The sequence below is a fragment of the Equus quagga genome, chromosome 1 (assembly GCF_021613505.1).
Source record: "Equus quagga isolate Etosha38 chromosome 1, UCLA_HA_Equagga_1.0, whole genome shotgun sequence".
Lineage (NCBI taxonomy): Eukaryota > Metazoa > Chordata > Mammalia > Perissodactyla > Equidae > Equus > Equus quagga.
The window spans coordinates 99,342,677-99,486,855 of record NC_060267.1 but is presented as its reverse complement, the minus strand read 5'-3'; the positions used below and the strand labels follow the sequence as shown (position 1 = coordinate 99,486,855).

The window sequence follows — 144,179 nt, the reverse complement described above, 5'->3', positions numbered from 1 at the left end:
GGGAATAGTCATCCCAGCCCTCCACGGACACTTGTGATGGCTGGATGAGACCACACGTACGGCAGCTCCAGAGTCCTGATAGATAGGAGAGACAGTTGCCATTGACAGTATGTACATCAACATCTTATTTAAAAAGAGAGGAAAAGATCTTGATCTCTCCCCTCTCCCTGGGCATCCCCTCCCTTTCCCCATCCACCGTGACTGGGGATCTTGTGTCAGTTGCCTGTCGAGAGCGTGCACTCAATCGAGTGTAGATATATGAAAGCCAGTGGAGCTGGTGCCCTGTCTGGCTTGTCCACACGATGGACGGTGGGGTTGGTTGTGTGATACGTTGTGGGACAGCAGAGCTCTGCATCCCGCAGCTGTAGAGCCAGGTGGCTTGCCTGCTACTGTCTGGCTGCTCCTGTCTTGCTTCAGGGAGCACCGAGAGCTCTGGGAGAATCTACAAATATAGAAGTGGCCCCTTCTGAGGAATGTTAGGCCTCAGCGAGGGACCAGCAGCTCTTGTGTGCGGTAGTCTGGCCCCTGTGCTGGAAGCTGTGGGTTCCCAGAGTCAGAGGGCTTGTGGCGTTCTTTGGAAGATGGCATCCATGCTCCTGCCTTGGAGCCTCGCTGTCTCAGATTGACAGCTTCCCTGGAGCCCGGTTCCTGACTGGTTGCAGAATCGCTCAGGAAATTTACCAGCCAAAAACCTCAACTCTGTCCCCATTAAACAACAACTCCCCATTTCCTCTTCCCCCAGCCCCTGGCAACTTCTAACCTACATTCTGTCACTGTGAATTTGCCTAATCTAGGTACTTCATATAAGTGGAATCATACAATATCTGTCCTTTGGTGATTGATTTATTTCAGTTAGTATAATGTCCTCAGGGTTCACCCATGTTGTAGCATGCATCAGAATCTCCTTCCTTTTTAAGACTGAATAATCTTTCATTGTATGTACACACCCCTTTTGTTTGTGCATTCATCCATTGATGGACACTTGGGTTGCTTCCACATTTAGGCTGCTGTGAATGATGCTGCTGTGAGCATGGGGATGTAAATATCTGCAAATGTCTAGTCAAGTCCCTGCTTTCAATTCTTTTTTTTTTAAGATTGGCACCTGAGCTAACAACTGTTGCCAATCTTCTTTTCTTTTTTTTTTTTTTCTGCTTTTTCTCCCCCAATCCCCCCCGGTATAGTTGCATATATTTTTTTTTCGGTTGTGTGTCCTTCTAGTTGTGGCATGTGGGACGCCTCCTCAACATGGCGTGATGAGTGGTGCCATGTCCGCGCCCAGGATCCGAATCGGCGAAACCCTCGGCTGCCGAAGTGGAGCACATGAACTTAACCACTCGGCCACGGGGCCGGCCCCTCAATTCTTTTGTATATACGCCCAGAAGTGGAATTGCTGGGTCATATGGTAATTCCACGTTTAAGTTTCTGAGGAACCTCCATACCTCTTTCCACAGTGGGTGGACCATTTTACATTCCCTCCAACAGTGCACAAGGGTTCCAATTTCTCCAAATCCTTACCAACACTTGTTATTTTCCATTTAAAAAAAATTTTTTTATTGAGTTAATGATAAGTTACAATCTTATGAAATTTCAGTTGTACATTATTGTCTGTCAGTCGTGTTGTAGGTGCACCCCTTCACCCTTTGTGCCCACCCCCCCACCCCACCTTTCCCCTGGTAACTGCTAATCTGTTCTCTTTGTCCACATGTTTAAATTCCTCATATGAATGGAGTCATACAGAGATTGTCCTTCTCTATCTGGCTTATTTCACTTAACATAATTCCCTCAAGGTCCATCCATGTTGTTGCAAATGGGACGATTTTGTTCTTTTTTATGGCTGAGTAGTATTCCATTGTATATATATATACCACATCTGTTTTATCCAATCATCTGTTGATGGGCACTTAGGTTGCTTCCACATCTTGGCTATTGTAAATAATGCTGCAATGAACATTGGGGTACATAGGACTTTTGGAATTGCTGACTTCAAGTTCTTTGGATAGATACCCAGTAGTGAGATAGCTGGATCGTATGGTACTTCTATTTTTAATTTTTTTGAGGAATCTCCATACTGTTTTCCATAGTGGCTGCACCAGTTTGCATTCCCACCAGCAGTGTATGAGGGTTCCTTTTTCTCCACAACCTCTCCAACATTTGTTACTATTTGTTTTTGTTATTTTTGTCCTTCTAATGGGTGTAAGGTGGTATCTTACTGTAGTTTTGATTTGCATTTCGCTGATGATCAGCGATGATGAGCATCTTTTCATGTGCCTATTGGCCATCCAGAAATCTTCTTTGGAGAAATGTCTGTTCATGTCTCCTGCCCATTTTTTGATCAGGTTGTTTAATTTTTTGTTGTTGAGTTGTGTGAGTTCTTTATGTATTATGGATATTAAGCCTTTGTCAGATGTATTACTTGCAAATATTTTTTCCCAGTTAGTGGGTTGTTTTTTTGTTTCAATCCTGTTTTCCCTTGCCTTGAAGAAGCTCTTTAGTCTGATGAAGTCCCATTTGTTTATTCTTTCTATTGTTTCCCTTGTCTGAGAAGACATGGTGTCCAAAAGATCCTTTTAATACTGACGTCAAAGAGTGTACTGCCTACGTTTTCTTCCAGAAGCCTTATGGTTTCAGGTCTCAGCTTTAGGTCTTTGATCCATTTTGAGTTTATTTTGGTGAATGGTGAAAAAGAACGGTCAATTTTCATACTTTTACATGTGGCTTTCCAGTTTTCCCAGTACCATTTGTTGAAAAACTTTCTTTCCTCCACTGTATGCCCTCAGCTCCTTTGTCGAAGATTAGCTGTCCATAGATGTGTGGTTTGATTTCTGGGCTTTCAATTCTGTTCCATTGATCTGTGCACCTGTTTTTGTTCCAGTACCATGCTGTTTTGATTACTGTAGCTTTGTAGTATGTTTTGAAGTCAGGGATTGTGATGCCTCCAGCTTTGTTCTTCTTTCTCAGGATTGCTTTAGCAATTCAGGGTCTTTTGTTGCCCCATATGAATTTTAGGATTCTTTGTTCTATTTCTGTAAAGAATGTCATTGGGATTCTGATTGGGATGGCATTGAATCTGTAGATTGCTTTAGGTAGAATGGACATTTTAACTATGTTTATTCTTCCAATCCATGTGCATGGAATGTCTTTCCATCTCTTTATGTTGTCATCCATTTCTTTCAGAAAAGCCTTGTAATTTTCATTGTATAGGTCTTTCACTTCCTTAAATTAACCCTGAGGGATTTTATTCTTTTTGTTGCGATTGTGAATGGTATTGTGTTCTTGAGTTCTTTTTCTGTCAGTTCATTATTAGAGTATAGAAATGCTACTTATTTACGTAAATTGATTTTGTACCCTGCGACTTTGCTGTAGTTGTTGATTACTTCTAAAAGTTTTCCAATGGATTCTTTGGGGTTTTCTATATATAAGATCATGTCATCTGCAAACAGCGAGAATTTCACTTCTTCCCTCCCTATTTGGATTCCTTTTATTCCTTTCTCTTGCCTAATTGCTCTGGCCAAAACCTCCAGTACTATGTTAAATAAGAGTGGTGATAGAGGGCAACCTTGTCTCGTTCTTGTTCTCAGGGGGATGACACTCAGTTTTTGCCCACTGAGTATGATGTTGGCTGTGGGTTTCTCATATATGGCCTTTATTATGTTGAGGTAGTTCCCTTCTATCCCTGTTTTGTTCAGAGTTTTTATCATAAATGGCTGTTGGATCTTGTCAAATGCCTTCTCTGCATCTATTGAGATGATCATGTGGTTTTTATTCCTCAGTTTGTTGATGTGGTGTATCACGTTGATTGATTTGCGGATGTTGAACCATCCCTGTGTCCCTGGTATGAATCCCACTTGATCATGATGTATGATCCTTTTGATGAATTGCTGAATTCTGGTGTCCAAAATTTTGTTTAGAATTTTTGCATCTATGTTCATCAGTGATGTTGGCCTGTAGTTCTCTTTTTTCATGGTGTCCTTGTCAGGCTTTGGTATCAGCGTGATGTTGGCCTCATAGAATGTGTTAGGAAGTGTTCCATCCTCCCTAATTTTTTGGAATAGCTTGAAAAGGATAGGTATTAAATCCTCTCTGAAAGTTTGGTAGAATTCCCCTGGAAAGCCATCTGGTCCTGGGGTTTTATTCTTTGGGATGCTTTTGTTGGCTGTTTCAATCTCTTTCCTTGTGATTGATCTGTTCAAATTGTCTGCTTCTTCTTGAGTGAGCTTTGGGAGATTGTAGGAGTCCAAGAATTTACCCATTTCCTCCAGGTTATCCATTTTGCTGGCATATAGTTTTTCGTAGTATTCTCTTATAATCCGTTGTATTTCTGCGGAGTCTGTTGTTATTTCTCCTCGCTCATTTCTGATTTTGTTTATTTGAGCTTTCTCTCTTTTTTTCTTTGTAAGTCTGGCTAGGGGTTTGTCAATTTTATTTATCTTCTCAAAGAACCAGCTCTTTGTTTCATTGATCCTTTCTACTGCCTTTTTTGTTTCAATAGCATTTATTTCTGCTCTGATTTTTATTATTTCTCTCCTTCTGCTGACTTTGGGCTGTGTTGGTTCTTCTTTCTCTAATTCAATTAGGTGTAGTGTAAGATTGCTGATTTGGGATTTTTCTTGTTTGTTAAGATGTGCCTGAATTGTGATGAATTTTCCTGTTAATACAGCTTTTGCTGTATCCCATATGAGTTGGTATGGCATGTTATCATTTTCAGTTGTCTCCAGGTATTTTTTGACTTCTTCTTTAATTTCTTCAATGATCCATTGCTTGTTCAATAGCATATTGTTTAGTCTCCACATCCTTGTGCCTTTCTTAGCTTTTTTCTTGTAATTAATTTCTAGCTTTATAGTATTATGATCAGAGAAGATGCTTGTTATTATTTCAATTTTTTTTTAAATTTGTAGAGGCTTGCCTTGTTTCCCAACATATGGTGTATCCTTGAGAGTGTTCCATGAGTGCTTGAGAAGAATGTGTATTCTGCTGTTTTTGGATGAAGTATTCTATATATGTCTATTAAGTCCAACTGTTTTAGCTTTTCATTTAGCTCCACTGTTTCTTTGTTGATTTTCTGTCTGAATGACCTGTCCATTGATGTGAGTGGGGTGTTGAGGTCCCCTACTATTATTGTGATATTTTTGATATCTTCTTTTAGGTTTGTTAATGGTTGCTTTATGAACTCTGGTGCTCCTGTGTGGTGTGCATAGATATTTATATGCATTATTTCTTATTGATGAAGTGTCCCTTTGATCATTATATATTGACCCTCTATGTCTCTCTTTACCTGCCTTATCTTGAAGTCTGTTTTGTCTGATATAAGTATTGCAACACCTGCTTTCTTTTGTTTGCTATTAGCTTGGAGTATCATCTTCCACCCCTTCACTCTGAGCCTGTGTTTGTCCTTGGAGCTGAGGTGTGTTTCCTCTAGGCAACAAATCGTTGGATCTGGTTCTTTAATCCATTTTACCACTCTGTGTCTTTTTATTGGAGAATTCAATCCGTTTACATTGAGGGTGAGTATTGATGCATGAGGGCTTAATGCTGTCATTATATCACTCGTTTTCCAGTTTGCCTGTGTTTCCTTTGTTTCTCAACCTGTGTGTTTTAGCCTACCCATTGACTTCTGCAATTTCTTATGCTGGGTTTCTTAGATTATTCTTATTTATGTTTTGTGTCTCTGTTTTGTTTTTTAGTTTAGTGGCTACCCTGCAGTTTGTATTCAGAATCTCATGTATAACATAGTCCATTTTCTGGTGGTCTCTTACTTCCTTAGCCTAGACTGTTTCAGTCCCTTTCCTCCTCCCATCCTAAATTATTATTTTCATCTCTTATTCCAACTTGTGTTGTGAGTTTGTGGTTAGAGTGATAAGATTGTCTTTGCTTTGGTGATTTCCTTCTCTTTACCCTAATGCTATAGTTGAATATTTGCTATCCTATTCAGATTCTATCTATTTGTCTCCCTATTCTGTGTTTTGTGACCCCTTTCTCCCTTTTTTTCTTTTTTCAGGTATGAGAGCCTTCTTGAGGATTTCTTGTAGTGGAGGTCTTGTGAGTACAAAGTCCCTTAGCTTTTGTTTGTCTGGAAAAGGTTGAATTTCTCTCTCATATCTGAAGGATATTTTTGCTGAATAGAGTACTCTTGGCTGAAGATTTTTATCCTTTAAAGTTTTGAATATGTCACTCCAATCTCCCCTAGCTTGTAAGGTTTCTGTAGAGAAATCTGCTGAAAGTCTGATGGGGGTTCCTTTGTAGGTTATTTTCTTCTGCTTTGGTGCCCTGAGTATTCTTTCTTTGTCATTCATGTTTGCCATTTTTACTACTATATGCCTTGCAGTGGGTCTTTTTACATTGACAAATCTGGGAGATCTGAAAGCTTCCTCCACACACATTTCTCTCTCAATCCCTAGATTTGGGAAGTTCTCTTCTATTATTTCATTGAGCACACTTTCTGCTCCATTTTCCTTTTCCACGCCCTCAGGAATTCTGAAGATTCTTAAGTTGCAATTTCTCATTGAGTCAGCTATTTCTCTGAGATTTTCTTCAGTTTTTTAAATTCTTAGTTCTCTTTCTTCCTCTGTCTGGAGCCATTCAGCCTATCTATCTTTGATTATGCTAATTTGCTCCTCTGTGGTGTCTACACGGGCATTCAGGGAGTCCGTATTCTGTTTTATCTGGTCCATTGTATTTTTCATCTGTAGTATTTCTAACTGATTCTTCTTTATAATTTCAGTCTTTTGTGAAGTAACTCCAGAACTTGTTGACTTGTTTGTCTATATTTCCCTTTACCTCATTGAATATTTTGAGGATAGCTATTTTGAATGCATCTTCACTTAGTTTACTCATTTCCAAGCCCTTAGGACCTACTTCTGTATTTTTATTGTTTTCCTTTTGGACTGGAGCTTTTATAAATTGCTGGATGGTAGAGCAGCAGTTTTTGTGCATGATGCTATTATTCGGCTGCAGTTACAGCCTGTCGCCACTAGATGGGGGTCGAGATCCTTGTGTTCTGAGCCCTCCATCTTCAGTCGCGATGGCGGTGCGCAGTGTGGGTTGGGGGAGGAGAGGCACTTTCTCTTGTGGGCTGACCTGGATTGGGTCAGCTCTTGTCTCTGCTCTCCTGGGGCCCTGGCTTGCTGGGGCTCCCCCACGTGAAAGCTTTCCCCTGTTAGAGGGTTTTGCTGCACCGGTGGTGGGAGTCCTGGATGATCCCTGGATGTGCGGCCCCTCCCCCGCTCCTTCCCGCACTGTGGCAGCGATCCCAGTCTCCAGCGGAAGGAGCAAACTTCTCTCTTACCCTGTTCCAGCTCCTCTGAGGGCGGCTCCAGCCTCTCCGCCTTCCGTCATTTGGCTGCTGTGGGTCTCTGACGATTTCTGTTACTAGGATTTTTCTTTTTGGTTGGAGAGCAGTTGCTCTTTTTGGTTGTAATTTGTCGGGGAGAGAGTCCCGGGCGAGCTCATGCTGCCATGTTGCTGACGTCACCCTCCTATTTTCCATCTTTTTGATAATAGCCATCCTAATGAGTTTGAAGTAGTATTTCATATGGCAGACAAAGACTTTGAAACATTCCTTGCATGTTTGACTTTGAAGGTATCCTGCAGACCATCTAACCCAATCTTTTGTTTTGTTAACATGTCTTCCTTCATTTATTCCCTTATTCACTTGGTGAGCACTGGCTGAGCACCAGGCACAGGTTCTGTGGTGAGGATCAGGCTTCTGAATGGATACCCAGGGCATGTCCGGCACCAGGTCCTGTGTGTAGCAGGTGCTCAGGAGACTTTCCCTGGATCTCCTGGGACAAGGAGCTGTGGCTTGGCCTCCTGCCATCTGCCAGCAGTGCTCAGTTTGCAAGCAGCCAAAGCCTTTGACAATAAGGGAGGATAAACTCATCTTTTTTGGCAGAATGGAGAAACCCTGGGCTCCAGGATGCTGTCCTGGGGCTTTCATCCATCCATATGTCCACTCATCAGTCCATAAGACTGTCATCCATCCATCCATCCACCCACTTACCCATCTGTCCATCCATCCACCTATCCATCTGTCCATCCTCATTTTCATCTTTCCATCACTCCATCCATTCGATCGTTTATCCTTCCATCTATGTATTCTCTTACTATTCTCTTCTCTTCCTATTCATGCATTTATCCATCGTACATTCATCTGTTCATCTGAACCTCCATCTTTTAGATTAATCTTTCACTCCATCTTCTATTTAATCGACTATCGGTCTAAACATATAAAAAGAGTCATTGCCAAGGGAAGAAGGCTCATAAGGGAAGACAAGGGTGGAATGCCATGATTTATGAGCTAGGGGCCAGAGACGGGAAGTCAGAGTGTGTGGATGATAAAGTCTCTGGCTTCTCCAAGGAAGGGAATGCAGGAGAAAAGGCAGGGAGAGCGTCAGGGGTTTAAAGTAATGGGACATATCTTTTCTCCTTCTAGTTGGACTTGAGGTGGGAATAATAATAATCATAATATCAATAAATAATAATAATGAAGTTTTATTTTTAATTGAGTGTTTGCCATAAGACATGTCCTTCCTTACTCTTTCCCCTCTCCCCCCTCGTGCCCTCCCTCCCCACGTCCCCCCTCCTCTCCCCTCTCTCTTGCTTCCTCTCTCTCTCCCTCCCTTCCCCATCCTCCAGGTGTAGCCCCTCTTGGTTAATGGCTCTGCCAGTCACTTCTGACCTCAGAGTTGTTCTTCTCAGACTTCACCAAGACCTCAGTGTTTGATTCTGTACTCTCTTCTCCATCCCCATGGCTGCTATCCTAGTTGGGGGTCTCATCACTGTCACTCCCCCTGCCTTGTGACAAAACCTGTCTTCCCTGACTCCAGTGAGACCCTGCCCCCATTCCCAAAATACCCCCCTGCTTTGCCATAAGTCATCATTCTGATCTGGTCATCAGCTTCTGCCCACTCTCTGTTGTCTACTGGATAAAACACAGACGTTTTGGCTTGGCATTCAAGGCCATGGCAGCCTGGGCCAAACTCACCTTCTGGCCTCATTTCCATCCTTACCCTTTATACCCCAGCCTTACTGAACTCAGCCAGACTCCCAAGTCCACTAAACCCTTTCATGCTTTCTTGCCTTTTTCTCAAACTGTCAGGCTGATTGGGTCACTGTCACCTCCCCAATCCCTCACCCCTCCTTGGTCAGACTCTCCTTTATGCCCTTGTTGATTAAAAAGTATTGTTTCTAAAGCAGGCTTGCATGCACGTGCAAAAACCCCAAACCGTTGTGTATCAAATGCTCATTGAACAGTAAGTCATCTTCTTACCCCTGAATGTAGTCTCCAGTTCTCTTGCTTATTTCTTGTGTATCATTCCAGAACATTCTATGCATACACAAGCTCATTTGTGCTTATGTCTCCTACCTTTTTACACAAATGGTGGTATCCTGTACAGACACTTCCTCATCCTGTTTACTTAAACAGCTTATCCTGGAGTTGGTCCCTTGACGCCGTCTGTCAGCCTGTTCTTTGTCATGGCTGTAGAGCATGCACAGAGTATTTCTGGTGTAGGTATGACATCATTCACTGATGGGCCCTGGGGCTGTTTCCAGCCTCTGCTGGGATGTTTTGATGGTGTCTTTACGCACCTATGTAGGATGCATTCAGAGAAACAGAAAAAGCTGCTGGGCAATGGGGATGGGCATTTAAAATGAAGTATGCCACCAAATTGTCCTCTAAAGAGGTTTTGTCAATTTTTAGTGCAGCCAAATGTGTGAGAGCTCCTGTCTCGTGCTTCCAGGTCCTCTGTCTGTCCCGGGGTGGATGCAGGGCCTGGCTGATTAAGGCCATGGCTGTTCCAGGCTGGATCCTGAGCCGCCTCCCCAGCCTGGTGCCGAGAGAAGGCAATGCGAGGTGGTGAATGAACTGGAGGTGACCACAGGAGGGACTTACTCCCTTTAACAGTGTTTGCAACTGTGGAAAAAATGGTTCTGGGGCCAGGTCAGTTCCAGGCCCCCTGCCTCGAATGCAAATGAAAGGAGGCTCCAATCTAAGCAGAGATTGGTGGGCTTCCCTTGGAAAAGCCATTCCTGGGGCCCCAGGACAGAGGTGGGGCCGCCACCCAGACCAAATGTGGCATGGATTCGCCTGGCAGTGTGGGGAGCAAAGCTGGCAGAGAAGCTTAAGGGGTCAGACTCAGGCTTTTGGAGTGAACAGCCCAGCCCAATTTGGTTATTTGTCCCACTGGAAACAATGCATTTGATTAATAAGTCACTTTGTGAGCAATTAATCACACTCCTCCTTTTTCTTTGACTTTTGGCCTCTTCAGACATTTGGGGTTGTGGAACAAACATGGGGGTTGATCAGAGCCTGGGGGCCCATGCTGACTGCCTCATTGCTGGAAAGAAAGCTCTCAGGCTGGAGGCGGCTGAGGCCTGGCTCCGGACAGGCCACCGTGCAGCTGTAGGGCTCCACGTGGCAGGGCTCGGGCCAGCTCCCCCGGTTCACCTTCCCAGTCCTTGGTGGCCCCTCCAAGGCTGGCGGGCTGGCTGACCGCCCGGGAGAGCAGCCTTGCAGTCCTGTCTGCCTGGAGAGTCTACTCTGCAACGGAACGGTGAGACCCTCTAGTTGCCCCTCGATTTTAACGAGTTTTAAATCTTAAACATTTAGCATTTTACAAATTAAGCGTGCACATAAAAGTTCCAAAAAGCTGATAGTTACATGAGTAGTCCCAGATCTATTTTGCCTCCTTCCAGGCTCGTTCCTCAGAGGCAGGCGTCCTTCAATTTTTAGCTGATTGTTTTTCCAGTTACCCCGTATTTCCAGATGTGTTTATACTGCTATTTCTTGGTTTATCAATCTTAGATGTTATAGGTTGGTTAGCGAAGATTTAGTTCTTTTTACATACTGCCACTTCCCCTCCTCCACCTTTCCCAAATAATTATTTTTCTTTTTTAAAAATACTTTTTAATATTTATTTTTTAATTTGCTTTTCCTTCTAAAAATATAGTGCTCAGATATTACGACTTTGTGGAATTAGTCATTTCAGTCCCAAGTGGTGTGCTATAGTTAACTTTCCACTTGTCTACACTGTTATTTTTGGTTTCTTCATTCCGGTAGTGTCCAAATTGACAATAGTGGAGCCATTTAAAATGGAGTCAGAGCTGCCTTTCCAGAGAAACTGCCTTTCTGTCTCAAACCCTGGACGGGCCAAACCTTTGGACTGAGCCAAAATAGCAAGTGTTCTACCCGCAATTGTTTGAGAGGTCGGTAGGGGAACGGACATCCTATCCTCGTCACAAAGGCTGAGGACTGCAGACTTTCTGAAGACAGAACCAACAGGCAATCAACATTTAGCCAAAACTAGCTCCCTGCCTCCGACTCCAATTCCAATTCTTTGTAATACAACCTCCCTTCTTTGCCTTTAAAAGCCCAGCCTGACTTTTACTCCCAGCGGGAGACTATTGGATTTCTACTTGAATCTGTGCTCCCTGAATTGAAACTCTTTGATCCCCCCAAAATGCTTTTCCTCTTAAACTGGTTTCTGTTTTTGTAGGTTGACATATGGCATCAGAAAGCAGGACCTGGAGCGATCTCACCTTCCCGGAGTGGTGCCCCCTGGAAACGGGTTCTGTACAACAGGCGTCCCTTGTGGGGGCTCACCGCTTCTGTGGACCGCCGGCTCCTCCCCTCATGAGTCCTCTCAGGTTCTGACCTCCCTCCCTTTGGTGAAGGTCTTTGCCTTTCTTTGGGGTTCTGGGGCAACAGCCCAACCTGGGGTCGATCAACCAGGAGACAGTTGTCTTCAAGTCGGCTCATGGCTTTGCTGTCTGTAAAGGTTTATTCCCAGTCTGGTGAGTGCTCAAATTCTGTCTTTTGTGTTGTTTGTCCAAACAGCTGTAGCTGGTGGGTCAGAGCACAGGTAACAACTGGGGCTCGCAACTGGTGTCTCTTTGTCCTGCCACGCGTTAACGTGGGAACTTCATCTTCTAAAAGTTCCTGAGAAGCTCCTCCCTTGGGAGCTCCCGCTGGGTTTATATTTAAGAACCATGGTCCTTCCTCTTGTAAATTTTTGTCCTGGTGGACCAATAATACAAAAGATGACTTAAAATTACAGTGGCCACTTTGGGGCTCCTTTGAGCTTCCAAAACTTGTCTTTTGGTGCACTAGATCTGAGAACCATGGACCGGATAAATTGAACACAATCTTTAATTTCTGGCACACCTGCTTAAAAACTATGGTCTCGGAAGCTGTAAATATTTACAAAAAACAGCAAAATCTTACTAAGCTTGTTTTGAGTCCTGAGAGCTTGGCTTGGTAACCCTTGGGTTGGGGGCACCAAAATGTGGTCTAAAAGAAATGTAGGTTGCACCCCATTTGCAGTCAAATATGGCTGGGCAGAAATGGGGGTTGAACTCTATATGCAGCTGGGGTCCTACCAAACTGCTGCCAGCCCCCAGGGGAATCACAGGGACAATTAGAAGGAACTTCAGTTTGATAAGCGCATTTGAGAAGTGCACTAAAATCAAAGGCTTCAAAATTCCAAAATAGCCTACTGAAAGTTTCCTTGCAAAAAGCTAATGAAAATTTAAGACATGAGTTACCTAAAAGAGAAGACTATACAACGTCCATTAAGTTAGCTTTACAGACTGGCTTTACAGACACCCCCATATTTACCTTCAAACAGGGCCCTGTGTGGGCTCCTCCCAGAGTCAACCACACTCTGAGATTTTCTGGGAAACTGCTACGTTATTCCTTAAATAACCAAGCAGAAACGAAAATTAATGGAGTTGTTTAATACTGTCGGGAATATTTACTGTTTGTCTGGCTGAAACCAAGTGAGATATTCGAGAGGATTTAGTAACTTGTGATCAGAGATTTGGCCAAATTGGAAGCTGATATTCAGAGCCTGGTAGGAATTTTTTTAGGCTTCCCCTCCCAAGCTAAAATAAAGCTGTGTATTCAGAGGAAAAGAAATAAATGAAGGATAATGTAATTAGATGGGAATGTCAGTCTTTGATAAGCAACTAACCTCCCCTGTTCATCTCAAAAAGCTTTTGACCTCTCTATTCTCGACCATCCCCAATTCCTAAGACTGAAGGGAATAAAAAGGGGGAAGGAAGCTCAGGAGATGCAGACTGCTGTGGAAGCACCTCTGCCCAAAAACCCGAGGACAATTTAAAACAGAGGCTAGAAGATCTCTGTTTGCCTCTGTCTGTGTGTTTATGTGTGTCTATATATGTATGTTATGAACATGTGAAATTTTTCTACCTCTAGATGATATTGTCAAGACTAGTTTACAAGAGAGCTCTATTTAATTGGCTTAAAAACAAACAAGTGCTGTATAAATTGAGTGTACTCTCAAAAATATAACAGAAACTAACCCAAGTGAATTTCATGATCACATGATCTAAAAAAATATTTGGTATTAAAGCTAATTAAAATTTGTTGGGTTAATTAAAATAGGCATGTCTTTAGAGTTAGCATTAAATATAAAACTTTTGTTCTAACTGCGTTTACTAAAAGGTCAAACAAATTCATGTTATCTCAGTTATAAAATTTGTCGGCAAAAAGAAATTGATGGCTGATTGTGTCTAATGTTTAATGTCTAAAGTTTTTGTAGGTAATCTAAACACAGTTATTGGGAACAAGAAAACTAAATGGATGTCAGTAAGAAAAAAATTTTAGGTGAACTTTTTAACAATAATTATGTATTATGGTATAGTACTTAAAAATAACTTCAAAACCTTTTGGTAATTTGAAACTTTAGAGTTTTGCTAAATTAAGTAAAATGATAAAATTTTTTGAGTATCTAAATCATTTCCAAATAAGATAAAATATTAGACATTAATTATTGAACCTAAGTTTATCTACTTTTCACTTCTTATTACAGAAAAACTAAACAATGTTTGAGTCTGTTAGCAAACATGTCTTGTGCCATGTTAAAAAACTATGCTATGAGAAAATGTATGTTTTCAGTAAAAAAAAGGCATAAGGAATGGAGATATTTTTGTTAAGAAATGAATTTATCCTAAAGTAAAAGAAACTGGTTATGGGAAAGAGGAAAGGGCAAATTCTGAATGTAAAAAAAAGTTACAGAAAGTTTATGGAAGCAGAACCCTGAGAAAAGAGGTTTGGGCATGGCCAGCTGGTTAAGATGGGAATGAATGAGTAAATGAGTTTCAATATCAAAAGTAAGCTGGTACAAAATCAGAATTTGGTTTTCTCTCTCTTGAAAGGACAGTTTTCTTGGACTGTTGGTCTGCTCTTGATAAGCGATTGTAAAAGGTGTTTTTTTTAGAGTGGTTTGCCTGGAAAATAGGGATTCTATGTTTTGTCAAAATAATTTCCTATGTTCAAAAAGCTGAAGCCTTTCTATTAGGAGAGCTAAGGTTTTTTTTTATTTATTTATTTTTATTTTTTTTTATAGCTTTCTGTATGTGGCTGAAAGTCTTTGGCACTTGGTTGAATGGATAACCAAGTATTATTTCACAGTGACCTATGATCTTATTTGATCAAGTGTTTTAAAACTTTTCAAGGTGCTGGCTGGGTTGCGCAGTGGTTAGATTTGCACATTCTGCTTCAGTGGCCTGGGGTTCGCTGGTTCGGATCCCGGGTGTGGACATGGCACTGCTTGGCAAGCCATGCTGTGGCGGGTGTCCCACTTATAGAGTGGAGGAGGATAGGCTCAGATTTTAGCTCAGGGCCAGTCTTCCTTGGCAAGGAGAGGAGGATTGGCAGCAGATGTTAGCTCAGGGCTAATCCTCCTCCTCCTCAAAAAAAAACCCTTTGATATCTTTGACTAATTTCTCAAAATTCAAATACTAAATAAAGTCTTTTTTTTTTCTTGAAAGTAACTTTGAGAATTTCTGGAGGCCCCCTGGGACTTCTCAAAGAATTTGTTCTCTCTTCTTATAAAGGAGAGTTATTAAACTAATTAGGCTAATTTGATATGTTAAGTCACATGAGAAGCATTGTCAAACATGATAAATATTTTTAGGTTATATTGTGTGGGTAAACATTATTAATGTAAGTGTTCTAAAAATTATATAAAATTCCTAAAATTCTGATATGTCCCGGTATAATGTTATCAGTCATAATCATTGTCACTATCTTAAAATGTGTATTACGGGAATAACCAAATTTCCTTGTAAAATGCAATGTAATTGGATCTTTAACCATGCCATTTTAAGTCTTTTGTCATATACAGAGAGTTACTCTTTTACTCTGAATCGTTTGCAAATAGGTTTCATCTTTAGAGAGGTTCGTGGAAAGGACTCTGACACTTGCTCTGGATTACAGGTTTCTGGCAAACTTTCAGACCATAAAACTGAACTGGATAAGAAAATACAGAACTCTAATGGAGAAACTGATGGCTTCATAAAACTGCTAACAAAAGATCTAGAACAAATATTAATTACATGGGACGACCTGAACTGAGGAGGATGCTCAAAGGTTTTGTTTTTCCAGATGTAAAAAAATCTTTGTGAACAAAGATGAAAGGTTTACTTTTTCTCCCTACCCAATCCCTCCAGAATTCAGAAACTCTCAGTGAATATTCTCATTTTTACTTGTGGATATAGAATCTGGTCCTGTGAATTGCCTTTGAAGTTTTCTTATACACCTGTAGACTGGACCCACCCTGGCCTAAGGTGTTGCCTTTGGTCTTGCTGACAGTTCACAGTGCCCTCTTTGGAAAACTTGAACTGACTCCACACGGGACGGTCACTGGCAGATCAGTGTCTGTTGGTACACAACCTTCTGCTGACCCCTTGTCGTCTTATGCTAGTATGACCAGCTACCGTAAGACTCTAATGTCTTACGCTCAAGCCCATCATTAACAGGTTAAAGAAGCTTTCCTGGATCCCAATTTAAAGGATCCTGTTGGTCAGTCTAGAAGCTGGTGACTGGGTATTCTGGAAGCATCATCAGAGGAAGACAGCCCTTGAGCCCCGTTGGAAAAGACCTTACCAAGTGCTCCTGACCACTGACGCTGTTTCAGAACTAGGAGGCATTGAACCTTGGAGACACATCTCCCAGCTAAAGAAGGCTCCACATGACATCTGGTCCTGCACGAATGCTGGAGGCCTCCAAATCTAATTGACCAGGAAGAGAAGCAGCTGACGTGAGGCAGACAGCTTTCCCCAGAAGGCTGAACCAGGCCTGTACACGTTTTACTTGCTGTTGCTTCCTACCTTATTTTCTCCCTGTCTTTCTTGGAAAGACATGACTCTTACTTGCATTTCTCAATCTGTTACAAAGTGGGGAAATGTTTCTGACTGTTGGGTTTATCCTCAGAAGCCTCCTTGTGTACATGAATCTAGAGAATCCTTTAGTGTAATTATTACAGTCTCTCTACCACTCCTCCCCTGATTCACTGTGCTAAGTATCTAGAACTTTTCGCCTAACTAATCAAACCTCCAGAGATTTAAGAGGTAACATTTGTAACTGTTGTAAATCCCTCATGTTGAGGTTGGGTAAACACTCCTGACAAGGCGAAAACAGAGCTAGACAGAATTTGAGCACAAGCCGAACAGTAAAATGCAGCGCCCACTGCCGTCCCATAGTTCTCTGATCTCTGTAGCTGGCTGCCCTCAGGACTTTCCTCCTGGTTCTGGTCTATTCTCAGATTTGAGTGTAACATTTTGCTTATTATTATAGGAATTCTCACTGTTGCAAAACTTTGTCTCCTCTGCATGGCGCAATGTTATAAAAACACCACTTGGATAATGGTTACTCAGCACTTTAAAATGCTTGCTAAGGCTTATAAGCCTTCGCCTGAGAACCTTTGAGGAGCTACAGTGTTTGGTAGAAGTGGCATTATATGACCTCTGAGGGGAGGTCATACAAGGCCGTGCTGCTTCTGCCTTGCTTGCTGGAGCATTTACTTTGCAACTCTGAGGCTGCCATGCTGGAGAGGCCATTGGGTCCCAGGTGAGCCTGGCCTTCTAGTCATCCACATTGCTTTTCCAGGCTTGGGAGCAGTCCTAGGTCTGAATAGCACTAAGGACTTCCATTGATGGCACAGAACAGATAAATTGCCCAGCTGAGGTGTGTTAGAATCCCTCGTTCATGGACTAGTGAGATGTGATGAAAGGGTTGTTGCGAAGTTTGGGTATAGTTTGGTACATAACAACAGACAACCAGACAAAATGTTTTCTAAATTTTTGCATGCTAAAATGATTCTGGGACCAAATTCCAACATTGGGGGTGGGCACAGTTTCCCACACCATCAAGGAATTCTCTGATACCAGCTGGGTGTCCTACAATTCAACTCAATTCTGACACCTCCTACCTGGAGATTTAAGGTAGGTTAAGAGCTCAATCCCACAAGACTGCCCCCCGCTTCAGATGCCAATCACAAGTCCAGGTTGTCACCTGTGCTTCTGACCAACCAGCTATAGATTAGAGGTTCCCACAGCCCCTCACTGGGTTCCATTAATGTGCTGGAGTGGCCCACAGGACTCAGAGAAAGGTCTCTGTTACTAGATTACTGGTTTATTATGAAAGGACATAACTCAGGAACAGCTGGTGGAAGAGACTCACAGGGCAAGGTCCAGGGAAGGGGCGCGGAGCCTCCATGTCCTCTGCAGGAGCTGTCCTCTCCCCAAATCGCCACGTGCTCACCAACCTGCAAGCTCTTGGAACCTCATCCTTCTGGTCTGTTTTTTTCTTAAAGGTTGGCACCTCACCTAACATCTATTGCCAGTCTTCTTTTTTTTCTTCTTCTCCCCAAAGCCCCCCAGTACATAGTTGTATATTCTAGTTGTAGGTCCTTCTGGCTCTGCTGTGTGGGACGCCGTTTCAGCATGGCCTGATGAGCAGTGCCATGTCTGCACCCAGGATCTGAACCAGTGAAACCCTGGGCCACTGGAGTGGAGCGCGTGAACTTAACCACTCGGCCACGGGGCTGGCCTCCCTCCAGGTTTTTATGGAGGCTTCATTACACAGCACAACTGATTAAATCATTGGCCAGTGGTGACTGATCCAACCTCCAGCCCCTCTCCCCTCCCTGGAGGTCAGGGGGTGGGACTGAAAGTTCAACCCTCCATTCATGTGGTTGGTTCCCCTGGCAACCAGCCTGTATCCCCAGGTGCTTTCCTAAAGTCACCTCATTGATGTAACAAAGAGACACCTTTATCTCTCTCATCACTTAGGAAATTCCAAGGATTTTAGGAGCTCTGTTAGAAACAGGGATGAAAACCAAATATATGTTTATTATTATAAATCATAATATCACACATATCTATAAATGTCTTTATTCTGCTCTCTTGCTGATGAATAGTAAGCCTGGGAATAGAAATGCAGATGGTCCCTAACTTACAATGGTTTGAATTAAGATTTTCCATTTTACAATGGTGTGAAAGTAATGGGCATTCAGTAGAACTGGTACTTTGAATTTTGACTTTTGATCTTTTCCTGGGCCAGGAATATGTGGTATGATACTTTCTCACGATGTTGGGCAGCGGCAGCCAGCTGCAGCTGCCAGTCAGCCATGTGATCACAAGGATAAAAACCCTATACACTTGCAACCATTCTGTACCCATATGACCATTTTGTTCTTCACTTTCAGTACAGTGTTCACAAAATTACATAAGATATTCAACACTTTGTTATAAAATAGGCTTTGTATTAGATGATTTTGCTCAACTGTAGGCTAATGTAAGTGTGCTGAGCATGTTTAAGATAGAATAGGCTAAGCAGTGATGTTTGGTAGGTTAGGTGTATTAAATGCATTTCAACTTACTGTGGAAATTAATAAAAGAAACTGTAACTAAATTGGAGTCAAGAAGCCCTGTAGGGGGAGCTCTGATCCCCATCATACATCATCAATTACTACAGGAAGAGACAGACGCTTGCAACCCCCAGAGGAAGCACAACTACTTTACTACTGAAGGAAGATTTCTCTCCCCACCCAGTAACAGCCCAGCCAATGAGAAACACTGCAACCCAGCCAATGAGAAATGCCACAGCTCAGCCAATGAGAAATGCTGCAGCTCAGCCAATGAGAAGCCATTGCTGCCCTGAACTGTTACTCCTCCCCCCTTGGGCTTTTGTTAGCACAGCCCCTCCCACTCCTTCTTCTTCTCTATTAGAGCAGCTCCCCTTCTTTGTTCTCTGGATTTGTCTATGGTTTGTGATAGCATGCATATCCCAAGTTGAAATTCTTTTGGCTATTCCTGAATTAACTCATTTTGAGGATAAAATAACTGGCAAGTTGGCTTTTTAAGCTGAGATATTTGGTGTCGAAAGAGTGGGATCTGAAGGAGGTGACCCCCCCAAGAGGTGGCAACCACCAGAATTAAGCGAGGTACCCGTGCAGAGCCCCTTGTGCTCATCGCTTCTGTGAGTCACCAGCTACTTTTGGCTTGGTGAGTCTTCTTTCAGATTTTGAGCTCCATTCCCTTTGCGTTCTGAGCTGTCAGACTTTATTCAGGCTTTGTCCTCTTTGGGGAAGAACTTTGTCCTCCTGGTTCAAGACTCTGTCCTTGGGTTCAAAGTGTAATCCTTGGTGAGTACTCAGTTATTTTCTGAAGGTGGCACAGTTCCTTTGGGGCTTGGGCTTGCTGAGAATCCAGGAGTTTTTCTTTGGTTTTCAGATTCCGTTTGGAATCAGGGCTGGGAATCCAGCAACTTTCTTTGGTTTTTAGATTCCTTCAGGGGTCAAGGCTAGGACTCTAGCATCTTTTTTGGGTTTTCAGAGGAGATTTTAGAAATGGGATCCCAGTCATTAAATGTTCTGAGGGAAACCCTCCTTCAGGGACCCCAGCCAGGTTTATGTTTAAGAACTATGGGCACCCTTCAAGTGTGTTACCAAACCAAGTTAGTTTTTGCCTGTCTCCTGGAAAGCCAAACACTGAGATGACGAGGTTGCAGCAGCAAGAGGTTTTTAATCAAAAGACAGCCAAGCAAGGAAGCGAGAGAATGAGCCTCAAATCCACCTCCCAAAATCAGGACTCAGCGATATTTATGGGGTAGGGAGGCAAGGTGGTCTGAAATATGGAGATAGATGATTGGAGGTGAGGAGAGGTGAGGTAATTGATGATTTTCTCAAGCATACTCAAATTTCATGCCTCTTCATAGGTCACATGTTCACAAAATGGCAGCATTAACATGATCTGTGGGTGGAGTTTTTAGCCTCTTGATGTCAAAATGTCGCTTATCAGGTATCCACACTGGTCCAGTTGATGGGTTGGTGGTTTCAACTTGCTTGAACTGGACAATTGGGTCCTAATTACTGAAAAACAGCTGAAACATCCATTACCATGGTGACCCAGGTGCCAGGGAAATGTTCTCTATGGGAACGTAGTGGGAGTCAGATAGCATATTGCCTGAGCAGCACAGTTAACGATGGCCGGTGAACAACTAAAAGCTGTAATCAACAATTGCAAAAAAGAAAAAAACTTTAATTACTAGCTACCTAATAATCAACAGCTGTTTACTAGTTTCATGAGCATTAGTAACTAAGTGGGTCAAACAGACCAAAAGCAGTCTGGAATTGCAACGGTCATTACAGGGAACTTTCTGTCTCGCCAAACTAGCTTTTCTTGAAACCAAAGTGGAAGACCATAGCCCTAAAATTAAGCAAAATGAATGGTATGTTTATTTTAATTGGTACCTAGAGGCTTCTAAATGTGTACAAAACTTTAAAACTGCCTCCCTGAAGGAGACCGTGTCTAAATTAACCAAGACAACCAAAAAACTGAGAGAGCAAAATAGCTTCTGAAGTGTCATGTTGCCCTCCCCCTTCTTCTTTGTCTCAGGCACCATCTTGTTTGTCTTCCCAGACTCCTTTGTCTCAGGCTCCCCTCTGAGGATACAAACAGACCTCAGGTCTCTTATGTTCAATGGACTACTGCTGAATTGAAAGCCATCGGTAAGGATTTTCCAAAGGCAACCAAGGACCCCCATAGATTTGCAGATGAATTTAATGTAGTTATTCAGACCTACCAGCTGGGATTTTCAGATTTTAGTTCATACGCTTATTGGGGAAGGCCAGGCCCAATATTGGGTGAAAGTTGCCTGATGGGAACATCCCGAAAGGGATTTAGAAAAACAAACCCCTAAGTTTTGGCAAGAAATTAGCACACTTGCTGGAAAACCCACCAAACAATCCCAGTAGCCTTTCCCAGGCCTGTTGGTTGGAACAAAATTCAGGCTCGTATACAAAAGCCTGGTGAATGTGTTCATGACTGTTTTAATCAACTTCAGACCACTTTCAAAGGAAACTCTGGCCTCCCAGGGAAGCTGAATCCACTCAGGTAGCTTTTTTTTTTTGAGGAAGATTAGCCCTGAGCTAATATCTGCTGCCAATCCTCCTCTTTTTGCTGAGGAAGACTGGCCCTGAGCTAACATCCGTGACCATCTTCCTCTACTTTATATGTGGGATGCCTACCATAGCATGGCTTGCCAAGTAGTCCCACGTCCGCACCCGGGATCTGAACCAGTGAACCCTGGGCCGCTGAAGCGGAACGTGCACACTTAAACCACTGCGCCACCGGGCTGGACCCTCAGGCAGCTTTTATTCTGTGGCTGTTAGTGGGCTGAAGCGAGATCTTTCCTTGTAGTGAAGAGGACCTGGATGGAGTGGGAGACCACGTCTGCTCCAGATTTGGTCAGTTTGGCAAGTCAGCTCACTCAGACCATAGAGGATTTAACTAGAGAAAAGACCACAAAAATCCTAAATTTTCAATTCCAACAAATAGAGGCTTCTGGACGGAGCCAGAAACTTCCAGTGTCTGTTATTTCTGTAAAAAGCCAGGGCATTGGAGAAGGGACTGTTGCAAGCTAAAAAACCCCAGGGTTTTTCAGCCCTCCAATCAACCCTTCCAATGTCCCCCCAGTCCCCAATAATGGGGCTCCGAGGAAGCGCAGGGCTCTTCCCAATCCTTTCCCTTAGTCAGCTTGGGGGGAACACTCTCCAGATTGGGAATGAGTCCTTCCCTGCACTCATCGACACTGGTGCTGTGCTCTTGGTGCTCAGCCCCACTGCGAGTAAACAGTGCTGCCTCGTGTGCTGAAACAGCGCAGACAGTGAACCCCAACAGGCCCCTGTATCTAGACCATGCCCGTTGGTTTGGGCCCTCTGAGGGACACTCACTCTTTTCTCCTAAGTTCCTCCACTCCCACTCATCTGTTAGGCCCAGATTTCCTGGAGAGACACCATGCTGGTATTTCTTTCTCCCAAAAGGGGGAAATAATTCTAGAATTTGATAGCAGCAGCGATAGTGGCAATCAAAATGGCCAACTAGGTGAATTAAATGACCCTTCAAGATCTTTTATTTGCTCCATCTCTGATGAAATATGACACAAGCGATTTATCCCTATTGAATCACCTGCCACTCTCCTTATGGGCAAAGTCCACAACTGATATGGGCAGAATCCACAGTGCACATCTCATCAATATTCAAATAGATCCTTCAAAGCTTCTCCCTAAAACTAATCAATACCCTATAGGGTATTTACTTATAAATAAAGAAGCCCTCCAGGGCATTGGGCCAAGAATAGAAGACCGTAATGGCCAAGGCCTCGTTATTTCCTGGTCCCCGTAATAGTCCTATTTTACCCACAAGAAAACCCAGTGGCGGAGGATGGAGATTCGTCCAGGACCTCAGAGTGGTAAATAACGTTGTCATCCCCAGGCACCCAGCTGTTCCTGTCATGGGCTGCCGGCGTCTATCCCAACTGCAAGCACATTCTTGACCGTGACCGATCTGTGCAGCGCGTTCTCTTGTGCCTCAGGTGATGAGAACAGCCAGAGCCTCTTTGCCTTTGCTTGGGAAGGAGAACAATTTGCCTGGACAGTGACGCCTCAGGGCTTCACTGAAAGTCTTTCCTACTTTTCACAAGTCTTGAAGGCTGACCTGGATGATGCACAGTTTCCTAGTTTCTACCGTGTTGCAGTGTATAGAAAATGTGCTTCTTGTTCTCCCTCTCAGGCCTCCTCACAGGAAGACAGCATCCACTTACTAAGGCTTTCCCCCCTAAAGGGACACAAGGTCACCAAGGAGAAACTGAGGCTTGTCCAAAATCAGGTTTGGTGTTGGGGAACCTTCCATCAGAACAAGGGCTACCCTAGATCCAGACAGGCTTCATGGTGTCCCCAGCTTCCCGAAAGCCCAAAGTAAGTGTCAGCTATGAGATTTTTCTCAGGCTGGCTGGCCACTGCTGAAATTGAACTCCAAATTTTTCTCTTATGGCCAAATCATTGTATGTCTTACTAAAAACAATAACCCTGGAGTGATGTCAGCCTCATGGCAGAGTGAGTTCTTCCCTTGGACTCTCCCAAGATACAACCAAAAGGACATTCATACACCAACAGAGTTAGTATACACATCACAAAGGACATCTGAGAGACCCACACAGCCATACTCTGAATGTGGTGGTGGGGCTGGATCCTTTGGAGGAAGTGGAAGCTGATCTATGGGAGCTCCGCAGAGAGAGACATGCCGTGGTGGTGGGAAGTGCACAGGTAAAAAGGGTGCCCTGTCCCCACCTGGCACTCCAGCCCCAGGATCGCCTGGAGCACAGTGCAGGGAGCATGGCAGTGGTGGTGGGGAAAGTGTGCAGGTGAGTGAGGTGCCCTGTTCCCACCCGGCACTCCAGCCCCAGGATTGCCCGGAGCACAGAGTGATGAGTGAGGCAGTGACAGCTGGGGAAAGGGAAAGTGCAGTCCTGCAATTGCCCAGAGCTTTGTACAGAGAGACAAGCAGGGGCTGGGGGAAGCACTGGGGAAGGAGAGTATCCCTCCCTCTGCCCGGTGCTCCAGATCTGCCACTGATCATCACTCATAGAGGAAAGCAGTCAGTGACAAGAGCTGAGGAGCCCCTGCTCATTCTGGACACAGCATACACAGCGCCTGATCCTCACCCAGTCATGGTGCGTGGCAGCTGTGGCCAGATGAGAACACCATGAGGAAGCAAAAATTCACTCCATCAAGCAGTATGAGTAGGTATATGAAAGCTCCAGACCAGAAGGAAAGTGACAAGTACCCAGAAACCAACCCTGAAGGCACAGAAATCCATAACCTAAACGACAAAGAATTCAAAACAGCTATCATAAGAAAACTCAATAAGTTACAAGAAAACACAGAAAGACAAGTTAATGAATTCAAGAGCTCCTTCACAAAGGAGATTGAAACTATAAAGAAGAACCATCAGAATTGTTGGAGATAAAAACCACAATGAATGAAATGAAGAAAAATCTGGATTCCCTAAACAACAGACCTGACAATATGGAAGGCAGAAGCAGCTAGTTAGAAAACAGTACTATAGAAATGCTTCAAAGGGAGGAGAAGAGAGAACTAAGACTAAAAAGAAATGAAGAAGCACTCAGAGAAATATCTGACTCAATCAGGAAATGCAACATAAGGATTATGGGTATTCCAGAGAGGGAAGAGAAGGAGAATAGAGCAGAAAGCTTGTTCAAAGAAATAATAGCTGAGAACTTCCCAAACCTAGGGAGGGAGCTGGAAATCCATGTGAAAGATGCCTCCAGATCTCCTAACTTGGTCAATATAAAAAGACCCACTCCAAGGCACATAGTAGGGAAACTGGCAAAAGTCAAGGACAAAGGAAATATACTAAGGGCAGCAAGGCAGAAGAAAATAACCTATAAAGGAACTCCTACCATGCTTTCAGAGGATTTCTCAGCAGAAACCTTACAGACTAGGAGAGAGTAGAATGATATATTCAAAATCCTGAAAGACAAAAACTTTCAGCCAAGAGCATTCTATCCAGTGAAAATCTTCTTCAGGTATGGCAGAGAAATAAAAACTTTTCCAGATAAACAAAAGCTAAGGGAGTTCCTTGCCACAAGAAACCCTCAAGAAGGCCCTCATACCTGAAAAAAAAATAGGAAAGGAGCTACAAAGCCCTGAGCAAGAGAAGAATAGGTAAGCAATAATCAGAAATGTCAGTTCTCTGTCAGATCAGGTTAGTAAACACATAACTTTAACATCAAGAATAAAGAAAAGGAAAACATCAAAACAAAAATGATCTCATCATTTTAACCACAAACTCACAACATAAGGTGGAAAAAGATAGGACAGAAGTAACTTAGAAGGGGAAGAGGAAAGGGATGGAATCAGTATAGTTTAAGAAAATAAGAGGCTATCAGAAAACGGACTATCTCAACTATGAGATTTTTTATATGAACCTAAGGGTAACCATTAAAAAAATAATTAGAACAGAGGCATTTTTGATACACAAGGAGAAAATGAAGAAAACCAACAGAGAAAACAACCTAATCAAATTGGTAGTCTGAAATACACGGGATGAGAAACAAAGGAAATGCAGAACTGGGAAATGTGCGATAAGATGGCAGTATCAAGCCCTCATATATCAATAATCTTTCTAAATGTAAATGGATTGAATTCTCCAATCAAAAGACACAGAGTGGCAGGATGGGTTAGAGAACAAGACTCAACAATATGTTGCCTCGAGGAAATACATCTCAGCTCTAATGACAAACACAGGCTCAGAGTGAAGGGGTGGAAGATGATACTCCAAACTAATGGCAAACAAATGACAGCAGGTGTTGCCATATCCATGTCAGACAAAGTAGACTTCAAGATAAAACTGGTAAAGAGAGATATAGAAGGGCAGTATATAATGATAAAAAGGACTCTCCACCAAGAAGACGTAACACTTATAAACATGTATGCACCCAACACAGGAGCACCAAAGTACATAAATCAACTATTAACAAACCTAAAAGGAGATATCAACAACAACACAGTAATAGTAGGGGACCTCAATACCCCACTTACATCAATGGATAGATCATCCAGACAAGAAGTCAACAAGGAGATAGTGGACTTAAATGAAAAACTAGACCAGATGAACTATATATATAATAGATATATATAGAGAGCACTCCATCCAAAACCAGCAGGATACACATTCTTCTAAAGTGCACATGGAACATTCTCAAGGATAAACCATATATTGGGAAATAAGGCAAATCTCAATAAATTTAAGAAGATTGAAATCATATCTACTATCTTTTCTGACCATAATGCCATGAAACTAGAAATCAACTACAAGAAATCTGCTGGAAAAGGAACAAAAATGTGGAGACTAAACAATATGCTACTGAACAACAAATGGGTTGTCGAAGAAATAAGGAGAGAAATAAAAAAATATTTGGAGACAAATGAGAATGACAACACACCATACCAACTCCTAAGGGATACAGCAAAAGTGGTCCTAAGAGGGAAATTGGTAGTACTACAGGCCCACATCAAGAAACACGAAAAAGCTCAAATAAACAATCTTAAACTTCACCTAACAGAATGAGAAAAAGGGGAACAAATAAAGCCCAAACTCAGCAGAAGGAGGGAAATAATAAAAATTAGAGGAGAAATAAATGAAATTGAAACAAAAAAGACTGTAAAAAAGATCAATGAAACAAGCAGCTGGTTCTTTGAGAAGATAAACAAAATTGACAAACCCTTAGCCAGACTCACTAAGAAAAAAGGAGAGAAGGCTCAAGTAAATAAAACTAGAAATTAGAGGAGAAATTACAATGGACACAACAGAAATACAAAAGATTATAAGAGAATATTATGAAAAACTATATGCCAACAAACTGGACAATCTGGAAGAAATGGATAAATTCTTAGACTCTTACCACCTTCAAAAGCTGAATCAAGAAGAAATAGATAATCTGCATAGACCAACCACAAGCAAAGAGATTGAAGCAGTAATCAAAAGCATCCCCCAAAATCAAAGTCCAGGACCAGATGGCTTCTCTGGAGAATTCTACCAAACATTCAAGGACAATTTATTACCTATTCTTCTCAAACTATTCCAAAAAATTGAGGAAGACGGAAATATCCTAACACATTCTACGAGGCCAACATCACCCTGACCCCAAAGCCAGACAAGGACAACAAGAAGGAAAATTACAGGCCAGTATCACTGATGAACATAGATGCAAAAATCCTCAACAAAATATTGGCAAACTGAATACAGCAATACATCAAAAAGATCATACATCATAATCAAATGGGATTCATACCAGGGACACAGGGATGGTTCAACATCTGAAAACCAATCAATGTGATACACCATATTAACAAAAGAGGGAATAAAAACCACGTGATCATCTCCATAGAGGCAGAGAAAGCATTTGCCAAGATTCAACATCTGTTCATGATAAAAACTCTCAATAAAATGGGTCTAGAAGGAAAATATCTCAACATAATAGAGGCCATATATGCCAAGCCCACTGCCAACATCATGCTCAATGGGGAAAAACTGAAAGCCATCCCACTGAGAACAGGAACAAGACAAGGGTGCCCACTCTCACCACTCTTATTCAACATAGTACTGGAGGTTTCAGCCAGAGCAATTAGGCAGGAAAAAGAAATAAAAGGAATCCAAATAGGCAATGAAGAAGTGAACCTCTCGCTCTTTGCAGATGACATGATTTTATATATAGAAAACTCTAAAGAATCCGTTAGAAAACTATTAGAAATAATTAACAACTACAGCAAAGTTGCAGGATACAAAGTCAACCAGTGGCATTTCTATACTCTGATAACAAACTAACAGAACAAGAACTCAAGAATTCAACCCATTTACAATCGCAACAAAAATAATAAAATATCTAGGATTAAGTTTAACCAAGGAGGTGAAAGACTTATACAAGGAAAACTATAGGACGTTACTGAAAGAAATTGATAATGACATAAAGAAATGGAAAAATATTCCATGTACATGGACTGGAAGAATAAACATAGTTAAAATGTCCATATTACCTACAGATTACCTACCTACCTATTATCTACAGATTCAAAGCAATCCCAATCAGAATCCCAATGACATTCTTCACAGAAATAGAACAAAGAATCTTCAAATTCATATAGGGCAACAAAGGACCTCAAAGAGCCAAAGCAATCCTGAGAAACAAGAACAAAGCCAATGGCATCGCAATTCCTGACTTCAAAACGTATTACCAAGGTATAGTAATCAAAACAGCATGGTACTGGTACAAAAACAGGCACACAGATCAATGGAACAGAATGGAAAGCCCAGAAGTAAAACCACACATCTACGGACAGCTAATCTTCGACAAAGGTACAAAGAACATACAATGGAGAAAGGAAAGTCTCTTCAATAAATGGTGCTGGGAAAACTGGACAGCCACATGCAAATAATGAAAGTAGAACATTATCTTTCTCTATACACAAAAATAGACCCAAAATGGATCAAAGACCTGAAGGTAAGACCTGAAACCATAAAACTTCCCGAAGAAAATATAGGCAGTACACTCTTTGACATCAGCCTTAAAAGGATCTTTACAAATACGATGTCCACTCAGACAATGGAAACAAAAGAAAAAATAAACAAGTGGGACTTCATCAGACTAAAGAGCTTCTACAAGGCAGGGGAAACCAGGGTCAAAATGAAAAAAGAACCCACCAACTGGGAGAAAATATTTGTAAATAATATATCTGACAAGGGGTTAATCTCCATAATATATAAAGAACTCACACAACTGAACTACAAAAAAATGAACAACCCAATGAAAAAGTGGGCAGAGGATATGGACAGACATTTTTCCAAAGAAGATATACAGATGGCCAATAGGCACATGAAAAGATGTTCAACAGCACTAATCATCAGGGAGCTGCAAATCAAAACCACAATGAGATATCACCTCACACCCATTAGAATGGCTGTAATCAACCAAGACAAAAAATAACAAATGTTAGAGAGATTGTGGAGAAAAGGGAACCCTAATAGACTGCTGGGGGAATGAAAACTGCTGCAGCCACTTCGGAAAACAGTATGGAGATTTCTCAAAAAATTAAAAATAGAAATACCATATGATCCAGCTATCCCGCTACTGGGTATTTATCCCAAGAACTTGAAATCAACAACGCAAAGAGACTTATGCATCTCTATGTTCACTGCAGCATTATTCACAATACCCAAGACGTGGAAGCCACCCAAGGGCCCATCAGCTGGTGAATGGATAAAGAAGATGTGTTACATACATACAATGGAATACTACTCAGCCATAAAAAAGACATAATCATCCATTCGCAGCCACATGGATGGACCTTGAAGGCATGATATTAAGTGAAATAAGCCAGACAGAGAAAGACAAACACCAGATGATTTCACTCATATGTGGAAGATAAACAAACTTAGGGACAAAGAGAACAATTTAGTGGTTACTGGGGGAAAGGGGCAAGGGTGGGCACAAGGGGAGCAGGGGCACATTTAAGTGGTGTTTGACAAATATTAATGTACAACTGAAATTTCACAATGTTATAAACTATTTAGACCGCAATTAAAAAATTAAGGCAGAGGATGAAAATGAGGAAGAAAAGGAAGGAGAGATGGCAAAAGAACTCTCCTTTACACTCACTTGCCTGGCTAGTTTTGTATCGCTCAGAATAGAAGTTAGCTTGTCATTTTCTCTGTATTCTGAAAGGTAGAATTGTTGGCAAGTCAATAATTTATTATAAATGCTATTTCTATTAAATATAATATCTTTATTTTTCTCTGTCCCCCAGACACAGCAGGCCCATCCCATGCTAGGGGATTTGCACAGGCTGCTACTGCACCTGGAACATCCTTCCTCTTTCTTGTGCATCCAGCAAACCCAAGCCCACTGTCACCTGTCCATGAGAGCCCCCTGGACTCTCTAAGCTATGAGTACTCCTTCCTGGACACCCCCAGCAGTTTCGGTCACTTTGCTTGCACTGGGGAAGCGTCTAACATACGTGAGGATTCGTGTTTAGCTGTTGCAGCGCTTCTCTGAATCCGAGGGCATGTACCAGAGGCTTCTGTGAAGGCAGAATGGAGGCAAGGAGGAGCCGCGCCCCTCATCGTCCCCTGTGCAGGGATGGTGCGGGGTTTCTGAGACAGGGGCTCTCATGATCATGCATCTGCGTTTACACTTGCCATTGTCACCCCTGTGGCCCCCACCCTTGGGGTACACAAGAAATCCTGTACAGGTTGTACACAGATGTACTTTATGGGCAGTTTTTGGCATTAGATGCTGTGGTAGACAGAACAATGATTTCTCCCAAACGTGAGCATTCTAATCCATAGAACCCGTGAAGATATAATGTTCACGGCAAAGGGGAATTAAGGTTGCTCATCAGCTGACCTTGAGATGGGAAGAATCTCCTGGATATCTGCGTGGGCCCAGTGTAATCACAGCATCCTTAAGAGTGGGTGAGGGAGTCTGCAGAGGAGATGTGATAATGGGGGCAAGGCCCCACATCGTAATTGTTGGCTTCCAGGATGGAGGAAGGGGACAAAGCCAAGAAATGCCAGCAGCCTCTAGCGACTGAAAAAGGCAAGGACATGGATTCTTCGCCAGAGCCTGGAAAGGAGGGCAGTCCTGCTGACACCCTGATCTTAGTTCATCAAGATCCCTTTCAGACTTGTGAACTACTGAAGTGTCAGATAATAAATTGTGTTGTATTACACCACTAAATGTGTGATTTGTTCCGGCAGAGATCGGTAAATAATACAGGGATAATGTGAACTATGCTGCATTTTTGCCTGACGTGGATTTAGACTCGAACTCCTCATAAGATGTCCTGTCACTGTGTTCCCACATCTCTCTCTTCCAGAAAGTGAGCTCGTCGAGAGCACAGCCTTGCATCGCGTCTTTCTACCCATCACAGTGCCTGGCTCAGAAAAAGTGCTCAGAACATGCTGACCGACTCCTGCCCCTTTTCTATCTTCCCTGTGTGTATCTGCCCTCTGAGCAATTCCTCAACGGCAAGGCTCATTCTGGAAGTGCCGGTAGTGCCTAATTCGGGGCTGAGCACCCGTATGTATTGAGTAGGGATAGAGAAATGGGAAGAGTGGCTTTCATCTGGAGCTAGAAGCTGCTGGTTCAAGGCCATGGGGACACTCTCTGCTCCTGTCTTCTGGTCCACCCTCTCATGGTGCGGTCCCCTAGATGCTGCAGATCCCGTATTGGCACACTTCCTTTTTAGAATGTTGCTCTACAGACCCACAGCATTGAGAAGGCAGAGAAACACGCTTTCAGTGGGGCTGCTAGGCCTTAAATCATGCCTCCAACCTGAAGGAAGTGCCGTTGGTCGTGGAAAGCCTCATGTTTGGCCTGAACTTGAAGCTTTGGTGCTCTTTTGGACCTGTGTATTTTTCTTGTGCTCCACGCCAGTGGAGTACTGCTGCGTTTCTCAATGCTGCAGGTCGGGTTTGGTCTGCCCCGAGATCCTGACTGTGCCTGCGTCAGCCGGTTCTCTTCTTGGTGCCGTCTGCCTGCTCCCTCCCAGGGGTCCTCTCTCTGGGCAGCTCGGGCCAGCCTCTGCATGAGACTGGTCTGTTTCCTAACTTGGCTGCTGTCTGTAATGTCTCTCAATAAGCCCCAAAGACTCTAAGTGGCTTGAGGCCACGTATAGCACAGCCAGGCAGGCTCCTGCATCTGTCTCTAAAGCTACCAGGCTCCCATAGGGAATCTAAGCAAACTCCACCTTCTAATCAACCCCCAGCCTTGAATTTGGTGCCAGAGCCTATAGCGAGAGAATGGAGTCCCTGCCCCCTTCAAATAACAGCTGGAGGAAACCACCAGGTAATTTGTTAAAGAAACGATGCTAGAGAGAGAAGAGCCAAGATGGCGCCGTGAGTAGTCCTCTTTGTCTCTCGCCCTTCGAGTCTACAATTATTTGGACACTTATCGCTTGACAAAGGATATCCAGACAGCATCTCAGGACGTCTGAGACACCCACGCGACTATACATCGGAAGGCGGATGGACTTTCCTCCGGGAGGATGTGGAAATAGGTGAGGGCTCTCCGACCCCGACGGGCAGCCTGGTACCCGCAAGTGGCTTTCTTCCAACGGACGCCCCCAGAGGATCCACGCACGTCTAGGGCAGGAGCGAGAACACAACAGAGGAGCGACGGTGGAAACAGGTGACCAGAACCCTACCTAAACCCCCTGCAATTACTCCTAAACGCAGAGGGAAACTTTGGAGTAGCACACCTGAGCCCGTGGGGAGAGTCTCTCCCCGCCATTGGCGGGGGGATCCAGCCTGGTGCTCGGGGCGCCCGGAGGGTCCCAGAGAGAGACACGGAGGGCACGGAGATCTCCCAGCTGCCGTTGCCCGCCCCGTGGGACTAGGGATTGCCGGAGATCTTGGAGAGGACCGGGGCCGGGGGAATTTTCAAAGGCCGGTTCTGCGACCCGGAGGGGAAGCGCCGGAGCTCCGCCCGGGCAGCAGACAAAACTCTCGGTCTGCCGTTAGCAGAGGGGCCACGCTGAGCATTCACGGCTCCGGGAGAGGCCCGGAGAGAATCCCAGAGGGCGGGGCGACCCCCAGCTGCCGTTGCCCGCCCCGTGGGGCTAGGGATTGCCGGAGATCTCGGAGAGGACCGGGGCGGGGGAAACTTTCAAAGGCCGGTCCTGCGACCCGGAGGGGAAGCGCCGGAGCTCCGCCGGGCAGCAGACAAAATTCTCTGTCTGCCATTGGCAGAGGGGCCACGCCCAGCATTCATGGCTCCGGCAGAGGCCAGGAGAGAATCCCAGAGGGCGGGGCGACCCCCAGCTGCCGTTGCCCACCCCGTGAGGCTAGGGATTGCCGGAGATCTCGGAGAGGACTGGGGCTGGAGAGAGTTCCAGAGACCCAGCTTAGTAGCCTAGGGGGAAACCCTACAGGCTCACAGCAGCCTTAGGGAAAGCCTCTGCACAGCACCAGTAGAAGGCACCCAGCCGCCAGCCACAAGGCTGGAAGACCCCAGGGCAAAAGCAGCATAGCTAGGTGTACTAACCACAGACTGTAGAAGATGCCAATAGCTCTCCTGCGACCTATAGAGGACAAGTGAGATTTGGTGGGTGCTGACAGCAACGGAGCGACAAATATAAGTGATCCCACCCCTGGCCGCTGGAAAAGCCCATAACACCATTGCAGACCCCAAGGAGAGAGCACATCTAGGTGGGCTGCAACAGTAGGCACCTGCAGCCTGAAGCCCCCCTGTGAGGGCCCCCACGGCAGAGGAGGAAATCCAAAGGGCCACTGTGGCTACGAAGAGGGGCCCAGGCCCAGTTAGCAACTACGGACAGGGTTCCTGGTTGGTGAAATATAAACAGCTGCTCCTCCCACCGCAGCAGCTGAAACAAGTGAAAGGAGCAACTAAACTCTATCTCCATGCGGAGGCACAAATCAACAACATCAAGCAATATGAAAAAATACATTAAATCTCCAGAACAGAAAGAAAGCAACAAATACACAGAAAACAATCCCAAAGAAAATGAGATATATAACCTAAATGACGATGACTTCAAAACAGCCATCATTAAGATTCTCAATGAGTTAAGAGAGAATTCTGACCGACAACTCAACGAGTTCAGGAGCTATGTCACAAAAGAGTTTGATACGATAAAGAAGAACCAAACAGAAATATTGGAAATGAAGAACACAATAGAGGAGATTAAGAAAAATCTAGATGCTCTGAACAGTAGGGCCGATAATATGGAGGAAAGAATTAGCAATCTGGAAGATGGCAATATAGAATTGTTGCAGGCAGAGGAGGAGAGAGAAGCAAGACTTAAAAGAAATGAAGAAACTCTCCGAGAATTATCAGACACAATTAGGAGATGCAACGTAAGGATTATAGGTATACCAGAGGGAGAAGAGAAGGAGAAAGGGGCAGAAAACCTATTCAAAGAAATAATGGCTGAGAACTTCCCAAATCTGGTGAGGGAGATGGATCTTCAGGTGACAGAAGCCAATAGATCTCCAAACTTTATCAATGCAAGAAGACCAACTCCATGGCATATAGTAGTGAAGCTAGCAAAAGTCAACGACAAGGAGAAAATATTAAGGACAGCCAGGCAAAAGAAACTAACCTACAAAGGAACCCCCATCAGGCTATCAGCAGATTTCTCAGCAGAAACTTTACAGGCTAGAAGAGAGTGGAATGATATATTCAAAAATCTGAAGGACAAAAATCTACAGCCAAGAATTCTCTACCCAGCGAAAATATCCTTCAAATACGATGGAGAAATAAAACTTTCCCAGATAAACAAAAATTAAGGGAGTTCATTGCCACAAAACCTCCTCTTCAGGAAATCCTCAGGAAAACCCTCATTCCTGAAAAATCCAAAAAAGGAAAGGGGCTACAAAACCAAGAGCAGAGGAGATAAGTAGAAGGACAACAACAGAGAGTAGCAGCTCTACATCAGAACAGATTAAACCATGGGACGAGAAACAAAGGAAACTGAAGAAAACCGGAAAACAAGACACAAAATGGGAGTGGTAGGCCCCCACGTCTCAATAATAACTCTAAATGTAAATGGATTGAACTCCCCAATCAAAAGACACAGAGTGGCAGGATGGATCAAAGAACAAGATCCAACAATATGCTGCCTCCAGGAAACACACCTCAGCCCCAAAGACAAACACAGACTCAGAGTGAAGGGATGGAGAACAATACTCCAAGCTAATAATGAACAAAAGAAAGCAGGTGTCGCTATACTAATATCAGACAAGGTAGATTTCAAAGCAAAACAGATAAAGAAAGATAAAGAGGGACAGTATATAATGATAAAAGGGACTCTCCACCAAGAAGACATAACACTTATAAATATATATGCACCCAACACAGGAGCACCAAAATTTGTAAAGCAACTCTTAATAGAACTAAAAGAAGACATCAACAACAATACAATAATAGTAGGGGACCTCAACACACCATTAACACCAATGGACAGAACATCCAGACAGAAAATCAACAAGGAAATAATAGAATTAAATGAAAAATTAGACCAGATGGACTTAATAGATATATATAGAACACTTCATCCAAAAACAGCAGGTTACACATTCTTCTCAAGTGCACATGGAACATTCTCAAGGATTGACCATATTTTGGGAACCAAAGCAAACATCAATAAATACAAGAGAGTTGAAATAATATCAAGCATCTTTTCTGATCATAACGCTATTAAACTAGAAATCAACTACAAGAAAAAAGCAGAGAAAGGTGCAAAAATGTGGAGACTAAACAACACGCTTCTCAACAAACAATGGATCATTGAAGAAATTAAAGAAGAAATCAAATATTATCTGGAGACAAATGAAAATGAGAACACGACATACCAAATCATTTGGGATGCAGCAAAAGCAGTCCTAAGAGGGAAATTCATCGCAATACAGGCTCACCTCACTAAACAAGAAAAAGCTCACGTAAGCAACCTCAAACGACACCTAACAGAACTAGAAAAAGAAGAACAAACAAAGCCCAGAGTCAGTAGAAGGAGGGAAATAATAAAAATAAGAGCAGAAATAAACGATATTGAAACAAAAAAGACAATAGAAAGGATCAATGAAACAAAGAGTTGGTTCTTCGAAAGAATTAACAAAATTGACAAACCCCTAGCCAGACTCACCAAGAAAAGAAGAGAGAAAGCGCAAATTAATAAAATCAGGAATGACAGAGGAGAAATCACAACAGATACCAATGAAATACAAGAGATCATAAGAGAATACTATGAAAAACTATATGCCAACAAATTGAACAACTTGGAAGAAATGGACAAATTCCTAGACTCCTACAATCTCCCCAAACTGAATCAGGAAGAAATGGAGAATCTGAATAGACCAATCACAAGTAAGGAAATAGAAACAGTAATCAAAAACCTCCCCAAAAACAAGAGTCCAGGACCAGACGGCTTCTCTGGAGAATTCTACCAAACATTCAAAGAAGACTTAATACCTATTCTCCTCAAACTGTTCCAGAAAATTGAGAAAGATGGAGAACTCCCTAACACATTCTATGAAGCCAACATCACTCTGATCCCCAAACCTGACAAGGACAACACAAAGAAGGAGAACTACAGGCCGATATCACTGATGAACATAGATGCAAAAATCCTCAACAAAATTTTGGCAAACCGATTACAGCAATACATCAAAAAGATTATACACCATGATCAAGTGGGATTTATACCAGGGACACAGGGATGGTTCAACATCTGCAAGTCAATCAACGTGATACACTACATCAACAAAATGAAAAACAAAAACCACATGATCATCTCAATAGACGCAGAGAAAGCATTCGACAAGATCCAACACCCATTTATGATAAAAACCCTCAGTAAAATGGGTATAGAAGGAAAGTACATCAACATAATAAAGGCCATATATGATAGACCCACAGCCAACATCATACTCAACGGACAAAAACTGAAAGCTATCCCTCTGAGGACAGGAACAAGACAAGGGTGCCCACTTTCACCACTCCTGTTCAACATAGTACTGGAGGTGCTGGCCAGAGCAATTCGGCAGGAAAAAGAAATAAAAGGAATCCAAATAGGTAACGAAGAAGTAAAACTCGCGTTGTTTGCAGATGACATGATCTTATACATAGAAAACCCCAAAGAATCCACAGAAAAACTATTATAAATAATCAACAACTACAGCAAAGTAGCAGGGTATAAAATTAACGTGCATAAATCAGTAGCATTTCTATACACTAACAATAAACTAACAGAAAAAGAACTCAAGAACTCTATCCCATTCACAATCGCAACGAAAAGAATAAAATACCTTGGGATAAACTTAACCAAGGAAGTGAAGGATCTATACAATGAAAACTACAAGATTTTCTTGAAAGAAATTGACGATGACATAAAGAGATGGAAAGACATTCCTTGCACATGGATTGGAAGAATAAACATAGTTAAAATGTCCATACTACCTAAAGCAATATACAGATTCAATGCTATCCCAATCAGAATCCCAAGAACATTCTTCACAGAAATTGAACAAACAATCCTAAAATTCATATGGGGGAACAAAAGACCACGAATTGCTAAAGCAATCTTGAGCAAGAAAAACAAAGCCGGCGGAATCACAATCCCTGATTTCAAAACATACTACAAAGCTACAGTGATCAAAACAGCATGGTACTGGTACAAAAACAGGTCCACAGATCAATGGAACAGAATTGAAAGCCCAGAGATAAAACCACACATCTATGGACAGCTAATCTTCGACAAAGGAGCAGAGGGCCTACAATGGAGAAAAGAAAGTCTCTTCAACAAATGGTGCTGGGAAAACTGGACAGTCACATGCAAAAGATTGAAAATCGACCATTCTTTTTCACCACACACCAAAATAAACTCAAAATGGATCAAAGACCTAAAGATTAGGCCTGAGACAATAAGTCTTTTGGAAGAGAATATAGGCAGTACACTCTTTGACATCAGTTTCAAAAGAATCTTTTCGGACACTGTAACTCCTCAGTTGAGGGAAACAATAGAAAGAATAAACAAATGGGACTTCATCAGACTAAAGAGCTTCTTCAAGGCAAGGGAAAACAGAATTGAAACAAAAAAACAGCTCACTAATTGGGAAAAAATATTTACAAGCCACTTATCCGACAAAGGGTTAATCTCCATAATATACAAAGAACTCACACTGCTTAACAACAAAAAAACAAACAACCCGATCAAAAAATGGGCAGAGGACATGAACAGACATTTCTCAAAAGAAGATATGAATATGGCCAATAGACACATGAAAAGATGTTCATCATCGCTAATCATCAGGGAAATGCAAATCAAAACTACACTAAGATATCACCTTACCCCCGTTAGATTGGCAAAAACATCCAAAACCAAGAACGACAAATGTTGGAGAGGTTGTGGAGAAAGAGGAACCCTCATACACTGTTGGTGGGAATGCAAACTGGTACAGCCACTATGGAAAACAGTATGGAGATTTCTCAAAAAGTTAAAAATAGAAATACCCTATGACCCAGCCATCCCATTACTGGGTATCTATCCTAAGAACCTGATATCAGATATCTCAAGAGTCCGTTGCACCCCTATGTTCATCGCAGCATTATTTACAATAGCCAAGACGTGGAACCAGCCTACATGCCCAGAAACTGATGATTGGATAAAGAAGATGTGGTATATATACACAATGGAATACTACTCAGCCATAAAAAAAGACGAAATTGGCCCATTCACAACAACGTGGATGGACCTCGAGGGTATTATGTTAAGCGAAATAAGTCAGTCAGAGAAAGACGAACTCTATATGACTCCACTCATAGGTGGGAATTAGTATATTGAGAAGGAGATCTGATCGGTGGTTACCAGGGAAAAGGGGGGGTGGGGGGAGGGCACGGAGGGGGAAGTGGTGTACCCACAACATGACTAACAAAAATGTACAACTGAAATTTCACAAGCTTGTAATCCATCATAACACTAATAAAAAAAAAAAAAAAAAGAAACGATGCTACGTCTATGATCCAATACTATGCAGCTGTGAAAGGCAAGAGTGTATGGAACACTCTTTTTAAAATATACTGTTGAGTGAAAGAATGGATTAGAACAATGCTATATATATACGTATATCTATGTAAAAATGTTATGTATGTGTAAAAATGAAGGAGCATGCATATATATATATTCCTTTATAATTTATATATTCCTTTAGCTCAGTATTTTTCTTCAAGAAAATTTGATGGAATACACCAGTTGGCACACTTTTTCTGATAGGAAACACTTGAGGCTTGGGCCAGAAGGGCTCTGTGGCAGCCCCTCGTGCAATAGCAGTCACAGACAATCCCTGACTGTCCAACAAAATTTTATTTACAGAAACAGGTGGTAAGTGGGAGTTATAGCAAAAACAATGTTGAAGTTCTGAGAGAAAGATGCCTGAGAAGTGGCTAAGAAGTGCCTCGGGATTGTAAACCATCGGCACTCTCTGGGCATGCAGAATTTACCTCACTGCGATGAACTCAAACACCTTGTCACCAGACGTCCCAGGGACCAGGACTGTTTGAATCCTCCCCTTTGGTAGGGGGAGCAAATGTCACCTAAGAGAAAGTGGCTTTGGTGGGGGAAGACTGGAGTATCACTAGGAAATCTTAGGCTGCAAATACCTCAAGGTGGCCCAAACAATAAGGAGTATTTATTGTAACAGCATCTAGCGAGAAGTCCGGCGGCTGGTTCATTCAGTGGCTCACTCACACCGTCCAGGACACCTGGGTCTATCCACCCCCATCCCACCACGCTCTGTGGATCAACTGCCACAGTCTCTGTCTAGTTCCTCTTCACAGCCATCAGTCACTGCAGTTCTGGGCGGCAGGCAGATTTGAAAAGACTCAGCGAGAAGAGCCATCTCTTCCCCTGTTTCTCTTCTGGAGAGTGAGAAATCCTCTCCCCAAAGCCCCTCCCTCATTTCCCTCTGTGTCTCTTTGGCCAGGATTGTGCCATATGGCCGTATCAGACTGACCAGTGGTAAAAGGAATCCGAGTGCTACAGCAGCTCATGCTAGGCAGGATCTACCAGTGAGCTGGGGCGGGGTCCTTGTCTGTGGAAGCAAGAATAGGGGAATGGCAGTGTGGGGCACACCCAGCTGGGTCTGCTAGGGCCGGCAAGGAAGTGGGTTACTTGAATACACCCCAATGCCTTGTAGGGGAGGAAGACATTTCCACTACCTACTCTGGGTTCTTCTGGCTGGAGAATGAATTAAATTCATGAGACAGGATAACAGGTGAAAATTGAACAAAGCTTTATAACATGTATACATGGGAGAGGCTCAGGCAAACTGAGCAACTCGCCAAAATGGCTGAAGCCACCACCTTAAATATCATCTTCAGCTAAAGACAAAGGAGGATGTTGGGGGTGGAGGGGGAGTCGATCATGGGAGATTACCACACAAGTACAGTAAACAAGGGTCAGGTTATTATGCAAACTTGAGTCCTTGCCTTCCACACTGATAAGAGTTTCTAGAGATAAGGTCATCCCTCCTTCCTGGGACAGAGAGGGAGACACCTTTACAGATGGAGATTTCTCTTACAAATGGAAATGTCTCTTAACAAAGGGTAAGTAAATTCTACTTTTCGGTTTCTTTCCTATCTGCAGTTTTTAAAAGTAACCAGCCCCAAATAATCCTCATGCCAAAGAGACATATCTTGGGGTGGCCAATTCCAGTCCCCCACAGCCTCTTCTCTCTCTTGGTGCTTCCAGCCAGGCCTGGGGTGAACAGCTGAAGCCATCTGAGTGGTGGCTCTCTTTAAGGAACACTTTAACGTGGAGGGGATCCCTGGAAATATTTCTGGTCTTTGGATTTGGCTGACTAGCCGTTCTCTTGAGGTGGCATCTCCCTGCTCGGTGTCGGCCAGCCAACTGCTGACTCTCCCAATTTCCAGCTGCACAGGACTCGATGGTTCCCACTGCTGCTAGGCAGCTCAGCTTTGTTGATTCGGGCTCCTGCCAGGCCTCCTGCCCGTCTGCCCATGTCTGCTCTCACCCTGCTCATCCACACTGGGCTGTAGACGGATGTTCTTAAAGGACTTCCTTGCTTGAAAGTGTGTTGCGGAGGCATAAGCATCGAGGTCTTTTGTGACTGGCCTCATCTCCCGTTCCTGACATCCTCTGGTGCCTCAGCCACCCTGGAAATGGGACCACCTCCTGCCCCTCACCCAGCTCACATGGCCTGGCCTCTGGGTCCTGCTCCTAGTGATCCTCTGGCTGGTCGTCCCCAACTCTGGTGACTCTCAGCACTTCTCAGGCATGAGAACCCCTTCTCTAGATGAGATTTGCACTGAATTGCAACATGAAAAACAAAATGAAAGCGATCCTTTATTAGTAAAATTTTATTTTATATGTTCAAATTTAAAGCATTTGCTCATTATGAAATTAATCAGTGAGAACAATGGCTTTTTCTCGATGAACACAGACTGACCGGGGGTGGCTGACAGCTGCAGTCTTCCGTCAGCCTCAGCATCCGATCACTTCCTCTTGTGTTCCGTTGCTCAGTGTCAAACAACCCTGCTTCACAAAGCTAAGAACTAGCAAACAGTCAAAGTTTTAGGAGTCCTCCATGCATCATTGATTCAGCCGTCAGTTAAAGTGAAGAAAAGGAGTGAGAGGACAATGTGGTTCCAAAGGTGAATCTCTAATGCTACCTAACAGCAGGAGGGCAGGGCTGCTTGTTTTTAATCACAAATATGACAGTCAGACAAGGAGCAGCCAGGGCTTGAAGCAGACACTAAAGCAAACCTGCCCTTGTCGATCGGCACAGCAGCGGGAGCAGCTGAGGGGCTGGGGCTGGGAAACTAAGAACTATCTAGACAACACACACCTCGCTCCCTAAAATCCCAAGAGAGGCCACTCAAGCATTTGCATCTAGTTGTTTGGGGCACTGTGCTTTGGGAAATGCTGATTACAGTGATAATAATAATAAAAGTAATGGCAGCTGAAGAATGTTGACTGTTTTGGTGTCCAGCGGGCACTGTGCTCAGCACTTTCTCACTCAATCCTCACACCAACCCTATAAAGTATTTTTCCTCCCATTCTGCGTATGAGGAAAATAAGGCTTTGGAACGGTCATCTGGCCCAAGCTTATGTGGCTAGCTAGGTAGCAGAGCCGGGACTAGAGCCTAGCTCTTGAACCCAGTGCATCTAGAAATGTGTCATGACACGCCAACAAAGCCTCCTTGATCCAGGGAAATGTGGCAGCCTCTAGTCTGTTGGAGCAGATGGAGTAGGTGCACGATTTGTAAGAGGAAGTCAGGGAAGCAGACACCTGGAGGGTTCATCTTTAACCGCGGCTGCCACCAGCCAGCACAGCCCACTTGGAGGAACTGCTCTGCCTTTGCAACAAGAGAAAGAACCCAAGGTTATGACCCTCACCAGGGAGAAGAACTAGCTCATTTTAACTCAGGTTCCTAGACGTGCTCAGAGACCAAGCCGTCAAATTGAGAAATGCTCCCCCATGCAGGCCACTCAAAGAGCCACCATGTGCCAGGTACTGTGATGGGTACTTGGGGCACAACTGCAGAGAGATAGATGTGGCCCCTGCCCTCCTAGAGTCTAGCCTACTCAGGGACAACTTCCCCTGGGTCTAAGTGGTCCCCCCTTCATGGTGGCAGAAGCAAGTTTCCACTTGGCTTGTTTCCATGGACCTGCCTCTCCTGCCTGGGCTAACAGCTGGAAGCTGGGGACCTGGACTAACAGACATTACAGTCACACAGCTCTGCACCAAAGAAGAGCTGTCACAGTCTCGGATTGTCTCCCCTGAGAAAATTCTAGGGAATTTCACTGACCACCCCTTCTTCAAAAAGAGACTTGTGGAACATGAAACTCTTGAGTTGTTGAAGAACAGCTACTGAAATGCATTCTTTGAACCACTGTGCTTCCAGAAGTATAGATGGCGAGTAAAAGAACAGATGATTTCCTATGTGTTTAAATGTTGTCACGAAAATATATTTTGGGAGTGGCTGTTTTCTGATTATGCTCAACTGTGGGCTGAAGCAGGCAGCTCCATCCTTACTCTCCAACCTTGGAGAAGATATTGCAAAGGCTGTGTCAGAGAGAGCAGCTGGCAGTCAAAGGGAGTGCTTCCTCTCTCCTCCATTCTAGAGCCTGGTCTGTCCCTGGCTTGGGTGGTCTAGGCCAGTTTTGTTCAACCAAGGCCAACCTGTAGAAGGTCACATGTATCTGAGAAAAGGCCAAGGGCAGCTCAGGTAAGACCAGTCCAGGACACTCTGTACCAACCCCAGAGTGGACCAGGGCTGTGGAACCCCGCATCTCTGTCGCTGACACAGACTCAACCAAGGGCGGAATTCCTCTGTTCACTGTGGTGAGGCTTGAGTGCCTGGGCTGTCGTGAACCTGGAGTCCACTGCTAGCCCTGTTTTGGGCAATGTCACTGTAGTAGAAGGGTATACGGCATGAAAATAGACAGTCTGTATAAGACTGAAGCCAGAAGAGAGCCCAAAGAGAAGTCTTCCTTTAATACCACTATTTTGAGATGATTCCCCTGCTCAGAGACTAGGTCCAAACTCCTCAGTCTTCCAGACCTTTGCTCAGCACTCTCTGTGACCTCACCATCAACTACACCCATAGGACTGCCTCCAAAGGCCCTGCTCTTTGGCAATGCTGTCCTTGAGTCCCCAGCAGTGTGATGTCCCTCCATCCCTTGTACTCCTGTGGCACTCACCCTGTGTTTCTCTTGTGCTGTCACCACATTTGTCCTTGTAGTATCTTGTCCACCCTAGCCAACTGGAGGTCCCTGAGGGCAGACTCTGCACACTCCCCCTTGCAGCGCCCAGCATATGCTGCTTTGCACATAGGTCACTACACATGCAACACATGTCCTAGGTGGCTGACGGATGCCTGTGGGCTCACTCCATTCCTAATGCCTCCTTTTCAGACACAACAGGAGGTCCTATAGCATCGCTTTCCTCAGTGCTCATTGCCTTCTTCCACCAAATCTGAAGGCGGGGGGATGAGGTCTCGGGGATTCATCCTGGCCACCAGGCAGACATCATAGCTATCATGCATGAGGACATTGATGGCTACAACATTCCACTGATTTTCCCATGGATCCAACTCCAATATTTCTTTGGAGATAACTTCATGGCGATCTGAAAAGCAGTAAAGTAGGAAGACAAATTATCATGGGGGTATTAAATTCAAAGGTCATTATCCTGTATTAAACAACTTCCTCCAAAAGGTTTTATGCACCAAAAACTAATTAACAAACAATCAAATACAGATACTTTAAATGGAAGACACAGTGTTCCTTATAATTAAGAAACTAAGCAAGGCCATGTTACAACTCACATTCAAAAATCATTCAAGATGTACTGACAGGGCATACTATTGTCTAAAATTGAAAGGATGCTTCAACACCATGTTAAGGATTTATTAATGATGGGAGCAAGGAATGAAACTGTCTTTATTTCTACACCCATGAGAAGAGGTACAGCCAGAGTAATGTGACCTTGTGCATGTTGTTGACCTCCCTGAGCTTATGTTTCCTTAAATGCAGATAGGATGCCAATACACAGACAGGGTCCTTGCAGGAAACAGATGGTATACTCAAACTGGGTAAATTGAAGAGAGTTTATTAAAGGGACTGTTGGAAAGGTGTGGGCAGGGTTTAGGAAGACCTACAAGGGATGGCACAGTACTCCAGACTAAGAATAGCAAGGACCATTACCACTCCTCGACCTGAAAGGAAACAAGGGGAAGGAATGGATACTGGAACTTGGAGAGGGCAGCCGTCTGGAGAGCGCTGCCTGGCAGGAGCAGACTTAGCTAGGGGAAGATGGATGCAGCTATGCTTGGCAATCCCCCAGGGAGGGAGCAGGGAGAATAAATACCCTGACCCTATCTTCCTTTCACCCAACAATTTCTGCTCTTGCCTCCCATTGGCTGAACCCAACCAGAAGCCAGAGGGGAAAGGAGCCTATGAATGCAGCCCATATAGATCAGCCTCGCAGGACACAGAACATGATAGGGAAGAGGACAGCGTGAATATGAAGGGGAAAATGGAAGATTTCCAGCCCAGATGTCTATTTCACAATTTTATGATGATTAGAGGAAATAAAGTATGTAAAAGTACCCAGTCCTGGCAGATAAAAGTCAATATTTAAGAATGGTCTATGTGTGATTGTAAAGGATGTGTATTTTGTAGTTGCTGGGTGCAGTGCTCCATATATGTTCATTAGGTCGTGTTGTTCAACTCTTCTGCATATTTATGATTTGGGGGGGCTTGTTCCATCAGTTACTAAGGGAGCTGCGATAAAATATGGCATTAAGATTATGGATTTGTATATTTCTTCTTTTAGTTCTGTCAATTTTTAGTGTATACATTTTGAGTTGTTATTAAGTAATATACATTTTATCATTTATAAATTTATCATTATAAGTAATCCTCTTATTCTAGAATAAGTACCATCAGAATTCTTTTGACTAACATTGTAAATAGTAAAAAGTATGAATTTAAAAACCATTCTGACAATCTTTGTCTTTTAACTGGAGAATTTAGTCCAGTTCCATTTAATGCAATTACTGACGTATCTTGATTTAAATCTACCATTCCATTTGTGGGTTGTCCTTATCTCACTTGTTCTTTCTTTTTATTCTTTGATGCTGTCTTTTGGATTGGCTTAGTATTTCTTATCATTCCATTTCTTTCCCTCCACTGATTCAGAAGTTATAAACTCTGTTTCTATCCTTTTGGTGGTTATCCTTGGAAGTAAAACATGCATACTCAACTTGCCAAGATCTAAAGATAATCAAATCATGACTCTCCTTTTGGAGGCCCTTAGAATAGTTTAATTGTATTCACTTCCTTGCCAATTTATTAGCTATTTTTGATATGCATTTTAATTCTATATTATTTTTTAACTCCACAAGACATTATTTTTATTGTTTTATATAGTAAATGTTTATTTAGAATAACCCACATATTTACACTTTCATTCTTTCTTGCATCTTAGACTTTTTTTTTTGGTGAGGAAGATTGTCCCTGAGCTAACATCCGTACCAATCTTCCTCTATTTTGTATGTGGGATGCTGCCATAGCATGGCTTGATGAGCAGTGTGTAGGTTCGTGCCTGGGATCCGAACCCATGAACCCCAGGCTGCCGAAGCAGAGTGAATAAACTTAACCACTACACCACCGGGCCGGCCCTGCATCTTAGACTTATCTGAGATAATTTTCCTTATGCCTTAAGTATACACTTTAGAAGAGGTCTCATGGCAAATTCTTTCGGCTTTTGTGTGTTTGAAAATGTCTTTTTTCACTTGCATTTCCTGAAAGAATTTCTACTCCCCAAACACCAAAAGATAGTAATAGCTGATATTCATTGTATGCTTGCTGCGTACTATGCATACTATGCTTACTGTGTGGTGGCTGCTTTTGAGGCATTATGTTACATCATCTTCATAATAACCCCGTGAGGCAGGTACTAACATCATCCCCTTTTCACAGATTAGGAAAAACTTGGAGAGATTAAATGCCATGCCTACAGGTGTATAGTCAGAAGTGGCAGAGCCAGAATATGCAACCAGATCTGATTCTCAAAACTTGTGCTCTAGTGAATGAAGAAGGACATAGAGAAACTGTATTTTTCACAGCATGTTGATGAGGCCAGGAACAGATGGGTGCTGTGGGACCTAAAGCTTATACAATTTCAGTGGCTCTCTTTAAGGAAAGTATTACCAAGTTACAAGTACAAAATTAGGTATGAAAGTGAATATCTGTTTTTTTCAGCTTTATTGAGGTATAATTGACAAATAAAAATTGTATATATTTAAGGTGCACAATGTGATGATTTGATGTATGTATGCATTGTGAAATGATTACCACAATCAAGCTAGTTAACACACCCATCACCTCATGTAGTTATCTTTGTGTGCGTGTGTGGTGGGCACACTTAAGATCTTCTCTCTCAGCAACTTCCAAGTGTACATTACAGTATCATTAGATCCATGCATACATTAGATCCCCACAACTTATTCATCTTATAACTGAAAGATTTTAGACTTTGACCAGCATCTTCTCATTTCTCTTCCCTCCAAGTCCCTGGCAACCACCATTCCCTCTCTGCTTCTGCGCGCTTACTATTTTAGATTCTGCAGATAGTGAGATCGTACACTACTTGTTTTTCTGCATCTGGATTATTTCACTCAGCATAATGTCCTCCAGGTTCATCCCTGTTGTGGTAAATGACAGGATTTCCTTCTTTTTTATGGCTGAATAATATTCCATTGTATATACATATACACAGGCATATATAGGAGATATTGTGGGTTCAGTTCCAGGTCACCACAATAAAGCAAAAATCACAATAAAGTGAGTCACATGAACTTTTTGGTTTCTCAGTGCAAGTGAAAGTTATGTTTACACTATACTGTAGTCTACTAAATGCACAGTAGCATTATGTCTAAAAAAACAATGTACATACCCTCATTAAAAAAAGACTTTATTGCTAAAAAATGCTAACCATCATCTGAGCCTTCAGCGAGTCATAATCTTTTTGCTGGTGGAGAGTCTTGCCTTGACGTTGATGGCTGCTGACAGATCAGGGCAGTGGTTGCTGGAGGGTGGGGTGGTGGCTGTGGCAATTTCCTAAAGTAACACAACAATGAAGTTTGCTGCACTGACTGACTCTTCCTTTCATGAACGATTTCTCTGCAGCGTGCAGTGCTGTTTGATGGCATCTTACCCACAGCAGAACTTCTTTCAAAGTTCTGGAGTCAGGGGCCAGCCTGGTGGCGCAGCTGTTAAATTTGCACATTCTGCTTTGGCAGCCTGGGATTCGCCGGTTCAGATCCTGGTGCGGACATGGCACCGCTTGGCAAGCCATGCTATGGTAGGCGACCACATGTAAAGTAGAGGAAGATGGGCATGGATGTTAGCTCAGGGCCAGTCTTCCTCAGAAAAAAGAGGAGGATTGGTGGCAGATGTTAGCTCAGGGCTAATCTTCCTCAAAAAAAAAAAAATTGGAGTCAATCCTCTCAAACCCTGCTGCTGCTTTATCGACTGAGTTTATGTAAATTCTAAATCCTTGTTGTCGTTTCAACAGCCTTCCCAGCATCTTCCCCAGGAGCAGATTCCATCTCAGGAAACCCTTTTCTCTGCTCATCCACAAGGAGCAGCTCCTCATCCATTAGAGTTTTATCATGAGATTGCAGCAGCTCAGTCCCATCTTCAGGCTCCACATCTAATTCCAGTTCTCTTGCTGTTTCCACCACATCTGCAGTGACTTCCTCCACTGACGTCTTTAGCCCTCAAAGTCGTCCATGAGGGCCGGAGTCACCTCCCTCCAAACTCCCGTTCATGTTGAAATTTTTGACCTCTCCCCGTGAATCACAAATGTTGTTAATAACATTTAGAATGGCGACTTGAAAGTCAAAATTACTCCTTGGTCCATGGGCTGCAGAACGGATATTGTATGAGCAGGCATGAAAACAGTAATCTCACTGTGTGTCTCCATCAGAGCTCTTGGATGACCAAGCGAACTATCAACAAGCAGTAATATTTCAAAAAGAATCTTTTTTTTCTGAGTAGCAGGTCTCAACAGTGGGCTTAACATATTCAGTAAACCATGTTGTAGGGAGATGTGCTGCCATCTAGGCTTCGTTGTTCCATTTATAGAGCACAGGCTCTATAAAGTTCCATTTATAGAGTAGATTTAGCATAATTCCTGAGGGCCCTGGGATTTTTGGAATGATAAATGAGCACTATAGCCAGCCTTTTGTTCTAGTGGCTAAGATTTGGTGCTCTCCCTTATGTGGCCTGGGTATGTTTCCCGGTCAGGGAACCACACCATCCATCTGTTGGCTGTCATATTGTGGCAGCTGTGTGTTGCTGAAAGCTGTGCCACTGGGATTTCAAATACCAGCAGGGTCACCCATGGTGGACAGTTTTCAGTGGAGCTTCCAGACTAGGAAGAAGGACCTGGCCATCCACTTCCGAAAAAATTGGCTCTGAAAACCCTGTGAATAGCAGTGGAGCATTGTCTGATCCAGCACCGGAAGATGAGAGGATGGTGCACAAAAAACCAGGCATGGTTCCACTTTGCTGTACACAGGGTCACTGGGAGTCAGAATCGACTCGAGGGCACTAACAAAAAAAGGGAGCATTGGCTTCAACTTAAAGTCACCAGCTGCATTAGCCCCCAACAAGAGAGTCAGCCTGTCCTTTGAAGCTTTGAAGCCAGGCAGTGACTCCTCTCTAGCTGTGAACGTCCTAGAGGGCATCCTCTTCCAATATGAGGCTGTTGTGTCTCTATCGCACACGTGTTGTTCAGCGTAGCCACCTGCATTAATATCTTACTTAGATCTTCCGGGTAACTTGCTGCAGCGTCTACATCAGCACGTGCTGCTTCGCCTTCTGTGTTATGGGCACAGCTTCTCTCCTTAAACCTTGTGGACCAGCCTCCGCTGGCTGGTTCTTCAAACTTGTCTTCTGCAGCTTCCTCCTCTCTCAGCCTTCAGAGAATTGAAGAGAGTCGGGGCCTTGCTCTGGATTAGGCTTTGGCTTAAGGGAATGTTGTGGCTGGTTTGGTCTTCTGTCCAGACCACTCACACTTTCTCCGTTTCAGCAATAAGGCTGTCTTGCTTTCCTATCGTTCGTGTGTTCACTGGAGCAGCACTTTTAATTTCCTTCCAGAACTTTTCCTTTGCATTCACAGCAGGCTGACTGTTTGGTGCAAGAGGCCCAGCTTTCAGCCCATCCCAGCTTTCGACATGCCTTCCTCACGAAGCTCAGTCACTTCTAGGTTTCAATTTAAGGTGAGAGACGTGCCACTCTTCCTTTCACTTGAACACTCAGAGGCCATTGTAGGGCTGTTAATTGGCCTCATTTCAATATTGTTGTGTCTCAAGGAATAGGGAGCCCCAAGGAGGAGGAGAGAGAAGGGAAAAGGCTGATCAGTGGAGCAGTCAGAACACACACAACGGTTATCAATTAAGTTCGCTGTCTTATATGAGTGTGGTTGGTGGTGCCCCAGACAATACAATAGTAACATCAAAGATCACTGATCGCAAATCACCATAACAAATATAATAATGAAACAGTCTGAAATATTGCGAGAATTAGCAAAATGTGACACAGATACAAAGTGAGCAAATGCTGTTGGAAAGATGGCACTGATAGTCTTGTTCGACACTATGGAGCAAGTGTTGCCACAAACCTTCAATTTGTAAAAAACTCAGTATCTGCAAAGCGCAATCAAGTGAGATTTGCCTGTACATCACATTTTCTTATACCAGGTCTGTCCAATAGAACTTTCTGTGATGAAGGAAATGCTCTATAGTCCACACTATCCAATACAGTGACCACTAGACACACGTGCTATCGAGTAATTTGACACGGAGCTAGTGAGATCGAGGAGCTGATTTTAACTTTTATTTAATTGTAATTAGCTGAAATTAAAACTTAAATAGACACAAAGCTCTAAATCTCTTTTTGCTTTAGTGTTTTAATCTATTTGATCTGTTGATTTCTGAGAACGGTATCTCAAAGTCCATGTGCAGATTTATCCATTTATGTTATGATTTGTAACCGTTACTGTTTCATATATTTTAAAGTTGTGTTGTTAAACGCAAAAGGAGTCATGCCTGTTGTATTAGAGTTCTTGGTAGCAACAACAGAAACCAGTTTGGGCTGGCTTCAGCAAAATGGGGATTTATTAGAAGGAAGGTGGCTCACCAGACTGAGGGAAGCTGGAGGCCTGGCGGTGGGCCCAATCCGGCCGGAGTGCCACCCTGGCTCCTACACACTGCTGGCTGCCGTGGCTGGGGCACTACTGCTGGGAACACCGCCATTCCCTTCAGAGTCCTGGGAGTGAGAGGTTGATGGGCCCAACCCTGGGACTGTGTATCAGAGGGGGAGATGAGGAAGGCTCCCAGTTCCAGCCTCCCAGTGGGAGTAGGGCTGTCCTCCTAAGTGTAAAGGGAGAGGGCTTGGACTATAGGTGGCTAAACACATAGATGTTTTTACAGCTGCTCTGGTTTCTGGTTTTTCTCGTTTTTTTGGTTTACACAACAAGATATTTATTTCTCATAGTTCTAGAGGCTGAGAAGCCTGAGATCAGGGTGCTAGCTTGGTCAAGTTCTGGTGAGGCCTTGTTCCTGGTTTGCACACGGCTGCCTTCCTTCGTATCCTCACACGGCATGGCAGAGAGAGGAAGCTCTAGTGTCTCTTCCTGTTCTCGTAAGGGCACTAATCCCATCATGGGGGGCTTCACCCTCATGAGCTCTTCTGAACCTAATTATTTCCCCAAAGTTCCACCTCCAAATACCACCACATTGGGGGTTATGGCTTCAACATAAGAATTGGGGAGACACGAACATACAGTCCATAACACAAGTATAACGACCTTCCAATATCATTACTCAACTTCAACCATCATTAACTCATGGTCAATTTTGTTCTCACCTTCTTCTCCTCATCCATCTCCCCATCCTCCAACCCCCACAGATTATTTTGAAGTAAATCTGACACCCTATCATTACACCTATATTTCAATATGTACCTCTTTTAAAAGAGATATTAGGGTAATTCCTTTGAAAAAATATAACCACAAGAACAACATCCCCTCTCCCCCCAAATTTAACAGTGATTCCTTGGTATCATCCAATATCCAGTCAGCACTCACATTTCCCAGAATGCTTTTTTATTGTCATTTTTTAAATTGAAGTAATACTGGATTATAACATTATATAACTTTCAGGAGTACATTGTAATATATTTCGAATTCTGTGTAGATTACATCATGGTCACCACCCAAAGACTAATTACAATCTATCACCACACACATGTGCCTAATTACCCCTTTTGCCCTCTTTCCTCCCTCCTTCCCCTCTGGTAATATTGTCATATGTTAATCTGTCTCTTTAGTCTCTATTAATCTGAGAATTCCTCTTCCAGCCTTTTCTTTTCCTTGTCTGTTTTTTTTTAAGAAACTCAGGTGTTTGTCCTGTAGAGATTTCCATACTCTGGTTTTGCTGCTTGCATCCTCATGAGGTTGTTTTAACACATCTCTTTCTTTCTTGGATTTCCTGTAAATTGGTGTTTGGATGCAAAACCTTAATTGGATTCAGGTTTGATTTTTTGGCAAGGCTATTTCAAAGGTGGTGCTGTGTACTTCATCAGGAGTTACATAAGGTCTGGTTGTCTTTCTGTCCATAACCTTTTTCTTTTTTCTTTTTTAAAGATTGGCACCTGAGCTAGCATCTGTTGTCAATCTTCTTTTTTTCTTCTTCTCCCCAAAGCTCCCCATACATAGTTGTATGTTCTAGTTGTACGTCTTTCTGCCTCTGCTGCGTGGGACGCCGTCTCAGCATGGCCTGATGAGCAGCGCCATGTCCGCACCCAGGATCTGAACTGGTGAAACCCCGGGCTGCCTAAGAAGAGCATGCAAACTTAACCACCTGGCCGAGATGCCAGCCCCTGTCCATAACCTTTGTAAAAAATTTTAAAAATTTTATTGAGGTCACATTGATTTATAACATTATATAAATTTCAGGGGTATAGCATTATATTTTGGCTTCTGTATAGACTGCATTGTATTCACCATCAAAAGTCTAGTTTCTATCCATCACCATAGATACATGCCCCCTTACCTCTTTTTCCCTTCCCCCTCCTCTTTCCCCTTGGTAATCACCAATCTGTTCTCCATATCTATGTGCTTGTTTATCTTCCACATATGAGTGAAATCATATGGTATTTGTCTTTGTCTGACTTATTTCACTTAGCATAATTCCCCGAAGGTCCATCCATGCTTGTCATAAATGGCTGGATTTCACCTTTTTTATGGCTAAGTAGTATTCCATTGTATACATATATATGCCCCATCTTCTTTATCCATTCATCCCTTGATGGGCACTTAACGTTCTTTCCAAGTCTCGGCTATTGTGAATAATGTTGTGATGAACATAGGGGTGCATTTATCTTTTCAAATTAGTGTTTTCATGTTCTTCAGATAAATGCTCACAAGTGGAATAGCTGGATCATATGGTAGTTGTACTCTTAATTCGTTGAGGAATCTCCATACTGTTTTCCACAGTGGCTGCAGCAGGTTGCGCTCGCACCAGCAGTGTATGAGGGTTCCCTTGTTCTGGCTTCTTGCTTGTTCCTCCTATAGAGGTGAAGCAGCCTTCTACTTCCCATTTTCTGCTATTGTCTTGGAATGTGTCTTTCACAATTGCCACACCTGGGTTTTTTGTTTTGTTTTGTTTTGTTTTATTTTAGCTAGATGAAGGCTTACGGGGTCCTTATTTAAATTAACGAGCCTGGGGCCTTTTAAAATTTCAGAGTAGACAGAGTTTTCTGCATTTATTTTGCTTCCTTTTGCTCATTTCAGTGTTTATTGGGGAGACATCTTTTTTAACCATGCATGCATATTACCATATTCCTCTTATTAAAATCTCTTATTTTAATTACATGGAATGAAAATTACTGCATTAGTGGTAAAGAAGTAAAGAAGATAATCAGCAACCTTTCTTGACTGTGAAAGAGAGAATGTACTAGATCACAGACATTATATAACATTTGTTTTATGTGACCACAGAGACTTGAGCTCTCAGAAAGAATGCACACTGGTCAAAGCTCCTGCCCAGAGTGGTCTGACAGCACTGCATATCCTTGTGGGGCCATTCTGGGCGCCATCCTAAGTTTCTACCCTACAGAGCTCATAATGCAAGGAAACAACAGTGGCATTTGTATCTACCTATTTATGTGAGTTTGGGTCTTGAAATATTATCATATTAACAAGGAAAAAGAAACTGGAAGTTGAACTTAATGTCAGCTCTTTTCAATTCAGTTAATTTTCCAAAAATAGACACACTAATGCAACATCATCTTAATTATTAAAGGAGTCAGGAAACTCTCCCTGCATGCTGCCACCTCCAATAGTAAGCAATTTAAAATATTATTTTATATGAAGTAAACAAGAAATTCACACGACTTTCTGAGGTAAATAATGAGATGTCAAGGAAATTTCATGTGTATGGTAGATTGCCTTGGGCTGTACCCCCATGCGTTTCAGGGGGTGCTCTCTGTTGTTGGAGGTACTTGAGTGGAAAAATTCGAGAAGTACCATGTTAGTCTAAATTTCATCCTTGAATTCAAACAGACTATCAGAAAACTGAAACTTAGGAAGTTTTTTAGTCCCTTGCAGAGTTGTTTTTTCCTGACATACTCTTTGGTGAAATGTTAACTTGCCATTTTGTTTATTGTAGGATTAGTATTGAGGACATTTCCCATCACCACATATGAAGCTAAGGGGAGAGATTTCTCCCATGTTTACAAGATGTGCACCTTCTAAGCAGTGATTTATTCTTCTCTTGAGGACACTGCAAATCTATAAGAGGGCAGGCTTTCCTTTTTGCTCTGGTCTCTAGGGAGATCAGAGAGAAATTGTGGTCTATCTATAGCCAGTGCATAAGAGCTTTGGGCAACTTTACCCGTCTTGCTTGATTTTATTTTTCTACTTTTACTTTCCCTTCACCCCATTTCCTGATTTATTTAATTTCTATCTTATTGTGTTGTATGCATCTCTATAAGCCATCTCAAATTCAATTTCATTTTGAAGGAGTGAGTATGTGAATAGATAATGTCATAAAATGAGTAACTGACGCAGGCTAAGTTGGCCTGTCCAGCTGGTTGGCTTGTCCTCAGGTGAGGGGTGTTATCTACCCTCTCTAGTGGTAAAGGAGCCACTAGTCAGTGAAAGGGGTAATTTAGCTGCCCTGACTCAAGCAGAAAGAAGACAGTCATGAGTGTCACAAATAGGCATGACCAGCAGATGATTGCCTTGGCTAGTGGAGGAGGCCAATAGTCCATTCAAGTGGACACAAAAGAAAAATAAATGGCTGAGTATATGTAGTTGCCTGTCTGTAAATGGGATGGGAATAACAATTCTTTATAGTCCTCTAGAGCATACCAGCATAATTATAAAAGTAATGCTGCACAGTAACATTCTTTCTCTGTCTATAAATTCAATTAGTTAATCAAAGATTTATATTTTTCACCAGATTGAACAAAGTTTAGGTAAATTCACTTTTGATCAAGGGATAATAGGCATCCCATGTAATGGGAGTTGTAAACAAACGCCTACTAAGTATTCTGGGTTTATTTATAAGAAACATAAAATGTGTTTTATGCTTAAAGTACATGTAAGAGCTAAAATAGGAAATGGTTCTTTCAAGAAAATTAGTTTCTTAATTTTATTTTTCTTAAGAGAAAGACATCTTTTTTTTTTTTTAAGATTTTCTTTTTCTTTTTCCTCCCCAAAGCCCCCCGGTACATAGTTGTACATTTTAGTTGTAAGTCCTTTTAGTTGTGGCATGTGGGATGCCACCTCAGCACGGCTTGATGAATGGTGCCATGTTCGCACCCAGGATCCAAACCTGTGAAACTCTGGGCTGCTGAAGCAGAGCATGTGAACTTAACCACTTGGCCATGGGGATGGCCCCTGTTTTTTAAAAAGATTTTATTTTCTTCATTTTTATTTTTTTAAAGAATTATTTTTCCTTTTCTCCCCAAAGCCCCCTGGTACATAGTTGTGTATTTTTAGTTGTGGGTCCTTCTAGTTGTGGCATGTGGGACATCACCTCAGCGTGGCCTGATGAGTGGTGCCATGTCAGCGCCCAGGATCCAAACCGGGGAAACCCTGAGCCACTGAATTGGAGTGCACAAACTTAACCACTCGGCCACGGGGCCGGCTCCCCCCCCACCCTTTTTTTAAACGAGATTAAGCTTTCTCTAAGTACAAGTGGAGGGTCAATGAGATGAAATTATCTGATAAAGACCATTATATTTATTGTAAATATTGATATGTTTGGATTTAGGTCTACTATTTTACTATTTCTTTTATTTTTGTTCCTCTATTTCCCCTTTCCTTCTTCTTTTTTGGGTTATTTGAATATTTTTAATATCCCATTTTAATTTATCTTGAGTATTTAGCTACACTTCTTTGTATAGTTATGTTTTTAGCAATTGTTCTAAGGATTACAATATACATACTTAACTTTTGACAGACTACTTTGAATTAATACTTTATCACTTTAAGTGAAATGTAGGAACCTACTTACCACCATATAGTCTCTCACCCTCCCCACTTCATGGTGTAATTGTCACCAAAGGGGAGATGGTCCTTGTTGTGTAACATTAACATTCACCGAAAACACTATCAGACAATGATATAATTTTTGCTGTCACTTGTCATACACATTTTAAAGAACTGATAAAGAGAAAAAACAATCCACTATACTTATCCAGGTATTTGCCATTTCTGTTTCTCTTCCTTGATTCCTGACGTTCCAAGTTTCTCTGTGGTATCATTTGCCTTCCATTTGAAAATTTTTCTTTAACTTTTCTTTTTTAGAGCAGGTCTGCTGGCAATAAATTCTCTTAGTTTTTCTCCATCTGGGATTGTTATCTTATCACAATTTTGCCCTCAATCCTGAAGGATATTTTTGCTTGCTATATAGTTCCAGATAGCTCTTTTCTTTCAGTGCTTAAAAATTTTGTTCCATTGACTTCTGGCCTCCATGGTTTGAGAAATCAACAATTTTTCCCTCACATGTTAGCTGTTGTTTTTCTCTGGCTTCTTCATTAGTTTTTATTCATTTTTCACAAGTTTGATTATGATGTGTCTGGATGTGGATTATTTCAAGTTTACCCTGTTTTTAGTTTGCTGAGTTTCTTGAATCTATAAGTTTGTGTCTTTGCCAAATTTGGCAAGTCCTCAGCCATTATTTCTTCAAATATTTTTTCTTTACTCACATTCCTTCTCCTTTCCCTCTGGGATCTAATGTACATTAACATTAGACCTTTTAGTATTGTCCCATAGATCCCTGAGGCTCTGTGCACTTTTTCGATCTTTTTCTCTTTGTTATTCAGATTTGACAATGTTTATTTGTCTATGTTCAAGTGCATTCACTCCTTCTTGTCATCTCCACTGTGCACTTGAGCCATTCAGTAATTCTTTTATTTTATTTTTCAGTTCTAAAATTTCCATTTGGTTTTTTTTTCTTTAAATAACTTCTATTTCTCTACTGAGATTTCCTGTCTTTACATATCTTTCAAAAGTGTTCATTCTTACTTTTTGGAGCATTCTTATAATAACTGCATTAAAGATCTGTCTAGTTATTTCAAAATCTGCGCCATCTCAGGGTTGGTATCAGTTGCTTGTCTTGTTTTCTTCCTTGTGAGATGGTGATGTTTTCTTGGTTCTTGGTATGTCAAGTAATTTTGAATTATATACTAGGCATTTTGAATATCATATTATATGATCCTGGGTCTTGTTTAAATCCTATGGAAAATATTGATTTCTTTCAAAGTAGAAAACTGACCCAGTTAGGTAGGCCACAAGTTCCCACCTCCCTTCTGGGGGCTGTTTCCAATGTCAGCTCAGTTTTCAAAGCCCTTGCAGTGCTGTTTGGATCTGCTCCATGTGTGCATCATCAAGTGGCCAGGCTGGGACTGAGCAGGCTTACCTTTCAGATCAGTTCTCAGAGACTTTGCTATACTGTTCAGGACTAAATCATCCATGTGCAGCTCAAGTGTGAGCTCAGGAGTTCATGTCCAACTTTAGGGGGTCACTTTCTTGAGCTCATTCCTGTCTGCAATCTTTCTGACACTCTTCTGATCCCAGGCATTCCCTTATTCTCCCTCCTGGTCCTCTGGCTGAAAAGCTGGGCTTTAGAGTCCATGTTCTGCTGCACACTTTCCACAAATGTCTATGCCTCCAGGCTAAGTGGCCGGTGGATTGAGAGAGAAAAGCAATGGGGACTTTCCTTACGCTCCTCTTGGGACCAAGGTTCCCCTGGTCAAGAGAGAAGGGTCAGCCCAGCCCCTTCTGCTATCCCCTGAGAGAATGGAAAAAGAAAAAGAAAAAAAATGTTCCCCTACTCTCTCTGACCCAAGGAGTCCTCTTATTGACCCTTGAAACAGAAATAGAGGGTTTCTCTTGGAGCTGTTTCTGTCCACACTTTGAGTGAAGTTTCAGGTTTCAGGCTGCCTAAGAGTTCAGGTCAGGAGATATTGAGGGGAAAAAACGGGAAACTTATCACTGATTTGGTGATACGTCAAGTTCTGGTTTCTTTCCCCAATCTGCCCACTCCTATTTACTTTTCAGAGTACTCAGACAGCTGCTCTACGCACTCTGTCCACGGTTTTTATTTGCATTCAGTGGGAGAGACAGGGTGAAAGGTGCTACTCCATCCTGACTGGAATCCATTGTTCCAGTCTTGTTAAAATCAAGAGGATGGCCCTAGTTTCTGCTCCAAAGAGATGTTGAGAAATTGCCTTAGCCAAAAATAAAGAACAGAGTTCCTATGATACATACATACAATGAAACACTACACTGCTATAAAATGAGCAAGGAGGACCACTGATATGGAATGATTTCTGGGAGATATTGCTAAGTGAAAAAAATAAAACGCATGTTTTTACAGGCTCTCCTTACACATTGCCTATTAGTTGCAAAGGAATAATCGTAACTACATAGTGGTGAAATTAGACAATCTCTTGACCAGGTAGATGAGATTAACATGGCTGAGGAGGTGCACAAGGACTTGGTTTGCCTCTAGATGTGATGCCCCGAGAACGACATAATAGCAGTTGTGTAATATTCCAGCCAGGAACGTGTAACTTGAATTTGGTCACAAGGAAACATCAGATAGACCTCAAAACAGGAATATTTTATTTAAAAGGGTGGGGGGAAGATTGTATTATTTTAAAATGTCAATGTTATGAAAGGCAAAAAATGCATGTAGAAATATTCCAGGTTTAAAGAAACTAAAGAGTCATGTCAACAAAGCACAATACATGATCCAAGACTGGTATGGAGAGAAAAAAAATGCTATAAAGGACATTATTAGGTCAAGTAGAATAAATAAAAGTATGGAATCAATGTTAAAGTCCTAAAATTGTTATTCATACTGTGGTTATATAAGAGAATATTCCTATTTTACACACTCAGGGGAAAGGGTAAGATCTATGCCACTTACTTGCATACGGTCAGAACAGAATTATGTATCTGTCTGTCTGTCTGTCTGAATGTATACATACATATAGCCAGGTAGATTGACTGAGTGAAAAAATGTCAAATAAAGCAAACAGGGCAAAATGTTAACAACAGGTGAATCTGTGTATTCATTACACTATTTTTATTTTTGCAACTTTTCTGTAAGTTTGAAGTTATTTCCAAATAAGTTTATAAAAGAACAGAGTTCCCCTAAATTCTATTCTCTCATGGCCACTGTGATGTCAATCAATATTGCAAATAGCAGTGACCAATCCCAGGCCTTTTCTGCTGCCTGAAGTCCAGAGAGTAGCAGACTTCTTAAGCCTTTCCTAGTTGATAGCGATTGGAGAAAGAATTTTGTTTAATGCTTACAAATCAATGTCAATTTTTCAAATTTGCAAAAACTTATAAAACATATATAGATCTGTATGTCAGTTTAGCACAGAGCATGGAGGCTGAGTTCCTATTCTTGGATGCATTCTAGAAAAAAGAATGTAAAACCAGTGATTACATGGTGGAAAGAAGCTGGTGCAAGATGAGACAATGACAGTTGGCTAAAACCACACAAGCTGAATCTGTTCAGATGTATCTTTTTAGTTAAAAGTAATAAACCTTCCTTGTTTAAAGGTTGGGGGTTAAGATGGCGGAGGAGACTGTCAGTAATATACTGACATGTGAGCTGTCAGCCATAGCCCCTCTCTGATCACTGTTCCAGAACATGCTGATTACATCCACCTGCTACTCTTTGAGGATTTTTCTCTCAGCTCAAGTGGGGCAAATTGGGAGCACAGGAAGTCAGTCTGAGGATAAATACCTCAGATTCCCTACCCTCTGGGAGGGAACAACTCCGAGGCGTGTTCCATAGAGTCTCTCAGTTTTCCAATGGGATTGAGTCCCAATGACCCACAGCAGTAACTGCCAGTTAATACTCCCTTATGGCTTCACTCTTCTCCTGTCTCATTCTCTTTTCCCGCTTAGTGCCTCTGGAACTATTTACACTCAAATCTTTGTTTCAGTGTCTACTTTCCAGGGAGCTCAACTTAAGACAGATGATTACTTTTATTTATTGGAAACTGAATTGGAAAATGAAGCCCAATGGTGTAGAGGGGAAAGAATAGGTCCAGTGGTGTGGCAGAGGGAACCAGTCCGTTAGCAGTCAGGACAGGAACTGATGCAGTGAGGCCAGAGGATTTCAGGATAGCGTTGTAACTTCTCACTCCCTAGTGACAGGAGGTGCTATCAGTTGGAGAATATTACCGTCCTGACGGCCCACACATGATCTGATTCACAGTCCACTGCTCTAGCGTCTAGAGGAGCAGTGCTATCAGGCCAGAGTGGAAGAGCAGGGTGAAACTGATGGCTATTGAACTATCTTGCCCTGTATCATGGGAGGTCCCTGAGAAGAACACAGATGGAAGAGAGAGAACAGAATAAGGCACACATAGGATGAGAAGCAGCAGAAGCTCTCACATGCCTCTCACAACAAGAACTTTAGAACCCATCATTTTTCCTTCTTTGCCTTGGTGGCTAGGAAGCTGAATTAAATTCTGGAAGTTTTTCTTGGCTTTGGTTTTCTGATAAAATTACCCCCTCTACTTACTACTGAGCATGTTTTTAGTTTTATTGTATCTATGCTTCTTCTAGAAATTGTCTGCATTCTTTTTGGAAACAGATGTTGTATATATGACATATACAGTATAAATATATGGTATATTTAAAGTTGAAAATAAAAGCAGCAACTTTCCTTCAAGATATCACAGTTTTAGTACAATTTCACCAGGGAGGACCAAAATACCAAGTGTAAAACAGACAAATTCAACCATACTATATTTCTTTCTGTAGTTAGTAGTCCTAGGGTAAAATAAAAATTGATAGTATAGTGGCTACCGTAGCTAGTGGCGCCAAAGCTTCGTTTCTTTCTCAACTTTCTATTTTGAGAAATTTGGAACAGACAAGTTGAAGGAATACTACAATGAATACCTGTAGATTCTGCATCCAGATTCAATAATAGTTAATATTTTTCCATATTTCCTTTACTGCCCCCCCACATATACACACATACACACACATACATTTTTTCCTGAAATTCTTCAAAATTATTTGCAGACGTGACACTTCACCCCTAAATACTCAGCATGCTTCTTCTAAGAATAACGATATTCATTTACATAATTACCATACCATGATCACACCTAAGAAAAAACAACATTAACTCCATAACATTGAATAATATCCAGTTCATATTCTAATTTACCCAGTTGGCCCAAAAGTGTCTTACATAGTTGTTCTTTTCAAACCAGAATCCAATAAACTCTCACAGATTATATCTGGTTTTTATATCTTTTTGGTCTTTTTTCATTTCAGATAGCACCATCTTGGTTTTTTTTCTTTCCCATGACAACATTTTTAAGAGTCTGGGCCAGTTTTCTTTTCTTTTGTGTGTGTGTATGTGAGGAAAATTGGTACTGAGCTAACATCTGTTGCCAATCTTCCTCTTTTTGCTTGAGGAAGATTGTCTCTGAGCTAACATCTGTGCCAATCTTCCTCCATTTTGTATGTGGGATGCCACCACAGCATGGCTGATGATCAGTGCATAGGTCTGTGCCCGGGGTCCAAACCTGCCACCCTCAGGCTGCAGAAGCAGAGCACACGAACTTAACCACTACGCCACCAGGCTGGCCCCCTGGGCCAGTTTTCTTGTTGAATGTCCCACATTCTGAATGTATCTATTTTTTTCCTCATAGGGTCATTTAATTTGTTCTTCTCGCTTGTATTTCCTATGAACCAGAAGCCTACAGGCTTGATTAGACACAAGTTAAGCATTTTGGCTACGCAGGGGGCAAGAATACTTCATAATATATTACACAGAAAGAAAACATTATAAATTTATCCCATTATTAATGATGATCATTTGGTTACAATGGTGACCATCCAGTTTTGCCACTGTAAAAGTGCATATTTTTTCTCATTGTAACTAGTACTAGTATTGTGATTAATATTGGGTAATACTTTGGTGCCATGTGCATATCCTCTTCTTCATAACCTTTCAACCAATGCTTTTAGTATCCACTGGTGATTTTGCCTGAACCAGTTACTATATTACGGGTTACAAAGTGATGATTCTATCTCCTTCTACATTTTATTAGCTGGCTTTTTACTCAATGTGTTTCAATCAACTATAAACAATTATGATTTTTGATGTTTAAATTATTCCAAATTTGGCCAGTGACTGCCCTTTTAGGCTGGCTTCTCTGTTTTTTGATATGACTCCCTAAGTCTCTGACAGCTCACTTGCTTTCTGGTATAACAAGCTATCCTAAGCTTACCTTGTAGTTTCTGTGCTCTAAACGAGGAATCAGCTATTTCTCTATAGAGCACAGCTACATTCTAAGCGGCTGGCCGAGACATCATCACTTATGTAGCAACTTCCTATTTTGCCCTCACTTAGCTCCTTCAGGGCCAGGACTGCATATGTTTATGTTGGAATCTCTGTGGCTTAACACAGACTTACTACCTAGAGGGCATTCAATAGAGGTTTGTTGAATAAATGAAACCAACAGACATCAGCCAGGGCAGTGGTTCTCAACCCTGACTGCATATTAGAATAATCTGAAGAGCTTCTAAAAAATATTGATGCCCAGGCTCCATACCCAAATATTCTGCTTTAATTTGTCTCACATGGAGAGACAGTTTAGCCTACTGGTTAAAAATACAGACTCTGGGGCCAGACTATCTGGGTTTGAATCCCAGATTCAACCTTTACCCTCTGTGTGACGTCTTCAGGCAGCTTCAGTTTCTGCGCCTATAAAACAAGGATAATAACAGTATCTACCTCACAGGCTGTTGTGAGGATCAAATAAACGTACGGAAAGTGCTTAGAAAAGCCCCTAGTAGAGTCAACACGAGGTAACTGTCAGCTGTCAATTTTATTCTATGTTTGTTAGTGAGATAATTTATTTTTTGAAATACTTTGCAATGCATTTTCTCTTTTTGACAATTCAGGTTTGTCCTCTGTAGACTTTCCACCACTAAGACTGGGCCCCAGGCTGGTCTAGAGAAGACAGAGCGGTGGTTTGAGGGAAATTCTTGCAGACAGATAGGGGAGGTGGAGAGCTTCTCCAGTCCTGGGTGGAGGAAGGACAGTTTTGGAGGGAATGAGACCAAAGTGAAAACATTGCCTGAGTCCCCTCCAAGTTAGCCCAAGAAGATGGTGAAAACGTCTCAGCTGGGTTGAGGGGCCTGAAAGCAGGAAGGACGTATGACTGGACTCTGGGGAGAAAGCTCTCTGCCCAAAGCCCTGGCCCGTGCAGAGCTGAAATGGAGAACAGCAGGCCTCACTGCTGCCTCAGCGTGCTCCTGGATGTCCAGGGTTACCCAGGAGGGAGGGAAGAGTAGCTGCAGATCGCAAATAAGTCTGTGTGCCAACTGGCTGCTGTAGGGTCTAGGGGAGGGGATCCTGTACCAGAGAGTTAGGGGCAAACAGACTAAAGAGAACAAGAGCCAAAGTGGGGGCTTCGTCAGCAGGGAGCTGGCTGAGCTCCCTGGGAGCAACCCCTCCTTGTGGGATATACAGGAATCTTGGGGGCATCCCCAAGCTAGAAAACACAGGAGGGGGTCTTTGGTATTCAGTTCATTACAGTTATCACCAAGATGCCTGCTGTCTAAGCCCTCCTGGTCCCTGGAAAGGCAGGATTTCTGTGTGCCAAGCATGGGCACAGGAATCTTTTGCAAGTTCCTAAGACCACAATGCTTTCATCTCTCGGAGGCTCTTATGAGCAGAATATAGGTTCCTGCCACTAGGTGTCATCTGCCACCACTGTCTTCTCTCTTGTCTCTGGAAAACTAAATTTCTGACCCTGGATTGAGCCATTTCTGCCTCTTCCACTCAAAGAACCCACTTCCATGCATTCTCCCTGTGGGCAATTCAGTTTAATTCTCCCTATTAGTGTCAAACACAAAAGCTGACTACTCTGGGGGGCAGGGAGGGGCAGAGCTTTGACTTTCTTTCTTTAATAACAGTTTTATTGCGATACAATCCATATAGCATAACATTCATCTTTTAAAAGTGTGTAATTCAGTGGTTTTTAGTATATTTACAGAGTTGCGCAACCATCACCACCATCTCATTTCAGAACATTTTAGCTCAGCTTCCCCTAGCCCCTGCCAACCACAAATTTACTCTCTGTCTCTATGTAGTTGTCTTTTCTGGACATTTCATACAAATGGGATCATACGGGTCTTTTGTGACTGCCTTCTTTTACTTAGCATAATGTTTTCAAGGCTCATTTGCGTGTAGCATGTATTAGTACTTCATTCCTTTTTGTGTGTGTGTGTGTGAGGAAGACTGGCTCTGAAGTAACATCTGTTACCAATCTTCCTCTTTTTGCTTGAGGAAGAGTGGCCCTGAGCTAACATCTGTGCCAATCTTCCTCTACTTTAAGTGGGATGCCGCCACAGCATGGCTCAGCAAGCAGTGCTAGGTCAGTGCACAGGATCTGAACCCACAAACCCCAGGGTGCTGAAGCAGAGCAGGCAAACTTAACCACTATGCCAACCGGCCAGCCCCTCTCATTCCTTTTTAATTGACAAATAATATTCTGTTGTATGAATGCACCATATTTTATTATTTCATTTACCCATTCATTAGTGGATAGACACTTGGGTTGTTTCTACTTTTTTGCCATTATCAATACTGCTGTTATGAACACTCACGTACAGTTTTTGTGTAGACATATATTTTCAATTCTCTTGGGTATATACCTAGGAGTGGAATTTCTGGGTCATATGTTTAACCTTTTGAGGAACTGCCAGACAGTTTTCCAAAGCAGCTGCACCATTTCACGTTCTCACCAGCAGTGTACGAGGTTTCTCCAATCCTTGTCAACACAAGTTACTCATTGTTTGGTTACAGTCATCCTAGTGGGTGCAAAGTCGTATCTCATTATGGTTTTGATTTGCATTTCTCTGACGGCTAATGATGCTGAGCACATGGCCATTTGTTTATATTCATTGGGGAAATGTCTAATTAGGTCCTTTGTCAATTTTTTAAAAAAATAGGTATTTCTCTTTTTATTATTGAGTTGTAAGCGTTCTTAATATATTCTAGACACAAGTCTCTTATCAGACACATGATTTGTGAATATTTTCTCCCATACTGTGGGTCATCTTTTCATCTTCTTGACGGTGCCCTTTGAAGCACAAAAGTTTTTAATTTTGATGTATATTTTATCTATTTTTTTCTTTTTTGTTTGTGATTTAGGTATATCTAAGAAACCATTGCCTAATTCAGGATGACAAAGATTTATGCCTATGTTTTTTTCTAAGAGCTTTATAGCTTTAGCTCTTAGTTTAGGTTTCAGATCCACTTTGAATTCATTTTTGTACACGTGTGTGGTAGGGGTCCAACCTCACTCATCTGCATGTGGTGATCTAAATACTCCTGCACCATTTGTTGTAAAAGGGATCCTTTCCCCTTTGAATTGTTTTGGCGCCCTTGTTGAAATCAATTGACCATAAACATAAGAGATTACTTCTGAACTCTCAAGTATATTCCATTGACCTACATCTCTATTATTATACCAGCACCACACAGTCTTGATTATTACAGCTTCGAAGTAAGTTCTGAAATTAGGAAGTACGAGTCTTTTAACTTTGTTCTTCTTTTACAAGCTTGTTTTGAATATTCTGGGTCTCTTGCATTTCCATATAAATTTTAGGATCAGCTTGCCAATTTTTGTGTGCAATGTCTTACCAAGACCTGCACATTTTTTTGTCAAATCTATTCCTTAGTATTTCATTCCTTTTTTTTTTTTCCTGCTTTATCTCCTCAAACCCCGCCATACATAGTTGTATATCTTAGTTGCAGGTCCTTCTAGTTGTGGGATGTGCCATTCTCGTTGATACTATTATAAATGGAATTGTTTTCTTCATTTCATTTTCAGATTGCTCATTGCTAGTGTATAGAAATACAATTGCTTTTTGTATACTGATCTTGTGTCATGCAAACTTGCTGAACTCATTTATTAGCTCTAATAGCTTTTTTTGTGGATTTTCCAGGATTTTCTAAATAAAAGATCATGGCATATGCAATTACTTATTCCTTTCCAATCTGGATGCCTTTTATTTATTTTTATTTCCTAATTGCCCTGATTAGAACCTCGGTATGACGTTAAATACAAGTGGTGAGAGACACATTTTTGTCTTGTTCCTGATTTTAGGGAGAAAGCTTTCAGTCTTCTACTGCTAACTATGATGTTAGCTGTAGACTTTATGCCCTTTAACAGGCTGAATAAGTTCCTTTCTATTTCTAGTTTATTGCATGTTTATGTCATCAAAGGGTGTTGGATTTTAAATTCTTTCTTTGCATCTATTGAGATGATCAATCTGTTTTTGTCCTTTATTCTACTAAAGTAAATGGTGTATTACATTGATTAATTTTCACACTGTGAACTAACTCTGCATTCCTGGGATAAATCCAGTTTGGTCACGGTGCATGATTCTTTTCGTATGTTGCTGGATTCAGTTTGCTAATATTTTATTGAGGATTTTTGTATCAATATTCATATGAGATATTGGCCTATAGTTTTCTTGCAATGTCTTTGTCTAGTTTTCGTATCAGGGAAATACTGGCCTCGTAGAAGGAGTTGGGAAATGTTTCCTCCTCTTCTAAATTTTATAAGTTTGTGAAGGGTTGGTGTTATGTCCTTTTTGGAAACTTAACGTTGGCATCCTCGCTCTGTATGGAGAAAAGAGGTTTTTGTTTTTTATCCTGGTGAGTCCCAAGACTCTGTCAAGAAATGTGAAGAGTCTGAGATTTACAAGGGAGCTTGCCAGTTTCACGTACATTTCATAGATGATGTGAAACTCCTAGGTCAGAGATGGACACTGTCGTTTATAGCAATAGTAGCAGCCAGTGTTTGAGCATTTTTAAAATGTCAGTTATATTGAGCCCCAATTCCCACAGGGCAACGTGAAGAGTGCCAGGTGACACCTGTACAATCAGTGGCTTGCTTTATAGGAGAGGAACCCTGAGCTTAGGGAACCTGAAGCTTTTATATGGCCAGTAAGCATGCCTGCCCTTTGCTATGGAGGGAGACACTATCCTTATCCTCCAAGGTTGTCTGCAATATGAACATGCTTGAAAAGATAGTCCAGAGTAAAGACAGTCATGCGTCTCTGCAGAAATGCAAGAGACCCATGGAGAATTATCTTCCAACAGACTCACCTGTTACTATTCTCCTTAATACTTCCTCATTATTCCTCTACTATATGTACTTCCCTCACTATTCCTCTAATAGATATTTTAAATTTAGTTTCAGTTTTATTAGTGATACATGCACATGGTTTAAAAAGTCAACAGTTTCACAAGGCTTATTCCTTAAAAATAGTTGTCTCCTCCCCTGCTCTTCATTACTGCTCCTGTTTCAACTCTGGTTGATTCTTCTGGCATTGAGCACTATAATAACATTTTTTACACTATAGTCATGCATCACTTAACGACAGGGATATGTTTTGAGAAATGTGTTAGGCGATTTCATCTTTGTGTGAACATCACAGAGTGTACTTACACAAACCTGGATGATATAGCCTACTATACACCTAGGCTATATGGTACTAATCCTACAGGGCCACTGTCATATATGCAGTCTGTCGTTGATTGAAATGTCATTACGTGGCACGTGACTGTACTGAGACTTGTTGATTTCTCAGATGAAGGCATTAACTCTTCATGTCCACTGTAGAAAATGTGGTTTTAGCTTTCTTTCACATCCCTACCACATCTGCCTTCTTTATGTTTCTCATTTTTCCAGTACAATTAAGGCACAACTTTGGTTAGCTCAATATTTAATATTTACATTATTAGACATTATTATTATAAATTCTATTCACAGATGCTTGGTTCATGGAGCATACTTTTCCTTTCCTGTGCAACATCTTGTTTTCTTTCAAGTTAATTGTTTTATTTTTGTTAGTTTTCATTGCTCTTCTCCAAATGTCTAAATCTTTCAAAATATTAAGACTTGATCAGTTTTCTCTTCTGGAAGTCATCTCCCCAGAGCCTTTTGACCAGCTCCATTCTGTACTGGTTGCTTTTTAGGTCTGCTGTACAAGCTGTCATTCTTGGGTCTTCCCTCAGTATACTTCTGGAGCTTTCCTACTCCTTCTACTGTGTTTAATCCTGTTTCCTGGATCTCATGTCTGTTCTTTCTTGGTTTAAGTGTTCATTTTTTGTGAAGCATATAGCAATAAAAAGGCACATAGGAGCTAAACTTTTTGAAACATTGCATGTTTGAAAATGTGCCCTCACACTTAATAGTTCAGCAGGTATAGAAGTGTAGGTAGAAAATAATTTTTCTGTAGAATTTTTGAGGGCATTTGCTTAATTTTCTTCCAGCTTCCAATGTCGTGGTTCAGAAGTCTGATACCATTTTAGTTCTTGACACTTTCTATGAAATTTTTTTCTCTCTAGAAGCTTTTAGGATCTTTTATTTGTCTCGTGTTCTGTAATGTCACAACGATGTGCTTTAGCTTGGGTTTGTTTTCATCTACTGTGCTGGCTACTCGGTGTATCCTTTCAATAGGATGACTTCAGTTCTGGGAGAATTTCTTCATTTGTTTCATGGATGGTTTATTCCCTCTCCATTTTCTCTGTTCTTTATTACTGGAACTCCTATTATGAAAACATTGGACTTCCTGGATTTAACTTCTCTTTCTCTTATTTTCCATCTAATTGCTTTTAGCTCTACTTTCTGAGAAGTTTCCTCCACTGTATACTCTGAGTTTTCTATTGTATATTTAATTTCTGCTATCATATTTTTAACTTCCAAGAACTCTTTTAAATATTCTTTTCCTGTTCCACTGATGCAATATTTTCTCTCATCTCTCTGAGAATACTTCTCCTGGCATAGTCTCTGACTCCTCCAGGTTGTTATTCTTCCTTTGTTTGTTCTGATTTCTGTCTTTTATATACGTGCTTTCTTCACATGTCTGATGATCCTCAGCTGTTTGCTCATCTTTAAGAATAAGATACCATGGAAGCTTTTTCTGTGAAGTTCTCTAGAAGGTGATTTGGCTTTGCCTTATTTTGGGGCTGGTCAGATCCCCAAAGAAGAATCTTCCAGTCTCCTGTCCGGGGGTATGGTTGCTCATATTCTAGGAGCCACGAAAGGAAGAAGGCTGGTGATATCAATATACAGAATGCAATTTTTCACTTCATCTCCGTTTTTAGTACTGGATGGGTGACCTCAACTCCTTCTCTCAACTTCAGTCTTTGTCAGGGTAGAGGGGGGGCTTTATCTCACTATTGAGAGTAGGGCAGGAGATTTGGGGTCTTCCTGTCTTTCAACTAATCTTCATGTTTTCAGCGTCACCTTCATTCCCTCTTCCAGAGTTACCTGTTGTTGCCAGTTCCTGAGACTATCTGGGGTTCTGTGATACAAATTGGTTTTTTTGTTTGTTTGCTTTTCCCGTTGCCAGTTTAAGAATGAACTTTCTCAGGTCTAGTTAGTTCCAACTCATTCATCTGCTTTCCTGCTTCCAAGATTCGGTTGCTGTTATCTTCCCTCCTCTTCTTTGTCTACGGTTTATTCTATTTACTGTCATTTTAGTGAGGCGTGAGGAGACAATAGAGATGTTCAACCTACTATTTTAACCAAAACCAAATTACTATATTTATTACATGTTAATGTATCTGTCTTTCCCATCAAATGTTGAATGGCTCAATATTGTGTCCCAAATACCTGTAAACAGTAATGTTTCAAAACATTTTTATTGAATTAAAAGAGATGAATTTCTTGACTGCGGTTTTCTGAATAAATAAATGAGATGACTTGGTTTGTATCAGACAAGGAAAGAAAATTCAGTGCCTGTTTTTAGGTCTGATACTGAGATATCTAGTTCATAATGGGCATGCCATTATACACTTGTTCTATTTTTCATAAAACCCTGGTGATGGTTCATTCAGCTAATCCCAGACAATTGACCATCTTAGAATCAAATAATTAAAATGGACTTTGAGAGCTCATTTAGTAAATCCCTTTCCTCTGGCTGAAAGCATTGTTAGTCCACTATCATCCCAAGAAAAGAGGCTGGCTCATAGTATGAGTTTAGACATGTTTGGAAAACTGTAGGATATCAATTCTCTAACTCAATATTATATAAAGAAAGATGAGATAAAGAAAGTGGACAAAACAGAACAACTTCTAGATCCTTAGACACTAATTACCACTCCTCCCTCTGGAGGTCCAGAGGCTACCTTTTATATTCTCTGCTCTTCTCTTCTGGTCAAGAGAAAGCCAAAAGCCAGAGGATGGAGAGGAAGGCATGTGATCTGCAGCTGCAAGACAGCCCTGGTGGATGAGTGGGTCCAGCACCTGGGATCTCTCTCCTGACTCCTTACACACAGAGCTTGAACAAGGGGGTACTTATTATTTCTCCTTGCTCTGCCAGGTTTCTTGCTACTATGATAGATTAAAACCTTTACACAACCATGTGATGTTTAATATAAAATATATTAAAACAGTTTTTAAAAAACCTCTTTGAAAAGTCCTCTGAAGAACAAACAGAGAAAGAAAAATTAAAGCTTTTTATAATGGGAATTTTCAAGCATATACAAAAGTAGTAAAATAGAGCTTCATGTAACCATTATCCAACTTCAACAATTACCATTTTACCAATGGTAAAATCAACAATCAACATTTTACCAATGTTGTAAAATCTATTCTTATCCCCTCATGCCCTTGGTACATTTTTTAAAAAAAATTTCTCTCCTTCTTTTTTTTGCAAGGGAAGATTTTCTGTAAGCTAAAATCTGTTGCTAAACTTCCTGCTTTTTTCTTCCTTTTTATACCCTAAAGCCCCAGTACATAGTTGTGTATAGTTGTAAGTTCTTCTGCTTCTTCTGTGTGAGCTGCCACCACTGCATGGCTACTGACACACAGCAGTGTGGTTCTGTGTCCAGGAACCGAACCAGGCCGCTGAAGTGGAGCACGCTGAACTTCAACTGCTAGGTCATCAGGGCTGGCTCCCCTCCATTAATTTTTAAAAAAATATTTGCTGGAGTAGATTAAAGCTAATTTCAGACAGCATGTCATTTTCATCCAAACAATCTCTAATTGTTAAGAAAGATTTTTCTTTTTTCTCTCTCTTTTATATAAAACTACAATGCCATTATTATCATAACCTAACAAAATTAATAATTTCTTAATATTATCTCATTTCCAGTCCATATTAAAATTTCCAAAATCTGGGACAATCACCTGAAAAATATCTTTTTATAGAAGATTTGTTTGAATCAAGAGCTAAATAATGCCCACTCATTGTATCTAGTTCATATATTTCCTGTATCTTTTAATTAGTACTGAAAACTTTATTCCTTAAGTTACATATAATTATGTACTGTAAAAATGAAAGTAGGCTTATAAAAGTGTTTTCTTTGCTGCAATGTCAGCTTTACTTCAATCTGGCACACTTTCAAAATTTTCAGTGCTCTTGAGACATGTTTTTCATGGATATTTACTGGTCTAGTGCTTCTATTAGTGTGGTCAGATTTAAAGTCATTTTTAATAGAATTGTATTCTGCCTTATTTACTGATGCAACTAATCAAACTTTGGAGATGGTAGGTTATTAAATTTGTGCATATTTAAAAATCCCCCTGTTACATTAAAAATTATAAATCTATACTGTAGATTGCAATGGTGGTAAAATTAGATAGATAGGTATTATTGGGTATTGGGTACTATTTTAGAAATGTTTTCAAGCAATTTATTTCAAGTGGCAGTAGTGGAGAAGGGATGAGAGCGTCTTCTGAGGGCAGGATCTCTCGATCAATACAGGCAGAGATAAAATCCAATGCTTCAGATCATTATTCCACTTCCACCTGTTCTTCATGTTTTTAAATCTCTCTTTTAGTTCTACAATCAGGCATTAGCCTTTCCTCTCTCATTTCTTCTCTCCTCAGATTCAGCTAGTAATTATCGAGTGTCTGCTATATGCCATACACATTATAAACTAGATCTCATTTAACCTTTACAATAGCCTGTGGAGGTGGCACCTCCTTTTTATAGATGTGCAAACCCAAGTTCAGAGGTTTGTTGAGTTGCTCATGGTCACTGAACTCTAAAAGCCGTGCTTTTGACAGCGCTCACACTGCTCTCAGGACTATTCATTGGTGGTTGGGTCAGTTAACGGAGGTCAAAATCAATACCGAAGGAGGTTACAGAGTGTTTGAAACTGGATTAGTACCTGCTCCATGGAATCCCCCGCAGACATACAGCTTCCCATCCACTGTTCCTGCATTGGTAGAATTGGTTCGAAGTGAGAGCAGGGGACTTGGCATAGGTGGGCCCTCTCTCCAAAAGTCCCCATCAGGGTTGTAGATTTCCACCACATCAAGGCACTTTCGAACCTGGCCCTTGTCTCGACCTACACAGCCAATTCCACCTACAGAGAATGAAACACAGAAATGAGATGACCAGGAACTGAAACTTCATCGGGGATAGCACCCCTTTCCTTCTATGGTTTATATCACAGGTTTATGGGCCTTTGACTTTTCTCTTTCTCGCCTGGTGCTACTTCTAAGATAATTTCTAAGCAATAGTGATGTCTACCTATGTACTCCATAGCCAAATTTAATATCATTTTTATTCACAGTGTTCCATCTGTTTGTTCTTATGCATGAGGTTGATTCCAGTGGCGGCTTTATATTCTACCGCATCCAACATCGGTTCACACAATGAGCATCCCCTTTAGAATAAGCATTTCAGGTTTGAAGGTGAGGATAACTCGACTCGGACGTCTGCCTTCCTGTTGATTGTTAGCAATGATTTCACTGATCTGGCTAGTTACAGATGTGTCCTCATCATTGCAAGCCTGTCTCTCCCTCTCTTCTTAAACTGCGTGAATTTTTCCCCATTAGGAAGGGCCATTATTTGGTAAATTTCAGGTTTGGGGTCAAAGGAATGCCCCAAACCCAAAAGTCCAGTACATCTTCCATTTTTGAACGATACAGTTCATTCAACAGATATTCATTGATTGCCTATTACATGCAAGGCAATGTGCTAACTGATAAGGAGTTTAGAAAGACAAATAAGGCATTATTTCTTGTCATTAAGAAATTAATGGAGTCAAAAGGGCCATGTATGCAAATAAATAGATAGAGGACATCATGACAGGTACCTTAAAAGAGATACAAATTAGACTCAGAAGCGCAGATACTGTAAGAAGTAACAGAAATATCATTAACATAATTATGACTTTTAAGTACAACCCTCCGTGGGACAAGTAATTGTGTAAGAATTTCCAATCCACTGTGATAAGAAACACAAGTTTGCATGTGATCTCTTTTATTCTCTCCCCTCAAGCCCCACAGTGAAATTTCTGAAGCGTCAGGGCCATATTTCCTAGACCTGAAGGATGGCTCCTGACACTGAGGTGAATTCCCTAGGAAAGACACACCTGTACTTGCAGACACTCCTCTCATTGGTGATCTCATTCCATGCTGATGCAATCTGATCATCCTGATTTACATGACCAATCAAGAAGACTTTAAAGTGCTGGCCACAGGCTAAGCTAGCTCTCTTTCCTGTAGAGAGGGTCCTAAAAGAGTCATTGCACTTGTGGGGTGTTGACGGTGCTTGGCTATGTTGCTTATAGCAATATCAAAACCAAACTAAGAATTGCTCTGATCTCATGGCATTTACCAAATATATCACTTACTGAGAAATTAATCACATACTGTCTCAAAGCATTTCTTCTTTCACTGTTATTTAAGAACTTTTACCCATTATTGCACTAGTCTGATGGTATTTTCATTATCACCTATTTTTTCATCTCTTTAGTACTGCATCCCCATTCCCTAGTACAATGCCTGACATGTGTGTTTGGAATGAATGAATGAATGAGAAATTGAACTTTTCCTAAGCTTTCTCTGTCTGTCCAAGTGGATGTATTGTAAGCTTATTGAGGGCAAAGACCACTTTTTACACGTCTTATATTTCATAGTGCCTGACACACAGTACTCAAGAAATCCAAGAAGATTGATGGGAACAGCTTACTTTCTCCATGGTTGGGACTTCTGCCAGGCATAAGAGGTGATGGAACAGGGCTTTGGAGGAAGTCTTTAGTTTTTCTCTTTGCTGATGGAGCCTGGCCTGTCTCCTTTCTAGCCTGAATCCAGGGACTGAGGCTATAAACTCAGGAAGCTCTTAGCTGCTCTCTCTCTTATTGGACTGGATAAATAACTTAGCCCATTACAGTGCCCAGTCTGAGCTGCAGCATTTCCAAGGAGGGGACACACTGGCCTTGGTTAACTGGACAGCTCTGCTGTTCGTGGGTCCTCTTTCACTGTGGCACTGTGGTAGCTGGAGGTTTCTTAGTCCAACAAAAAGTGGAATTTCCTATTTGTGGGGCAGGAGGGCCTTAAAGAAGAGGAATTATCTGTAGCAAGTGAACCTGGCAACCACCCATCAGGTAAGAACGAGATGATATAGTTACCTGTTTTGCAAGACCTAGGAGAGATGTTATTAGGCTGGTTTATATTACAACCACTTTAGAAAACCAGTAAGTGGAAGCAAACAGGTTAAATGCAAGTCACTGGGAGTCAGGCTGGGGCACATTGAACAACCAACATCCTGAGTGTAACGCAGAAGTCTCACACAAAAGCCCATTAGAAAAGCTTCAACATAATGCATATAAAGAATGGGTTTTATTCTCCTGGTTTTCGGAATAATTAGAGTGCTTGTCATTTTCATTTCTCTGTTACTAAGTGTGTTTCATTATAATGTTCATCTCTTACTCTACAAATGACTCTTTTAAATATGTCCTCTTTCTATTTGGTTAGCAGACAGTTCACACACTCCACTTGAGGGTGACACGGGCTTCCAGGGCGCTGTCTTTGTTTCTGACTATTAGTGCCTGAACACATTCTCTGTCTCACTTGGATGTAATTCTACCATCAGGTACACTTTCAGCGACAGCCTATTAACAGCAGACTTAATGAGCTTAAACTGAAGGTGAATCCTGATTAGATAAATCATCAAATAAAAGCATGATCTTTATTAATAAGTCAGCACCACCACTACAAGAGAACTCTTTTGATGAGAGAAATCCTAGGGTAGGATCCACACGTCTTTAGAATTTCAATGAGATACCTCCATATCTTTAATTTATATGCTTTCAGAACGTCTGAGCCTGACTTTTCTTTATTCAAAAACAGACAAATGAATAGAGATTATCTTTGTGAGTCATACCCAAGTGGACCTCAAATGCAAAACAAACCTTAGTTTTTTTGGTTGCGGGGAGTGTAGAAAATGATAGAAGAGGATAATGCCTCTCTCTCCTCTTTTTCATTTCTGTAGAGATGAAGGCCCACTCTTCTTGTGTTTTCCTATTGTAGATTCCTTTCTTTCCGTTGGGTGCGGGAGGAAATCTCTCCCCATGCCAAACCTGGCAGGTAGCTGGCTGAGGGCAGAAGGGGAGTGATACTTCTTTGACATTCTCCAAAGAATTGCCCTGCAGTCCATGGCACCTTGAAGACAATGGTGCTGGCTTCAAAGGCCCCTCTGCCTGCCTGGCTGCCTTCAGGTGGCAGGCTTACTCTATTCTCCGCTGGGCTGGATCCAAAAGAGAAGGAACATTCTATCATTGTTCTGGCAAGCTCCCAAAGTTGCTTGCATTGCTCAAAAAGCTTTAGAAACAAGCGTTAGTAAATAAATCCACCGTTGTGTGCTCCCATGTGTCACTGAAAAAGCATGCGGGCTTTTGGAAACAGACAGACCTTGGCTCATATGCCTGTCACCACTTACTAGTTGGACAACTTTGGTCAATAAAATTTCTCTAAGTCTCAATTTTCTCATCTGTAAGTTAAGAACAATAATACCAATTTCATAATTTTTGCAAAGATTAAAATACTGGATAATTATGTAAAGGAGGAACTCACATTTCCTGTATACATATGCACAAGTATTACTCTAGGAATTTTATTTATTCTCACATATTGCATGCAAACAAAATGGCTAGCATGTAGTAGCTACTCAGTAATGTTCATTCTTTCTCTTTTAGGCTCTAGGATGTTGTGTAAGTAAAACCAGTGTTCACTGAAATCTTACGTTTGCTTATTCTCAGTTTAATTATTTGCTATGTCTATAATTGATGTCTTACTGACTGTATGGTCAAGTCTCTTTTAAAAGTTTCTTTAAGGTTGGATAGAGATAATCAGAAAGTCAAAGGGCTGAGAAATTAGCTGAGCCTTCTCCTGACATGATTTCGAGTAACATTTGGTCATAAACATTTCAGAGAGGTGGGAGCAGTTAGGTGACATCATAAATGCTAGAAAAGGATTTTGTAATCTACAGGCTTCCAGGAGTGAAGCTAGTCCACCCAGCTGAGTGGATGGGCTACTTTCTGACTTGCATGTCAAATACAATCTGTTCACTGCTAATATAATGCTTGTGACAATTTCATTCTCACTTGAGTTGTCTGCTCTCTGATTTTTTTCTACTCTCATTTTAGAGCTCCAGATTTGGAGCCTAAGACCTAAACCGAAGACATGAACTCAAGCCTAAGACATGAACCTAGCTTCTTGTCCTTATCTTAATCTGACACAGGGGTCCCTTGGGTATTTTCAGAAAAAAGTCGTTCAGGACAGGGTTGAAAGCAGGTTTACCTGCCTTCTACAAAATTCTGGGCTATGCCAGGTAATGCTAACCTACAGTGTGTCTTGGGCCCACACAACATGGTCTGTATTAAGGATATTTGTATTAAGAACAGTTTCTTCACCTGCCTACCCTTCATTGTCCTTTGCTAGTTTTTTCTCGCCAGGCTAAGAAAACATAATCATCCGTCTGCATCTTGTATGCTCCTCAAAGCAGATTACCATTGAAATCAAAGAAAAGAGCTGAAAGAGAAGATCATTTTGGGGAAAAGGGAAGTTCTATTTGTTAGAGATTGCCTTTGCTTGATTTTGGAGGGAAAATCAAGTGTTTGAAATGTCTTACAACTTCTAAGTGGAAATGTAGACAGTTGAATAGAAAATTCTGGCACTGAGCCCTGGGTGCCACACAAGTTGCAATTACAACATTGCTATCCCATCTGATTCCGTGTAATCCCTGGGCTTTCGGTCTCAGCCCAGCATTGGGCCTCAGTGGATTTCAATGTGCGAGGCAAGTCTGGGTCTTACCGCATCAGTTCTTTTGAACCCTAGGCCTGTCTTGTCTTTGTTTCTTCCCCATCCCTCTTCACTAGCTTGTCCTGCAGGTCCTAGCAGGTCTGAAGGCTAAGCACAAAAAGGGAGAACAAAGGGAGAGCCTGGGAACAGTGAGTAGGAGCAAGTTTAACCGATGACCTATTGATGTCAGAACAGGTCAAAGGTGACAAAGCTCAGCCTGAGATGAGTGTCACCCCTGTCCTCCTTGATTCAGCACTCTCCATCTCTCATCAGTCACACAGTTCTGTTGATTGTGCCTTCTCAACACTTCTCAGATCTGTACCTTCATCTAAAGGTATATAAAGCTTTGATCACCCGGCCACTGCCCAATTCTTCACATTCCTCACCCTTCCCGTCTCCCTTCCACATTCCCCAGCACCTTATGCTCCAGGCACACTCAGAGACTTGCGGTTTCCCAAACAGGCAGGCTTATTTATTTCTGGACCTTTGCTTAGACTGCTCTCTGCCTAGAATGGTCTCTCCTCCTTCTCCTCAACTTGACAAACTCCCACTCTTCTTTCAGGGCTCAGATCAGTAGTCATCCTCTTAAGAAATCTTTCATGTCTCTCTACATAGAATTGGCCATTCCCTCCTTTGGGTTTCCACTGTCCTCTGAATAGAAATCAAGATCCCTATAACATATATTGCTCTTATTTATCTTCATGTATGCTTTCCTATTAGATTAGACTGTAAGTCACTTGAGGGCAGAATTCACATTTGTATCCCCAACACTTTTTACATGGTACAGATAGTCAAGAAATAAAAATTTAACTGAATGTATGAATGGATCAGCTCCTTACCCTCATCCCAGGTATCTTTTTTTCCTATACTCTTTTGTCAAAACAAAAAGCAATGGCTGTCTTTCCAAAATGTGTTAAGCCCTGAGTCCAAATTGCTGAAAACTCACTTCCTGTCAGATTATAAAAGTCAGCTTCTTAAAGGATATGGTAATCTCAGCCCAGATGTTGAGAGAAATTGTTGGTGTGAGTCTGTTTTGGGGTTCATCTTTCATCCCAGATCTACCTGCAAAAAGAATCACTAACTTCTATTAACTTGGGCTAGTCCTAAACTAACAGGACACAGGCCAACTTCCTACTAATACTTTTCTGAAGTGGCCCTGCAAAGAACTATTAATCAAATATATTCCACAGCTTCAAAATGTAGAGACACAAGATATAAGTCCTTGAGTCAAAATGTGCGTCATTATATTCCCTGAGGGTCCAAGCATAATGTCTTTCTTCTAAAGGACACTTGACAATATTTGTTGGATAACTATTAAAGAAAAAGATCATAATTATTCTTTGGCATATTTATCTTGTGCATAAATAAAATAATTTACAGAAAGTGATAATTTGTGCTCATTTCCATATTTACCCAAGAATTGGTAGAAGAAGGGAATGATTACATATACGAATTAGGGTAAACTAATAGAAGATATACATTTTACTCAAAATGATAGGATTTTTTTGATAATTGACTTTTTCCTCTATTAAAGCATCAAAATTTTTCTGTTTCAACTCTTTATGATGCTTTAAAACATATATTGTGATATTCCCTGCCTTAGTGAATTGAAGATACTAAATATAATGTAACATTTTCTTAAGGATTTAGGAGTAACAATATGATCTATTCTCACAATATGCCATAGATATAGATGGTTCTATACATAAGGCTGCATGAAGACATACTTAAGATTTGCTTTCTGGAACAAATCCTTGCTATTGGTGTGGCTTTTAGCAATTTACCTCTTTTTCATAAAAGCACAGCATAGAATGTGTAGTTACACAACTCTGGTTGTGTAACATTATGCTTTTCTGCAAACATACAGAACTAAATCAGAGGCCAAGACAACATTCTCCTAAGATATTTCTCATCTAGTCTCAATAACATTATTATCACTCTTCATCAGGGGCTTTCACATTATAGAAGCTTTCAAAAATTCTCTGATTTCAGAATCAAAAACACTCTAAACTTCTGGTTAATTTTAAGCGATTTATAAGTATATTTTGGATATTCACTTCATGTTTGTACTAGGTGTCATAGAATAACAAGTTTAAGATTTTTTTGTTGTTCATAAGAGACAGTCTACTGGGAAATCAAAGGCAGATAGGAAACCATTATAATACAGCATTTAATTATACACTGATTGAATAAAGTACAATTCTAATTGTTACAGTAAAATGTGGAACTGCCAACTCTCTGTGAACTTTTAGAATATCAATGACAAAATTTACTATATAGCTAAGTCACAATTTGGGAGCCATAGGAAAATTTTGGTCTCTTAGAGCATTTATTTCTAGGGTCCCCACTGAGAGTGCCAGATAATCAAGGTTAATATCCTCATTTGATTAGCTGGAAATACATTTCATGGATACTTACAGGAAAAACATGGTGAATCATTCATTCCAGTTCAAAGTCACTTCAGCTGTCAAATCTCTAAATCCAAGTCTTTTCTCAGCAAAAGGGGGCACTAGGAATACCATCTGACTTCTTTGGCTATTGTAAAAGCATATTCCTTTCCTTGTTCAGTATGAGCTTAAGAAATGTGCATTTAAGCTTATAAAACTCTTGGAATTAGATCAGAACATACCTGCCAGCCTGCTGTGATAACTTATGAATGCCAGGATACTTTGACCAAATAACCTCACTCATTTTCCTAGAATACTCAACTCCACAATGCTGTCTAGGGGAAGAGACATTGTCTCATTCATCTCTGAGTCTCTTCTAAAAGTCAGCCCAGAGCCTGGCTTATGTAACACATGCTTAGTAAATATTTTGAGCGTATGATACCTTCATTAACATGAGATTATCTTTTCACTTTCCCCACCATATCTGTACTTCTCCAAGTGCAGTCATATGATTATGCACACCAGATGCTTCCTACAGTTCAGATTCCTAAGTCTCATTTCAGGCCTACTAACTCAGATTTGCCAAGGGTGAGGACCAGGAATCTGTCATTTTAATAAACAACCTAGGTAATTTGAGAAAAACATATTTAAGAAAACTGCTTAGAATTTTATCAAAAGAAAGTAAAAGGTGAAACCTTACCACATTGAAACTTGGTCCCCTCATCTCATAAATAATTTATCTCTAAAGTGATCTTTGAAATGCATTTACTATAGTAACAGGAACTTTCTGTGTAATTTTTCCTTCATCACCCTCAATGGCACTCCAGCTGAGTCAGACTCGCACAGGGCTGCTGTTTCAGTAAGCCACTGAGGCACAGAACGGTCTCCTGGAGAAAACAACACCGATAGTTTGACACATTAGCTGTGTGGGAAGACTTATTATTAGCTAGCTCCAGACAAGGAAATCAAAAGTCTTTACTTTAAAAAATTCTCTACAAGACCTGTAACTCTGATTATTTTTTTGGCTTTTCACATGATGGGAGACTAGGACAGGCTACAAGATGAGAAAAGTAAATTCAGTAAACTGATATTTACTAAGCATCTATCCCATAAGCCAGGCCTGAGCTGGCTTTAGAAGAGACACAGACATGAGTGAGGCAAGCTCTCTTTCCCTAGACAGTCTGAGTACAGTGTGATGAGGCAATGACAGAGGCAGAGCAGCATGCTGCAGAGAACCAGTGCAACTAATACTGACCAGGGGTCACACAAACCACCAAGAGGAGACGGCATTTTTCCAGACCTTGAAGGATGTGTAGGAGTCAGCCAAGCAGAGGAGGAGGCACTAAGAGCAGAGGAAAGAGTAAACAAAGGCACAGAAGGGAGGCGAGTTCAGGAAGTGACCCTCAGTCCCTGTGGCTAGAGTTTAGGTTTTGTGGGGTTGGGAGGGAAATGGCTGGAGGAGATGAGACTGCAGTGGCAGGCTGGGGCCAGTTTGTGAAAGGTCTAGACATTTCCACAAATAGATTCTGGTGCTCTGGTGTTCTGTTTTATAGTGGAGGCACTCAACAAGTGCTCACAACTAGGTTTTAATGAGGTGGAGCCAAGAAGGTTCTATCTTTCCCGAAACCTTACTAAGAGGGGTCTGCAATTAATTCACTTCTTACTTTATTATTCATAAAAGTAGGATTTAAAACCTTGAAAACAAGGAGTTAACATTTTTCTCATAGCAATAGGAAATATTAATCTAATATATCCTACTTTGGATTGTCTTTTTAAAGAACATTTTTTAGAAGGTTAGGGTATATTCTGGATTAAAGTACCTTAAATATCTCTTATAATAAGCTCTCACGGTACAAATGACAAAAGACTTTTCTTAAAAAATAAAGCATCTTAAAATGCATGGCCTTAAACAGCACCCTTCCATTTGACCTTCTCCCAGAGGATTTCAATTGGTTCTGTCATTACGTACACAGCTCCACTCTTTCCTGCACTTCCTAACAAAAATGGTTACATTCCCAAGAAAGCCCCAAGGAAAAAAGTCAAAATGAAAATCAGCTGGTTTTAAATACCTAGGTTTTCAATAAGGGTATCATTTACTCATAAGGTTTATATAGACTATTTAAATTATTTTAAGCTTTCCAGGACGTTACTCAACAGAAGAGCCAATTATAGTGTGGTAAAGCTGATAAAATACACAGATAACTGCATGAACAATGGAGTCACTTAAGCAAACAATCTAGTCTGTATTTTTATGTTAAGAAAGAAATTTTCAGATTTCCAAGAAAAACTATCCACTATCTGATCAATTGTCACTTGGCTAGTTTGCCATTATTACATAAGCTGTGTTCATCTAAATTCAACTTATGCACAGTATCTCTGATGACATGCTTTTCAAAGACAAAATATTTCCACAATAAAAATTTTATTTTAACTAAGGCCAATATTCTAAAATCTTTACAACTCAAATCAAATCTCCAGGGTCAGTGTTAACCACAATGTCCAGTAGTTCAGTGTTTTCATCTTTAGTTCCTAAGAGAAAAATACATTTTAGACAATATTTTCAGAGTCCCTCATATGAAAATGTGTACCTACTCCATATAGCAAAGCAAGTTGTCTGAATGTGCAGTATGTCATTGGTGAAATGGGAAGAAATGAAGAGAGTAGAAAGAAGCAGTTTTTTGACTCCAAATGCATGAGGAAAGAGTGACCTCAGCACAATGATGCCTCCTTAGTTGGGCCATGTAGCCAGCATAGAGACCTGTCGGGAGGAGCTAGGATATTCCAGGCTATTAAAGATAAGAGAAGAATAGGGCTGAGCATTATTACAGCACTGAGGCATAATTAGGCACCTCGCCAAAGTAAAAATAATAACAATTACTGTAACTATCATTTATTGAGCACTTATATGCCAGGCACAGTATTCATCATTTGACATAATACTCTCTCTTAAGCTTCACAACTGCATGAGATGATAATATATTGTTATCATCCTCATTTTATGAATGAAGAAAACCGACTCGGAGAAGTTAACCAATTTGCTCAAAATCACATAGTGTAACAACAACGGGGAATACCCCCAGAAAAGCTATCAGACATAAGGAGGAAAAAAGCCTGTTCTTAAAGGGCTCATGCATAAATTCACCCATTTTATAAATCAACCTAAAATCACCAGAAAGAAAGGTGCACAGTCCTTTGGTGAAAAGAGACTCAGTTGATAGGCTCTGGGTGCATCTTGGTGAGAGGTGAGACCTCCTCAAGCTGGGACCACCTGCCCAGGGAGTGAGACTTTGGTGGCAGCCATTATTGTGACCTAGTACAGGTTTGCTGACACAGATGCTGGCAGTTGCCTTTGGAGTTCTTCCCCAGGCCTATTAGTCCAGGGGTCTGCCCCAACCACTAGAACACGGATTTAAACCAGCTCAGCCAAGGCATGCAGCACACCCTAGGGACTGGGCCCACCCAACAGAAAGCCCTTGGGCAACTTGTGGGCTTGCATAGGCGACGTTCCTGGAAGCTCTGCAGCCAGGGGAGCAGGTCTGCCTCTGTGAGGCAGGGCATGCACAAGTGGTAAGCCTACACTGGTGGAGTGTCTGGGGCCTCTGCAGCGGGGTGACTGACTCTGCTTCAGTAGGTCAGGGTGTGTGCACAGTGCAGGGCTGTGCTTCAGGGGTGTGTGGCTCTAGATGATGTGGCTTTAAGCTGTAGCAGACTTGTGCTTCTCAAAGAGCCACATGGGGGATTGGCCCCACCTTCCAAAGCCTGAAACAATTGGGTGCTCCTGTGCCTGGGGCTGACCCCACTTAGCAGCACTCCTGAGAGAGCTGACAACAGCCTTGCAACTACAACTATTGTAAGCTCCTGAGCCTAACAACCAGCCATGCTGGGGCCTACTCACTTAGCAAAAAAACTGAAACAGGAAAGTGCTATTATACCTTGCAGCCAACTGTGCTGGGGCTCCCCACACCTGATAAAGTTACTAAGGGGACCATAGCAGCCACACATAGCTGAGCATTACAACCAGCTGGCCAGGGGGACAGCCTAGCCTCCGTAGGCACATGCAGCAAGAGCAACCCTGCCACATCAGAAGGACACATGCAGCCCACACAGGGTCACTCTTGGGACATTTGGAACTGGTGACAATGAGGAAGCAAACTGCTGGGCCTCATAAGGCATCTCTTACATAAGCCACATCTCCAAGATCAGGAAGACATAGCTGATCTACCTAACACATAGATATAAGCACAGAGAAAGAGGCAAAATAAGGATACAAAGGAATATGTTCCAAATAAGAGAACAGGACAAATCCTCAGAAAAAGAACTAAATAAAACAGAGATAAACAATCTATCTGACAAAGAGTACAAACTAATAGTCATAAGGATGCTCACTGATCTTGGGAGAAGAATGGATGAAATCAGTGAGAATCTCAACAAAGAATTGGAAAATATAAAAGAACCAATGAGAAATGAAGAATACAATAGTGGAAATGAAAAATTCACTAGAGGGATTCAATAGCAGAGTAGATGATACAGAAGAATGGATCAGCGAGCTGGATGAGAGACTAGAGGAAGTCACCCAAACTGAACAGTGAAAAAAAGAAGAATTAAAAAGAATGAGGACAGTCTGAGGGACCTCTGGGACAACATCAGGAGCACTAACACTGATGCTATAGGTGTCCCAGAAGGAGAAGAGAGAGACAAAGAGGCATAGAACCTATTTGAAGAAATAATAGCTGAAAACTTTCCTAACCTAAGGAAGGAAACAGACATCCAAGTAGAGGAGCACAGAGAGTACCAAAAAAGATAAACCCAAAGATGCCCAAAGGGAGTGGCATGATATATTTAAAGTGTTGAAAGGAAAAAAAACCTACAGCCAAGAATACTCTATCCAGCATGGTTATCATTCAGAATGGATGGAGAGATAAAGAGTTTCCCAGACAAGCAAACACTAAAGGAGTTTATCACTAAGAAACCAGCCTTACAAGAAATGCTAAAGGGACTTATTTAAGTGGGAAAGAAAAGACCACAAACAAGAATGAGAAAATTACCAAGCAAAAACAAAAACAAAACCCAAAAATCACTGGTAAAGGCAAATATATAGTAAAGGTAGCAGATCAACCACCTATGAAGCTAATATGTAGGTCAAAAGACAAAAGTACTAAAATTATCTATTTCCATGATAAGAGGGTAATGGCTACACATGCACGAAAAAGAGGTTAGATATGATATCAAAAACATAAAATGTGAGAGGAGGGGAGTATAAGAGTAGAACTTTTAGTAAGAGGTCAAACCTAGGAGACCATCAACTTAATATAGATTGATGTATAGGGTAGGCTATTATATATGAACCTCATGGTCATCACAAACTAGAAACCTATAATAAATACACAAAAATTAAGAGAAAGGAACCCAGACATAATACTAAAGAAAGCCATCAAACCACAAGGGAAGAGAGCAAGAGAAGAAGAAAGGAATAAAGAACTACTACAACACTTAGAAAAAAAGTAACAAAATGGCAATAAGTACATCTTTTCAATAGCTATTTTAAATGTTAATGGACCTAAAACTCCAGTAAAAAGGCATAGGGTACCTGATGGATAAAAATAGAAGACCCATATATATGCTGCATACAGGAGACACACTTCAGACCTAAAGACACTCACAAACTGAAAGTGAAGGGATGGAAAAAGATACTCCATGCAAATAGCAATGAAAAGAAAGTGGGGGTAGCAATACATATATCAGACAAAATAGACTTTAAAACAAAAACTGTGACAAGAGACAAAGAGGGGCACAATATAATGATAAAGGGAACAATCCAACAAGAGGATATAACACTTGTAAATATCTGTGCACCCAACACAGGAGCACCCAAATATATAAAGCAATTATTAACAGACATAAAAGGAGAAATAGACAGCAACACAATAATCGTAGGGGACTTTAACACTCCACTTACACCAATGGACAGACCATCCAAACCAAAGATTGATAAGGAAACATTGGCCTTAAATAACACATTACACCAGGTGGACATAGTAGATATATACAGAACATTCCATCCAAAAACTGCAGAATACATATTCTTTTCAAATGTACAGGGAATATTCTCCAGGATTGATCACATATTAGGCCACAAAACTAGTCTCAATAAATTTAAGAAGATTGAAATAATACCGAGTATCTTTTCTGACCACAAGGGTATGAAACTAGAAATCAACTACAGGAAAAAAATTGGAAAAGCCACAAATATGTGGAAAATAGAATACTACTGAACAACTACTGCGTCAATGAATAAATCAAAGGAGAAATAAAAAAATACCTGGAGACAAATGAAAATGAAAATATGACATGCCAAAATTTATGGGATACAGCAAAAGTGGTTCTAAGAGGGAATTTTATAGCAATACAGGCCTACCTCAACAAACAAGAAAAATCCCAAATAAACAATCTAACAGTGCACCTAAAGGAACTGGAAAAAGAAGAACAAATACAGGGTTGGCCCCATGGCGTAGTGGTTAAGCTCGGCATGCTCTGCTTTGTCAACCTGTGGTTTGCAGGTTCAGATACTGGGAGCAGACCTACACCACTCAGCAAGCCATGCTGTGGTGGCAACTCACATATAAAATAGAGGAAGACTGGCACAGGTGTTACCTCAGGGCCAATCTTCCTCAAGCAACAAACAACGGCCAAAGTCAGCAGAAGGAAGGAAATAATAAAAATCAGAGTGCAAATAAGTGAAACAGAGACTAAAAAAAAACAGAAAAAAAATCAATGAAACCAACAGCTGGTTCTTTGAAAGATAAACAAAATTGACAAACCTTTAGCTAGAATGACCAAGAAAAAAAGAAAGAAGTCTCAAATAAAATCAGAAAGGAAAGAGGAGAAATTACAACAGACACCTCGTAAATGCAAAAGATTATAAAAGAATACTATGAAAAGCTATATGCCAACAAATTGGATAATCTAGGAGAAATGGATAAATTTTTAGAATCATACAACCTTCCAAAACTGAATCAAGAAGAAATAGAGAATTTGAATAGATCAATTACCAGTAAGGAGATTGAAATAGTAATCAAAACCCTCAAAAAATAAAATTCCAACCTGTACAATGAAAACTGTAAGACATTCCTGAAAGAAATCAATGATGACATAAAGAAATGGAAAGATACTCCATGCACATGGATTGGAAGAATAAACATAGTTAAAATGTCCATACTACCCAAAGCAATCTACAGATTCAGTCAATCCCAATCAGAATCCCAATAACATTCTTCACAGAAATAGAACAAAGAATCCTAAAATTCATATGGGGCAACCAAAGACCCTGAATAGCTAAAGCATCCTGAGAAAAAAGAACAAAGCTGGAGGCATCACAATCCCTGACTTCAAAATATACTACAAACTATAGTAATCAAAAGAGCACAGTACTGGTACAGAAGCAGACACAGATCAATGGAACAGAATGAAAGCCCAGAAATAAAACCGCACATCTACAGATAGATAACCTTCAACAAAGGAGCCAAGAACATACAATGGAAAAAGGAAAGTCTCTTCAATAAATGGTGTTGGGAAAACTGGACAGCCACATGCAAAAGAATGAAAGTAGACCATTATCTTTTGCCATACACAAAAATAAACTAAAAATGACTCAAAGACTTGAAGGTAAGACCCGAAACCATGAAACTTCTAGAAGAGTACATAGGCTGTACACTCTTTGACATCAGTCTTAGCTGCATATTTTCAAGTACCATGTCTGACTGGGCAAGGGAAACAATAGAAAAAATAAACAAATGGGACTACATCAAACTAAAAAGCTTCTCCACAGCAAAGGAAACTAGGATCTAAACAAAAAGACAACCCAGCAACTGGGAGAAAATATTTGCTAATCATATATGCAACAAGGGGTTAATCTCCAAAATATATGAAGAACTCATACATCTCAACAACAAAAAACCTAACAACCCAATCAAAAAATGGGCAGAGGATATGAACAGACATTTCTCCAAAGAAGACACACGGATGGCCAACAGGCACATGAAAAGATGTTCAACATCAATAATCATCAGGAAAATCCAAATCAAAACTACAATGAGGTATCACCTCACACCCATCAGAATGGCTATAATTAACAAGACAGGAAATAACAAGCATTGGAGAGAATCTGGAGAAAAGGGAACTCTCATACTTTACTGGTGCAGCCATTATGGAAAACAATATGGAGATTCCTTAAAAAATTAAGAACAGAGCTACCATATGATCCAGCTATTCCACTGCTGGGTATTTATCCAAAGAATATGAAAACACAAATGCATAAAGATACATGCACCCCTATGCTCATCACAGCATTATGCACAATAACCAAGATTTGGAAGTGACCTAGGTGCCCTTCAAGGGACGAATGCATAAAGAATATATGGCATATATACACAATGGAATACTACTCGACCATAAAGAAGGATGAAACCTGGCCATTTGTAACAACATGGATGGACCTCGAGGGTATTATGCTAAGTGAAATAAGTCGGAAGGAGGAATTCAAATACCGTATGATCTCACTCATAAATAGCAGATAAACACAACAAAAAACAACACATAGAGACAGAGATTGGACTGGTGGTCACCAGAGGGGAAGCAGGGAGGCAGGAGAGCGAAAGGGGTGATTAGGCACATGTGTATGGTGATGGATGGTAATTAGTCTTTGGGTGGTGGACATGATGTAATCTACACAGAAATCCAAATATAAGGATGTACACTTGAAATTTATGTTATAAACCAATGTTACCATAATAAAAAACAATCACATAGTGTTATTAAGTTGAATAGGATCTGTCTGTAGAAGGACCTTACCATTATTTGAGGTAAAGAAGATGCTGGGGAAATCTTTGTAAAGATTTAACTCAGAAGATTTATAAAAATATAATAACATAAAGGCAAGGGCCATTAATCAAATGAGCTACATTATCCCTCATGCCTAAATCTCTCCCCATGGTAGTCAGATACTTAGGGCTTGTAAGGCCCCTAGTGCTCCAGTTAACCTGTTACTGTAACCTCTCATTTAAAAGGAAGCCAGACTTCAAACCACAGTCCAGAACACAAATGCAAACCCTGAACAAAAGTGCAAAAAAGTAACAGTGCTGTGACAGAGACCTTGAATTTTATTCTGAAAAACTGGAGACATTGTTAAAGACACATGGCCTAATGACATAACTAAATGTACAATCTGTATGAACGCACAATTGTCTGCATGCGCAATCTTGTATGTACAACTATATGAACAATATGCATGTACAACTGTTGGTGGAATCTTGTATGTATAATATGGGGATGGCAATGAGAAGTGAAGAAATGATAACTGAGCAGTGGGAAGGAAAGGAAGAACCATCAAAACACAGCAATTGGTGGCCTTCTAATTCGGGGCCAATAGTCTTACATAATTCAACAGCCAATGTATAGCACTCAAATATAGAGGAGCACAATTTTTGATGCTCATAATGATTGAGTTATTTTGAAAAGTTACTTTAACTTTGAAATGGGACAGACTTGTATTTGAATCCTGGGTTTAATCACACTATTTGTGTGATAAAAATAAACAAAGAACTTACCTTTGTAGGATATTATGAGAACTGAGACAGTATGTGTGAAGCACCCAGCATTTAGTAGTTCTCCGACAAATACTATTTTCCCTCAAAGAAATTTTTCATGAGGCAGAGAGGACTGTGATAACTTAAAGTATTTCTTTCTTGTCAAAAATGTTATCATATTTTGGTGTTTAAAGGTGCTGGCATCAATTATTTGGAAAATGTAACTGTATGGATTCTTTCATTTTCCAATCCAAGGAAAACAGTTTTTGCACCACTCAGAACTCAGACAGTCATAGTGGATTATCTGCTTACTTAAAGGTATGTTTTACCCTATAAGTAAAATGATAAACTTTTTGTGGACAGGGGTCTTGTCAATGTAATTATCTAAATAGTGCTGGATAAGTAATAGTAACACAAAGATTCAAAATTGTAAACACAATAAAGATGAACCAATAGGAGACTTTAAAAATAGACTTCAGGAAACTTGCAAACAATTTTCTGGGGAACACTCAATAGCAAAAGGAAAGGAAACCTTGTCTTCTCTTTTTGAAAATGGATTCAAACCTGAAATTGGAGTCCCAGAAAAAATAAATTTGAATGGAAAATTGCTGATTTAGAGGATCTCTAACATGGGCTGAACATTTTCAAAGAGCTTTAGAAAGTAAACAGAGTGGGACACGCACCTGTCAGGGATCTTAATGAGGTTCTCCAGATAACCCCCAGAAGCAGTCAGTCCACGGAAAAGCCTTGGACTAAGAAGACCACTGTCCAAAGCAAGCACCCTGCCTAAAACCGTGAGAAGAAGAGTCTACTAAACCCACCGCCACACTTGGTTCTGTGTGGTGTTATTCTTTATTCCCTCAGTCAGATTTTTTCTCTTTACTGGATTACTAAGGGACGAGGCCTATTCTAACGTTATAATTTGGTTCTCCCAAACTATTGCTTGTGCTAATTTGAAGTATGGTATGGACATTGTTATACTAACATTACCAATAATGATAAAATACAAAAATTTAAAAAATGTCCTTGTACTGAGATGGGGGGATAAAAATTTTATTGGGATGTAACAGTGGCTGTTCATCATGAGACCTAAAGACAGTACACTTACAGCACCAACTAGGCTGATCACATCTCTAATGCAGCTCCGGGGCTCTTTTTTCCTGTGTGGGAATCAGGCTCTTTGATGCCAATCCAGGACCAGGACCAACTGTTCTATCATCTATTAGTTAGACCATTCAAGTGCATGACTCTGATACTCTCAGGGGGCTATGTCTTCTTATAGAGTCTGAAGAGATAAAACCCTTCCTGAGCGGTATAAATGAACACTGGTGGCACAGATTCTTGAGGATAACAATCTCATCCATATGTGCTGTTCAACTCAGGTGATCCTCAAAAATTTGTCCCTCACTTTGGCTGACATAGAAAATAGTAAACTAACCAGTTAAAATTTCTTTGCCCAAATAGTTATGGAAATTAGTATAACCTTGGATTTTTCTATTGCTAACCAAAGAGAGTCTGCGCTATTGCTAACACTTCATTTTGTACCTGGATTAACACCACAGATGAGGTAGAACAATTTCTATCTACACAAAAAGAAAAGGAAAACTGACTATTAAGGAGGATCCAGGGAGTTTGGGGGACTTGTTTCCATGGTCAGACCTGGAAAAGTCTACATCGGGCCATTAGAATGTCCTCCGATTCCTTCTTTAATACTTTGTTATACTTGTATATTGCACAGCTTGATTTGTTTATCCAGAGTCTTAAATCTACATAGCCACTGTCCTAACAAATTTTCAACAAATGGTTTAAAGAGAAAAACAGCATGAACTCATGCTGATCGACTCACAAACTGAAAATCAGATCCACAAATAAAACCTTGTCTTCAAGAAGAATCAACAACAGCGGAGAACATCTGGACAACCCCTGATGGTCTTTCCTGTTGCTTTGGCTGACAGAAGACTAAAAGGGGAGAGTGAGAATATGTAAAAGTTCTGCACTCCTAGGGAAAGACTAATTGTTCTATAGCCATGGTAACAAATCAACGTCAGAAATGGTTTTCAACCTGGTTAATCAATCAATGGCAATTTGCTTCAGTGAACATGCCTCTGGAACCAGTGAGTCAGATGGAGCCTCACACTCTGAAACCAGCAGCTGAATCACTTCACTGAATCCTCTGCTGAGGTTGGTTTGACACACTCCTGCCTCCATAATGAACACAAACCACACTTCTAAGGTTGACAGCAACCCACTCACACCTTTGTAACAATAATCCAAAATAAACTCCTGCCCATGATCCCATTTAAGATTACCAGTCGCCTTTGCTCAATGAGAATCTCTCTACCAGCGAACCATTCCTGCACTTAAGTAAGCAATAAGTTCAGCTTTTTTGATTTCAGATACTGAGTGGTGGTCTCATCCTTTAATGGTAATCAATAACTGACATTTAATTGAGAAACAGATTAAATTAATATTCACTTATGAAGATATTAAAGCATTAAAAAAACTCAACCTAATCTTTCTCTACCATGTTTTAACTTATATTGTTCTTGGTGCTAAGCATATCTTTCTCCTTTTTCTTCATTTGACTAATTCCTACCTATAGAGTGAGTTGGTTGACCTTCCACTATATCCCCATAGGTGTGCACTTAACTGTATGCACAACTGATCTCTGTCTATCTTGTCCTAGTCCATGAGTTCCTTCTGGGCCTAGAGTGTGTCTTTCATTTCTAGGTCCTCAGCACCAGCCCAGAGTCTGACATATCATATGCCCCAATAAGTATTTGTTGAATCAAATTATAGTATGATAAGGAAATACAATATCTTTCCAATGGAAATTATTAGTCTATCTGACACCAATGTTACTCAATTGAATTTTGTCTGTTATTTTAAAAAGGCTTACTTTTCACTAAATTATTTCTTCCCTCAATTCTGAGAGACCAAACTTTGGCTCATTTTCATTCATCTAGCTCCCAAGAACTGTTTCCATTCCTAAGTCTCTTGAAGTTTCTTCCTTCCCATTAGCCCTTGCTACCCGCTTCTTCCCACCTGCCTCACTGTAATAATTTTGAATTTCTATACAAAATTTTCTTTCCCTAGTATGTGAGTTTTCCCACATCCCTTTACATCTCTCTTAGCTCAATGGCATGTTTTGTAATTTTAATATTTTTAATTTTATTTTATTGTGGTAAGAACACAACATGAGATATACCCTCTTAACAAAATTCTAAGTGTACAATACAGTATTGTTGACTATAGGTACAATGGTGTACAGTAGCTCTCTAGAACTTATTCACCTTGCTTAACTGAAACTTTATGCCCAACAATTAGCAACTCCTCATTTTCACCTCCCCCAGCCCCTGGCGACCACCATTCCACTCTTTGATTCTATGAATTTGACTATTTTAGATACCTCGGAAAAGTGCAATCAGGTAGTATTTTTCTTTCTGTGACTGGCTTATTTCACTTAGCATAAAATCCTCAAGGTTCATCCATGTTGTTGCATATTACAGAATTTCCTTCTTTTTTTGTTTTTAAAGCTGAATAGTATTCCATGGTATGTATATTGCACATTTTCTTTATCCATTCATCTGTCAATGGACACTTAGGTTGTTTCCACATCTTAGCTATTGTGAATAGTGCTTCAATGAACATGGGAATGCTAACATCTCTTAGAGAGCCTAATTTCAAATTTTTGGATAAATACCCAGAAGTGGGATTGCTGGGTCACATGGTATTTCTATTTTTAATTTTTTGAGGAACCTCTGTGCTATTTTCCACAGTGATTGCACTATTTTGAATTCCCACTAACAGCATGCAAGTGTTCCACTTTCTCCATATCTTTGCCAATACTTATCCATTCAAAACTGTTAAAGACTTAAAGATAAGACCTTAAACTGTAAAATTCCTAGAAGAACTCTTAGGAGCAAAGCTTCATGATATTGGTCTTGGCAATGATTTCATGGATGTGACAGAAAAGCACGCAACAAAAACAAAAAGAAACAAGTGGGACTACATCAAACTAAAAGCTTCTGCACAGCAAAGGAAATAATTAACAGAGTGAAAAGGCAATCTATGGAATGAGAGAAAATATTTGTAAACCGTATATTTGATAAGGGGTTTGTAATTTGAATTTTTATACATATTGCAAATCTTACTATATCAAATTCAGATAACAACAAACAAAATTTAAAAACTACCAAAGTAATGGAAATCACATTACATTCTTACCAAAACCCAATGGGTCAAACTATAAAGCCGATTATTAAACTACAAAAGTAACAGAAATCACATTACATTCTTACCCAAACCCAATGAATCAAACTATAAAGCCAATTCTTAAATTCTCATGTGGACATTATAGAACCAAAAAACATAGCATCTGAAAATAAGAGCTCATAGGATAGGTTAAGAAGTCTGAACACAGTAGAAGACAGTATAAGTGAACCTGAAGATAGCTCAATAAAAAATATTCAATCTGAAGTATAGAAAGAAAAAAGTATGGAAAAAGAATCCAGATAAGATCATAAGACACACGTGGCACAAGTCTAAAGGTCTAACATACAGCTAATTGGAGTCTCACCAAAGGAAAGAAGGGAAAAAATAAAATAGAAGCAATATTGAAAAAGATAATGGCTGAAAATTTCCCCCAAACTGATAAAATCATCAATCCATAAATTCCAAAATCTCAGTGAGCCCCAAGCAGAATAAAAACAAAGAAATCACACTTAGGCAGATCACAGTGAAACTGCTGAAAATACTGTGAAGAGAAAATTTTAAAGGAAGTCAGAAAAAAAGGACACATTACTTTCAAAGGAACCACAATGAGAATGACATTTTTTTTAAACAAAAACTATGAAAGTCAGATGCAACAAGACTGACATATTTAAAGTGCTGAAAGAAAAAATATACTTCCAACCTAGAGTTCTATAACCAGCAAAAATATGCTTCAAAAATGAAGGCAAAATAAAGCCATTTGCAGACAATCAAAAGCCAAGAGAATTCATTACCAGCAGACCAGACCTGCAACACTAGAAATATTAAAGAAAATTCTTTAGACTGAAGATAATTTCTCTTTATGGGAAGGTTGGAAGCCTGCAACATAGGGAAGGAATAAAGAGCACAGGAAATGGCAATTTTGTGAATAAATATAAAAGGTTGTTTAAACAAGAGCAACAATAACCATAATATAAGGATATATAAGATATATGACAACAAAAGTGCAGTGGGTAGAGGGGATGAAGTTAAACTGCTGTCAGGTTCTTACATTGTTTGAGAAGTGGCAAAAGTATTAAATTAAAGTAGACTGTAATGTCAAGAATGCATATTGAAATCCCTGGGGTAACTACCGAAAAATTACATGAATGTATAATTATTTTAATGGAATAAAAATACTCGATTAATTCACAAGAAGGCAGGAAAAGAGGAATAAAGAAACAAAGAACAGATAAGACATATAAAAACAAGTTGCAAGATGGTTAACTTAAATCCAGCTATATTAGTAATTACATGAAATGTACATGGTCTAAAAGCCACTTGAAATATATCTTATAGCTTAGCCTTTCAGATTTAGTCCTTGAACAATCTAGAATACAATGTAATTTTTGCGAATAGTACGAACTAGTGTTATAATTTCATTTTTCCCCCATACAGATACCCAATTGTCCCAGCACTATTTATTGGCAAGTTCAACCTTTCTTTGCTGATCTTCAATACCATGTTTATGATGTCAAATGTCCATATACATGTAGATTTGTTCTGGGGTTTCTGTTCTTTTCTGCTGGAATATTTGCCTATCCCTATGCAAATGTTACACTGCTGTAAGTATTACAGCTTCATAGTATGTATGAATATTTCATACAGAATGCCATCACACCTTATTCTTCTTGAAGCTATCTTAGCCATTACACTTTAACGTTTTAGAATCAGCCTGTCAAGTTAAAAAAAAGTTCAAAGTTTGAGGCTTCCCTGTATTCTGGGAATAACTGACATATTTATAAGATTGAGCCTTTCTGTCCATGAGTATCATGTATTTTTTTCATACATTTAGATGTTCTTTAATGCCTTCAATAAAGTCTCTTAAAATTTTCTCCAAACAACTGTTCTATCACTTTTGTTAGGTTTATTCATGAATACTTGATATTTTTATGCTATTGTAAATGATATATTCTCCTGAATTTAATTTGCATTTCCCTAATGGCTAATGATGTTGAACACTTTATCATGCGTTTATTTGCCATCCTTATATCCTCTTTGAGTAAAGTGTTCATGTATTTTGCCTATTTTTTGTTCTTACTGAGTTTTGAGAATTCTTTATATATTCTGGACAAAAGTTCTTTGCCATATATGTGATTTACAAATATTTTCTCCTAGTATACAGTTTATCTTCATTTTCTTAACAGTATCTTTCACAGAGCAAAAGTTTCTAATTGAGATGAAGCCCAGTATATCAATATTTTCTTTCATAGATTGAGGTTTTGGTGCCATATCTAAGAACTCTTTGCCTAGCTCAAGATCATGTAGATTTTTTTCTATGTTCTCCTTGGAAATGTTACATTCCTATGTTTTACATTTATATCTGTGATCCATTGTGAGTTAATTTTTGCATACGGTGTGAGGTTTAGACTGAAGTGTCTTTTTTTCCATATGTATGACTAATTATTCCAATTTTCTTGATTGTATTTGTGGGATTTTAATTTTTGGAGGTCACTGAGTGATGACATGGAAAGGTCAATGCCACTGAAAGAATTTATTAGTTACAATTCCTGAGAGAAGGTGCCATACCATGGCGCACAGTGCCACATGGGAGAAGTACCAAGGTCAGTCAGAAGGCAGAGGAGCAAAGGGAAAGCATGGGTACGAGTCTTTATTACCATATGGCAGGAAGTTGTTAGGTGGGGACGTCCCCTATTTGGCAGGAAGGGAAACTACAGATGTTGGGAATTGTGGTTGCAAATTTGTAATATGATTTCAAGTGGCCACAAAAGCCAGAATGTAGGAGAGATGTAAACAACTTTGGCAGGTTGGTCCTGTGATCAGTGGATGCTAAATCTTCAATTACAAAAATCTGTAAAAGTTGGTTAGAACACCAATGTCATTTGTTGAAAGACTATCCTTTCTCCGTTGAATTTATTTTGCATCTTTGTCAAAAATCAACTGACCAGACTTCTGTGGGTCCATTTTTTGGACTCTATATTCTGTTCCATTGATTTATATACCTATCTTTGTGCCAGTGACACACTGTCTTGATTATTTTGGCTTTATAGAAAATCTTAAAATCACATAGTGTGATTGAAAATTCTTGAAAATTAATTCTTTTTCAAAATTGTTTTAGCTACTCTAGTTTCTTTGCCTTTCCATATAAATTTTAGATCATATTGTCTATATCTACAAAAAAATTCTGGCATTTTTATTGGTATTGCATTAAATTTATAGATCAATCTGGGGAGAATTGACATTTTTACTATTTGAGTCTTCCAATCCTCTTTGATTTCATCAGCATTTAAAAATTTCAGCATACAGGTCTTGTACATGTTTTGTCAGATTTATATCTATTTCATTTTCTTTGAAGCAACTGTAAACAGTTTAAAAAATTTTTTGTTTTCCATTTGTACTTTGATAATGTATAGAAATAATATTGAATTTTTGTATTCTTTGGCCACACTAAACTCATTTAGTAGTTCTAAGAATTTAAAAAATAGATCCTTTGAGACTTTCTACATAAATGATCATGTAATTTAAAAGCAAGGACTGTTTTATTTCTTCTTTTACAACCTGCCTGACTTTTCTTTCTTTTTCTTTTCTTATTGCATTAAGACTTCCAGTATGATGTTGAGTAGTAGTAGTAAGAGTGGACATCCTTACCATGTTCCTACAGTTAGGGGGTAAGCATTCAATTTTTCTATGAAGAATAATGTTAACTGTAGCTTTTTCATAGATGCCCTTTATCAGGTTGAGAGGTTGAGGAAGTTCCCTGCTCTTCCTAATTTGCTGAGAGTTTTTAATCATGAATGGATGCTAAATTTCTTCAAATGATTTTTCTGCATCAATTTATGTGATCATGTAGTTTTTCTTCTATAGACTGTTACTATGGTAGATTACATTGATTAATTTCTGAATATTGAACCAACCTTGCACTCCCAGTATAAAAATGCATATTTGGTCATGGTGTGTTATTCTTTTTATATATCGCTGGATTAAACTTGCTAACATTTTGTTGAGGATTTTTGTGTCAATGTTCATGAGGGATATTGGTCTGTAATTTTCTTTTTCTGTACCATCTTTGGTTTCATATCAGGTAATGATATGAGTGTTGGTGAGTGTTCTCTCTTCTTCTATGTTCTGAAAGATGTTGTGGAATTGGTGTTCTTGCTTTCTTAAGTGTTCGATTAAATTTACCAGTGAAATGACGTGGGCCTGGAGATTTATTTTTTGGAATGTTTTAAATGAAGAATTCAACGTATTTAATAGTTTTTGGGTTATCAATTTCACCTTGAGTTGCTTTACGTAGTTTGTGGTTGTCAACGAATTGGTTCATTTCATCTAAATTGTCAAATTTATGCATGGAGAGTTGTTTGTAGCACTGTTTCCTTTAATGTCTTCAGAGACTGTAGTGATATGCCTTTTCTCATTCCTGATATTGGTAGTTTGTGCCTTATTTCTCTTTTTATTTATCACTTTTGCTAGAAGTTTATCAATTGTATGGATTTTTTTCAAAGAAACAGCTTTGGTTTAATTGATTTTCTCTTTTTTTTTGGCTTTCAATTTCATTGTTTTCATCTCATCTTTTTTCTTTTCTTTCCTTCTACTTTATTTGGGTTTATATGGCTCTTCTTTTTCTAGATTCTTAAGGTGAGTTCTTAGATTATAGATCTGGGAACTTTCTTATTTTTTAATATAAGCACTTAATGCTACAAGTTAACTTCTAAGCACTACACTAGTGACACTCCACAAATTCGACAATTGTGTTTTAATTTTCATTCAACATGTTTTCTATTTTCTCTTGAGACTTTCTCTTTGACCTGTGGCTTATTCAGAAGTGTGTTGTTCAATTTCCAAGTGTTTGGAGACCTTCCTGTTATCTTTATGTTATTGATTTCTAGTTTAATTTCACCATGGTCAGAGAACATTCTTTGTATGATTTCACTTCTTTTAAATTTATTAAGGTTTGTTTCATGACTCAGGATATGTTCTATTTTGGTGACTGTTCCATGTGCATTTAAATGTTCCATGTGCTCTTTTTAAATAAGTTGTCAATAAATGTCAGTTAGATCCAATTGGTTGACAGTGCTGTTCTTCTATACCCTTGCTGGTTTTCTGACTACTGGTTCTGCCTATTATGGAAAGAGGAGTGTTGAAATCTTCAACTATAATTGTGGATTTGTCTATTTCACCGTTCAGTTCTATCAGTTCTTCCTTTACATATTTTGAAGATCTGTTTTTAGGTGCATACACATTTGTTATGTCTTCTTGGTAAATCAATAATTTTATTATTATGTAATGTCTTTCTTTATCCCTGGTAATTTTCTTTGCACTAAAGTCTATTTTGTCTGATATTAATATAGTCACTCTAACTTTCTTTTGGTTAGTGTTTGCATCATATATCTCTTCCATCCTTTTACTCTGAAACTGCTTGCATCATTATAGTTGTCGGTTTCTTGTAGACAACATATTGTTAGGTTATTCTGTTTTTCATTCATTCTGACAATTTCTGTCTTCAAATTGGTATCATTACACCACTTGCATTTAAAGTAATTATTACTATGGCTGGAATAAGGTCTAGGATTTTATTGCTTGTGTTCTGTTTATTCCCTTCTGCTCTTTTCTTCTTTTTGGGGGGTTCCTCTTTTTTGTCTACTCTCTTTTGGATTTGAACATTTTTCAGTTTTCCATCTTAATGTGTTTACTGTGATTTGACCATATCCCTTTGAATATAGTTTTTCTAGCGGTTGGTCTTGGGATTAAAAAATACATACTTAACGTTTGGTAGTCTACTTGGAATCAATATTTTACCACTGTAATTGCAATGTAGAAACATTACTACCTTATAGGTCCCTTTACCTTCCCCTCTTTATGCTATGTAAATACATGTCTCATATTACATCTACATACTTTTAAAAAAATCAGAAATGTAATAATTTTTACTTTCAATCATCAAACATACTCTAAAGAACTCAAAAGGAAAGGATATTCTATTTACCCAGATATTTACCATTTCTATCGGTCGTATTTAATTCCTCATGTTCAAAGTTTCCTTCTGCTATAGTTTTCCTCTGTCTGCAGAACTTTCTTTAGCAATTCTTTTAGAGTAGATCTACTTGCTATGAATTCTCATGCATTTTAGTTTTATTTCATCTTTGAGTGTACTTATTTCACCTCCATGTAAGGTATTTTTATGGGATACATAATTTTATGCTGACAGTTCTTTTAACACTTAAAAAATGTTTTCCTATTGCCTTCTTGTTCCCATGTATTTTTGTGTGTGTGAGGAAGATTAGCTCTCAGCTAACATCTGTGCCAATCTTCCTCTACTTCGTATGTGGGATGCCTCCACAGCATGGCTGATGAGTGGAAAAGGTCCACATCCGGATCCAAACCCATGAACCCTGGGCTGCCGAAGTGGAGCACATAGAACTTTAACCACTTGGCCACAGGGCCGGCCCCACTCCTGTGATTTTTGACAAGAAAACATCATCTTTTCATGTGCTTATTAGACATCTATATATCCTCTTAGGTGAAATATCTATTCAAATCTTTTGCCCATTTTAAATTGGATTGTCTTCTTATAGTTGAATTGAAAAATTATTTACAAATTATTTATATTCTTTATACAAGTCCTTTATCAGATATATGATGGGCAAATATTTTCTCCCAATCTCTTGCTTGTTTTCTCACTTTTCTTAATGTTGCCTTTTGAAGAGCAAAAGCTTTTTAATTTTGACAAAGTCCAATTCAACACTTTTCTCTTATGGGTCATGCTTTTGGTGTCATCTTTTCCTAATCCAAGGTCACAAAAATTTTCTCTTATGTTTTCCTAGGTCTAGGCTTCATATTGAGTTTTTTTTTTCTTTGCTATGGTGTGAGGTAATGGGCTAAGCTCATTGGTTTGTATACAGATACCTAATTGTCTTGGTACCTTTCTTGAAAATTCATCTTTCCCCAGTGAATTGCCTTGACACCTTTGTCAAAGACCAACTGACTATAAATGTAAAGATTTATTACTATACTGTCATTTCTGTTACATTGATGTATCTGCCTGTCTTTAGGCTAATACTACTTCACCTTAATTACCATACCTCTATAGTAGGTTTTAAAAATGGGTTAACTAAGTCCTCAAACTTTATTCTTTTTCAAAATTGTTTTGGCTATTCTATGTACCTTGTATTTCCACAAAATTTTAGGATCAGCTTGTCAATATTAAAAAACAATGCTGGGATATTAGAGGGATTGTGTCAAATCTATAGATCAATTGGGGGAAAACTGCTATCTTAACAATACTGAGTCTTCAAATACATAAACAAGAAATATATCTCTACGTACTTGGATCTTCTTTAACTCTCTTGGGAGTGTTTTATAGTTTTCTGTGTATGATTCTCACACTTTTTTGTTAAATTCATTCATATGTAACTCGGTCTTTTTGATTCTATTGGGAATGGAATTATTTTCTCAATTTCATTTTTGGAATGTTCATTGCTAGCATATAGGAATACAATTAATTTTTGTATACTGACTTTGTATCCTGTGACCTTCGCTAAAATTATTAACTCTAGTAGTCTTTCTTATTCTTTCTTTTTTTGTAGCTTCCTTAGGATTTTCTAAACACAAGAGTATATGATCTGTGAATACTTTTTAATTCTTCCTTTCCAATCAGTATGCCTTTAATTTCTTTTTCTTGCTTTATTGCATGGGCTACAACCACTGGTTCATTGTTAAATAGGAGTAGCAAGAGCAGGCAGCTTTCCCTCATTCCTGATCTTAGGAAGAATGATCTTTCACCACTAAGTATCATGTTAGCTGTAGATTTTTCATAGATGCCTTTTAATGAGTTGAGGAAATTCCCTTCTTTTCCTAATTTGTTGAGAATTTTGATTATGAATTGGATTTTGTCAAATGCTTTTTCTAAATCTATTGAGGTGATCATTTGGTTTTTATCCTTTATTAATATGGTGCATTACATTAATTGCGTTTTGGACAGTAAATCAACTTTGCTTCCTGCATTCCTGGGATAAATCCTACTTGGCCACAGTATATAATCATTTTTTATGTTGCTAGATTCAGTTTGCTAATTGTTTCTTAAGGATTTTTGAACATACGGGAATGAGGGATATTGGTCTGTAGTTTTCATTCAATTCAAAATATTTGATTTGTTTTGTAATTTCTTTTTTGACCCAAAGGTTATTTAGAAGTGTGTTAATTTCTACACATTTGAGGATTTCCTAATTTGTTTTCTGTTATTGACTTATAATTTAATTCTGTTGTCAGAAAATATACTTTGAATAACTTCAACTTTTTAAATCTATTGAGACTTTTTTGTTTGGCTGGTGTGATTTAGTCTGGAGAATGTTCCATGTACACTTGAAAAGAATGTATACTTGCTGATGTTATATGCATGTACTATAAATGTCATGTAGGTAAATTTGGTTGATAGTGCTGTTCAAGTCTTCTTTAATTTTGCTGATTTTCTGTCTGGTTGTTCTATTAAGTATTGATAATGAGATAGAAATCTCCAAGTGATTCTCTATTTCTCATTTCAGTTTTTGCCTCATGAATTTTAGGGCTCTGTTGTTGGGTATGACACATTTATAACTGATTTATATTCCTGATGTGTTGGCTATTTTATTATTATGAAATTTCTCTCTACCATAGTTGTAGTTCTTGTCTTAAAGTCTACTTTCTCTGATAATATTATAGCACCTTCAACTATTAAAATTACTGTTTGTATGGTATGTCTTTTTCTATAAAATGATAGCAAAACTTTCAATCTATTTGAATATAAAGTGTGTCTCTTATAGACAGCATATACTTGGTCTTACTTTGTTATTTAGTTTGAAAATCTCTGCCTTTTGATGAAAGTTTTTGGTTTCTTCTCATTTAATGTAATTTTTGATTTGGTTGGATTTACAACTGCCACCTTGCTGTTTGTTTCCTATGACTCATATCTTCTTTGTTCCTCTGGTCCTCCTTTACTGCCTTCTTTTGTGTTTGACATTTTTTAAGTGTACCATTTAATTCTTTTGATTTTTAAACTATTTTAAATTTTTTCCAAGTAGTTGCTCTAGAAATACCATATGTATAATACTTTATCACAATCTAATTCAGGCTAATACTGGCTTAATTTCATTAAGATACAGCAACTTTGTTCCAATACATCTCTATTTTCTCCACGTCTACTTTCTGATATGGTTATATATACTATATCGACATATGTAATAAATCCAACAATATAGTTCTGTAATTACTGCTTTATATGCTCTTATATCATCTAAAGAAATTCAAAGAAGAAACAAGAAAAAGATTTACACAGTCTTTTATATTTACCTACATATTTACCATTTCTGGTGCTTTTCATTTCTTCCTGTGGATTCAAGTTAGTGTCTGGTATATTTCCTTTTAATCTGAAGGAGTTTAGTACTTCTTTAGTATTCCTTGCAAGTCTGCTAGCCATAAATTATGTCAGTCTTTATCTAGGAATGTCTTTGTTTTACCTTTTTTTTTTTTTCTGAGGAAGATTATCCCTGAGCTAACATCTGTGCCAATCTTCCTCCACTTTATATGTGGGTCACTGCCTGGCTGATGAGTGGTCTAGGTCGGCATCTGGGATCTGAACCCACAAACCTGGGCCACTGAAGCAGAGCATGCCAAACTTAACCACTATGCCATGGGGCTGGCCCCTTTACTTCATTTTTGAAGGATAGTTTTGTTGGACATAGAACTCTTAGTTGAGTTTTTTTTCTTTCCTTTTTTACTGCAATCACATTGGTTTATAACATTATATAAATTTCAGGTGTATATCGTATTTTGACTTCAGCATAGACTGCATCATGTTCACTACCAAAAGTCTACTTGCCATCTCTTACCATACACATGTGCCCCTTTACCCCTTTCACCCTTCCACCAACTCCCCCCCCAATGGTAACCACCAATCTGTTCTCCACATCTGTGTGCTGTTTATCTTCTACACATGAGTGAAGTTATATGGTGATTGTCTTTCTCTGCCTGACTCATTTTGCTTAACATAATACCCTCAAGGTCCATTCATGTTGTTGCAATGGCAAGATTTTGTCTTTTTTATGGTAAGTAGTATTCTACTTTATATATACCACATCTTCTTTATCCATTCACCCATTGATGGGCACTTAGGCTGCTTCCAACTTTTGGCTATTGTGAATAATGCTGCCATGGCAGTGCACACATCTTTTCAAATTAGTGTTTTCAAATTCTTTGGATAAAAAACCAGAAGTGGAATAACTGGATCATATGGTATTTCTATTTTTTAAAAAAATTTTTTAATTGTGGTAACATTAGATTATAACATTATATAGCTTTCAGAGGTACATAATAATATATTTCAAATTCTGTGTAGATTACATCATGTTCACCACCCAAAAACTAATTATAGTACATCAATTCACGTGTGAGCCTAATCACCACTTTTGCCCTCCCTGCTCCTCCCCTTCCCCCATGGTAACAACCAATCCAATCTCCATTGCTATGTGTTTGTCATTGTTTTTATCTTCTACTTATGAGTGAGATCATACAGTATATGACTTTCTCCCTCTCACTTATTTCATTTAGCGTAATACCCTCAAGCTTCATCCATGTTGTCACAAATGACCGGATTTCATCATTTCTTATGGCTGAGTAGCATTCCATTGTGTATATATACCACATCTTCTTTATGCATTCTTCCCTTCATGAGCACGTAGGTTGCTTCCAAGTGGCTTGGCTTTTGTGAATAATGCTGCAGTGAACATAGGGGTGCATGTATCTGTATGCATTAGTGTTTTCAAGTTCTTTGGATAAATGTCCAGCAGTGGGATAGCTGGATCATATGGTAGATCTATTCTTAATTTTCTGAGGATACTCCATACTGCTTTCCATAGTGGCTGCACCAGTTTGCACTCCCACCAGCAGTATATGACGGTTCCCTTCTTTCCACATCCTCTCCAACACTTGCTGTTTCCTGTCTTGTTAATTATAGCCATTCTCACCAGAGTGAGGTGATACTTCATTGTAGTTTTGATTTGCATTTCCCCAATAGCTAATGATATTGAGCATCTTTTCATATTCCTGTTGACCATCCGTATATCTTCTTTGGAGAAATCTCTGTTCAGATCTTTTGCCCATTTTTTAATTGGGTTGTTGGTTTTTTTGTTGTTGGGATGTATGAGTTCTTTGTATATTTTGGATATTAACCCCTTATCTGATATATAGTTTGCAAATATCTTCTCCCAATTGTTAGGATGTCTTTTCATTTTGTTGATGGTTTCCCTTGCTATGCAGAAGGTATGTAGTTTGATGTAGTCTCATAGGTTCATTTTTTCTTTTGTTTCCCTTGCCCGGTCAGACACGGTACTTGAAAATATGCTTCTCAGACTGATGTCAAAGAGTGTATTGCCTATGTTTTCTTCTAGAAGTTTCATGGTTTTTGGTCTTACATTCAAGTCTTTAATCCATTTTGAGTTGATTTTTGTGCATGGTGTAAGATAATGGTCTACTTCCATTCTTTTGCATGGTGCTGTCCAGTTTTCCCAACACCATTTATTGAAGAGACTCTCCTTTCTCCATTGGATGCTCTTGGCTCCTTTGTCGAATATTAGCTGTCCATAAATTTGTGGGTTTACTTCTGGGCTCTCGATTCTGTTCCATTGATCTGTGTGTCTGTTTTTGTGCTAGTACCATGCTATTTTGGTTACTATGGCTTTGTAGTATATTTTGAAATCAGGGAATGTGATACACCCAGCTTTGTTCTTTTTTCACAGGAATCCTTTGGCTATTTGGGGTCTTTTGTTGTTCCACATAAATTTTAGCATTCTTTGTTCTATTTCTGTGAAAAATGTTGTTGGAGCTTTGATAGGGATTGTGGTGAATCTGTAGATTGCTTTAGGAAGTATGGGCATTTTAACCACATTAATTCTTCCAACCCAAGAGCATGGAATATCTTTCCATTTCTTTCTGTCTTCTTCAATTTCTTTCAACATGTTTTATAGTTTTTGGCGTACAGATCTTTCACCTCTTTGGTTAAGTTTATTCCTAGGTATTTTATTCTTTTTGTTGCAATTGCAAGAGGATTGTATTCTTAATTTCTCTTTCTACTACTTCATTGTTAGTGTATAGAAATGCAGCTGATTTTAGTATGTTGATTTTGTATCCTGCTACTTGACTGTATTCACTTATTATCTCTAGAAGTTTTTTAGTGGATTCTTTAGGATTTTCTATATATAAAATCAGGTCGTCTGCAAAGAGTGACAGTTTCACTTCTTTTCCAATATGGATCCCTTTTATTTCTTTTTCTTGCCTGATTGTTCTGGCTAGGACTTCCAATACTATGTTAAACAAGAGTGGTGACAGTGGGCATATTTCTCTTGTTCCTGTTCTTAGAGGGATAGCTTTCAGTTTTTCTCCGTTGAGCATGATATTTGCTGTGGGTTTGTCATATATGGCCTTTATTATGTTGAGGTATTTTCCTTCTATACCCATTATCATAAATGGATGCTGAATCTTGTCAAATGCTTTCTCTGCATCTATTGAGATGATCATGTGATTTTTATTCTTCATTTTGTTAATGTGGTGTATCACATTGATAGATTTGCAAATGTTGAACCATCCCTGCATCCCTGGAATGAAACCCACTTGATCATGATGTATGATGTTTTTAATGTATTGTATTCGATTTGCGAGTATTTTGTTGAGGATTTTTGCATCGATGTTCATCAGTGATACTGGCCTGTAATTTTCTTTTTTTGTGTTGCCCTTGTCTGGTTTTGGTATCAGGATAATGGCTTTGTAGAATGAGTTATGAAGCATCTCCTCCTCTTCAATTTTTTGGAAGAGTTTGAGAAGAACAGGTATTAAGTCTTCTTTGAATGTTTGGTAGAATTCACCAGGGAAGCCATCTGGTCCTGGACTTTTATTTTTTGGAGGTTTTTGATTGCTGTTTCAACCCCTTTACTGGTGATTGGTCTATTCAAATTCTCTACTTCTTCTTGGTCCAGTTTTGGAAGGTTATATGTTTCTAAGAATTTATCCATTTCTTCTAGATTATCCAATTTGTTGGTGTACAGCTTTTCATAGTATTCTCTTATCTTTTGTATTTCTGAGGTGTCCATTGTAATTTCTCCTCTTTCATTTCTGATTTTATTTGAGCCTTCTCTCTTTTTTCATGGTGAGTCTAGCTAAAGGTTTGTCAATTTTGTTTATCTTTTCAAAGAATCAGCTCTTGGTTTCATTAATTTTTTCTATTGTTTTCTTAGTCTTTATTTCTTTTATTTCTGCTACAACTTTTATTATTTCTTCAGCTGATTTTGGGATTTGTTTGTTCTTCTTTTTCCACTACCCTTCCATGCACTGTTAGATTGTTTATTTGGGATTTTTCTTCTTTGTTGAGGTAGGCCTGAATTGCTATAAACTTCCCTCTTAAAATTGCTTTTGCTGTATCCCATACATTTTGGCATGTTGTATTTTCATTTTCAATTGTCTCCAGGAATTTCTTGATTTCTTTTATTTCTTCATTGACTCAATCATTGTTCAGTAGCATTTTGTTTAATCTCCACATTTTTATGGCTTTTCTGGTTTTCTTCCTGTAGTTGATTTCTAGTTTCATACCTTTGTGATCAGAGAGGATGCATGGCATTATTTCAATCTTCTTAAATTTATTGAGACTTGTTTTGTAGCCTAATATGTGATCAATCCTAGAGAACGTTCCATGTGCATTTGAAAACAATGTATATTCTATGGTTTTTTGATGGAATGTTCTATATATCCACTAAGTCCATCTGGTCAAATGTGTCATTTAAGGCCAGTTTCCTTAATGATCTTCTGTTTGGATGATCTACCCATTGGTGTAACTGGAGTGTTAAAGTGTTCTACCATTATTGTGTTACTGTCTATTTCTCCTTTTATGTCTGTTAATAATTGCTTTATATATTTAGGTGCTCCTATGTTGGGTGCATAGATATTTACAAGTGTTATATCTTCTTGTTGGATTGTTCCCTTTATCATATGTAGTGCCCTTCTTTGTCTCTTGTAACAGTTTTTCTTTTAAAGTCTATTTTGTCTGATATAAGTATTGCTATCTCTGCTTTCTCTTCTTTGCTATTTGCATGGAATCTTTTTCCATCCTTTCACTTTCAGTTTGTGAGTGTCTTTAGGTCTGAAGTGTGCCTCTTGTATGCAGCATATATATAGGTCTTGTTTTTTTAATCCAATTGGCCACCCTATGCCTTCTGATTGGAGCATTTAGTCCACTGACATGTAAAGTAGCTATTGATAAGTATGTATTTACTGCCATTTTCTTACTTTTTTCCCCTGGGTGTTTTAGTAGTTCTTCTCTGTTCCTTTCTTTTTCTCTCACTCTCTTCCCTTGTGGTTTTGCTTTCTTTAGTAATATGTTTGATTTCTTTTCTCTTACTTGTTTACTTAATATAGGTTTCTGATTTGTGATTACCATGAGGAACCTACATAATATTATATGTATATAACAGTCTATATCAAGTTGATGGTCTCTTTAGCCTAACCTCTTTCTAAAAGCCCTATTTTTTCACTCCTCTCCTCCCACATTTTATGCTTTTGAAATCATATATAATCTCTTGTTTTGTGTGTGTCCATCCATTACCCTCTTATCATTGAAATAGGTAATTTTAGTACTTTTGTCTTTTAACATTTGTCTTATCTTCACAGGTGGTTCTATCTTTACTATATTTTTACCTTTACCAGTGATTTTTTTGCTTGGGTTTTTTTTTATATAATTGTTTTATCCCTATTTGTGGTCATTGCTTTCTCTCCTAAATAAGTCCCTTCAGCATTTCTTGTAGAAGTGGTTTCTTGGTGATAAACTCCTTTAATTTTCGCCTGTCTGGGAAGCTCTTTATCTCTCCTTCCCTTCTGAATGACAACCTTGATGGATACAGTATTCTTGACTGTAGGTTTTTTCCTTTTAGCACTTTAAAAATGTCATGCCATTCTCTTCTTGTCTGTAGGGCTTTGGCTGAGAAGTCTGCTGATAGCCTTATGGGCTCTCCTTTGCATGTCACTTGTTGCCTTTCTCTTGCCGCTTTTAGGATTCTCTGTCTTTAATTTTGGACATTTTAATTCTAATGTCTTGGTGTGGGCCTCTTTGGGCTTCTCTTGTTTGGAGCTCTCTGTGGTTCCTGTACTTGAATGTCTGTTTCCTTCCTTAGATTAGTAAATTTTTCATCTGTTATTTCTTCAAATAAATTTTCTGCCCCTTTGTCTCTCTCTTCTTCTTCTGGGACCCTATACTATGAATGTTAACGCACTTGATATTGTCTCAGAGTTCCCTTAGATTGTTCTCATTCTGTCTAATTCTTTTTTCTGTTCTGCTTGGGTGATTTCCTCTAGTCTTTCATCTACCTTGCTGATCTGTTCTTCTGTATCGTCTACTCTGCTATGGAGTTCCTCTAGTGGATTTTTCAATTCCAGTATTGTATTCTTCATTTCTGATGGGTTCTTTTTATATTTTCCAGTTCTTTGTTGAAGAGCTCACTGTGTTCATCCAGTCTTCTCCTAATATCTGTGAGCATCCTTATGATACTTTTTTGGAACTCTTTGTTGGGTAGGTTGCTTATTTCTGTTTCATTTAGTCCTTTTTCTGGGGTTTTGTCCTGTTCCCTTGCTTGGAATGTATTCCTTTGTCTCCTCATTATGCCTCTTTCTCTGTGCTTATTTCTATGTATTAGGTGAGTTGGCTACGTCTCCTGATCTTGGAGAAGCGGCCTTAGGTAAGAGACGCCTTTTGAGGCCCAGCACTGTGCTTCCCTCTCATCACCAGTCCAAAAGACCCAGGAGTGACCCTTTTGTGGGCTACTTGTGTCCTGCTGCTGTGGCAGGGTTTCTCTTAATGCAGGTACCCAGGGAGTCTAGTCTTTCCTTTCCTGGCCAGCTGTTTATAAATCTGGTTTGGGGAGCCCCAACACCATTGGCTACAAGGTCTAACAGCACACTCCTGTTTCAGTTTTCCTGTTAATTGGGTAGGTACCCAGTGTAGCTGATTGCTAGGCTCAGGGGCTTACAGTTGCTACAGGTCTCAGGTCTACAAGGCTGTTGTCAGTTCTCTTAGTAGTGCAGCTGAGTGGGGCTGGCCCTAGGCATGGGAGCACTCAATTGTTTAAGCCTTTGGAAGGTGGGGCTGATCCTTTATATGGCTTTTTGTGAAGCACAGATCTTCTGCCACTGATAAGCCTCACCCCCCACAGGACCACACACACTGTCAACACAGTTCTGGTCCATGCACACTTCCCAACCCCCCGGAGCATACCCTGACACCCCATTGCAGAGGCCCCCACTTCTTGCTGACAAACCTCACCCCCCAGAGGACCACACACACCATCAACACAGTCCTGGTCCATGCACACTTCTCAACCCACTGGAGTGTACCCCAACACCCCACTGCAAAGGGCCCCACCTCTCCACCAGTGCCACCCACAGTTCACAAGGTCCTCACACAGGCCCTGCCCCACAGAGGCAGACACACTCGCCTGTCTCTAGCGGATCAAGGCACCTAGCCAATGCAGGCTGACAAGTAGCCTGAAGGCTTGCTGTTTGGCAGGGTGGGTCCCTAGGGTGGGCTGCCTGCCCTGGCTGAACTGGATTAAATCTGTGCTCTAGTGGGGGTGGGGGTGGAAGCCCCCTGGGCTAACAGGCCAGGGGAAGAACCTCAATGGCATCTGCTGGGGTCTATGTCAGCACGCCTGGACCAGGTGAGAACAATGGCCCCCACCAATGCCTCAGTCTCCGGAGAGGTCCCTCCTCTCATTGAGATAACCCAGAGCACACCAGGTGAGTCTCTTTTCACCTAATGACTGTCAGCTTTCTCTCTGGTGATTTTAGTTTGCTGAGATGGGTGAGTTTGTACATGGGCCCTTTAAGATTCAGGTCTTTTCGGCTTTTATTCAATAGCTTTCCTGGGGGTATTCCTTGCTGCAGTTAAGAGCCAGCAAAGCCAGATAGTAAGACCCTCGTCTCAGTTGTGCTGAGTCTGAAGGATTCTTATAGCAGTATCAGCCCCTGCTCCAGACCTCACTCTTCCAGGGAGGGCTGTGTACCTTAGGGTGGCTCCTGCCTGGCCAGCTGAGAAACCCTGCTGCTCCTGAAGGTGACTTTTTCTCTCCAGCAGGAATTTCTGCCCCTTCTGCCTTAGGACTGTCCCTTGTTGTGGGGGTTCTTTTTATCCAGTTTTCAGTTTTCTATCCAGGGTAATTTTTCCAAAAATAGTTGTAACCTGGTTGCGTTCGTGGGAGGAGATTAATTCAGAGTCTGCTTACACCACCATCTTGATGAGATCCTTATTTTTAATTTTTGAGGAATCTCCATACTGTTTTCCATAGTGGCTGCCCAATTTGTATTCCCACCATCAGTGTACAAAGGTTCTTTTTTCTCCAGATCCTCTCCAACAGTTATTACTCCTTATCTTTTTAATAATAGCTATTCTGATGGGTGTGAAGTGATATCTCATTGTAATTTTGATTTGCATTTATGTAATAATTAGTGATGTTGAACATCTTTTCATGTGCCTGTTGGCTATCTGCATATATTCTTTGGAAAAATGTTCATATCCTCTGCCCATTTTTTAAATAGGGTTGTTCAGTTTTTGTTGAGTTGTATGAGTTCTTTACATATTTTGGCAATTAACCACTTAGCATATATGACTAGCAAATATCTTCTCTCAATTGGTAGGCTGTATTTTTGCTTTGTTGACAGTTTCCTTTGCTGTACAGAAGCTTTTTAGTTTTATGTAGTTTATTTTTTTATTTTGTTTCCCTTGCCTGAGGAGACATCATATTCAAACCAATGTCAAAGAGCATACTGCCTATTGTTTTCTTTTAGGAGTTTTATGGTTTCAGGTCTTTTATTGAAGCCATTAATCCATTCTGAGTTAGTTTTTGTGTATGGTATAAGACAATGATCTCCTTCATTTTTTTCCATGTTGCTGTCCAGTTTCCCGAACACCATTTATTGAAGAGAATTCCCTTTCTCCATTGGATGTTCTTGGCTCCTTTGTTGAAAATTAGCTGTTCAAGATGAGCGGACTTATTTCTGGGCTCTCAATTATGTTTCATTGATCTGTGTGTGTTTTTGCACCAGTACCATGCTCTTTTCATTACAGTACCTCTGGAGTATATTTTGAAGTCAGGGAGTTGTGATGCTTCCAGCTTTGTTCTTGTAGTCTCAGGATTGCTTTGGCTATTTGGGTCTTTCATTGTTCCATATAAATTTTAGGATTCTTTGCCCTATTTCCATGAAAAATGTTGGGATTCTGATTGGGAGTGCACTGAATCTGTAGATTGCTTTAGGTAATATGGACATTTTCACTATGTTAATTCTTCCAATCCACGGGCATGGAATATCTTTCCATTTCTTATGTCATCCTCAATTTCTTTCAATAATGTCTTACAGTTTTCAGTGTATAGGTCTTTCAATTCCTTGGTTAAATTTATTCCTAGGTATTTTATTCTTTTTGTTGCAATTGTAAATGGGATTGTATTCTTGATTCTGTTTCTATTCGTTCATTGTTAGCATATAAAAACACAACTGTTTTTGTATGTTGATTTTGTACCCTGCAACTTTACTGTATTCCTTAATTATTTCTAACAGTTTTTTGATGGATTTCTTAGAGTTTTTTTTTTCTTATAGAGAGAGAATCATGTCATCTGCAAATAGTGACAGTTTTACTTGTTATATTCCAATTTGGATACCTTTTATTTCTTTTTGTTGCCTAATTGCTCTGGCTAGGAATTCCAATACTATGTTGAATAAGAGTGGTGAGATGGGGCATTCTTGCTTTGTTCATGTTCTCAGAGGAATGACTTTCAGTTTCTCACCATTGAGTATGATGTTGGCTACGGGTTTCTCATATATGGCCTTCATTATGTCGAGGTTCTTTCCTTCTATACTCACTTTATTCAGAGTTTTTCTCATAAATTGATGTCGAATCTAATCAAATGTTTCCTCTACATCTATTGAGATGATCATGTGATTTTTATTCTTTATTTTGTTAATGTGGTGTGTCACTTTGGTTGATTTACAGATGTTGAACCATTGCTGCAACCCTGGAATAAATCTCACTTGATTGTTGTGTATGATCCTTTTAATGTATTATATTTGATTTGCTAATATTTTGTTGAGGATATTTGCATCTATGTTCATCAGTGATATTGGCCTATAATTTTCCTTTTCTGTGTTGTCCTTGTCTGGTTTTGGTATCAGGGTAATGTTGGCCTTGTAAAATGAGTTAGGAAGTGTCCCTTACTCTTCAATGTTTTGGAAGAGTTTGAGAAGGACAGGTACCAAATCTTCTTCGAATGTTTGGTAGAATCCACCTGAGAAGCCATCTGCTCCTGGACTTTTGTTTTATGGGAGGTTTTTGATTACTGTTTCAATCTCTGCACTTGTGATTGGTCTATTCAGATTCTCTCTTAATTCAGTTTTTGGAGGTTGTATAATTCTAAGAATTTATTCATTTCTTTTAGGTTATCCAAGTTGTTGGGATGTAGCTTTTCGTAGCATTCCTCTTATAATCCTTTGTATTTTTGTGCTATTGTTGTAATTTCTTCTCTTTCTGATTTTGAGTCTTTTCTTTTTCCTAGTGTGTCTAGGTAAAGTCTTGTCAATTTTGTTTATCTTTTCAAAGAATGAACTCTTATTTTCATTGACTTTCTGAATTGTCTTTTTAGTCTGTATTTCTTTTATTTATGCTCTGATTTTTATTATTTCCTTCCTTCTACTGACTTTGGGCTTCGTTTGTTCTTCTTTTTCTAGTTCTTTTAGGTGTAGTGTCAGAATGTTCATTTGAAAATTTTCTTGTTTCTTGAGGTATGCCTATATTGCTATAAACTTCCATCTTAGTACTGCTTTTGCTGCATCCCATAGGTTTTGGTATGTTTTTATTTCATTTTCCTTTGTCTCCAGCTATTTTTCTTACTTCTCCTTTGATTTCTTCATAGATCCAATAGTTATTCAGTAGCATGTTGTTTAGTCTCCACATATTTGTGACTTACCCAGCTTTCTTCTTGTAATTGTGGTCAGAAAAGATGCTTGATATGATTTCAATCTTCTTAAATTTATTGAGGCTTGTTTTATTTCTCAACGTATGGTCTATCTTTTAGAATGTTTCATGTGCATTTATGAAGAAAGTATATTCTTCTGCTTTTGGATGAAATGTTCTATATTTATCTATTAAGTCCACCTGGCCTAATATTTCATTTAAGGCCAATGTTTCCTTGTTGACTTGTCTGGGTGATCTTCCATTGATGTTAGTGGGGTATGAAAGTCCCCTACTATTATTGTGTTGCTGTCAATTTCTCCCTTTAGGTCTGTTAATAGTTGCTTTATATACTTTGGTGCTCCTGTGTTAGGTGCATATATATTAATAAATGTTATGTGTTTTTGGTAGAATGTATCCTTTGTCATTATATAATATCCATCTTTGTCTCTTGTTATCTTTTTTGTCTTCAAGTTTGTTTTGTCTAAGTATAGCTACACTTTCTTTTGCTTGTCATTTTCTTGGAGTATCATCTTCCATCCTTTCACTCTGAGCCTATGTTTGTCTTTAGAGCTGTGATGTGTCTACTGCTTGCAGGATATTGTAGGGTCTTGTTTTTTAATCCATCTAGCCACTCGGTATCTTCTGATTGGTGAATTCAATTCATTTACATTTAGGGTGATTATTGACATATGAGGGCTTAGCACTGCCATTTTATCCTGTTTTTTGGTTGCTCTATATTTCCATTGTTTCTTTTTCCACATATTTCTGTCTGCCATTTCAGTTTGGTGATTTTCTGTGATGTGTATCTGTTTTCTCTTTTTTATGTTTTGTGACTCTGCTCTGACTTTTTGTTTTGTGGTTACTATGACGTTTATATAAAAGATCTCACACATGAGATAGTCCTTTTTCAGCTGATAGCAACTTATCTCCATTTGCTTAGGCAGGTTCCATCTTTTTCGTATTCCCCTTCTATGTTTTTGTTGTTACAAATTATCCTTTTTTGTATTGTGAGTTTATTACCAAATTGAAGCGATTATAGTTATTTTTAATTGTTTTCCTTTATTCTTTATTAAGTGTTTGCTAACCCATTCTGATATAGACTTGCAATTTTCTCATTCTATCACCTTACTCAAAGCTTTGTATACCTTTGCCTTCTTGTTTCAGGTAGGAAGTTTCCTTTCAACATTTCTTGTAAGGCAGGTCTAGTGGCAATGAACTCCCTCAGTTTTTGTTTGTCTGGGAAAGCCTTTATTTCCCCTTCATATCTGAAGGATAACTTTGCTGGATAGAGTATTCTTGGCTAACAGTTTTTACCTTGCAATATTTCTGATATATCATTCCATTCTCTCCCAAACTGCAGCGTTCCTACTGAGAAATCCATTGATAGCCTAATGGGGGTTCCTTTGTACATTATTTTCTTCTGTCTGACTGCTCTTAATATCCTTTCTTTGTCATTGACCTTTGACAGTTTTAATATAATGTGCCTTGGAGAAGGTCTTTTTGTATTGAGATAGTTAGGTGTTCTACTTGCTTCACATACTTGTATACCCAGTTCTTTCCCCAGGTTTGGGAAGTTCTCAGCTATTATTTCTTTAAATAAGCTCTCTGCTCCTTTCTCCCTCTCTTCTCCTTCTGGGATCTCATTATCCTTAAGTTGCTTTTCCAAATTGAGTCAGATATTTCTTATAGAATTTCTGCATTTGAAAAACCCCCTCATTTCTCTCTTCTCTTCCACCCAAATCATTTCTTGATTTCTATCTCCAAGATTGCTAATTCTCTATTCCGCATGGTCTGCTCTATTTCCAATGCTTTCTAATTTATTCTTCATCTCATTTATTCTATTCTTCAGCTCCAGAATTTTTTAAAATAAAGTTTTAATCTCTTTGGTGAAGTATTCCTTCTGTTAATTTGATTCCTGAGCTCCTGGGGAGCATCTGGAACCCCAAGGGTGCTTGATGAGTTTTCCTCTGCCAGCACATTTGTGGTAGCAAACACCCTTCTTATTTGGGCAACACTTTGTTTACCTGGATTCTGAGCTGCTTCTGATGGATTCGAGTCTGTGCTTTCCAACTTGCACTGCCTCAGCCAGAGGCAGTTGTGCCTCCAAGATTGTTTGTGCTTTGCTACTTATGATGTCACTGCAGTTGCAAATGCTGCCAGTGGGGTCACCATGTTGCAAAGTACCTCTGCTGCTTCTGGGGTTGCCTGGGGTGTGTGTTCTCCCACTGCAGTGGCTCGGAGAGGGAAAGTAGGGTGGGATCCACGGTCATGGGCACCTCTGCCATATTCAGGTTTGTTGGGTCTGCAGGCATGGCTGCTACGGGTGTGTGGGGGGTGAAGTTGTGGATATCTCTGCAGCTGGAGTGGGGGAAGACCAGAGTCATAGGTTCTGCTGCCATTGTTATGTGGCTCTCTACAGGCTCTCTGCAGGCTTGGGTGCTGATGCTCCATATGCCTCCTGTGCTGCTGCTCCTGGGTTATCTGGGGGTACTGTCAATACCACTGCCAGGGAAGCTGGGCTTGTGGGTATCACTGTCACTGCTGGGTCAGCCATGGTCATGAGTGACACCACCGTCACCACAGCAGGAGGGGTACCTGGGTTGCAAGCAGTGATGGGGTTCCAGATGCCTCTGGTCTCTAGCACCTGCACAGTTCCTGGAACCTCAGGTCACAGGCATTGCTGCCACTGCTGAGGGCCTGGGTTGTGGGCACTACTGCAGTTCTTGAAGGCTCAGGTCACAAGTGCCACCCGCCACTGCTAGCAGAGGGGCAGGAACTGAGCTGCAAGTGCCACTGTGGCTCTTCCCCCTCTAGTTTCAGATGCCAGTGAAACTCCTGGACTCTCAGGTCATGGCACTGCTGCTGCTGCCAGGAGTATTGAGGTCTTGGATGCAGGCCCCATGCTGGAAGGGCAAGTGTTGGAGGCGCCCCCACTGGGGGATGGGGATAGGGCTGGGTCACAGTCACCACTGTGGTTCCTGGAGCCTCAGGTCACAGGCACCACCTGCCACTGCTGGGGAGGGGCAGGAGCTGAGCCATGAGTGCTACTGCAGCTACTGCAGTCTCTGGTCTCTGGCACTGGTGTGATTTGGAACCTCAGGTCACAGGCATTGTCACTGCAGCCAGAGGTATCGAGGTCTTGGATGCAGCCCCTGCTGCTGGAAGGGCCAGCATCAGAGGTGCCACCACCAGGGGAGAGGGTCACAGGTATCATTGTGGTTTTCAGAGCCTCTGGTTGCAGGCCCACAGCGATTCCTGGTGCCTCCAGGAGTGTAGGCTGCTGGGATTCCTGGGGTCTCTGTTCATGGGTGTTACTCCAGTTCCTGGGGCCTCTGGCATGGCTGCAGTTCCAGGAACCTTCAGTCTCAGAAGCTGCCACCACTGCTCCCCTGGTTCCACTGCCTCCAGGAGGTCCACTCCACCTACCTTCAGTTGTATAGATGTATGGATCTCTCAGGCGTTTTGATGTGCTGTGCAGATAGTCCTTTGTTGGTCTATAGATGTCCTACTGATTGTAACTTAGAGGGGAGAGACAAAGGGAACTCACTCTGCCATGATGCTGATGTCACCTTGAGTTTATTGTCTCGCAGCACTTTGAATGTTATTCCAGTGCCTTCTTGCCTCCATTGTTTCTGATAATGTCACCTGTTGAGCATATTGTTGTTCCTCTCTATGTGACGTGTCATTTTTTTCTTCATGCTTTTAAGAATTATCTGTCTTTCAATAGTTTGTCTACGATGTATTTAGTTAAAGATCTCCATGAATTATCTTACTTGGAGTTTGATGAGCTTCTTGGATCTGTAATGTTTTTCCATCAAGTTTGAGAAGTTTTTGACCATTATTTATTTGAAAAAGAACTTCCTCTCTTCTCCTTTTGCAATTCCCATTATACCTATGTTGGTAGGATTGAGTGTTATTCCATATGTCTTTGAGGCTCTGCTGATCTTTCCTCAATTTTTCCCCTTCTCCAGATTATATAATTTCTATTACTCTACTTTAAGTTCACTGCTTCTTTCTTCTGACATCTCAAATATGCTCTTGAGCTCATTTAGTACATTTTTCATTTGAGTTTTTATACTTTACAACTTTAGAATTTCTATTTGGTTCTTTTACATAATTTCTATTTTTTTATTAATGTCATTGTCATCATATTTTCCTCTAATTCTGTAAAAATGTTTTTGCTAGTTCTCAGAACATATATTGAACAGCTACTTTGAAGTCTATGCCTGCTAAATCCAACATTTGGGCCTGCTAAGAGACAACTTTTACTGAATGCTCCTCCTCCCACCCCACAGCATAGGTTACACTTCCCTGTTTCTTTTCCTTAGTATATGTTGTAAGCTTTTGTTGGTAACTGGACGTTTAAAATAATATACTGTAGCAACTTTTGACTCTGATTTTATTTTTTTCCCCGAGGGTACTTTCCCCCTGCTTTTTGTTATTGTTACTATTTGGATTTAATCTGAGCTTCCCTGTGGTTTGCTGCTGTCTCTGCTCCATTTTTTAAATTCTCATTTTTATTTTTTAGCCTAGGGGTTACACTTATTTTTTCATTGTTCAGTGGCTAGTCAATGACTAGTTGTTTGTACTCAAACACCAATAATACTTCCACCCTCTCTTGGTGGGTCTGTGTGGTTTGGGGAATGCATTCAAAGTTCAGGTAGTTTTCAAGTCTACCATGAATTTTACTTTGTGCCTGGTCCTCTCAGATCTCCTCTGTACATGTGCTCAGCCAATCAGTCAAGAAGGAATGTGTGGAGAGCTTGTACCCTTTTGAGGGCTGCATATCTGTGCAGCTTCCCTAATCTCCATGGACACGTGGAGAACTTATTGAGCCCCTCTATGAATCTCTTTTTCAGGATTTCCTTGGAAGATCCCTGTTAAACTTCTGGCTAGCTCTCTTGTCTACTGTCTTGTCTTGTCCCAACCAGGACTAAAAGCTCTGTCCAGGAGAGCTGCAGGCTTTTCCCATTTGCCGCCATGAGAGTGGGATTCCCATCCTTCACTCCCAAACATGTCAGCCAGTCCCCTCTGACAGACAAAGATGCTAATTTTCATAGTTAGCCCCACTCTGGTAGAACTACCATGTTAAATGAACAGGTCAAGGATGGGGCAGCCTCAGAGAAGAAGGCAACAGTCTGCCTGAAGACTTACTTCAAGTACAGCAGTTTTGAGAAGCCAAGCTCTTCTCAATTTGCTGTTTGTCTTAGGTTTATTTCTAGAGGTCTGAAAGGGTTGCTTTTGACAAATTTGTCTGGTTTTATACTTGCTTTTTGGAGAGAGGACATCAACTCATTCGCTTCTCCATAGCTGGAAGTCTATTGCTTTCACTTAGCTTTTGGTGTGCTAAGTTCTCACTGCCGTAACAGATCTTAGAAGATTTTCAGGAGATTTTAAAAATGTTTTACCCAATATTTTTTGGTATTTTCAGTGGGAGGATCAGTCCAGATATCTAGTCAGTCATACAGAGGAGAGTTAATACTTTGTCAGTTTTTTATGACCATTAAATGAAATCATTTATGCAAACAATTCAGCAACTATCTGTCACATAAAGGGGCTCAATAAAAAATTGTTATAACAACATCTGAACACTTATATAAATCTTCTGAATATTCAGAAACCAGATTCTAAGCTACTTCAACAGTCTTCCTAAATGGTCTCTCCACTTCCAGCTTCCTCTCACCTTTGATCTGTTCTTAGATTCTCACCTCACCAATATTCCAAAAACATTCTTTAATCATGTTGCTTATGTGTAGTTTCTTACTGCTTACTATTATTCTTATTCTTCATCCACAGGCCTTTATAATTTGACTCCCAGTTTACCTATGCAACTCTGTCTCTCACAACTCCCTGCCCCTGGTAGGCTCATTTACTCACTCTCCCTTCACTGTCCATTCTTACCACCTTCATTTTCACCTCCAAACCTCTGCTTCTGCCACTTTCCCTACTTATTCTTCCCTGCCTCTCCCCACTACCTTCTTTCCTGGAGCATACTCTTTTCTCTATTTCACCTACGCAAATCTTACAGGTTCTTTAAAACCTACCTCCTTTCATTCATTCAGTGGGCATTTTGTTCAGGCCATGAAGTGTAAGCTCCAAAAGGTGTCTCTAAGGTGCGTTTCCCCATATAATTTACCAAAAAGATATTTTCATTTTTATTCCACATCTAGCCTAGTTGTGGCTCCACATTAGTGGGAAATCTCATTTTTGTTCAATTGATACACCACTTTTATCCCACTTTTGACTACCTCCAATTTGAATGTAATTAGTAGATCAGCTCGTCACTCCCCTGAGTTATACATCTAACCTAGGTAATCTATCCTAGTTTAGATATTATCTCTTCTGGGCCTAAGTCACAGCATATGGCCAGAACAAAGTAACAAATATATATTCAGAGGAAAAACAATTATAATTACAAGTGTGTCTCATAACTGAGGTAGTCATAAATTATGTTGCATAATTTTCTTGTACTTCAAATCATAAAACTATTAATATTTTAGAGCATTAATTATTTTGCTTCATGCTGTGCAGGCAGCCAAGAGATAATGGCTTCCCTTTAGCAAAAAAAAAAGGAAATCTATTCAAATCCTCAGTTTGCTTTCAGCCCATATTTCATGTTTTTTCTTTGCCATCTCTTTGCTACCCATCATCTTCCACATGTTTTTGCCAGTTAGCCATCAATGGTAATAGGATGAAATAAAGAATATTGGCATATTTATCATTTTACTAGTTCAGTAAGCCTCCTTACCTCAGTCTCACTCTCTCTGATACTTATGGGAAAGTGACAGAGGGGGCGGGAGTGGGGTGAAAGAGATGGAATGTGCTTAGAAGAGCAAAGGACTTAATAAAAGAGGGAAAAAACAAGGAGTGAAGAAAGATAGGGGAAATATAAGGGATGTTCTAGAATTGTTTTTACCCACTCTTGTGGAAACAAACCAATCTTTCACTAATCCCCCCTGGCTTGTACAAGTCTACACATACTCAAGATATAAAAAAAAATGTATTCATGGGGCCGGCCCAGGGGCCAAGCGGTTAAGTTTGCGCGCTTCGCTGTGGTGGCCCAGGGTTTCACCAGTTTGGATCCTGGGCGCAGACATGGAACCGCTCATCAGGCCACGCTGAGGCGGAGTCCCACATGCCACAACTAGAAGGACCCACAACTAAGATATACATGTACTGGGAGGATTTGGGGAGATAAAGCAGAAAAAAAAAAGACTGGCAACAGTTGTTAGCTCAGGTGCCAATCTTTAAAAAAAAAAAGTATTCAGATAAAAATTATTTGATAACGCCTCTACAGAAATTTGGTGGGTGAGGAAAAATGAAGAGGACTGACATAATCTGTAGCACTGTCTTACCTATAGTGGCTTTCTCTTCTATTAGTGCAGATAATAACAGTTGGTTGTAAAAGCCCACGTTTCATCAACTAAAGGTGACCAAAGGTTTACTCTTACTTCAAAACATTTTACTTAGTAGTATATACAAAGATGTATCACTACCATTATTGCATTCAAGGAACTTGAAAATTCCATAAAACAATTTTGTTTTCAGTAAGTTAGTGGACTTTCATTTAATCTTACCTGACTGTGCTCTAGAAAACAATAAATGAGAGAAAACTTTTGGCTAGTTATGTATACATTTGAAGTCAGATGCAGGCAGAAGGGAGAATATTTCATTTTTACCGAGGCAAACTGGTAAGAAAAATAAAAGTAGTTATACTCTTTTAGCAATCTGCTTCTTCTTACCCAAAACATAAATCTCACTGTTGACTACAGCTGTACTGAATCGGTACTTAGAGTACTTCATGGGTGCCCGCTCTGTCCACTGATCTTGGTTGGGGTCATACTGCAACAGTTTGTTGCTTAATCGATCAGGTTCTTCATCAGGAAGATCCATCTGTATAAAATATGACAGCCAATATAATAACATATCATTGGACATATTTGTGAGTATAAGAATGCAATTAATCAAAGCAGATAGCGAAGGAGATAAAACAGAGGTTAACTGTAGAGACTCAAACACACCGAATCCTGTGACTTGGGGTTATAAGTACACTGCCAATATCAGAAGAATTTATATTCTGTAATAAGGAGACTAAGGTGTTGGCTTACAGCAAACAATCTGTGATCTTAGCAATAAGACAATATAGCATTTTTTAAAAAATTAAGCAACTGCAAAGCCTTAAAAATGAAACTAAGTGTTCTTGAACAGTATCCTTTTAAAGTGTAATTTTACTTTATCAAACTTTATAGTGGTGAATTTTAATAATATTTGAGAAACTAATTTTAATAATTTATGAAGTATTTTTCTTTAGAATATTTTTCTAATCCAAATGGAAGAAAATTACAAAAATATTTTAGTGTTTTAATAAATGGAGTATTTTTACACCATAATTATGACTTATGTAAGAATGGTGTGAATTCAATTTTCAAGATACATGGATTGAAATAAATTACTTGCAGTTATTTTTACATACTTTATTTTATTTATATAGACTTTTAATGACTAGAGACAGTACAAATTGAATGTTTACTCTTACACAGATGTATGTGGCTTCTCCCACTCATAAACTTCAAGTGAAGTAATTTTTTTTCTACAATGTGTCAGAACCTTCTATGACTTCAGGCTAAGGATGCATACGTGTCTTTTGTTGTTGTTTTGGATGTAGGTGTTCAACACAGAAATAAGTGCCATACTTAAGAAAGTTGTGTGCAATTAATTTTAGTGAACTACTTCAAATACGACAGTTATGATCATTATAGTACAATCACAACTCATCTCATCTTGCAATTTAATACACTGTATTAGGTACAAACTAGCAAAAGCTTTTGTTATGCAATAAATAGTCACATGTCATCTATTTAAAGACATTATAAATTAACAAATATTGACTTTATTGTTTTAATTTTCCTGCTAATTTAAGTATTTAATCTCGATTTTGGTGAAAGAAAAGCTTCTAAGTGGTCTTTGGAGCTTATTCATGCAAAACTAATAATGTTTTGGATAGTTTTGAAAAAGCTTAATTACAAATAATCTGTCAGGTTTCAGCCACTAGGTGTGATTAAGTCTGTACTACTTTTTGATACATAGCACAAATTAAAAAATGTATTAAATGTAAAGTTTAAGTTTTAAAAACAGGTATGATATGGTATAAATGGCAAAATCCAAGCTTATGAAATGAATGCAAGAAGCATCAGTCCTATCATGAAGGAAATCTAGAGAAATAAGAAATCATACTGGCAAAAATAAATTTACTTTCTGTCACGGGACAGACAATGAGCTAGTAAGATTAATTTTTATTAGAAAGACTAGATGGCCAGAGCAGAAGGCAGCTGGAGTGATACTACTATAAGAGCTCCAAGGCAGTGGGAAGGACACCCAAAGACAAAAGAAAGGGCCACTGTGGTCACACTCTACTGACTTCAACTTTGGCTTCCTATCAGTTTGCTAGGCTTAAATACAAACAGTATTCTGGTTTCTCTATCTGCTGATGCCCAGCAAAGACATAAAGTGTTTAAAATTACAATATACTTTTGTGGAAATGATTATGCCATCACAGGATGAGTATTCTGGCTTCCTACTTAGAGTAAGAATTTTAAATATGGAAAAGACCTAAGAGTTACTTGCCTCAGGTCACATGGCTATTAAGCAGACAGAAGTGGGAGCAGGATCCAGCTTCTCTTCTTCCTACTTAGACGCTCCCTACAAATAAGCTGTCAGTATAAGCATCTTTCATAATTAGCAAGAATGGGAGGGATTATGAAGAACATAATATGAATACTCAATGAAGTCATGTCTATGAATAATATACTTTAAAATTCATTCTCCTAAATTACTTTAACGCTTTAAAATCTTAAGTTTAATGTTCTATAAAATAAAAGGCATTTTACTAAAATGCAAGCCATACTCTTTTAGCATTCAACAACTACAACATTTTTCAATACAGCAGACAGACTCAGCATAGCCATGCAATTAGGTATACAGGAAATTTCTTAACCTGAGGGGTCCAGCCTCCAATCACATAAAGTTTATTATTCACTGTTACTACAGCATGACATGCCAATTGTAGTGGAAGGGGAGACACCCTTTTCCAATTGTCCCGTTCTACGGAGTACTTATCAACACAGTTTGTAATAAGATACTGGTTTTTCATTTTCATCTGTCCTCCTATAACATAGAGGTCGTTACGGACACTGCCTAGAGCATAGAGCTCTCGAAATTCAGTTGTGCATAACTTTTCCCAAAACTGGTTTCCTCTAACATGATACCTGTAAATTAACAGAAATAGAACCCAGGATTAGCATTAACATGAAAACAACATATCCAAGAAACACACTTCATTTTCTTTTCCAAATAAAAACAACATGATTTGGTTCTTCTAATTGGAGAGGAAAAAAATAATATAAGGTACTGATACAGGTTTGTGCCTTTCTTCTTTGCAAAGACTGACGAACAAAATATAATGTGCATGGAAACAATTAACCATACCTACCTGAAGGATTTTATAAAAAATAATACATTGAAAAGGTATAGATTATCCAGGACTATCTTTCATTTACTAATTCTGGAAAAGAAAATCGAGAACAAATAGAAAAATCTTTCAGCAAATCATTTGTAATTTGCATTTCTGTAAATCACTAATCTTTTGTTTTAACATTTTGAACTGACAATGGGGAGAGAAAATGCCCAGATAAAACTAAAAAACATTGTAATTTGTAATAAAAGAATAAGTAAAAATAAAAAAAAATACAAAAATGTCTTATTCTGTGAACTAGAAGTCACACTTTAACACTACATTAAAGAAGTCACTTTTAGAGCAGAGAATCTGAAAATGTTCCAATTCGGAGATTTATAATGGGATTACGTAGGATATGCAGAATTTTAAGGATTGTTCTTATAGTTCTAACTGGCTTAGAACAAAGTCAAGAGCACCTTTAGGTGTATAAAAACCCACCAGTAGGTGTCTGCTGGGCATTTAACGTCTATTCTACTCCTCTAGGTATGGTAATTTCAGTAATTTATGCCACGAATAATTATGTTGGTCTGAGAAGAGTCTTGGGAGGTAGGGACACTTAGATACACGGTCTCTCAATATCTACTAGAGTCCAACACATTAACTGATTGTGTGTATGGCATTAGTCACTAAGTATATGATTTTGTGGCTATCTTCTGTCTTGCCTCTTGATGATGATGTCTATTCTCTCCAATCATGATTTGGGACACATAGTCGAAGGACAAAAGTACTTATGGGGAGAGTGGGATAAAATATGTGAAATCAGACCTGTTGTAGAAAATCCAGAAAGTACACCTGAATTCAAAAGAAAACAAAACAAAACAAAAAAACCCAGGAAAATACAGAAAAAAAAGTCCTGTTTGGAAGCAAATGAAGAAATTATAATGTGTGTGTTCTATATAGAGTACAGTTTTTAAGTATAGACTACTTATTTTGCATCAAATATTTGACAGTTAATCATATTATAAGAGTTTTTCCCAGTTGTTCTAGGCCAACTCTTACAGTCTTCCCTAGAGATAAATTTTTACTTCAGGATTGACAGGGAAGTGGGCAGATTATGTTCCTTTCCTCGAGGGCACGTCTGGCTTATTACAAGTCGAATGTGAAAATTTATCAAATCTTATGACAGCTGTCTTCAATGTAATTCTAGGTAGAAAAGCAAAGTCCCTAGAGTCATAGGGGATATTTTTCACTGCTATTTTTAATTGTATTAGATTTTAGAAGAGAAAGGAGAATTAGGTGTTTATAGGTGGGGGATATGGAAGTAAAGCCAATGGATAAATATATAAATAGAACTAAAAAAATAGGTTTTAGTTTTCTGAGACATGGTTTAAGAAAATAGGCCAAGAACGAAATACATCCCAAGAAGGTTGGGAAATACATGTTTGCTGGGCAACTCACTAATCTGATTTTTGTTTTAACATTTTGAACTGAAAATGGGGAGAGAAAATGCCCGGATAAAACTAAAAACTTACTAAGAAAAATGGATATGACATAAAAAAGAAAGTAGTAGTGACAAAAGCATTCAACGTTCATAGAGGTTGATAAAGACATTGATATCCTCAGCTGTTTGTATACCAAAGTATGAAAGACAGTTAAAAGAGATGGAAAGGTATATATTTTTGAAAAGAAATGACCTACCAAAGTACTAGTCTACTTCCTTTTCTAGGTCAAGAAGAAATAAATCTGCATGGCAATCTACACATAGTAGAGGAAAACTTAAGAGAACTAGGAAGTCCCATTTGAGCCCAAAGCAATGCTTCTGATAATTTCATTATCTGCCTTGCTGACAATTTTATTATTAGAGGAAATGAGGAGGGCAGCTGATACTTTTACCTTAATTCGGACCAATGTGGAGGAGCTGGCTGGTGATGGGAACATGGCTAACTTCAAGATAGGTAAGAAGGGAAACATGGGGAATATAGTCAGAAATATGCCATAATAAAGGGAAGTAGCCTTTCAAAAAAAGTTTAGAAGAAAAATGTTTAAGGATCGAAACAGGAAGACACTTTGACAGGGTCAGACGTTTGTTAAAAACAAATTCTAGAGTGACATCAGCATCATGGTGGAGTGAGTTGTTCCCTTTGTCACTCCCCTCTAAATTACAACTAAGTGCACATCCACTGACCAACAGAGGATTCCCCACACAGCACAACAGGATGACTAAGAGATCCATGTATCTATACATCTGAAGGTAGGTGGACTTGACCCTTGGGAAGCAGTGGAACTAAGGGAGTAGGCCCCTCCCCGTCTCCTGGCAGCAGCAATCCAGGGGTGGATCCTCGTGCAGTGGCCTGTGTGACTGTGAATGGAGGTGAGGATGACCCAGCCTGTGTGACAGCTCACGGAGTGGCAGCAGTAGCAGCACTCTGACCTGCACAACTGCGAGCAGAGTGGGCAGACAGAGCAGAGAAAACAGCCCCAGCCCCAGCCCCAGCCCCAGCCCCAGCCCCAGCCCCAGCCCCTGCCCCTGCCCCCAGTGATGGTAGGTAGAACCTGTGACCACAAGCATCAGGAACCACAGCAGAAGTGGTGACTCAGTCCCCAGTGGTGCCACCCTGACACTAGCTCCACCAGCAGCATTGGCTACAAGTCCCAGAGTCCCTGGGCCCCCACCAGCAACAGTGACACCCATGAACCTAGCACCCCTGGTAGTGGTACAACCAGCACCTATAGAAAACCCAGTAGTAGCAGCACAAGTGAGGCACGGGACAGCAGCATCCAGGCCCACAGACCTAGTGGAGGAACACAAGACCCAGGGGACCCCGGAAGCAGCAGAAGTGCTCACAGCCTGGTGAACCCAGTGGAATCACCTGATACTCAGCAACATGGTAAGCAGCAAGACACTAGCAACCCCAGAGGCACAAGCAGCACAAAGACAGTGCTGATGATACTTCTGGGAGAGGCAGTGGAGTGTGGAAAGTGTAGGCTCTCAAATACAAGGAGAAGCAGCTCAGAACCAAAGTAACAAAGCTGCACCCAAATACAAAAAGGTGATTATTACCACAAATGTGCCAGCAAAGGATCAAACACCATGAAGAACTACAGTAACACAGCAGAACAGAAAGAAAATGGGCTCAGGAACAAAACTAATGAACACAAGGAATACTATACCAAAGACACTGAAGCCCTAAAAAAACTCAAACAGAAATTCTCGATATGAAGAACACAATTAATGAGATGAAAAATAATGTAGAAAGCATCAAAAATAGAGCAGACCTTAAAGAGGACAGAATTAGTGAGCTTGAAGATAAAAGTCTAGAAATGATTCCGGTGACGAGGAAAGACAACTAAGAATTTTAAAAAATTAAGAAATTCTTTGAGAAATATCCAACTCAATTAAGAAAAGTAACATAAGGATTATAGGTATCCCACAGGAAGAAGGGAGGGAGAAAGGAGCAGAGAGCTTATTCAAAGAAATAATAGCTGAGAACTTCCTAAATCTGGGGAAGGAACTGGACATGCAAGTACATGAAGTTAATGGAACTCCTAATTACCTCGATGCAAAAAGACTTCTCCAAGGCATATAATATTAAAGCTGTCAAAAGTCAATGACAAAGAAGAAATATTAAGGGCAGCCAGAGAGAAGAAAATAACTTAAAAAGGAACCCCCATCAAACTTTCAGTGGATTGCTCAGCAGAAACTCTACAGGCTAGGAGAGAGTGGAATAACAAATTCAAAACACTGAAACAGAAAAACTATCAGCCAAAAATACTCTATCCAGTGAAATCATCATTCAAATATGATGGGAAAATAAAAACTTTCCCAAACAAAAGCTGAGAGATTTCACTGCCACTAGACCTACCTTACCAGAAATGCTGAAGGGAGCCCTCCTACCTGAAACAAAAAGGCAAGGTTTACAAAACTTGGAGCAAGGAGATAAGCCAGAAAATGTCTGTTCATCCAGACAGAAAGTCAACATGGAAACAGTGGCCTTAAATGAAACCGAGACCAAATGAACAATATATATACATATAGAACACTCTATCCCCAAACAGCAGAATACACATTCTTCTCAAGTGCACATGGAATATTCTCAAAGACAGACCATATGTTGAGAAACAAAACAAGTCTCAATATATTTAAAAAGACTGAAATCATATCAAGCATCTTTTCTGACCACAATGGTATGAAATTAGAAATCAACTACAAGAAGAAAGCTGGGAAAGTTACAAATATGTGGAGACCAAACAACATGCTACTGAACGACCATTGGATCAATGAAGAAATCAAAGGAGAAATAAAAAATACCTGTAGAGAAAATAAAACGAAAAGACAACATACCAAAGCTATGGGATGCAGCAAAAGCAGTGCTGACAGGGGAATTTAGAACAATATAGGTGTACCTCAAGAAACAAGAAAAATCTCAAATAAACAAGTTTACACTATACCTAAAAGAAAAAGCAAAAGAAGAACAAAGCCCAAAGTCAGTAGAATGAAGGAAACAGTAAAAATCAGAGCAGAAATAAACAAAATAAAGACTAAAAATACAATAGAAAAGATCAGTGACACTAAGAGCTGGTTCTTTGAGAAAATAGACAAATTTGAGAAATCCTTAGCCAGACTCACTAAGAAAAAAAGAGAGAAGACTCAAATAAGTAAAATCAGAAATTAAAGAGAAGAAATTATAACAGATAGTACAGAAAAACAAAGGATTCTAAGAGAATACTATGAAAAGCTATACACCAACAAATTGGAAAACCTAGAAGAAATGCATAAATTCTTAGCATTGTACAACTTCCCAAAACTGAGTCAAGAAGAAATAGAGAATCTGAATAGACCAATCACATGTAAAGAGACTGAAACAGTAATCAAAAACCTCCCAAAAAACAAAAGTCCAGACCAGTTGGCTTCTCTGGTGAATTCTACCAAACATCCAAAGATTTAGTACCTAACCTTCTCAAACTCTTGTAAAAAATTGAAGAGCAGGGGACACTTTCTAACTCATTTTACAAGGCCAATGTTACCCTGATACCAAAACCAGACAAGGACAACACAAAAAAGGAACATTACAGGTCATTATCAATGATGAACATAGATGGAAAAATCCTCAACAAAATATCAGCAAATCAAATAAACAATACATTAAAAGGATCACACACCATGATCAAGTGGGATTTATACCAGGGATGCAGGGATGGTTTGATACCTGCAAATCAATGTGATACACCACATTAACAAAATGAAGAATAAAAGTCACATGATCATCTCAATAGATGCAGAGGAAGCTTTTGACAAGATCCAACATCCATTTATGATAAAAACTCTGAATAAAATGGGTAGAGAAGGAAAGTACCTCAACATAGTAAAGGCCATATATGACAAACCCACTGCCAACATCATATTCAACAGTGAAAAACTGAAAGCCATTCTTCTGAGAACAGGAACAAGACAAGGACGCCCACTGTCACCAATCTTATTCAACATGGTACTCGAAGTTATAGAAAAATCAGGCAAGAAAAAGAAGTAAAAAGGATCCAAATTGGAAAGGAAGAAGTAAAACTCTCATTATTTGCAAGTGAAATGATTCTCTCTATAGAAAACCCTAAGGAATCCACCAAAAAACTATTAGAAATAATCAACAAATACCGCAAAGTTGTAGAGGACAAAATGAACATACAAAAATCAGTTACATTTTTATACACTAATAACAAACTAGCAGAAAGGGAAGTCAAGAATAGAATCCCATTTACAATTACAACAAAAAGAATAAAATATCTAGGAATAAATTTAACCAAGGAGTTGAAAGACCTATACACCAAAAACTATAAGTCATTACTGAAAGAAATCAAAGACAACATAAATAAGTGGAAAGATATTCCATGCAAATGGATTGGAAGAATAAACTCAGCTAAAATATCCATATTACCTAAAGCGACCTACAGATTCATCGAAATTCCAATCAGAATCCCAATGACATTCTTCACAGAAATAGAACAAAGAATCCTAAAATGTATATGGAACAACAAAAGACCCCAAATAGCCAAAGCAATCCTGAGAAAAAGAACCAAGTTGGAGGTGTCACACTCCCTGAATTCAAATTAGAGTACAAAGCTATAGTAATCAAAACAACATGGTACTAGCAGAAAAAGTGACACACAGATCAATGGAATAGAATTGAGAGCCTAGAAATGAAAGCACCCACCCATGGACAGCTAATCTTTGACAAAGAAGCCAAGAATATGCAATGAAGAAAAGAAAGTCTCTTCAATAAATAGTGGTAGGAAAACTTGACAGCCACATGCAAACGAATGAAAGTAGACCATTACCCTTCACCACACACAAAAATTAACTTAAAGTGGATTAAATACTTGAATGAAACAGCTGAAAGCATAAAACTCTTAAAAGAAAATATAGGCAGCACACTCTTTCATATCAGTCTTAGCAGTATCTTTTCGAATACCATGTCTACTCAGGCAAGGGAAACAAAAGAAAAAATAAACAATTGGGACTACATCAGATTACAAAGCTTCCTTACAGCAAAGGAAACCATCGACAAAAATGAAAAGACAACCCACCAACTGGGAGAAGATAGTTGCAAATCATATATCTGACAAGGGCTTAATTTCCAAAATATATAAAGAATTCATACAACACAATAGCAAGAAAATGAATAACAAATGATCAAAAAATGGGCAGAGGATATAAACAGACATTTTTCCAAAGAAGATATACAGATGGTCAACAGGCACATGAAAAGATGTTCAACATCACTAATTATTAGAGAAATACAAATGAGAACTACAATGAGGTATTACCTCACACCCATCAGAATGGCTATAATTAACAAGACAAGAAATAAGTGTTGGAGAGGATGTGGCAAAAAGGCAACCCTCATACACTGCTGGTGGGAGTGCAAACTGGTGCAGCCACTATAGAAAATAGCATGGAGATTTCTCAAAAAATAAAAATAGGAATACCATATGATCCAGCTAATCCACTACTGGGTATTTATGCAAAGAACATCAAATCACAAATCCTTTTTGAATTAGTGTTGCAAATGACTACAACATGGATGGACCTTGAGAGTATTATGCTAAGTGAAATAAGTCAGACAAAAACAAATACTCTATGATTTCACTCATACATGGAAGACAAACACATAGATAAGGAGAACAAATTAGTGGTTACCAGAGGAGGAGGAGGTGGGAGGAGGGTGATGGGATAAAGGGGCATATATGTATGGTGATGGATAAAAACTAGACTATTGGTGGTGAACATGATGCAGTCTATATAGAAACTGAAATATAATAATGTACACCTGAAATTTACATAATGTTATAACCCAATATGACCTCAGTAAAATAAGAAAAAATAAATAAATAATGATGGCAGAATTGTGGACTATTTTGGTAAGAAAAAAAAAAAGCTCTCTAAAGAAAACTGAGGTACCTGTACAAGAGGCTAGAAGATGGAAAGAAGGGTACCTAACCAAGAACAAGTATAAAACAAGTGGCATGGACCTATAAGAACCACGCCAGGAAAGCCAGAGCTTCCTCTTCCTTACGGATCTGATATCCTGGTTCTGTAGTCTCTACCTGATAATTCTGAAGACGGCTGCTCCTGCTGTTCAGTGATGTGCTCTGCTACCATGAGCACAGGGCCAGGTCACTCATCCAGGGCTCTTCAGTCCCTCCCCTAGCACTACAAGCGGAGAGGAAACACATCTTCAAGGTCTGAATGTGTAAAACGGACAGGCCTATAGCTTGAAGCAGATAATGGAATACTAAAAGATGCCAGAAAAATTACTGACCTCTTAATTCTTTCTTTGTCCCAACTTCACTGTCAAGAAGAATTACTTCCTAACTGAAAAGTCTGAACAAACCCTGGTAAGAGGGAGCTGAGAGGGGAAGGATATTGAAGGGGAACTTTATTATCTAGTCTTTATTCTATGTGCATATTTCTTATTTACCCAGATTTAAGAGCTGAATACTAATACTTGCTGAATAAACAGTAAACAAATGCATGCGTCCTCACATACAAGACCTAGATGATATGCTCCTTCTTAGCAGACACTCTGGTTCCTTTTACAACTCTAGGATTGAAGTATTCCTAAGCTACATTTTATACTCTTGGAAGTTTAGGAAAGATCCACAAATTACGGATAGAGAATGAAAACTGATAGATAATTAGTAATTTTTGGTCAAGAAAAAATTACTTATTACTACTCTGCATTATGAACTAAAAAAATCAGTTCCAAGCAGTCAGCATTAATAAATTTTTCTTCCTATTAAAAGTTATATCAAGCTCTCCAAAAACAAAGCAATTACACCCCATAATATGGATAAATAATGAAATCTAAGAGTGAAAATATACCATGGAATCATAACATACACACATTTAACTTCTGCAAATTCAACTATATGTTCTTAACAAATATAGGAAGAGAAAAAGTAATTCTAAATTGTGGGTGATTTCATTATGAATTTTATATATACATAAAATATGTAATTAAAGGGTAATTTTGACTATATGAAATTCAAAATGTGATCATTCCTTCAGGAGTATTTTCTTCTACTGTTGTTAAGGTCAAAGCAAGATAATTGAAATAAATTTACGAACATATTGCTAGATACAAACCTATAGATTTCAACATTCTTGTTCCTTTGTCTAGAGAGTTTAGAGGCACTTGCTTCTCCAGCCACAATTATAGTGTTGTTTTCCATGACAACACCAGTACACACGTTTCCTAAACCCTCCCCATACTTGGGAGATGAGATGAAATAGGTCTTCCGTGATGCGGGATCATAACAAAAACTGGCATCCCCATAGTTCCTATGTCTTGACCTGATTCCTGAAGAATTGTTGCCAATGCAAAGCAAAAGACTAGTAGTCTCCATGCCATAACGAAGATTTAGAGAGTGCTGTTGGGGTGTCTTGATGGCTTTGAATGCATTTTGAATTATGTCAATGCAACCTGCATCACATAGAAGCATTGTGTTCCTTTTTAGGGCTTGTCTTAAAAAAGAAGGATTTATCAGTTCCAATCTGACTTGCTTCAAAAGCTCAACAAGATGCACTGTGCGTAATTCTCGATTATGATTTACCCATTTCAGAACTAAGTCCAGAATGCTCTCTTCTCTGGATATGTTAAGGTCATCTGATTTAACAAGTGTCAGAAATTGGTGCACTTCAGTTTCTAGTATTTCTTCATGTAAGCTCACCTCAGCAAAGTGCTGATATAAATATTTCTTCGATTGATCAGATAAATCTTCAGCTCCAATCTGCTTTGCAAAATAATAGATACCTACACAGTTCGAGGCATCCATATGGTCCATCATATATTTTTGACACAAACTAAAGACTTCTTCCATCTGCATAAAATACGCAGCCATAGCTACAGTTTGTACATTGGCATTATTGATCTCCAAAGTCGCACTGTACATGTAATTTAATATTACTGATACACTTTCTGCTGTGATGTCATAAAGTATGACTTCCCGTTGAGTACACTCAAGTAGTCCACACGTGAACATAGCTTTGAAATAAGGACTAAATGCAGCCAGGACTAGTCTGTGGCAAGGAAATTTCTCCCCTTCCGCTATGAGAACTACATCAACCATTTCTGCTAATTCTTTCATATTCTTAACTTTATTCAGTAAATTCAAGCTATGTTGGTATTTTTCTTTTCCCTGAATCTTGCACTCCATGTTATATTCTTCAGTGTTTCCAAGTAAGTCTTTAAATGCAGCTTGATTCTTGAGGGGCTATTTGCATGTCTGACTACTCACAAAGCAACAGAGATGTCATGTAACATTCCTGAGGGGAAAAAAAGAAGCAGTTTTCTTCTAAGAAAAAATTTCTCTATAATTTAAAAAATGCAGTATTAGTTCTGATCAGTATTTATAAATATTATTCATTCCAAACAGAGCAGTTTAACTTTAAGACAACTACTTTTGTATCTAAAAATAATGTCATTGATTGTATAAACAGTAAATTATTAACCACTGCAATATTTTCTTAATCAGCAGCAGAGATTTTTCTAGGAGGGCTGGAAAGTCCTCCCTCCCAAGGTGAATGAAGAGAGAAGTGATAAGATGGGCATATTTTGCAATTCCATTCCCAATTACCAAATACAGCTGACCCACAGGCAGAGGACACACGGTCACTAGCTAACATTCTTTCTGAGGAGATGTAATATCACCATAAAGGTTATGTGGACCTCTCCAAAAAATGCAACCAAATGTTATAATGGTCAATCCACAAAGTCACAATGGGGACACATAGGATGGCTGAAGAAAGAAAGTCCACTAAAATTCTGCTCAAACTTTGCTATGGGGCAAATAATTCAAAACAGTGCTTCGGAAAGCACAACCAGATGTCTACTGATCTGAGAATTCACAATACTTGAAACTTAAAATTAAACCATCCTAAACTTAAAAAATGCACAAAAGCCATCCCATCTCTCTATCCTCCCTCCTTGCTCAGCTTCTCTTTGTTCCCTATTTCATAATGGCAGACACTGAATGACTTCCCGCTTTAAAAAGCACTGGTCTAATTAAAAGTCTTTTTAAGCTAGTTGCCACATCTTCTCCTTCCCCAGGGGAATGGAAACAGGATGTTTCAAGGAAGTTAATTAGCTGTTTTGACTTAAAGAAGGACATTCCTAGAGTCAGAAACCTTAATGTGAGGAGTGGATCTCAAGTCTCTGTCATCCTTTCTTGTTCTTACTTGGCTGTAAGTAGCATGCAATAAGAATAAATGTTGATGGTAGAAAATTCAGGACTAGGAGTTAAGGAGGGGAGGTGCTAATTTCAACAATGTGAAAGCAAAATTTGTCGGCTGTAATAAATTTTCTAAATTTGTGTAATCCTGGAAAGGATTAGAAATCTCAATTATCTCAGTGAAAGATGGCAATTTTTTCAGTGTTGATAAAATTCATTTCAGGAAACAAGTGTGAAGCATGATAGGGATGTTTAACTATATAATGGCAACTATAAAACCTAAAAATCACTGTGGTGAAGAGTGCGGAAGTATAACAACTAGTCGATCTTAGAATCTGAATACTTGAAATACGAATAAAACCCTCCTTGCCAGATTTCCCAGCATTAATGGCTCTGTTTTATTTTAATAAAAGCTTTAGACTTTGATAGGGCGTGCAGGTTAAAAGTGAAACCTTTGCTTTTGTTTGTTTTAGATTTTTACAAAGAGAATCCAATTATGAGCAATTAAGAGGTCATTATATATTCTGAACTCTCCTACAACACATTATGACCAGACCAAATCATATTATGAAGGCTTCTTTATACATAAACATATCAATCAGCTTTATAGATGACAGCTGTTACTTTGAATCGAAAAGCATAAAAGCTTGCTTTATTTGGTGGGGAAGATTGGCCCTGAGCTAACATCTGTTGCCAATCGTCCTCTTTTTGCTTGAGGAAGATTATCCCTGAGCTAACACTTGTGCCAATCTTCCTCTATTTTGTATGTGGGATGCTGCCACAGCATGGCTTGATGAGCAGTGTGTAGGTCCATACCCAGGATCTGAACCTGAGAACTCCGGGCCACAGAAGGGGAATGTGTGAACTTAACCACTACACAATCATGCTGGCCCCATAAAAGATTTCTTATAAGGAAACAATTTTTTTTTTTTTGGCTGAGGAAGATTCGCCCTGAGATAGCATCCACTGCCAATATTCCTCTTTTTGCTTGAGGAAGATTGTCCCTGAGTTAACACTTGTGCCAGTCTTCCTTTATTTTGCATGTGCACTGCCACAGCATGGCTGCCGCCAAGTGGTGTAGGTCTGCACCCAGGAATTGAACCTGGGCTACAGAAGTGGAGCCCGCTGAACTCAACCACTAGGCCACAGGGCTGGCCCCAAGGAAGTAAATATTAAAAACTTCCTACTATTCAATTTGTACTGATATACAAGAATCCCTCAAAGGATACCAACACTCACAGTGCTAAAAGGCCAAGTGCAGTTTCCAGATAGGATAGCCAGATCTAACACACTGCAGGCAGTTTAGACTCATTAGTTCCTAAAGTGTTGACCATGATGTTGCTAGGACAGAAATGAGATGCTGGGGGACCAAATGATATGACCACAACCTTAGGATTTCGTTATCTTTAAGACATAAACAAACTATCCTTGTTGAACTTTTTGGCATAAGGCTATTTTAATAAAAACACAGGTGGCATTAGTTTCAAAGAGAGATTAAAAATGGAACAACTAGTAGATTATGCACTTGTTTGCTTTATAAACACACTATAGGTAATATCTTACAAACAATGTTATAGTGGACAGTGTTGAGTCTCCCCTAGTACCCAACTGCCTTCTCTTGTACCACTGGGGTAGGGTGGACTCCCATACCCCTCACCACTGTGACTGGTTCAGGGATGGGTATGAGATCTGAAATTGGCCTAATTAGAGTGAAGCTCAGGGCTCTGGTTCAATGGTTGGGGTGTCCACGTGCTGTATAGATGGGAGGTCTGAAACTGTGGCAGCCATGTCCCCATAAGCTAGCATGAGGACAAAGCCAATACAGGGAAGAAGGCAGAAAATCCAGAGCAATGGAGTTTGAAACATGCCTTATATCTCTATTTTTCAGTTTTGAGAAATGAACCATTCCTTTATTATTTAAGTTAGTTTGAATTGGGATTGCTGTCATTTGCACTGAAGAGTCCTTACTAGTATAAGCGGCATATGCAAAAGTATTGAGAAAAGATTGTCTAAGGGAATTACATGTCATATAAAATTTTACTTTTGTTACATTCTCATATTTTCTATTATTACACCATCAGGTAAAAGAACCACAGAAATCTCTACTTATCCTGATTTCTCCTTGATGGAAGGCAACAATCACTAAGTCACTCTTCTGAGTTAACCTCTTCTCATTTAATGGCCACAACATTTTATAGGTGCAGGAACTGAATCTTGAACCCAGTTCTGTCTGACTCCAAAGGCTACACCCTTAACCTCTCCCTCTTGTGCAAGGGTCAGCAAAGTAAGCCCAGAGGGTAAATATTTTAGGCTTGTAGGTCATACAGTCTCAGTTGTAATGACTCACCTCTGCCATTATCGTGCAAAAGCAGCCATAGACAATACATAAATAAATGAGCGTGACTGTGTGCCAATAAAATGTTTTATGGACACTGAAACTTGAATTGCATACATTTGCATGTCATAAAATAGTATTCTTATTTTGATTCTGAAAAGCCATTTAAAGTTATAAAATGCATTCTTAGCTCATAGAGTATACAAAAACAAGCAGCACGTCACTGACTCCTGCTCTAGTGTCATAAACAAATCGATTTTCTAGGTTACAAGTAGGACAACATCCTATCTGGGTGCCTAATCTCCACTTCTCTGCTTAAATCCAGTTGAAGAATTTTGAGAAGGGGAATGGTGAGATTCCTATTTAAAAAGATCATCTGGCTGTCCCCAGGGTTCCCAAGTATAAATCAATTTTTTAAATAAATACTTTATTTGGATGCAGCTTCTCTGCCATACACATTGACTTCAACAATAAAAAATACTTTTAAAACAGAAATAACTGTTTCAAATATTCTGAAGGAACATTTCAGAATTTTTGAAATGTGCACAGATATTTAAGCATCCCTTCCTTCCTTGCCTTTCATACAACTCCTCGAAGCTACTCTAATTTAGGCTATAAATTCAGACCAAATGAATTTACTGATGGAAATCCTGAAAACGACCTAGGCAGTTAAATCAGCCACCACACTTCAAAAACCATTCTCCACATTGTTTCTCATACATAGAAGGTGCAGGGAAGGCACTGGCATTGCAGACGGGGGCTTTGAAGTGAGACAGCCCTGGCTTTGAATCTCAGTTTAGCCACTTGCTGTAATCTTGAAATTATATAACCTTTCTAAACCTTGGCTTCTTCATCCGTGAAATGGGGATAATGTAAAGTAGTCAGATCAGTCCTTGGCATCCAAGTGCTCAATAAAAGGAAATTATTGTCACTTTACAGTGGTGTAGCACAGTGTCACTCAGAGTCTAGGAATAGGGTCTTCGGCTTGAGTTACTGAGGCCTGGGTTTGAATCCTTGCTCCTCCATTTAGCAACATGAGCAAGTTTCTCAGCCTCTTTCAGTTTTCCCACCTGGGATTAGTTTTGAGAATTATAAAGAATAGCTGGGAGAATTAAATAAGGACACGCATTTACAATACATAATTTGCTTGGTAAAATTTGCTTGGTAAAGTTGAAGAAGGATACACCTGTACAAATAAATTTCAAATAATAACAATGTTTGGGTACATATACAACTGCTTGTGGGGACAGACACAGCTCATAAATAAAAAGAGAGCTGACAGCAACTTTTTCTTGTAATGAGGGCATAGAAGGCATTCTCCTTTCATCAGCAAAACAAAATTGTACAAATGTTCTCAATGATATCAATGGCAAGTTATTCTCTGCTCCAATTTATAGAAGATTGAATTGATGCATTCATATTAATAGTACCCGTAATAATGGAGAAAAATGAGTAGCAAAGATAAATATAAATCACAAGAATAAAGCCTAATTACTTTGCAAACCCAAAATGCAGTTATACCCAAATCCATTACAGCGTTTTGAAAAATGGACCGCTATAGATTTTAACGTGGAATAAAATGTTAATTTACTTAAACTGACAATGTTTTATAATATTCAATTTTATCATCTTTATATTATCTTTAAAGTTGCTAATTTTTCAAAGTAATGATTGATACACGACCATGTCTTCTTTTCTACGAAAACTCTTCATGTTTTGAAGTTAAAATTAGTTTAAATTCATGGCAGCACTGTTTGAAATAGCAAAAATTTGGAAAAAACCTAAATACCCATTAACAGGAGAACAGATAGACTGTAGTATATTCATTCAACAGAATATTGTACAGAAAAAAATGAATAAACTAGGACTACAAGTATCAACATGGATGAATTTGACAAACACAATAATGTACGAAAAAGACAGAAGAATAGATGCTGCACACCATTGATATCATATTTAAAATATGCAAAACAATATTATATATTCTAATACAGCAAATGATGATATATTCTGACAGTAAATATAAACAACTGATGAATCTGGTAAAAGTATATAGGAGTTTTTTGTACTATTCTTAGAACTTTTCTGTAAGTTTGAAATTATATTAAAATAAAAAATTGTGTTATCTTTTGAAAATCTAACCCACTGCAAACTATGTCTGTGCATATTATATATAGAGAGAGGATACATAGACCCATTATGAATTTTCTTTTTAACTCTCAAAGTGTAGGCAGAACAATTTATAAGCATTGGAAAATACGAAAGCTCACAACCTACTTATCCAGTCTGAATGAGAACTGCTTTGAAAACTTGCGGCTGTAGCCCTCCCTCCGCAATTTCCTGGCATCAGCCTCTATGAGGGGGAAAGGCAGAAACAATTCCTTCCTACTCCTGCTTTGTGGTAGGAAAAAGTTACTAGATTCCTGAATTGGTATGCATTTTTTCCCCATAGACATGTTCAGTATGGCAAGTAGGTTATAACATGATCTGATAGAGCTGATAAACATCAAAGCCTTGAATTTTATTGATGAAAAAAGTGGAGACCTGAGAAATGACTAGGACAGGCTCCTAAATTCCACTCCGTTAAGACTCCATTCAATAGACTTGGACGGGCAACCCAAGGAACGTCAACATTATGATATCAGAAACTGATGTCCCAATGCCAATATATCATGTATAAAACCATTAACTCACATTAAAAAAATTATCCTGAGCCTATTTTCACCAACACTATCCCTCATCAGGCATTACAAGGCCCTTCACATCATGTACCTCCCAACCTTTCCTGCCTCAGCTCCTGACTCCTCTTCCTTGTATTTTTCAATCTTTTAGTAGTACTGAAGCACGAACAATTCTAGTGCATCCAGGCCTTTACACATGCTGTCCTCTACGTCTGGAATAGCCTTCTTCCTCTCCCACCTGAGAAAATGTAACTGGCTCTTCAAAATGCAGCTCAAACATCACTTCCTCAGCGAGCCTTGCCTGCCCCTCCTCTCTTGTATCTTGAACATAGTGGTTGTTGCTCTGCTGTTACCACAATTTACTTACACATATGCTGCCTCCCCTTTCTGTGAGAGCACATGGAGGGTAGGGGACTCATGTCTTAATCATTTCTGTATTCTTAAAATTTGTCTGTGATGATGCCTGGCACATAAGAGTTACTCAATACAGTTTGTGCAATTAAATGAAGGCTTGGATTAGTTCTAAATTATAAGTTCATGAACATCTTTCTTTTTTTTCTTTTAGGTTATATACATGTTAATAAACCACTATCTTGAAGATTTTTTTCCTACATATAAAAATTGTGCTTGATGCTGCAAGTTGCTATCCCTTTATCCAAGTCAAATAAAGTACCCAGAATCATTAAGTTGATTTCCGTGCCTATAGCTTAATGCATTGTGACACCCACTTCTCACCCTACCCTCAAAACTAATTCCCAGTCACCATGTGCTCTCAGAAGTTTGGCCCCCATTCTTAGAGAACTGAAGCCATGCTACTGGCTTCACTTAGGCCAGAGATTGCAAATTGGCTACTCACACTTTTTTTTTTCCTTGTAAATTAGTTGTCAACATGCAAGGCTGAATCATTTCGTCATCTATTGAAAAAAAACCAGAAGATATGGCAGCAGTGGACCCTTAATTCCCATGGAGACAACAGCGTGCAGAATCTGAGTGGCCAGGTGCCGCCTCTCAGATGGCACACCTGTTCCCCCTTCCCCAGCTCCCATTATCCTCTCTTCTAGAGACCTAAGCCGCAGTCATCATTTATACTTCTTCTGATGCTACTGCTCTTCTCACTCCCGCCCCTTTACGTATCCTACAGCCATTTAAGTCTGTGACCCCTGGTTTTTACCATTACATCACCATATCCTATTTTGTTTCCGCATCACCATCTTGTGCAGACACTGGCAGAAAATGGCTCATCACCCTAAATGCACTCTGCATCACCCTAAATGCACTGAGTCCCTGGCTAGTGCGGGCAAATACCTGATTCATTTAAAAGTAATAACCTATCCCACATCCTAGGCGTTTAATAACGGCCAGGCGTGGGGATGATAAAGCTAAATAAGGCAAGTTTCCTTTGAGGAATTCACAAAGTTTTGCGTTCTCACCATGCTTTATACTTTTCGAGGTGCCTCAATATGCGTTATAGCTCCTTAGTTCCTCCGAAGAATCACGTGGGAGGAAATGCACGGCAATTCTATTTCTTGCCTTAAAGTTAAGACAGTTGCCCGGGGACGCGTTCGCTGTTTACTGCCGCTTTTTACAGCGCCAGGCACTCCTCCAGGTTCCAGGAGGCCCCCCGGGAACAGAAAGGCAGAAGCGCCCCTAAGTAACGGCGCTTCCAGCGGCGGGAGTGGGAAACGATAACGGGGCGGGAGAATTCGGGGAGTGGGAACACTGCGAACGCTGCCAGCCCAAGGACGCGCCCGAGGGCAGCGAGCCGCCCCGGCTGGGCAGAGATGGTCTGCGCGGAGGCACGGCGGGCCGAGCGCCGAGGGACTGCGGGCCCCCAGCCCAGCCCGGCGCCGCCCCACCCCGCGCCCGGCCCCGGAACCAAGACGAGGCTTTCGAGGGGCCCACGCTCCTGCTGTACTCACGGAGCTGCCGCCCCCGGCCCGAGGCCCGGCCCCGCTCGCTCCGCAGGGGCCGCCCGCGATGGCGCCCGCCCTGGCCTGCAGGCCGCCTGACGCTCGGGGGCGGAGGGCGCGGGCCTGACGGAGCCGCACTGCCCAATATGGGCCTGCTCCGGCCGAGCGATATAAATAGACGCCGGGGCGGCGGGGGGAGCGGGGCGCTGGCAGCTCCGCTGAGGCGACAGGTGCTCGCCCTCGGCGCCTCAGGCGGCCGGGGACCACGCCGCCACAGCCCCGCCGGCCTCTCTGCGCCTGCGCGGGCCCTTCCCGCGCGGCTTCAGATGGCGACTAGCCAGCCAGAGGGCCACTCTGCGCCTGCGCCAGTCTCCCCGCGACGACCCGCGTGCGGGCAATGGAGGTAGGCCGGGATGGGGCGAGGACACGTTTCCAAAGAGAATCCGAAATCGAACTTTTAAAAATGCCAAGTCTGTCCGTTTAATGTTTCTGAAAAATGCAAAATGGCCAAGAAACCTTGTGTGTGGTCTCATTGAACGTGGCCCGGGGAGTACGATTGCCAGGTGAAATACTGGATGCCCAGTTAAATGTAAATTTCAGATAAACAACCAGTATTTTTTTAGTATAGGTATGTCCCAAATATTGCATGCTCAATTCACATTTAACTGGGTGTGAGTCTTTTGTTGTTGTTTGTTTGCTTTTGGTTCTGTTTCAATTCTGGGAAATCTACTTTCAGGTCACCAGATGATGTGCAGGTCCACTGAGGGGTTGGGTTGGTGCTATCTGTAGGTGTGTCATGGGAATCCACGAGTCTGTTTCCTGGAGTTTTGCAGCACAAGGGTTAGTTAGCAGTACCTGATAGGCACCTTACCAGCAAAAGTTGCAGACAGTCCTTCTGGAGGTGTCTTTTCCGATAGACAAAATCTCCAGGTTGCAACGTATGATTCTTAAGGTCTTTGTCTCTCTAGAGAAAGATTGCTCTAATAGAAGCAATTAGGCCTTTACAATATTGGAGTATATCTCCTTTTATCAGCTGTCAGTCAAAAGAGGCATGAGACAAGTGCTTTGGGCATCCTGTGACTGTCTCAAACGTGAGAGCTTATGAGTTCCAAAGGGGGTGGATCTGAGATTTAGAAGGACCAATGGCAATGCTGTTGGCCAAGGTATTTGGAGGGTTTCTATAAATTTTGCAAATTGAGTCTTAATAATGCTCTTAGTGGGTTCAACTGAACCAGGGGATTGAGGGTGGTAAGTGCAGTGAAAGTGTTGTAAAACTGGCCAAACAGCACAGTCTTGTTGAAGTGCCAGAGCAGTAAAATGGGTTCTTTGGTCACTATGAAGCTTGAGAGGAGTTCCCCAAGTAGGGATAATCTTTTCCAAAAGGACATTAACCACAGAACAGGCAGGAGCCTGTCTGCAAGGAAAAGCTTGAGTCCAGTGAGAAAACATGCAGACCATGGCTAAAACGTATTTATCTCCATGAGATGGGGAAGTTGTAGGAAATCTGTGTGTCCAACCTTGAATAGTCCATTAGGCAGTTAAAAATGTCCAGGAGCAGTAGGAACAGGCTTCCCTGCGTTGTATTTTGGATAAGTGGGACAAGTGAGGTAGGCACTTTTTGTGGCCTTGTTAATATTTCCCCACCAATATTGATTCATGAATACTATCACTTTGTCAGTAGACCAATGGTTAAATGCAGGTACAGTGGTTAGGGGTGGAAATTTAGCGTCTCCGGTAGGACTGGGTTGTTATTTGGTCCAAACCAGAGCTTTCTCTTTTTATCAAACCAACAATTGTTGAATTTTCACTCTTGTTTTTCCTTTTCTGAGACCAATTGTTAGGCTTCTCTAGTCAGTTTTTCTAAGTTATCATTTGGGGAAATATCCCTTTGGACTGTGACAGAGGCTTGGTTGCTCTTGGTTCCTTTAAGGGTAGCATTCCTTGCAGAAGTATCAGCAAGGTAATTTCCCTTAGCTTCCAGAGTCAAGTTTAGAATGCCCCAGGACCTTAATAATAGCTAAAGCAGCAGGTAAAGTATAGCATCCAATAATTTCTGAACATAGAGGCCATTTTGAATTTTATTTTCACTGGAAGTAAGGAAGCCACATTACTTCCACAGCATTCCAAAATCATGAGCTACTCTAAAAGCATCTCTACCATCAGTGTAAAGGTTGGCCCTTGACTAAAGTACAAACTTGTGTAAGAACGTATAATTCAGCCTGTTGGGCTGAAGTAGCCATAGGTAAAGCTGCTGCCTCACTCGTATCAAAAGGTGTGGCAATAGCCAGCACAATATTTGCCATTGTCACCTTTTAAAAGTAGGAACCATCAGTGAACCAGGAGAAGTTGGCGATACCCAACGGAGTTTCCTGCAGATCATCATGAGGGGTCAGGAGGTGATCGGTACGCGTGAAGCAGTCATGAAGGACTGTTGGTCATGGAGGGGAGAAGAGTAATAGTATTAAGGTTATCACAACGTTAAAGAGTTATGTGAGGAGCGGTTAACAAAGGGATTTCGTAGGTGAGGCGGCTAACTGGAAAATGTTGAGTGTGATGAGAATTCAGGAGGGCTTCTACTGCACGAGCTACAGAAATGGTTAAAGGAGGTTCCGCAATGATTTTCTCCATGGCCTTAACCAAAAGGGCGGTGATAGTAATGGCTCTAAGGCAAAGGGTTATCCCTGTGCCACAGGGCCCAGTTGCTGCCTCTGGTAGCCTAGGGATCAGCGGTGGTCCCTGTGTTTTTGCATGAGTACCCCAAGGGCATTCCCCTCCTTTTCATATACAAAAAGGAAAAATGGAATCTGATCGTTGGTATGTCCAAGGGCAGGTGGTTTCATCAGACTCTCCTTTAAGGCCTTAAAGGCTGTGTCACTAGTTCTTCCCGTAAAATTGAGTCGGTTTTGTTGTTCTTTAGTAAAACATACAGAGGTTTGACGGTAAGAGAGACGTTTGGAATCCAGTTTCGGCAATAACCAAGTAGCCTGAGAAAGCCTCGCAGCTGGCACTTAGTTCTGGGTTTTGGGAAACTTAGTACACCATGAAGCATGCCTCAATCTAGATTTAGCCTTGTTCTGATTTCAGATACTCTACGTATCAAAACTGGGTTTAGGCAGACTGCAATTTCTCTTTGGCGACCTTATGTCCCTTTAAGGCTAAAAGCTTTTGCAAGTGGATGCTGTCTTCCTGAGGAGACTTCGGAGGGAAAACAAAGAAGCAAACCATTCACATATCGCAGCCAAGTGAGCCGCTAGGGGACCTTGTATTATCCAGAGCGCCTTCAGGACCTGTGAGAAATAAGAAGGGCTCTCACTAAAACCCTAGGCTACTGTCCAGGTGAGTTATTTTCCTTCCCAAGTGAAGGCAAAGAGGTATTGGCTAGCTTCATCCACTGCAATGCTGAAGAATGCGCTGCGTAAATCAATTTGTTTCCAGTGGAAATGGATGTCTGTAATGTATGAGGGCTGGGAGCAACCGGGTGTTGAGA

General features: G+C 39.9%; 1 protein-coding gene across 6 annotated transcripts; it reads right to left on the bottom strand.

The window, feature by feature from the left end:
* Positions 1-40,544: 40,544 nt before the first annotated feature.
* KBTBD12 (kelch repeat and BTB domain containing 12) lies at positions 40,545-140,958 on the bottom strand. 6 transcript variants are annotated; one of them, XM_046685610.1, is made up of 7 exons: positions 140,213-140,958; positions 139,639-139,696; positions 131,683-132,861; positions 122,586-122,856; positions 120,334-120,484; positions 71,486-71,683; positions 40,545-43,332 (listed from the first exon to the last, which is right to left on the bottom strand). In XM_046685610.1, the coding sequence occupies exons 3-7, from the start codon at positions 132,750-132,752 to the stop codon at positions 43,151-43,153; spliced, it is 1,872 nt and encodes a 623-aa protein (XP_046541566.1). In that variant the 5' UTR covers positions 132,753-132,861; positions 139,639-139,696; positions 140,213-140,958; the 3' UTR covers positions 40,545-43,150. The 6 variants fall into 6 exon arrangements, with proteins under 6 accessions (XP_046541566.1, XP_046541576.1, XP_046541557.1 ...); XM_046685620.1 differs by having other exon boundaries at positions 140,702-140,958; XM_046685601.1 differs by lacking the exon at positions 139,639-139,696.
* Positions 140,959-144,179: the final 3,221 nt, after the last annotated feature.

Excerpts from the sequence above, each read along its gene's own strand:
- KBTBD12 (XM_046685610.1), bottom strand. The coding sequence starts at position 132,752 with ATGGAGTGCAAGATTCAGGGAAAAGAAAAATACCAACATAGCTTGAAT. Across the intron at positions 122,857-131,682 it reads AAGAATGTTGAAATCTATAG|GTATCATGTTAGAGGAAACC; the intron begins GTTTGTATCTAG and ends GTTAATTTACAG. Across the intron at positions 71,684-120,333 it reads CAGTGAGATTTATGTTTTGG|GTGGAATTGGCTGTGTAGGT; the intron begins GTAAGAAGAAGC and ends CATTCTCTGTAG.